The sequence below is a fragment of the Elephas maximus genome, chromosome 3 (assembly GCF_024166365.1).
Source record: "Elephas maximus indicus isolate mEleMax1 chromosome 3, mEleMax1 primary haplotype, whole genome shotgun sequence".
Classification (NCBI taxonomy): Eukaryota; Metazoa; Chordata; class Mammalia; order Proboscidea; family Elephantidae; genus Elephas; species Elephas maximus.
Window position 1 is genome coordinate 52,714,144 of NC_064821.1, and position 144,179 is coordinate 52,858,322.

Consider the following 144,179-nt stretch of genomic DNA (forward strand, 5'->3'; position numbering starts at 1 on the left):
TGAGCCATGCCCATGATGGGTTGCAGGTGGGACAGCTGTGATCCATGGGATTTTCACTGGCTGATTTTCAGAAGCAGATCGCCAGGCCTTTCTTCCTAGTCCGTCTTAATCTGGAAGCTCCACTGAAACCTGCCTAGCATCATAACAACATGCAAGCCTCCACTGACAGACGGGTGGTGGCTGCCCATAAGGTGCTTGGCTGGGAAAGGAACCTGGGTCTCCCACATCGAAGGTGAGAATTCTACCACTGAACCAAGCAATGCCTCGTATGGTATCTGTGTAAGCACCCACTTTTTTAGAAGAAAAGCTCCTACTCCTAGTTTCACCTCTGGAACCAGGAAATGAATCTTCAAACAGCCTAAGTGGGAGTCTTGGGTGGTGGTGGTGGTGGTTTGGAGCATGGCTTTAGGATCAGATAGACCTAGGTCAAATCCTGGCTCCTTCACTCATTGGCTGTGTCACATTGGGCAAGTGACTTCTCTAAGCCTCAGTTTTCTAATCCATGAAATGGGACAATGAGTGTCAACTTCACTGGATTGTTAAGCGATATCTATCACGTGCCCAGTAGTGAGACTGACACATGGTGGAAACACAATACGTAGAAGCCACACAGTTACTTATTTTTCTAGCCTTTCACTTATTAAAAAAAAAAAAAAAATTTTTTTTTTCACTTATGGCAGGTAAAGAGTCCATGGAGGTGAATATTCTTCAGGTAAGAATTTAAGAGGGCAGTAGTGGTTCAGTGGTAGAATTCTCACCTTCCAACCGGGAGACCCAGGTTTGATTCCCAACTAATGCACTTCAAGTGCGGCCACCACCTACTTGTCAGAGGAGGTTTGCGTGGTGCTATTTTTATGATGCCAGACAGGTTTTAGTGGAGGTTCCAGACTAAAACAGATGAGGAGGAAAGGACTGGCAATCTACTTCCAAAAACCAGCTAGTAAAAACCCTATGAATCACAACGATCTGAACTACAACCGATTATGGGGATGATATAGGACTTATAGGACCAGGCAGCGTTTTGGTCCCTTGTGCATGGGGTCACCATGAGTCAGGGGCTAATTCCACAGCAGCTAACAGCAATGACAAAAGGATTTAAGTGTTTCTTTCTCTGACATTTATTAGTTACTGATGCCCTAACATTCTAGGGTCAGTTTTAGGAAAGTTCCCTGCCTTGAACCATTCTCCACTCCTTCCATAGCCAACCAGAGACAGACAGACTGACACACACACACACACACACCTTCCACCAGCTCTCCCTGACTTCGTGAGCTCAATTACAAGTGAACGGCTTCCCTTCTTGGCCTGCTGGCTTGGCTGGTCTGAGTCTGGACAGCCTAATGAGACTGAGGACATGGGGTCAGTCCCTCAGCCTGGCACAGGAGACATCTGTTCTCTGCTCACAGCCAGTGCTCTTCACGCTGGCCAGCCATCCAGCATGTGTGTGACCTTGAGTAGGTGCGGAGGAGGGTGCTGCGGAGGATAGTGTCACCGCGTCTGACCCCAGGAGGGAAGAACATGGAGCACACATTCCGAGAGTCAGAGGAATTGTCGGCACACTCTCCAGCCACCCTCGATTCCCCTTCCACGTGCCTCTCCTCCCACTGTTACCCCTTAGTCCAAAACAGCATCACCATTTGTAGTAGCCCCCGACTGGACTTCCTGCTTCCATTCTTGCCCACTCCCACCCATACTCCCAACACTTAAGGAAGGAAAGCACTTCTGAGGAATATATGTCAGGTCATGCCACCTGCCTGCTTAGACACCTCCAGTGGCCCCCTGTGTGTGGCAGGCAGACTTCTAAGATGACCCCCAGTGACCCCTACCTGCTGGTATTCATAGCCTTGAGTGTGGGTGGGTCTTGTGACTTGCATGTTGTTGTTAGCTGCCATCAAGTCGGCTCCCAGACTCATGGAGATCCCGTGCATGACAGAACGAGATGCTGCCTGGTCCTGCGCGATCCCCATGATCAGTTTCAGCTCAGGCCATTTGATCCATAGGGTTTTCATTGGCTGATTTTCAAAGGAGATCACCAGGCCTTTCTTCCTAGTCCATCTTAATTTGGAAGCTCCACTGAAGCCTGTTCAGCATCATAGCAACATGCAGCCTCCACTGACAGATGGTTGGTGGCCTGTGCCTGAGGTACATTGACTGGGAATCAAACTCAGGTCTCCCACGTGGATGGTGAGAATACCACCACGGAACCACCAATGTCCCCTTTAATGAATAGAACATGGCAAAGCTAACAGATGTCATTTCCATGATTAGGTTGCAAGGATGTGGCTTCCATCTTGCTAGCAGACTCTCTCTATTGCCCCCTTGGCTTGCATGATTTGATGAAGCAAGCTGCCATGTTGGAGTGGCCTGCATGTTGGGGAACTCTGGAGGGTCTCAAACCAACAGCCTGCGAGGCACTGAACCTGCCGATCAACCTTTAGATGCCTACGGCACAGCCAACACCTTGATGGCAGCCTTGTAGCAGACCCTGAAATATAGGACCCAGCTAAGCTATGTCCAGATCCCTGACCCACAGAAACTGTGAGATGAATAATGTGTTTTGTTTTTAGCCACTAAATTTTAGGGGTTATTGTTACACAGCATTAACTAACTGACCCAGGTTCAATTCCCGGCCAATGCATGTCATGTGCAGACACAACCCATCTGTCAGTGAAGGCTTGCATGTTGCTGGGATGCTGAGCAGGTTTCAGTGGAACCTCCAGACTCAAGGCCTGGAAATCTACTTCGGAAAATCAGCCAGTGAAAACCCTACGGATCACAATAGTCCGCCCCACAACTGATCACCTGGATCAAGCAGGACTGGGCAGCGTTTCATTCTATTGTGCACGGGGTCATTATGGTTCAGGGGCCAACTCCATGGCAGCCAGCAACAAGAAGGACACACTGTGGCAGTTGGAATAAAAGTCTACCTGACCCTGCATGTCCTGGCCCCACATGCCTCTCTCACCCCATTTTGGACCCCTCTCCCCTTGGCTCACCACCCTCCACCCATGCTGGTCTTCTTGTACATTGAATTTATCACAATGTTCTCACGGTGGGACCTTGGTCCTTGCTGTTCCCTATGCTTGGGATGCTTCCCCCCAGCTCTTGGCATGGTTAGCTCCCTCTGGTCATTTGGATTTTCTCAGCTCAAATGTTACCTCCTGGGAGTGGCCTTCACCAGCCCCCTCTTCCATCCACTCTGTATGCCACCACCATGTTTTATTTTCTCCAGAGCATTTATTACCGCCTGACTTTACCCTGCTTCCTTGTTTATATACTTATTCACTCTCCCTTCCACCACTAAAATGGAACCTCTCTGAGAGTCAATGCTGTGTCCCAGCACCTAGGATCAGCCCCAGAACATAATGGGCACTTGAGAAATGTTTAATGAGTTAACTAATAGCCTCCTACCAATGGTCCTTCTCAACTAGGCTACCATTTTCTCAATAGCTTCCAGTGGTGTTCACTTGGAGATGTCTGTCCACCCCTCCAAAGGTGGTCATGGCCATGGTTCCACTCCAGCTGGACCCCCACCATAGCCTAGGAGTTTGGGGATCCTCTCCCATATTTCTAGTTCCCAATCCATCAAAAGCACACAGCACTTCTATAAATGACCTTATCACGTCCCGCTTCCAGGCTTCACACACACCTTCTTCCTGGCTTCCCTCACATCACATTCCAAGTTTGGCTCTAGGAAACATGGCCTCCTCCAAGGAGTCCTTTTGGATTAACCCCAAACAATTCCCCAGTGTCTTAGTTACCTACTGCTGACATAACAAAAATTGCCACAGGAACAGAAATTTATTGCCTCACAGTTCTGGAGGCCAGAAGTCCGAATCAGGGCCTTGGCCATGTCAATTCCATTTGTGGGCCTCTCTCCTCGTTTCTGGTGTCTGCCAGCAATCCTTGGCATTCCTTTGTTGTAGACAGGTCCTCACATGGCATCTATCTTCCCCTTGTGTGTGTGTCTGTGTCTATCTGCTCTCTTTATAAGACACCACTTAAAAGTGATTAGGTTTAGGACCCATCCTACTCTGATATGACCTTATTAACATAATATGCACAAAAAATCCCATTTCCAAACAAGCTCGTATTTATAGGTATGGTGGTTAGGACTTCAACCCATATTCTTGGGGGATACAATTCAATCCATAGCACCCAGCCTCCTTTATTCTCCATTCTGGGAGAATAGGTGCTATGCTAGGCATAGGAGTACAAAGATGGGTGAGGCACAGCCCTATCCTCAAGGAGTCCATGATTTAGGAAGTACCGTATGAAGAAATAACTACTGTTTGGTAAGAGTGCAGAACTTACCTGTTCAGTGTGTCAAAGTCAAATTCACACTGTTTTATCAAGTGCACTGGAACAGCAGCAACCGTGTAGAGTCAGAGTGAAACGCATTGGCCCTTGGACCTCTTGGTCTCTATTCAAAGCCTGGTTCCATCACTTTTGGTTGTGTCTCTCTGCAGTGAGGTAATCTTTCTAAGCCTCAGTTGCTTCATCTGTATAATGGGGGACTTGTATTGCTGTGAGGATTAAACCAGGTAATGTGAAAATTAGCATTTGATACTACATCTGGGAGAGTGCTAAGTAAATAGCTTGCGAGCTGCGAGCTGCCGTCAGGTTGGCCAGTGACTCATGGTGACCACATACCCGGTGGAAAAAAACACTGCCTGGACCTGTGCCATTCCCGTGACGGGCTGCAAATTGGACCATTGTGATCCACAGAGTTTTCATGGGCTGATTTTTGAAAGCAGATCGCCAGGCCTTTCTCTCTAATCTTAGTCTGGAAGTTTTGCTGAAACCTGTTCAGCTTCACAACAGGCCAGCCTCCACTGACAGACGGGTGGGGGCTGTACATGACGTGCATTGGCCGGGAATCAAACCCAGGTCTCCTGCATGGAAGGAGAGAATTCCACCTTTTTTTTGAAAAAACTATGATTGTTAATATCACCCTGAAGTCACCAGGATGGGCAGCATCCTGAGGGTGGGGACACTGTCATCCATTTGGACACCTCCGACAACATGTGTGCAAAAGAAAGACATTGAATACGGTCCTGGGGAGACAAGGACAGAGGAGACAGCCTCAGTTCTCATAGTCGGGACACTCACAGCAGCAGATGGCAAACGATTCAAGGACTTGCTACATAGGATGACTGCCTAAATAGAACCATGAGTCATCAATGACACAGGAGCTTGGAGGCGTTAGGGATGCCTGGGCCGGGGTAACTGGGGAAAGATGCATGGTGACACCACTGAGCACAGTTTCCAAATCAGATCTTGGGGCACCTATGTGCCTTCATGCTTCCATGTCCTGGCATCAATGTCCCCTCTGCTGTCCACCTGGCAGGCTCCCATGCCCTTCAAGATTTCCTGTATTTCTCTGTCTGACCTTGCCTCCCAGGTGCAGCCAAATCTTTCCTCTTTTTGATCTCTCATGGCCCAGGCTTCTATTATTGCCCCTTTCATCTGGTGTTGCATTTATTTGATTACACATTTGTTTCTCCTACTGGATGGTTTCCCCCACAGGTGTGAAAAGATGGAAAGCCTGTGAACAAGCATGGCAGGGAAAGGTCCTGGTGAGCAAAGCCCGGGTCTTCTCTACCTTTGTATGCTGAAACCCAGTGTAGGGCCTGCCCAAGGCAGATACTCAGTGTATCTTGGCTGAATGGATGATTGGTTGGTTGGTTGGTTGTGCCATATGGAATGATAATTGGACAACGTCTTTGAAGTCTGGATTGCTTTGGAAAGTTCAATTCTGACTCATGGTGACCCCCTGTATTACAGGATAGAACAGAGCTCCATAGGGTTTCCTTGGCTTTAATCTTTATGGAAGTGGATCACCAGGCTTTTGTTCTGCAGCACTGTGGGTGGGTTGAAACCACCAACCTTTCAGTTAATAGCTTAGCACAAGTGTTTGCACTGCCTAGGGACCAGTGTCGAGAGGTATGGGTCTATGTAATTATGTTACTTAACCATTTGTTCAACCTCACACAGTCTACTCACTGCTCAGTGGTCTCCTGACTTCCTCTTCTCGCTCATGATCTCCCCACACAATAATAACAGTGGTGCTTACGAGCACCTTCAGTAACCATTTGCAGGACTGCAAAGTCACTTTACACCTAGAGCCTCAATCAATCCTCCAAGCATTTGCCAGGTGGACAGGACATGTGTCGTTGTATTCATTTTACAGAAACCAGCCTCAGGGATGACTCCACTTTACACAGCTGGTAAGTACCGAGAATAAGTGACCTTTCAAACCCAGGACTGAATTTCCTGTGCTCCTTTTGCAGCTCGTATGACCCTAACTGCAGTGTCGGTCACTCAGTGGAAGGTGATTAGACGGCTACTGATTAGATGGAGTCCATGAGTGGTGCAAACAGTTAACACGCTCGGCTGCTCATCGAAAGGTTGGTGATTGTTCAACCAGAAGCACCTCAGAAGAAAGGCCTGGAGATCTATTTCCAAAAGATCACAGCCATTGAAAGCCCTATGGAGCACAGTTCGACTCTAACACACATGTCATCGCCATGAGTTGGAGTCAGGTTGATGGCAACTGGTTTACTGTTTGTTTTTTGATTGATCGGATGTAGGGCCTTAGAGCCTGGAAGTTAAACATTTATTTTGGATCAGCCACAAATTTGATTACTGAGCTGTTTAAGCTGTCATCACTACCCTCCTCTGCCACCCTGTCATACCGCGTCTACCTGAGTACCCACCCACGTGCACACACACACTGCCCCTGCCTCCAGGTGTGAGTCTTTCTGAGACCCCTGATGAGAAACCTGACATAACCCGCAGGTGGAATAGTACAAAGCCACCAGAATTCTTTCTAGTAAATGCGGAGGCACAGTGATGCTATTTTTATGTGAATTTGTATGCAATTTGCACACATTTGCATACATTCCCCAAAGCCATCACACCGGGTCACAAAATAAACGTTTAACTGTCACTGGCAGAAGCAGAGGCATTTACCTGGGCAGGCCATTGCTTTTTTTCCCTCCGCCATTCTTCTGATTTAAAATGGTATTGTTTTCAGTCTTACCCAAGACCTCTAAGACTGCAGACAGCATGACATTCAGGCAATCATCTTCACCATCCTCATCATCATCATCCAACTTTAGCAGGCACTTACTGTGCGTCAGGCACTGCCCCATGAGTTTTACATACATTACGGTAAAACTGCGAAAGCTGGAACGTGTGTAAGGTGGAAATCTGCCAGAGAAGGAAAACTCAGATATTTTCCACTAAAATGAGCGATAGGAAAATGGTAAGACTGCACCCTGTCAAAGGCAGAAAACTTGTGAGGCCTGGAAAAAACAAGGCAGTCCCGTAGAGTTCCAGCTGTCTCAGGTTTCACTATATCTTACCTAATCTTCACAAAAATCCAAAAGGTAGGTCCTTTTGCTGTTGTTAATTGCTGTCAAGTGGGCTGCGACTCATGGAGACTCCATCTGTAACAGAAGGAAACATTGCCTGAGCCTGCGCCATCTTCATGATTGTTGGTATATTAGAGTCCATTGTGTCAATCCATCTCTTGAAGATTTCCTTCATTTTCACTGGCTTTCCACTCTACCAAATGTCATGTCCTTCTCCAGCAATTGATCTTCCCTGACGATGTTGTCTAACACTATATCTGACAATATTCTGTTGTGATCTGTAGGGTTTTCATTGGCTAATTTTTGGAAATAGATTGCCAAGACTTTCTTCCTAGTCTGTCTTAGTCTGGGAGCTCCACTGAAACCTCTCTACTCTGGGTGACACTGCTGGTATTTGAAATACTGGTGGCATGGCTTCCAGCATCATAGCAACATACAAGCCACCACAAAACAACAAAATGACGGGTCAGTATTCCCATTTTACGGGGGAGGAAACTGAGGCCCACAGGGTTATGGTCATATGGCTTGTTCGTGATTCAGATACAGTTTTGTTCCATTCATTTATGCAGCAAATATGGGTTTGAACACCTACTATGTGCCAGGTATTCTAGGCACCAGAAACACTGCAGTGAACAAAAAGATAAAGCCCCTCCCTGCTGTAACCAAGCAGCAGTGTGCATTAGTTAGGATGAGGCTGGGCTGCTGTAACAAACAGTCCCAACATTTGTTAAGTTAAAGAACCAAGATGTATGTTTCTCTCTCAAGTAGTAATTCCCAGGCTGGTGGGTTGCCTTGCTCCGTGTGGTCATTGTAGAACCCAGGTTCCTTCCAGGCCATTGCTCTGCTAAGCACCCACAGCCTGCTTCTGAGGTGGCCCTCAATGGCCCATGGTGTCATTCAATCATTGGACAAATATTTGTCTACTATCTGCTGTGCTAACACATGGTGTTAAGCACTGCCCTGGGAGGACAAACAAGAATCCATGAGGTGGTTTGAGGCCACCAAGGGTTGATGCTCCATTATGGGGATAAAATGACCCCAGTCCTGTTCTTCCCCACATCTTCCTCTCATGTTAGCAGGACATCCATCCATCAATCCATCCATCTACCCAGCCACCCACCCATTCACCTACCCACCTGTCCGTCCGTCCGTCCGTCCATCCATCCATCCAGCCAGCCAGCCAATGTTTCATTCTAGGAGGGCTGGACAGGGACTGCAAGGACAATGGTGAGGCTTGCAGACTGTGCCATCCACTTGCCAGAGTTTGAATCCCATCTTTGTCAGTTTCTAACTATATGATCTTGCTCTGCTAACCGAAAGGTCGGTGGTTCCAACTCACCCAGCAGCTCCATGGGAGAAAAGCCTGGTGATCTACTTCTGTAAAGTTTGCAACCAAGAAAACCCTATGGGGCAGTTCTACTCTGTCATATGGAGTTGCTATGAGTGAAAAACAACTAGACAGCACCCCACAACTTATTTAAACATTCTGTGCCTCATTTTCCTCATCTGTAAAATGGAAATTATAGTACCTCTGTCAGACAGTTTTATGAGGACTAAATGAAATAATATAAGCTCAGAACAGCAGTTGATAAATGTTACTTCTGTTATCAAAGTCTTCTACCATTATCACATTATACCCTTGGCTGCTTCCTTTCCCTGATTCCCATCTCCACTGACACCAGGTCCTGGAGATTGTCCTTCAGATTCGTCCTGAATCCATATGCCCTTCTCCAGCTGACTACAGTCCTGGTCTGGGAGAGTTGGCATCATATCTCTGGTGGTTGTAAAACATTTCTCCTCCTAACTGGTTTCCTGTCTCCAGGCTTTGCCACCATCTAAACCACACTGCCACCACCCATGTGTTAATTTGTGGTGGCTTGTGTATTGCTATGATGCTGGAAGCCATGTCACCAGTATTTCAAATGCCAGTAGGGTCACCCATGGTGGACAAGTTTCGGTGGAACTTCCAAACTAAGACAAACTAGGAAGAAAGAAAGATCTACTTCCAAAAATTAGCCAATGAAAACTCTATGGATCACAACAGAATATTGTCTGATAGTGCTGGAACGTGAGGCCTCTAGGTTGGAAGTCACTCAAAATACACAGTGGCCACAACAATAGACTCGAGCACACCAGTGATCGTGAAGATGGTGCAGGACTGGGCAAAGTTTTTGTTCTCTTCTACACAGGTCACTGCATGGCAACTAACAACAAACTGCACGCACACTCCTGCCATTGAGACCTTTCAAAAAGAGATCAGAATTACGTTAAAGGCTTCTGTAGACCAGCAAGGTGCACAAAGATGTCTGTCATATCGTTATCTATAACAGCAAAAAAAATGGGAAACCACCTGAAATAGGCAACAATGGGAGATTGGTTAAATAAATTATGGAATGTCCGCCTAATGAAACACTATACAGCTCTTAGGAATCTTGTTTGAAAAGACTATTTAGTGATGTGGAAGGTAGTAAGTGGAAATAAGAGGTTTACAGAACATTATCTGGTTAAGTGCTTAGCTGCTAACCAAAAGGTTGGCAGTTCAAACTCACCAGCCACTCCTTGGGAGAAAGATGCGGCTGTCTGCTTCTGTAAAGATTACAGCCTTGGAAACCCTATGGGGCAGTTCTACTCTGTCCTACAGAGTCACTGTGTATCAGAATCAACTCAACGGCAATACGATAGTCCCAGTTCTGTTTTACAGACAAACACAGAGAGAGAGAAAAAAGAATACTAATAGAGTTCATCTCTAAGTTCAGAGAGTGAATCTGAATTCACTGAGCCTACTCACCTTGTCTGTCCTTTCCTGTCCCGTTTTCTGCTTCTCTCTACTCTGTCCCAATTGGGCATCTCACAAGCCCAGAAACCAGGGTAGAAGAGACAGAGCTGTCTGAAGAAGGTGAGGGAGAAGGAGAAAGAAAAGCTGAGTGGGCAAAGACATGACTTCTCTTCAGCCCCTGTGGATGTCGAGGTGGGAAGGGACTTAAAAACCCTGTTCCTCAGAATTTCAAATTCACATAGAATCCAGACTTTCTGAAATCATTGAGGCTGGATGAACCCCTAAAATTATCATCCTGAGGTGATTTTTAAACTTAAATCTTAAACCGAAAATATCCCCTGAAGTCTTCTTTAAACCAAACAATAGTTAATGTAACTAGTAAAGAATGTCCACCTTGATTATTGTGTTCTTCTAAGAACTATCTACATATATGGGATCAAACTGACAACAGCAACACAAAAGGTTAGATAGGAAGCTTAGGGGGCAGTGAATTTATGTTAACAGCGGAGAACAATTTGGAAAAGGAAGGTGAGAATGGTTGGACAACTTGAAGAATATAATCAATATCACTGAATTGCACATGTCGAAATTGTTGAATTGGTGAATGTCCTGCTGTGCATATTTTCAATTACAAAAACAACAGCAAAAAAACCTGTTTCTATTCACTAGAATTTATATCGTAATGTGGTAAGTTAGACAGAAATAAAATCCGGTTTAGAAAGCTTCCGGGCAAGATGCTCACCAGTCAAGGCTACGGCCACAGCCTTGAAGAGCTTCAACATTCCCATTGGTGGGGGAAGTGATCCCTGCTATGTAGAAGGAATGAACCACTTTCTACCTCTCACTCATCCCTCCCAGGGGAAGAAGAACAACTTGAGAAACCCAGTGTGCCTAAGCCAGCTGCCTCCTCTTCCTTTTTGGAAGTTGTGCTCCTCCTTGCTGGAGGTTTTACAAGGACATCTGGGCCTTAGGAAGGGGAGGTCTGAGCTAGCCCAGCTCTGCCTACCGCTGAAGTAAGGGTTTCCTGGGGCAGCTGTAACAATGAGCCACAAATTCTGTGTCTTAATGTATTGTCTCACAGTTCTGGAGGCCAGAAGTCTGAAATCAAGGTGCAAACAGAGTTGATTCCTTCTGGGAGCTCCAAGGAGAATCTGTTCTATGCCTCTTTCTCCTAGTTTCTGGTGATTGCTGGCAATCCTTGGCCTTCCTTAGTTTTTACATGCATCACTCCAGTCTCCACTTCCATCATCACATGGTGTTCTCCCTGTATCCAAATTTCCCTCTTCTTATGAGGAATACCAGAATCCCTGGGTGATGCAGCTGGTTAACATGCTCGATTCCTAACAGAAAGGCTGGATGTTCAAGTCCACCCAGAGGGGCATTGGAAGAAAGGCCTGGCGATCTACTTCTGAAAAAACAAGTCATTGAAGACTCTATGCGTCAGGGGACATCTATGTCAATTGGTACAACCTAGTTTATAAAGCCAAAGTTCTGCATCCTACTTTGGTGAGTAGCATCTGGGGTCTTAAAAGCTTGCGAGCAGTCATCTAAGATACAACTATTGGTCTCTTACCAACCAGGGCAAAGGAGAGTGAAGAAAACCAAAGACTCAAGGGAGCAATTAGTCCAAAAGACTAATGGATCACATGATTCACAGCCTACACCACCCCGAGATCTGGAGAATTAGATGGTGCCCGGGTACTACTACCGACAGTTCTGACTAGGATCACAGGGTCCCAGACAGAGCAGGAGAAAAACTGTAGAGCAAAAAATCAAATTCACAAAAAAGACCAGACTTACTAGTCTGACAGACTGGAGAAACCCCTGAGACTATGGCCCTGAGACACCCTTCTGAGCTGGAACTGAAGCCATTCGCGGAGACCACCTTTCAGGCAAATTATAGACAGTCTCATAAGATAAACTATAACACCCAGGAGTAACACGTGCCTTAGAACAATCAATTATATGAGATTGAAAGGACAACATCTGCCCAAAAGCAAAGATGAGAAGGCAGGAAGAGGTAGAAAATCAGGATGAAAGGAAACACCTGGGTAGGTACATCTGTCCCTTTCTGTTTCAGGATGTGTTCACTTGTGCTGGGATTTAAGCCACCTCCTCCAACATCAGCTTTCTTAGTAATAAAGAAATTGACTATAATAAAGAACTGTCCATTGACTGTTCTCTTATTTTTCAGTGGATTCAGATCCCAGGAAGGGATGAGGGAAGGTATTTATCAGGACTTTCAAACCCTGGCACCTCCCTGCTCAGGCTCCCTGTTACCAGCGGGTTTGATCAGTGCAATCCACACTGTCTTCCTTTCCTTTCTAAGTGACACAGACGTTAGTTATAACCACGCCTCCCCAAAGCATCCCTTTCCATCTTCAGGTGTCAGAGATCGTTAGAAAATTCTTAGTGCTATTTCCTTCTCACTTTTCTCATTTAAGGAGTCCTAGTGGCACAGTGGTTAAAGCGATCAACTACTAACTGAGAAAGATGTGGCAATCTGCTTCCACTGAGATATACAGCCTCGGAAATCCTATGGGGTTCTATGAATTGGAATCGACTTGAAGGCAGTGGGTTTTCTCATTTGGCCCTTTCTTGTCTTCTGGCTGGAGTTCCAATCTGATTTTTCTGCCTGTGAGTTAGATGATTTAGTCACCCCTCTGATCTCTAGTTTCCTCATGTACAACATTTCAATCGCATGCTCTTCTCATGGTTGCTGCAAGGATTCAACGGGATAGCAGGTGTGAAAGCAGGTGTGGAGCTTCTGGTAAATTCTAAAATGCTTCAGAAAGGTAAGATTCTGTTTCTCCCATGCCTCTGAAGACCATAATATATCTGTCCTTCACTCAAGTATGGAGGAGCAAAAAAGTTAGACACATCTGGTTTCCACTAAAATGTTCTCTTCCTAGGGTGGCACCATAAATCAGATGAGTTCTAAGTTCTTCGAGAGCTGGGGAAAACAAAAAATCAACAGTTGCTGTCAAGTTAACTGTGACTCACGTCACTTCCATGTGTGTCAGAGTAGAACTGTGCTCCATAGGGTTTTCAATGGCTGATTTTTCAGAAGGAGATCACCAGGCCTTTCTTTCGAGGCACCTCAGGGTGGACTCGAACCTCCAACCTTTGAATTAGCAGTTGAATGTGTTGATCATTGTTACCACCCAGGGACTCTGGGAGCTGGAGAGAAGGCACTTTATACCAGTGCTTTTGTGGGAATCCTACTGAATTACAGTCTCAGGAGATTATGTGATTCTCTTGACAAGCACACAAGGAATCCGTAGATTATTCAGGTGCCTGCCCAGGGTGTTTTGTTCTGAATTTGCAGCAATCTACTCTAAATAAGGTACTAAGTGTTAGTTTATTCATTTGAACAACAAGCAGCTTGGTCCCCCAACTGAATTCTGGGAGGGGAGGAGATTGGAAGAATATACTGAAGACTGGTCCTCTGAGTGGGGAAAATGAATTCATTTCAGCTGGCAGATGGAAATAAATTGAACCTATTCTGAACAAGAAATCTCTTGCTCAATTTTCCCTACTTTTTCCATAAAGTACCAGTTCCCCTTACTCTTAATGCTACCAGCATTCTGTTTCTGGGTCTTGGGATTACCCCATTTGGGGAATTGTTGGTGCATTTTACCTGGTTAGGATGGGGCCTGGCATGCCTAAAAGGCAGTGGTAGAATTCTTGCCTTCCGTGCGGGAGACCCAGATTCAATTCCTGGCCAACACACCTCAGGCGTAACCCTCAGCGTCTGTCAGTGGAGGCTCGTGTGTTGCTATGATGCTGAACAGGTATCAGTGGAGCTTCCAGATGAAAATGGAGTAAGAAGAAAGCCTGGCAATCTACTTACAAAAATCAGTGAGTGAAAATCTTCTAGAAAGAGAACCAGGAATAGGAGGAAATAGAACATGTGGCTAATTGCCCCCATGAACAATTGCTTCCTTTGTGATGAGACCAGAAAAACTGAAGGGTGCACAGCTACCACTACTGAATATTTTGATAAAAGATTTTATAGAAGATTCCTGATCGAAAGGGGGAAAATGAGAATTGGAAAATCTCATGGAATCTATACTTTCTGGAGCCGCTGAGGCTGGATGAACACCCAAAACTATTGCCCTGAAATAATCTTTAAATCTTAAACCAAAAATATTCCCTTAAATCTTTAAAACAAACAATAATAATAATAATAATAAAACCTGTTGCTGTGGAGTTGGCCCCTAGAGGACAGAGTAGAACTGCCCCACAGAGTCAAGGAGGGCCTGCTGGATTTGAGCTGCCAACCTTTTGGTTAGCAACTGCAGCTCTTAACCACTACGCCACCTGGGTTGCCTAAAACCAAACAATAATTCAGCTTAATTAGTAAAGAATGTCTGTCTACCTTGGGTGTTGTGCTCTTTAAAGAACTACATGTGTGGGATCCCTGATGGCATAGTAGTTAAGTGCCGTGGCTGCTAACCAAGAGGTCAGCAGTTCAAATTCACCAGCTGCTCCTTGGAAACCCTATGGGGCAGTTCTACTCTGACCTATAGGTCACTATGAGTCAGAATCGAGTCAACGGCAATAGTTTGGTTTTTCTTTTGGTGGGGGGAAGGTATATACATGTGATCAAATTGACAATAGAAACTGGAAAAATTAAACAGGAAACTTAGGGGGCAATGAGTTTATGTTAATATTGTTGTTGTCGTTAGGTGCCCTCGAGTCTATTCCAACTCTTAACAACCCTGTGTACAATGGAACGAAACACTGTCCGGTCCTATGCCAGTCTCACAATCATTGCTATGTTTGAACTCATTATTGCAGCCACTATGTCAATCCACCTCTTTGAGAGTCTTCCTCTTTTTCATAGACCCTAAACTTTACCAAACATGATATCCTGCTCCAGGGACTGGTCCCTCCTGACATGTCCAGAGTAAGCAAGACAAAGTCTTGCTTGGTATCCTGTCTTCTAAGGAATATTGTGGCTGTATATCTTCCAAGACAGATTTGTTTGTTCTTCTGGCAGTCCATGGTATATTCAATATTCTTTGCCAACACCATAACTGAAAGGCATCAATTCTTCAAGTTTCCTTACTCATTGTCCAGCTTTCTCATGCATCTGAGGTGATTGAAAATACCATGCCTTGGGTCAGTGCACCTTAGTCCTTAAAGTGACATCTCTCTTTTTTTTTTTTTAACACTTTAAAGAGATCTTTTACAGCAGATTTGCCCAATGCAATATATCCTTTGATTTCCTGACTGCTGCTTCTATGGGCATTGATTGTGAATCCAAGTAAAATGAAATCTTTGACAATTTCAATCTTTTCTTGGTTTATCATAATGTTGCTTATCAGCTCAGTTGTGAGAATTTTTGTTTCCTTTATGTTGAGATGTAATCCATACCAAAGGCTGTGGTCTTTGACCTTCTTCAGTGTTTCAAGTCTTCTTCACTTCCAGCAAGCAAGGTTGTGTCATCTGCATATCACAGGTTGTTAACGTGTCTTCCTCAAATCCTGATGTCCCATTCTTCTTCATATAGTCCAGCTTCTTGGATTATTTATTCAGCATAGAGATTGAATAAGTACGGAGAAAGGATATAACCTTGACTCACACCTTTCCTGATTTCAAGTGACAAAGTATCCCCTCGTGCTGTTCAAACGACTGCCTTTTGGTCTATGTACATGTTCTGAATGAGCACAAATAAGTGTTCTGGAATTCTCATTGTTTGCAGTGTTATCCCTAATTTGTTATGAACCATACAGATGAATGCCTTTGCATAGTCAATAAAACACAGGCAAACATCTTTCTGGTATTCTCTGCTTTGAGCCAGATTGCATCTGACATCAGCAATGATATCCCTTGTTTCACATCCTCTTCTGAATCCAGCTTGAATTTCTGCCAGTTCCCTGTCAATGTACTGCTGCAACCATTTTTTAATTTTCCTCAGCAAAATTTTACTTATGTGTGATATTAATGACATTGTTTGATAAATTCTGCAGTCCGTTGGATCATCTTTCTTTGAAATGGGCACAAATATGGATCTTTTCCAGTTGGTTGGCCAGGTTAGCTATCTTCCAAATTTCTTGGCACAGACGAGCAAGCACTTCCAGCATTGCATCTGTTTGTGGAAACATCTCGATTGGTATTCCACCAGCTTCTGGAGCTTTGTTTTTGGCCAGTGACTTTAGTGCAGCTTGGACTTTTTCCTTCAGCACCGTCAGTTCTTGCTCATATACTACCCTCTGAAATGGTTAAACACTGACCAATTCTTTTTGGTACAACGACTCTGTGTATTCTTTCCATCTTCTGATGCTTCCTGCATCATTCAATTTTTGCCTGTAATATTGCAAGTGGAGGCTTGAATTTTTTCTTCTGTTCTTTCAGCTTGATAAATGTTGAGCGTGTGCTTCCCTTTCGGTTTTCTATCTCCAGGCCTCTGCAGATTTCATCAGAATACTTTACTTTGTCTTTTCGAGCCACCCTTTGAAATCTTCTGTTCAGCTCTTTTACCTTATTATTTCTTCTACTGGCTTTTTAGCTGCTCAATGTTCAAAAGGAAGTTTCCGAGTCTCTTCTGACATCCATTTTGGTCTTTTCTTTCTTTCCTGTCTTTTTAATGACCTTTTGTTTTCTTCATGTATGATGTCCTCGATGTCATCTCACAATTCATCTGGTTCACTCAGTAGTGTTCAACCATCAAATCTATTCTTGAGATGGTCTCTAAATTCAGGTGGAATGTACTCAAGGTCATACTTGGCTCTTGTAGACTTATTTTAATTTTCTTCAGTTTCAACTTGTACTTGCATATGAGCAATTGATGGTCTGTTCCTCAGTCGGCCCCTTGCCTTGTTCTGACTGATGATATTGAGATTTTCCATCATTCCCTTTCCATAGATGTAGTTGATTTGATTCCTGTGTATCCTATCCAGCGAGGGCCACATGTATAGTTGACATTTATGTTGTTGAAAAAAGGTATTTCCAATGAATAAGTCATCGATCTTGCAAAATTCTATCATGAGATCTTCGGCGTTGTTTCTGGCACCAAGGTCATATTTTCCAGCTACCGATTCTTCTTGTTTCCAACCTTTGCGTTCCAGTCACCAGTAATTATCAATGCATCCCGATTGCATGTTTGATCAATTTCAGGCTGCAGAAGTTGGTAAAAATCTTAATTTCTTTATCTTTGGCATTAGTGGTTGGTGCATAAATTTGAATAATAGTCATATTATCCTATCACTGACAGCATTGTACTTCAGGATAGATCTTGAAATGTTCTATTTTACAATGAACGTGATGCTATTTCTCTTCAATTTTTCATTCCTGGCAGAGTAGACCATATGATTGTCCAAATCAAAATGATGTATACCATTTCAGCTCACTACTGCCTAGGATACCGATCTTCAATATCTTCAATAATGGAGAAAGAGAAATTACAAAAAAGAAGACGAGAATGGTTGCATGATTCGAAGAATGTAATCAATGTCACTGAATTGTACATGGACAAGTTGTTGAATTAGTTTAAGTTCTGCTGTAAATATTCTCAACAACAACAACTAAACCCTATGGATTTACAACAATATGATCTGCAATGCATCATGGGGATGGTGCAAGGTTGGGCAGTGTTTTCTTCCATTGTGATGGGGTCGCCATGAATCAAGGGCCAACTGGATGGCCACTGTTAAACGTGCAGAAGATCAAGCCCTGAACCATGAGTTAGCAGATCCGCGTTCTGGGGCCAATGCAGGCTTCAATTCATTTTGTCATTTTGAGCAAATCACTAACCTCTCTCATCCTCGGTTTCATGTCTAAAAGGGGGCTCTTGGGCTCAACGATGTTGAAGGTCCCTTCCTGGGGTATCTTGTCTCCAATAAGTGACCATGTTGAGGAAAGGATGTTAAAGGACAAACAGAAGAAACAAACCCACGTTAACCTACCAAGGGGTTTAGTGCCATTCTTTTCCAGTTAAGGGTCACTGTTTCCATCCCCATAGTGGACATATTTTGGTTATTTTCCCATCATTCCTTCCTCTTTTCTCCCAAAGTTTTCTCACTGGGGAATTCAGTCCCTCCCCATTCTCAGCCCATGTTTTGGTTACAGACCCACCTCATCAGGTAATTCGTTCAGATCTGAACACATGGCCCAATTGGCTCCAAGAAGATATAAGCAGATGTTTTGCTGGTGCTTCTGGGAAAAGAAATCCTCTCCCTCCCCTGAGACGCTGTGGTGGGAGGATATGGCCTGTGCAGCTGCAGAGGCCATTCTGTGACCACAGTAAGCATTTATTAAGAACGTGAAGTATACATGCAGAACCCTGCACCAGTGTGGAGTCTGAGGACACAATGGACATGGAAAAGGAGGTGGAGGGCGAGTGAGGAGCTGGACTGTATCTCTGGACTTCTTGGCCAGGTGAGTCAATGAAGTCTTGTGTTTTTATTAAGCCAGTTTGGAATCTGAGTTGGAGTTTCGGTCTCTTGCAACTAGAACAACCACCACCACTACCAGAACAAAGAACAGATACCACCTCCATGAGAACCGGCAGCTTCACTAATGTTTCTATCTCAGACCTGTTACAGTCAGCGCTCCCAAAGTGCAGTGCCTCTGATTAGAAGGGGGCCTGGGGAAAAGTGGGAACACTTAGAAAAACCACCCAAAGTGTAAGTTACATTGATGGAGGGCCGGAAGGATGTAAGCTGCACTTTGGGTACAAAAGCGGGTTTGTTGTGTTCTCCCCACTCCACACACTGATTCCTAATTCTTAGTAAAATTAACCAAGTTTAAAAAAAAAAAAAACCTGAAAATTAATAACTAGGAGTTGACAATCTGCTCATGAAATTGGAAACTGAGACCAAGGATATCATAGGAAGCACACCCACCTCTGTTTTCACTTGCCCAGAGATCATCAACATGAACATACCAGAATTCCAGAAGTAGCTGGTTGCTCAGGCTTTGGAGTCAGGATGACCTGGCTCTGATTCCTGCTCTGTTCCTTGCTGTGACTTGGGGAACTCAAACTATGTCTCCACTCCCTCCTCTGTACTATGGGGATAACGTACCTGGCAGGGTTGTTCAGAGACCTTGTTTATGTGTCAATGGCATTTTCTTCTCTCCCCAAACCCTCCCCGTCATCTGCCTCATTCTACACTCATGCACTTTTCTGGCTCTTCTTTAATAGTAGATAAATTTGTCAGAGTTTGGAAGGAGACGGTGACACATGGCTTCTCCTTTGGTCATGAGACTAGCTCTGTCCCTAGTAGTTTACAGACAAAGAACATTTGAGCCACACTGATGAAGAAAGTGGAGCTGGCATCAGGAGTGACCAAGTGGCAGAAGGAAAAGGTGAGTGAGACACAGGCAAGCCTAAAATCATTCAAGGTCAGCAGAGGAAGAAGGAGAGTGAGGAATAGGAGGAGCAAATGGAATGTGTGGTTAATTGCCTCCATGAACAACTACCTCCTTTGCAATGAGACCAGAAGGACTGGATGGTGCCCAGCTACCATTACTGAACTTTTCTTTGTGTGTGTGCTTTAAGTGAAAGCTTACAAATCAAGTCAGTCTCTCATACAAAAATTTATATAGACCTTGCAATGTACTCCTAGTTGCTCTCCCCTTAATGAGACAGCACACTCCTCCTCTCTACCCTGTATTCCCTGTGTGCATTTGGCCAGCTTCTGTCCCCCTCTGCCTTCTCATCTCGCCTCCACACAGGAGCTGCCCACAGAGTCTCACGTGTCTACTTGAGCCAAGAAGCTCACTCCTCACCACTACCATTTTCTGTCTTATAGTCCAGTCCAATCCCTGTCTGAAGAGTTGGCTTTGGGAATGGTTCCAGTCTTGGACTAACAGAAGGTCAAGGGACCATGACCTCCAAGGTCCTTCTAGCCTCGGTCAGACCATTAAGTCTGGTGTTTTTATGAGAATTTGAGGTCTGCATCCCACTGTTCTCCTGCTTCATTAGAGATTCTCTGCATTACTGAACATTTTGATCAAAGATTCTATAGAAGAATCCTGGGGGACAATGCAGAACAGAATTTCAAATTCTTGTGAAATCCAGGCTTTCTGGAGCCCTGGAGGCTGGATGAACACCTGAAACTATTGCCCTGAGATAACCTTTAAACCTTAAATTAAGTGTTCTCAAAACCAAACAATAGTTTAGCTTAATTAGTAAAGAATATTTGCTTTGAGCATTGTGCTGTTTTAAGAACTACCTATACAGAACCAAACTGACAACAGCAACTTAAAAGATTAGATAGAAAACTTGGGGACCAGTGAGTTTATGTTAATGGTGAAGGAACAATTTGGAAAAGGAGAGTGAAAGTAGTTGCAGGAATAGAAGAATGTAATCAATGTCACTGAATTGTACATATAAAAATTGCTGAATTTGTATATGTTCTGTTGTGTATATTCTCAACAACACTACCAACAACAAAGACTTTTTAAAAATCATTCAAGGAAAGAAACAATGAAATTAAACGAGCTAATTATGTGTGTAAAGAACCATGTCAATGAATCGGCAGTTCCAGTCCTAGGTATATAACCAAAAGACTTGAAAGCAGGGATACAAACAGATACTTGCCCACCAATGTTCACTGCAGCACTACTCACAGTAGCCAGAAGGTGGAACCAACCCAAGTGTCCATCAACAGATGAGTGGATAAACAAAATGTGGTCTATCCATACAATGGACTATTAGTCATAAAGGGAAATGAAGTCCTGATACATCCTACGACACAGATGAACCGTGAAAACATGCTGAGCAAAAAAAGTCAGACACAAAACGACAAATACTGTCTGATCCCACTTATATGAAATATCAAGAATCAACCATTGCACAGAGATAAAAGTTTATTAGTGCTTACCAGGGACGGGTGAGGGGGGGAGCGGGGGAGTTACTACTGAAGGGTTACTGAGTTTCCATTAATGGTGATGGAAAGATTTGGAAACGGATAGTGTCAATGGTGACACAACACGGTGAATGTAGTACTGAACCGTACACGTAAAAATGGTGGAAATGGCAAATGTTTGGTTATATATATTTTATCACAATAAAATAAAATAAAAAACCATGTCAGTCAGAGAGCACTTATTAAGCACCTTTTTTTGTGTCGCATAGTGGTTAAGTTCTATGGCTGCTACCTTAAAGGTCGGCAGTTCAAATCTGACAGGTGCTCCTTGGAAACTATGGGGCAGTTCTACCCTGTCCTATAGGGTCGCTATGAGTCGGAATCGACTGGACAGCAATGGGTTTGGTTTTTTTGGTTGCTGTGCATACAAAGCCCGAGCCAGCTCTGGACCAGGTCCTTAGAAGAGTCGAAGGCACAATTCTATCCACGGGCAGAATCTATGGTTCTTAACAGCCCTTAAACGCTAATCTTAACCTGGCCACTCATCACAGCAATGCTTTTCATCACCTCTGAGTTGTAGGGGGAAGCATTTAGCAAAGCCACTCAAATCAGATTGGAGAAGTGGAATTTGGAAACCCTCCAGGGTCTAACAGGAGCCTGGCTGTCTGCTTCTCTAGGGAGAAAATGACCTCAGTGAAGGGTGGATTTTATCACCTGAAAGGCTGGGACAATGCAAGGGGGATGCCTCATAGGAAGGGACACTTAATGACCAACTTCCTGGTCTGTTTCCAGGCCTGCAGGCACAGAATCCCTTTGGGCATCTGGTCAATCTACCCTCCACCCCAAATGCAAGACACGCACACTGATACACTCAGACACACATAGAGATACAGGCACACACATAGAGACACAGGCACACACATGCACACCCACACAGACACACACAAAGACAGGCATCTACAGACACACATTACAGTGAGACACAGACACCCTCAAATGCACACACAGACACACACAGACAGACACACACAGACAGGGTGAATGAAGGTGCCCTTCTCAGCTGAATCAGGAGCCCAGGAGAGCAGAGGTTGGTTCTGCATTGCAATATTCTGTCTCCACTCCTGATTCATTATTCTGGAGCTGTGGATGGATGATACCGGCCTTGGAGCTGCAACGACCTTCAATATCTTGAAGTGTCAAAAGCAAGGAGGAGTCCTCTGCATAGAATGACAATGCATGTTTGGAGGGAAAAAAAATCAAAATTGTTGCTTTAAAAATAGGAATGTATCTTTGAAGAGAGAGTACCTTGCAGATAAGACTCTCGGGGGAAAAAAAGTTTCAAGGTGACCGTTTCTGAGAAATTGTACCTGTAGACAGGCAGGGATTTTGCCAAAAGAAACTGACCAATGCCTGATTACGAAGAAATGAATGAATGGAAAGAGGGTGGGGGACTTCTCATCCCGTCTGGGACACACGTGCCCCTCACATCAGGAAGAGATGTGTTCCTGAAATGTTAACTGCAAATTGGAACTGTTATAGCCTAAGTCATTTTCTCCATTACTTTCCTTGCAAAGATGGACCCTCAAAATTTGCTTAGGCACTAGGGTGTAACGAAACCACGGTTACGTCTGCAGCAAACCTTTTAACGTGATCGCTTTTATAGCTAGAACTGACCATTTTCTTTTATTAAAAAGAAATTACATTCCAAAAAAGCTGAAAAACATGAAATCTAATAGCTAGCATAATTTCTCTACAGGGCACAAGAGTTTTGATGTCAACATCATTTACTGGTCAGCTTTTGAGTACCGGCCGCCGGCTTAGGGAGTTTCATGAGGTATGCAATGTAATCCCCACAACGATCCTGTTCAGTAGATATTATTATCTCCATTTTTTGGATGTAATAATACAGTTGAGGGAGATTGAGTAGCTTGCCCATGCTCATGAATTGGAAGAGGCAAAGCTGTAATTCAAACCCAGGTGGGTGACTCTGGGCTCAGTATACTTTCCATTCCACCACTGCAACCTGGTTTAAAGGTCTAAAGGAAAAAAACAAAAACAAAAACAGGCAATAACCCCAAAGACAAGAGCCTCAGCTGCTAAATTAAACAGAAAGCAGCTCCAGTTTCTAACAAGTTCCTTTCTCAGCGTCCTCTGTTGTTGTTAGTTGCCCTTCAGTTGGCTCTGATTCCTGACGACTCTATAAACAGTATGGCTGTACTGTTGCCCAGCCCTGCACCACCTTCATGATCCCTGGTATGCCCGAGTCCGCTGTTGCAGCCACTGTGTATTTTGAATGACTTCCAGTCTAGGAGGCTCATCTTCCAGCACTATATGGGACAATATTTTCTTGTGATCCATAGGGTTTTCGTTGACTAATTTTTGGAAATAGATCTCTAGGCCTTCCTTCCTTAGTCTGGAAGCTCTGCTGAAGCCTATCCACCATGGGTGACCCTGCTGGTATTTGAAATACTGGTGGCATAGATTCTAGCATCATAGAAACATGCAAGCCACCACAGTACTAGACTAGGTGGCACATTAAGACAATGACTCTCAATTTAGGGTTGCACTAAAAAAAAAAAAAAAGTTGCCACCTAGTCTATTCCAGCTCATGGCGACCCCATGTGCATGAGAGTAGAAGTGTGCTCCGCAGGGTTTTCAAAGGCTGATTTTTCAGAAGTAGATTGCCAGAACTTTCTTCTGAGGTGCCTCTAGGTAGGCTTGAACCCCCAGCCTTTTGGTTAGCAGCCAAACACTCAACCGTTTGCCCCACCCAAGGATTCCATTACAGTTCCATACAAAGATGCAATTAGTCATTGCATGACTCCAGGGGACAGCAATTTATGTGAATGGTGCCCCCTGGTGGTGTGCAGTATACAGCCTGCACAGCTCTATATGGCAGCTGGATGCCAGCTTTTTCTGCTGGAAGGAGCAACTGAGTCAATCCCTTCAACAACTGCAGAAAAGAAAGGTGGTGGCAAGGTGGTTAGTCTTCACTGGGGCTGGGGGGCCATCTTGAAGTTGCCAGAAAAGCCCAAGAGTTTAGTTCACATACCTTATCTTCCTGTCTCGGGAAAAGACCTCTGGGGCATGGCAGGTAGTGGCCATGACCTTGGCCAAAAGAATGGGACAGACAGGGCTCCGGTTCCAGCTGTCCATGTATTAGCTGGTGGACTTGGCAAAGGCTTAATCTCCCTTTAGGACTCAGATTCCTCAGCTATAAAATGGGAATAATAAAAATACCCAGCGTTATGGGTTGAATTGTGCCCCCAAAAAGATACATTGAAGTCCTAACCCTTGGTACCTGTGAATGTGACCTTGTTTGGAAATAGGGTCTTTGAAGATGTTATCCATTAAGTTAACATAAGGTCATACTGGAGTAGGGTGGGACCTCATGCAATATGATTGGTGTCTTTAGAAAGAGGAAAAGAGACTCTGAGAAAGATGGAAATGGAGAGCGCCACCTGGTGTGAAGGGATTATGCTACAGCTGCAAGCCAAGGATGCCTGGGGCCACCAGAAGCTGGAGGAGACAAGAAAGGATCCTCCCCTAGAAGCTTCCGAGAGAGCATGGCCCTGCTCACACCCTAAATTCAAACTTCTAGCCTCCAGAACTGAGAGACAATATGTTTCTGTCATTTTAAGCCACCTACTTTCTGGTACTTTGTTACAGCAGCCCCAGGGAACAAAGACACCCACCTATGGAGTTTGTATATTCATTGCACTCTAGGTCAGCAGTTTTTTGTTTCTTATAGCAATTCTTATTATTCCCTTTCTATCTCTCCCAGGTGAGCCTCATGCCCTGCTTATTACATACAGGTGCTCAGTAAGGATTTCTAGAAAGAATTGAAGGCTCCATTTCTCCAAGAGGAGGCCAACCTTACGCTACAGTCCTGAGTAAACCAACAACCAACAATAATCCAAAGGAAAAAAAAAAAGTCAAATTTTAAACTGAACTAAACAAAGCTTTCAGTACACATCCAAGGTATAACAATTGGTCTCTATTTGCCTGGAACAGCAGAGGAAGAAGGAGATCCAGGGACAGAAGAAGGAAAAGGACTGCAGGTCTAATTGCCTACATAAACTACCACCTCTGTTACCATGAGATCAGGAGAAATGGATGGTGCCCAGCCACTATTACTGAACATTTTGAACAAGGACCCAATAGATGAATCCCGATCAAAAGGAGGAAAAGCATGGAACAGAACTTTAAACTCACATGAAAACCAGACTTACTGGATCCATTGACCCTGAGGGAAACCCCCGAAGCTAACGCCTGGAAATAATCTTTAAACTTTGATCCAAAACTATCCCTTGAAGTCACCGTTAAGCTAAACAATGTTTTAGCCCAATTAATAATGTAAGTTTACCACAAAGCATACAGAACAATCGAACCCATTGTCTCACAAGCCTCGAGCCTGTCATTTTTCCACTTTGGAGAAATTTCAGAAGAAATCTCATCCGTTAGCAAAATATAGACTCTGCAGCAGCCGCCGTGCCAGTGCAGACACCCTTCGAGGGCCTCGCTGCAGGCTAATTCTAACTTGGAGTCACACATGAAAACATTCCATCGATAACGTAAGCCTGACTTAACTCACATAAAGCCACTGTGCGCCCAGAAGCTATAAAAAGCCCTGCCTGGCAGGGTGGCCCTCCCTCTGTCTCCGGATCACGGCTGCAAATGCTCCAAGAGGGAGAGAAACTGCGAGACGTTCCATTCTCCAGCGTCGAGACACAAGTCGACCAGCCAGTGACGTCACAGAGGAATCGCTCCCCCTGTTTCTGGTCTACAGTTTCATAACTCATCCGTGCCAAGAAGGGCTGTGCCATGTAATGGGACAGGCGGACAGAGCCACACTGACCGTTCTTGGGCCTGAACGCCAATGTTTAGGAAAGATTGAAAAAGAAAAGAATACTACCCAACTATATTGTCTAACAACGACAACAACAACAAACGGTTGCCACTGAGTTGACTCACAGAGACCCCATGTGTGTCAGAGTAGAACTGTGCTCCATAGGATTTTCAAGGCTGTGAGTTTTTGGAAGTAGTTCGCCAGGCCCTTCTTCCAAGGCACCCCTGGGTGGGTCTGAGCCACCAAACCTTCAATTAGTAGTCAACTCCTTAACTGTCTGCTCCACCCAGGGACTCCCTATGTAGCCCACTAATATCTGCCGCTGTAGAGTCGATTTCAGCTCACTGTTAAGCTCTTGGCTGCTAACCAAATGGTTTATGGTTTAAAAACTCTATGGGGCAGTTCTACTCTGCACACGTGGGGTCCCCATGAGTTGCCTGTTAATAGAGGAAAAAGAAGAGCAGATAACCAAAGACAAATAAAACCCAACAATCAAACTGCTCACTTAAAAGCTACTCTGACTGTGGCAGGATTTCCGCAGCAATAGACTTGACCTTTCTTGCCCCCCATCTTACTGAGGCTCACGCTAATCCGTCTCAAGGTGGGTCCTGGGTGTTTGTCTACTGACAGATAAAAAACGCTTTGAGTGACTCATGCACAGATAACACAAGGAACTTGGCCGAGAGTGAACGTGGCCCTACCAAGGACAAATTAAGTAGCTATTGCTTCCACTTAGAAGTCCCTGGGTGGTGCAAATGGTTAATGAGATCTGTTGCTAACTGAAAGGTTGGAGGTTCAAGTCCACCCAGGCCTGGTGATCTGCTTCTGAGAAATCAGCCATTGAAAACCTTATGGAGCACAGTTCTACTCTGACACAGATGAGGTCGTCAAGAGTTGGAGATGACTCAGTGGGAACTGGTTTTGGCTTTTTTTGTTTGCTTGTTTGGTTTTTTTGTTTGTTTTTCTTCCACTCAGAGAGTGAAATCCTTTTGCAGAGGGTGAGCAGGAACACATAGGCCACTTGTATAACTCCGTAGCTCAGCACACAAGACCCTCACACAGGGCCCCCAACTCCCACGTCCACCCCCTCCCCTGCTCCGTCAGGCTTATGCCCAGCCACCCCACCCCCAACCATTGCCATAGCACTGTGTTCCCCTTTGATCAAGTACCCACAGGCTGGTGGGCTCTCTGAGCACAGCAGGGCCACAGCTGTGAGCAGACAGGAGACCAGCAAGGCAAGATACAAATGGCAAGGTCATTTCCGACAAGGCTGGGTCTGTGAGGAAAATAAAACAGCTACGTGACCCAGGGGGACTGTGTGTTTTCCCTATCTAATGCTGCTACAACAGAAATACCATAAGTGGGTGGCTGTAACAAACAGAAGGAAACCCTGGTGGCGCAGTGGTTAAGCTATGGTTTGAATCCCCCAGGTGTTCCTTGGAAACTACAGGGCAGTTCTATTCTGTCCTATAGGGTCGCTGAGTCAGAATCTACTCCATGGCAGTGGGTTTGGTTTTTTGGTTTTGGTAACAAACAGAAATTTATTCCCTCAGTTTATTCATTGTCTTCAAGTTGATTCCGACTCATAGTGACTTTATATGACAGACTAGAACTGCCCTCGTAGGGCTTCCAAGGCTATAAATCTTCCTTTTGTTTTTATTTTTTATTGTGCTTTAAGTGAAAGTTTACAGATCAAGTCAGTCTCTCACACAAAAACTTATATACGCTTTGGTACATATTCGCAATTGCTCTCCCACTAATGAGACAACCCGCTCCCTCCCTCCACTCTCTTTTCGTGTCCATTTTGTCAGCTTCTAACCCCCTCCACCCTCTCACCTCCCCTCCAGGCAGGAGATACCAACATAGTCTCAAGTGTCCACCTGATCCAAGAAGCTCACTCCTCACCAGCATCCCTCTCCAACCCATTGTCCAGTCCAATCCCTGTCTGAAGAGTTAGCTTCAGGAATGGTTCCTGTCCAGGGCCAACAGAAGGTCTGGGGGCCATGACCACCGGGGCCCTTCTAGTCTCAGTCAGACCATTAAGATTGGTCTTTTCATGAGAATTTGGGGTCTGCATCCCACTGCTCTCCTGCTCCCTCAGGATTCTCCGTTGCATTCCCTGTCAGGGCAGTCATCAGTTGTAGCCAGGCACCATCTAGCTCTTCTGGTCCAAGGCTATCAATCTTTACGGAAGCAGACTGCCACATCTTTCCTTCACCGAACGACTAGTGGGTTTGAACCACCTTCCTTTGGATTAGCAGCCAAGTGCATAATCACTGCGCCACCAGAGCTCCTTCCATGGTTTAGGAGGCTAGAAGGCCAAATTCAGGGCAATGGCTTTGTCGGAAGGCTTTCTCACTGTATTGACTCTGGGGAAATGTCCTTGTTCCTTGGCTCCTTGGTGGTCTTGATGTGGTATGTCTTCTATCTTCTTTCATCTCTGCTCGCTCACTTGCTTGTTTAATCTTGTTTAATATAAATATCTCAAAAGAGATTGACTTAAGACACACCCTACTTTAATACTTCCTTATTAACATAACAAAGAAAACCCATTCCCAAATGGAATTATAACCATAGGTATAAGGGTTAGGATTTACAACACTTTTGCCTGGGTACAATTCAATCCATAACACCAGGTGAGGCTCCTGTAGACAGGTGGCCAGGGAAGGCTTCTTTCAGGACGTCATGTCTGAGCTGAGAACACTTGAATGATTGAAGGAGCCTGGAGTGCAGACTGGTACATTTAGTGATAGGACTTGCTACATAATCAGCAGGCCCAGAACAAAACAAAAATGTAGGGTTCATTGTTCAAAAAGTCTTAAGAATTTAAAGATGGTGACAGAGTGTAAAACCAAGTGTGGGCCCCTCTGAACATGGGGTGATTACACAGTTATATACTTGTGTACCCAAGAAGCAGGCCCTGGATAGAAGGAATGGCAAGTTTGAGAATGATAAGGGTTGGATTAATGAGTCCTGGTAGTACAGTGGATAAGCACTTGGCTGCTATCCAAAAGGTCAGCAGTTTGAAGCCACCAGCTGCCCCTGGGGAGAAAGATGTGGCAGTCTGTTTTCGTAAAGATTTAAAACCAAATCCATTGCTGTCAAGTTCATTCCAACTTGGAGCAACCCTACAGGACAGAGTACAACTCCCCCACAGGGTTCCCCAGGCTGTAATCTTTACAGAAGCAGGTTGCCACATCTTTTTCCCACAGAGCGACTGGCAAGTGCTTAACCTCTGCACCATTAGGCTTCTTTCTACAAAGATTGTTGTTGTTGTTAGGTGTGGTTGAGACAGTTCCAAATCATAGCGACCCTATGTACAACAGAATGAAACACTGCCCAGTCCTGTGCCATCCTCACAATCGTCACTATGTTTGAGGCCATTGTCGCAGCCACTGTGTCAATCCATCTCATTGAGGGTCTTCCTACTTTTCGCTGACGCTCTACTTTACCAAGCATGATGTCCTCCTCCAGGGACTGGTCCCTCTGATAACATACCCAAAGTACGTGAGATGAAGTTTTGCCATCCTCCTTTCTAAGGAGCATTCTTGCTGTACCTCTTCCCAGACAGATTTGTTCTTTCTTCTGGCAGTCCATGGTATATTCAATATTCTTCACCAACCCCATAATACAAAGGCATCAATTCTTGTTCAGCCTTCCTTATCCATTGTCCAGCTTTTACATGCGTATGAGGTGATTGAAAATACCATGGCTTGGGTCAGGCGCACCTTAGTCCTCAAAGTGACATCTTTGCTTTTGAACACTTTAAACAGGTCTTTTGCAGCAATTTTACCCAATGCAATATGTTCTTTGATTTCTTGACTGCTGCCTTAGAAGCCCTATGGGGCAGTTCTACTCTATTCTAGAAGGTCTCTATGAACCGGAATTGACTCGATGGCAACGGTTTAGGACTTGGACTGGTGTTTCAGTGGTAGAACTCTGACCTTCCATGTGGGAGACCAGCCAATGCAACCTCAGGAGCAGCCACTGCCTGTCTGTCAGCGAGGCTTACAGGCTGCTGTGACGCTATACAGATTTCAAACGGATTAGGACGGAAGGCTTGATGACTTACTTCCACCAAAAATCAGCCAGTGAAAACCCTATGTATCAAAAACAGGACTTAATAAAAAAGAAAAAAATAAACTTTAAGAAACCTATGTTACAAATTACAGATGAATTACAGAAGGAGTTAAAAGTAAATAAACTTAACCTCTCATGTTGATTTTTCCATAGAGATGCATCATCAGAGCTCTGTGCCTCAGTCAAAAATTTCCTGTCTCACTACATGGTCTATCGAACTCCTACTCATCCCTCAAGACATCGTCTCCAACTCCTCCTTGAAGCCTTGCTTGGTTTTCCCTATCAGAGCTGCTTGCCTCTCCTCTGGCCAGGGCACTCCTGCCCCTCCCTCTAAACCAAAAAACCCATTGCCATTAATTCTGACTCATGGTGACCTTATAGGACAGAGGAGAACTGCTCCACAGGGTTTCCAGAAGCCGCTGGTAAATTCCAACTGCTGACCTTTTGGTTAGCAGCTGAGCTTTTAACCCCTGTGCCCCCAGGGCTCAAGGCCCCTCCCTTTACTGGAGACTACTCTACCAAGCTGCAGTTATTTGTTTGTCTGTCCTGTGGGCTTGAGGACAGCCACCATATGTTATCATTGCAGTAATCACAATGCCCATAAGTTTTAGATATTCAAAAAATGTTGAGTATATAAAAACGGTTTGAAAAATGAAAAACCATGGTGAGGAAAAAAAAAAAAACCATGCAGTTCAAGCATCTTAAAAGTCAGGTGGAGAGAGAAAGAGAGTCTCAGTATAGGAAAGAGAACAGCGTTATCAACGCTTGGAAGAGTTTCCTCGGATTTAAAAAACAAAGCCCTAAATATAAAATTACTTTAAAAAAATTAGTAAAATCTACTATAATTTTATTCAAAATGGCATATATCATGAAACAAATGGTTTTCCTTAGACCAGTAAATGGTCTACTTCTCAATAATAATAATAATAATAAATATTCTACACCAGCTTAAAAACAAAAAAAACCTTTATGAGTTCCAGTGGTCCCATCTGTAACTCATCATGAGGATGGTGTAGGATCAGGCAGTGTTTTGTTCCATTGTGCATGGGATCCCTATGAGTCAGGGCTGACCGGACAGCAGCTAACAACAATAACAAGGCTTGGAAAGTTCCAGAAAGAGAAAAAAGGCCAGTGTGCCTGGAAGGCAGAGGTGATCAGAAAAGTGTGTGTGAAGGGAGACAGATCAGGCAGTTTAGAAACCTGTGACAGAAGTGTGATGGGAAACCATTTGTGGGAGGCTTTGCAAAAGAGAAGGACTGGATACAATTACTTTTTTTTTCCCCTTTTTTTGTACTTTAGGTGAAGGTTTACAGAACAAACTAGTTTCTCATCAAACAGTTAGTACACACATTGTTCTATGACATTGGTTAACAACCCCACGATGTGTCAACACTCTCCCTTCTAAACCCCGGGTTCCCTGTTACCAGCTTTCCTGTTCCCTCCTGCCTTCCAGTCCCTGCCCCAGGGCTGGTGAGCCCCTTTAGTCTTGTTTTGTTCTACGAGCCTCTTCAATTTTTGGTTGAAGGGTCAACCTCAGGAGTGACCTCATTACTGAGCTGAAAGAGTATCTGGGGGCCATACTCTCAGGGTTGCTCCAGTCTCTGTCAGGCCAGCAAGTCTGATCTTTCTTTTTGAGTTAGAATTTTGTTCTACATTTTTCGCCAGCTCTGTCCAGGACCCTCTATTGTGATCCCTGTCAGAGCAGGGTGGTAGCCCCAATTAATACGTTTAAAGATCCAACCAGCCACTGGGTAGAGGTTGGCAGGTAGTGGGGATCCAGGAGAGGCAGGAGCGGATTAGAAGGCAGCACTGGAATCCAGGCAGGGATGATGGTGCCTTGGGTCCCAGGGATGGCTGTGGAGATGGAGGGGCTCTAATCACCCACAGCTCCTGACAAGCACATCCCAGCGTCTTCAGGCTCCCTTTCCCCACCTGGAATTATCATATGCAGGGCATCCAGCCGGCCTTTGCCTTTGGCTCTTCATTCAACCCCACCTCAAAAGCCATGCCTTCAGTGAAGCCGGGGCTGGCAGTTTGGCTCCCACCTCTGCTTCCACCTTCCCATAAATACCTGAGACCCTTAAATTGCACCTGCAGGCCGAATCATAATTGCTGTGTCCGCCTCCCCAGCTCTGCTGGGAAATCCTCTGTGCTGTTGGTGTCCAGCAAAGTGCCTGGCACATGGCGGCACGTGCTCGGTAATTATTTGTTGAGTGAGTGAATGAATTTATTCATTGATCTTAGAAGAAATAGGGTCTTGTTCCAGCCGGGCACATGTGAGCCTAGACCTTGAGCTGAAAAAGGAGGCTTCCGTTTCCAAACCCAGTATATCGCCCTCTCATTAAATGTTTAAAAAAAAAAAAAAAAGTCAAAGAATGTGAAGAAGCTGGCATCCAAGGCTGTGGCACCCAAATTGCAGCCTCCGGACTACTGTTTACGCTATATTTGTCCTGACTCATGGGGGCGTGGGTGGGGGACAGGAAGGAAAAACGCCAAACTGGTGCCCTCGCCACCCCTAAAGGGACGTTACCTTGCTGCTCCCTCTAGTGGCCAGGGTTGACATTGCGTCTGCCCCAGATCAATGATTTCCAAAGGGTGAAGGAAGAACATGGCGGTTTTGGTGGTGGAAGTTTAGGCAGAAGGATGCGGAGCTGCCAGAAGCTGGGGCATGAGGGCCTCTTGGACTGGTGGCCTCTATTAATCTGGGCTGTTATGTATCCTAGGTCGTTCCATAATCCTAGGATCGCTACTCTGCACAGGAGTTAGATGACAGCTCCCCTAGGCGAGCCACTTGGAGCCCATGCCCAGGAAGGACAGAAACACTAAGCCCTTGCATGGCTTTTTATGGTCCCATCACAGAGCTGTTTTATTTACCTGCTGCACGCATGAGGCCTAAGAAAAACTCAGAGCCAACATATAATTTGGAGCTAAGTACATGATGGATGTCCAGAGATTTAAAATTAGCCAAGTAAACTTAACACCGGGCCATTATGCTTGCTTTCAAGCGCCTGGGTGTCTGTTGCGGAGGCATCACTTGGAAGGGGCGCTTGATAAAATAATCAAGCTCTATCCTGCCTTGGGAAAAAAAAAAAAAAAGGACCTTTTCTGAAGAAGACCAGTTGTCCCAAATGTCTTCCAACCAAGTCACTGGGTAGAGCCGGTTGTTCTTGTGTGTTCTTGCCCTGCGCTTGGATTATTTTGTGGTTTGCACAAATTAAAGTGAACTTTGGGGTGCATTCCAAAAGGCAAATGTCTGTTTGCTATTCTATAAACACATTCCACTTAGTTCTCAAAACCGAGGCCCTCCTCTCCACCTAAGCCCAGTTCCAATGAGTAGGCAGGTATGTGCAATGAAGAGGCTAGTCCCTTGGCACCTCTTGTGAGTTCATGATAAAAGATGGCATATAGATTCACGTTAAAAGCTAGCATGTGGGGAAGTACTTCTTACACTCTTGTTGTTGTTAACCATCGTGGTGTTGGTCCCAACTCACGGCGACCCCATGCACAACAGAATGAAACGTTGCCTTGTCTTGCACGGTCTTCATAATCATTGATATGCTCTAGTCCATTGTTGGGGCCACTGTATATTTTGAGCGCCTTCCTACCTAGGTGGCTCATCTTCCAGCACTATATCGGACAAGAACAATATTCTGTGGTGATTCATAGTGTTTTCGTTGGCTAATTTTTAGAAGTGGATCACCAGGCTTTTCTTCCTACTTTGTCTTAGCATGGAAGCTCTGCTGAAACTTGTCCACCGTGGGTAACCTTGCTGGTGTTTGAAACACTGGCGGCATATCTTCCAGCATCATAACAACACACAAGTCACCACAGTATGACAAACCTGACAGGTGGGTGGTGGCTTATGCTCTTAACAGGCAGTTTTAAAATTTAATCCTTAATTTAATATATTGTCTTCATTTACTAATAAAGAGGTGGAGGTTTAGAATAATTAAAGGACTAGTCCAAGATCCTGTAGGAAGGAGTCGCTGGCAGAGCCAAGATTCAAACTCAGGTCTGCTTGACTCTAGAGCCAGGGGCTCAACCACCCTGCCATCTTTCCTCCCAGGATAGAGTAGAATCTACCAGGGATTACAGCTCAGATCCTGTCATCTGTTGCAGTTGTAGGGCACCAATAAATAACACCGTTTACGTCCCTTTGGAGTTCAGACACACATTTGAGAAACGGACTATTATTAGTAATCTGTTGCTGCATAACAAATTATCCCAAAACATAGCTGCTTAAAAGAACACTAAACATTTATTGTCTCACTGTTTCTGATGATCGGGAATCTAGGAGTGGTTTTGCTGGGTGGTGATGAGTCAGGGTCTCTCAAGAGGTTGCAGCCAAGAGTTCACCCAGGGTTGCAGTCATTTCAAGGCTGAATTGGTGCTGAAGGATTCATTTCTAAGTTCACTCACGTGGCTGTTGTCAGGAGGCCTCATCCCTTACCATGTGGGCTCTGTCTAGGGCTGCTCATGATATGATCACTGGCTCTGCCAAGAGCAAGTAATCCAAGAGAGAGACCGAGATGGATGGTGCAGTGCCTTTTTAAGACCTAGCCTCACAAGTGACTCACTGCCACGTAGGCAACCCTGATACACTGTGGGAGGAGACTTCACAAGAGCATGAATACCAGGAGGTAGGAATTATTGGAGGCTGTCTTGGTTTCTTACTTTCTTAATGTCACTGTAACAGAAATATCACCACAAAACCCAAAACCAAACCCGCTGTCGTCAAGTCAAATCCAACTCATGGCGACTCCATGCATTACAGAGTAGAACTGCTCCATAGGGTATTCTTGGCCGTAAGCTTTACAGAAACAGATCGCCAGGACTTTCTTCCATCATGCCGCTTGGTGGTTTGAAACCGCCAACCTTTAGGTTAGTAGTTGAGTGTAAACTGTTTGCACCACCCAGGGACCTGAAAAGACCACAAGTGGGTGGCTTTAAAGAACAGAAATTTGTTTTCTCACAGTTTAAGAGGCTTGAAATCTGAATTCAGGGCACCAGCTGGCTCTAGGGGAAGGCTCTCTTTCTGTCTGCTCTGGGGAAAGATCCTTGTCTCAGTTTCTGTTGCCCCAGCATCCCTCGGTTCCCTAGCAATCTTCATGTGGTATCTATCTTCCCCTCCACCACCACCCTGCCAGTTGTGCTTGCTTATCTCTGTGTGTGTGCTGCTGCTTATATAAATAACTCAGAAATGTTATATAATGTTGCAAAATGGTTAAGTGCTCCACTGTTAACCAAAGGGTCAGAGGTTCAAACCCACCATCCGCTTCGTAGGAGAAAAGACCTGGAATCTGCTCCTGTAAAGATTCTGCTCTGCCCTATTAGGGTCACTACGAGTCAGAATAGACTTGAAGGCACACAACCACATATAACTCAGAAGTGTTTAAGTTTAGGTCACACCCTACACTGATATGGCCTCATTAACATAACAAAGAGAGCCCTATTCCCAAATGGGATTCATTCACAGGTATAGGGGCTAGAATTCCAACAACACACATTTTGGGAGCACACAATTCAGTCCATAACCGGGGCCATATTAGAGACTGGCTACCACATAGACAGAGAAATTAGAAAGATAGAGAACAAAATGCTGACTTTAAAACTGAAAAAGCCACATCAGAGGGTTGGCATAAAATGTGTGGCCACAATGCACTTCTTAATACTTCATCCCTGAAGTGAAAAACTTAGCCACCTGGTCACAGGTGGAGCTGGGGAACCACAGCCTCCTCTGCAAGAGCAGAGCCCAACCAGGTACGCTTAATGAATTGAGGATCAGAGAATGAAGACAGGATATTCTATAAAGAGAATGGCAGGTGCCGAGCTGGGGAGGCTCAGCAATGTCTCCCAGTGGCCCAGCAGATTACTCCTCTTCTAACAAGAGGCTAGGAATGTTCCTCTAGCAGACCTGCCCTCGTAGGAACATATGGACAGGGAATGGATTTTTCACTAACTTTCTCCCTAATCAGATCTACTCTCCATCCACCACTGCTACATCTGATGAATGTTTTACGGTGATTGGAATTGACTCCTCAGCAATGGGTTTGGTTTTGTGGGCAAGGGCTGTTTCTCATTCATGTTGGTGCCCCTAGAACCGAAGATGGTGCACAACACATGCCATTATCGTCATCATCATCCTCACACATCATTGAGAGTCTAGCATGTGCCAAGCAATATACAATTCCATTTGATCACCATAACCCTCTGCCACAGGTACTATTATTATTCCCATTTGATGCATAAGGCAAGTCAGCCTTAGAAGAGTTAGCATGTCCCTGGTCACACTGATAGCAGGTGGCAGAGGTGGGATCTAAAGCCAGTCGAATTCCACAACTTGCTCTTAAACATCACCCCAGAAAGAATGTTTGTTAAAAATTTCTTGGAATAGATGAACTGAAAAATAACTATTAGCTTAAAAAAATAAACAAAAAGAAAGACTAAATAAGTAAAGTTGTTGGACCATAACAAGTTCCAAAGAGAGCCTAATCCCCACAGTGTTTTTTTCCAGGCTTAAGAATAAATTTAAGGTTGAAAAAGGAGCGACATCTCGCAAAATAAAGGTTCCAAAAGGCAGTCGTGTGGCCCAGGCAGCCATTTTCTTTTCCAGCTTAGAACTTCTTCTTCTCACTGAAGTTCATTTCTGTAGATGTTGCCTTCATAATGAAAGTAACAGCTGTTCAGGAGACCTTAGCAAAGCAGGAATAGATGAGAGCCTGGTTCCCCCAAATGCCCTCAGGGGGCTCAATACAGTGGTCAGTGCTGATGGTTCATTTCTCTGAGCACCAGGAAATGGAGACAGTGTTCAGAACGCAAGAAACAGAATCTCAGAGTTTGTTCGTTTCTTATGAGGCAAACAAATGAAAAGTCAAGAGACAAGCTGCTCAGGATCTTAATGCCCCCTCTCAAACTGCTGGCCTGCCTGGGAGTGGCAGCCCATTTGTGTTCTTACTGGTGCCTTGCCTGCCTCTTATGTCCCCTTTCCTCCAGCTGTGACCCCCTGGTTATGTCAACCCATTCTAATGTCCATACCCAACCAGAGTTGACCAACTGCCACATGAACATAAATTATGCGTAAGGCCCAAGGCAAGAGTCTCCTGGGAAGACCCAGGGAGGAAAGGACTCATGAGGACAAGTGGGGAGATAAGGTATCACGGGGATACATGCGGATACCTGGGGAGACAAGTGGAGACAAGGTCTAACAGGGATACATAGGGATGCAAGTTCTCACGGGAAGACAAGGTCTCATGGGGAGACCAAGAAGTCCAAGGGAGCACTTCCCCTGTGGGCAGTTGGGTTTGGGTTTTGATTTGATTTGACTGTCCTCAGGGAGCTTGCTTCAGCTTGGGGTGAGATGGAGGCTGTCATGGATTGAATTGTTTCCCCTCCCCAAAATATGTGTCAACTTGTTTAGGCCATGATTCCCAGTATTGTGTGGTTGTCCTCTATTTCGTGGTTGTAATTTTATGTTAAAGAGAATCACCTCCCTGATCCACGGTAAAGGGAGTTTCCCTGGGGTGTGGCCTACACCACCTTTTATCTCTCATGAGATAAAAGGAAAGGGAAACAAGCAGACAGTTGGGGATCTCATACCACCAAGAAAGTAGTGCTGGAGCTGAGCATATCCTTTGGACCGAGTGTCCCGGCGCCTGAGAAGCTGTTTGACCAGGGGAAGATTGAGGACAAAGACCTTCCTCCAGAGCTGACAGAGAAAGTAACCCTTCCCCTGGAGCTGAAGCCCTGAATTTGGACTTGTAACCTACTTTACTATGAGGAAATGAATTTCTTTGTTAAAGCCATCCACTTGTGGTATTTCTGTTATAGCAGCACTAGATGACTAAGCACAGCACATAATAAGAAGATTAGCAGGAGAAAAGCTGAGAGGCACTGGCCATGCTTCAATTGCTAGAGGAGGGAGAGAGCCCTGTGGCTGGGCCAGGGAGGGCAGCTTCTCTGCGTAGGACATGGGGTCTGAGGAATTAGGATGATATCAACCAGTCTTTCCCAGCCCTTCTTCTCATACAATTTTTTTAGGCAGTATTTGAAGAAAATCAGTACTATTGTTTAATTCACATTTTCTTTGAGTTGGGCAATTTTTCATATTTCAATTAATTTCTCCTTAAAGGAAACTTTATTTCACTACTGTCAGTAGAGAACCAGTATTACTACTCTCCATAATAGAATGTAACTGTAAAATAAAGATAATGAAAACAAAACAATAGTATTAAATTCTAGGTAGATACTATTGCTGACTGTTAAGTCTCTGACTTAACAAGTGTTAAGAAGAATTTAAGGCATAAAAAAAAAAAGAACACTTAATTCAGACTTTCTCCTTAATATAATGGCAAGATTAAAAATACACAGAATTCTTCTTCCAAGAGTATGGAAAAGCCATTTCTCTGAAGTCCCCTCCCACTGTAAGACAGCTAGATCCTAGGGTAATTACAATGAACAAACTTTTTATGTGTTGCTAGGCTCGTATGAAAATAAGGACAGTCTTCAAGGCTGAAGTGGAGGGTGGGAGGAGAATACGAAGTTGAAAGTGGAATGAAAGCAGAGATTGTGTGATTACCAACTCTGGGATCAGGACAGTCAGCCTTAAACTCCCCACAAGATGGGAGAACCAAATCTGAGAGTCCTGCCTTAAGCCCTGATTCTTTGAAGGGAGCTTAAGTGCGCCCAGCTTGGTAACAGCCTCTGGCTCTCGAAAAAAGCAAACATAAATCTCCCCGGAAGAAAAGCATCACCAATTTAGGCTCTCAGGATCTCTACAAATTATGTTCAACCAAACACAGTCTCACAATAAAAAATTACCAAATGCTCAAGGAAGCACCCTTCACTGAATGGGACCAGCAAAATTAACAAAATACAAATTTAGAATTATATGAATTTCCAATATTGGAATTGTAAGATATGAAGTATTTTTTTAAAGTATGAAATATTGAGAGAAAAATAGATGCAATTAACCGAACAAAGAACATAGAAAAATATATGAAATTAAAGAACAAAGCACAAGAGATGATAAAATATAACCTTGTAAAGTTTATGTTCTATCTCCCAGTTTTGTAAGTAGTGTCTGGGGTCTTAAGAGCTTGCTAGAGGCCATCTAAGATATAACTGTTTGTATCTATTCATCTGGAACAAAAGAGAAAGAAGGAAACCCCAGATTCACAGAGGAAACCATTCTACAGGACTATTTACATGATCCATGGCCTCCTACTGAGACCAGAAGAACTAGGTGGTGCCTGGCTACCATCACTGAACATTTGGATCGGGGCTACAGTAGAAGGATCCCAATAGAAAGAGAGAAAAATGTGGAAGAGAACTTCATATTCTCAAAGAATTCAGACTTGCCGGACCCAATGAGACTGGAGGAATCCCTGAGATTATTGCTCTGATATACTCATTAAACCTTGAACCAAAACTATCCCCTGAAGTCACCTTTTAGCTAGATAACAAGTCAGCTCATAAAGTAATGAATAGCACCTTGAATACTGCACTCTTTTAAAAAATCATCTAAATGAGACCAAATGGTCAACAATTACCCTAAAGCATAGATGAGAAGGTTGGGGGCTAGTGAAACTAGGTTAATGTGTCTAGAACAACTAGAATGGAGATAATGAGACTGTCACAATGTAAAGAATACAATCAACCTCACTGAACAAAATATGTAAATTGTTGAAAGGCAACTTGTTTTGCTGTGTACACGTTCACCAAAAATACAACAAAATACTAAATAATAACCAGGCAGATTGAGAAAAGAACCAAATAGAACGTTTGTAAATAAAAAATATAATCATTGAAACCCAATGGATGCGTTAAACATCAGATTAGGAGAGAACGGGTGAACAAAGAGGTTGTTATTTTTCTTGTTAGCTGCCACCATTCAACTTCTTCTCGTGACAACCTCAATTGTGCAGAGTAGAACAGCTCCACAGGGTTTTCAAGGCTGTGACCTTTCAGAAGCAGATCACATGCAGGCCTTACTTCCAAGGTTCCTCAGGGTGGGTTTGAACTGCCAACATTTCAGTTGGTAGTCCAGTGCTTAACCATTTGCACCAAGAGGTAGACTGGAAGAAAGTATCCAGAACTTACAACATAGACAGAGGTGGAAAATATGAAAGAGAAGTTATAATAAGAAAGTGTTGTTAGGTTTCTGTCAAGTTGGATCTGACTCATAGTGACCTTATGTACTAAAGAACAAAACACTGCCTGATCCTGTGCCAATCTCACAATTGTTGTTATGCTTGAGCCCATTATTGCAGCCACTGTGTCAATCCATCTCATTAAGGGTCTTCCTCTTTTTTGCTGATCCTCTACTTTACCAAGCATGAAGTCCTCCTCCAGAGACTGGTCCCTCCTGATAACATGTCTGAAGTATGTGAGACATACTCTCGCCATCCTTGCTTCTAATGAGCATTACAATAGCAACCAAGATAGAAGGTACCTAAGAATAAATCTAAGGTCCCTAGGTGGCACAAATCGTTTGCCCTCAGCTACTAACCTTAAGGTTCAAGGTTAGAACCCACCCAGCAGCATTGCAGAAGCAAGGCCTGATGATCTGCTTCCGGAAATATTACAGGTAGTCCCTGACTGTGATGGTTAAGGTTGTGTGTCAACTTGGCTGGGCCATGGTTCTCAGTGGCTTGGCAGTCATGATGTGGGCTGGCAGTTATGTCATGATGTAATCACCTCAACAATGAGATCTGACATAATGTAATCACCTCCATGATGAGATCTGCCATGAGCAACCAATCGGTTGAAAGGGAATTTCTTGGGGGTGTGGCTTGCATCCATGTATATGGACTTTCTGGCAAAGATGGCTGGGTTTTGCTCTGCTCTGGATCCTGCATTTAGCTAGTCATCATCTGACCTCCGGTTCTTGGGTCTTGAGCCAGCAGCCTACCCTCTGACTTGCCAATCTTGGGTTCATCAGCCCCTCCAGCCACATGAGTCAGAAGAAGCCTCCAGCCTGAGAGCTGACCCACAGACTTGGGATTTTCCAGCCTCTACAACCATGTGAACCATTTCCTTGATATAAATCTCTCTCTCTACATATATGTGTGTGTGTGTATGTACGTACGTAATCCAAAACCAAACGATTCAGGCTCCCAGTGAACCTATAGGACAGAGTAGAATTGCTCCATACAGTTTCGATTGGTGGATTCAAACTGCCAACCTTTCGGTTAGCAGCCATAGCTCTTAACCACTGCACCACCATATATGTGTATGTGCATGTACGTATACATATGTATATCTGTACATGTTTCATTGGTTTTACTTCTCTAGAAAACTCAGCCTAAGACACTGACTTATTACCTATTTGAAGTTATGACAAACTGCACTGACAATTATTCATTTCTTTTTTTGTACATCTTATCGTTACTAACATGTACTACCTATAATGTGGCAGTGCGTGGTCTGCTGATATTGATCTCATGCCAACCCCCAAGACATATAAAGATCGGATTAATAAAATATTGATAATAAAAGGCAGTAATTATGAAAACTAAAAAAAAAAGACGTATTTCACTTACGACAGAACTGACTTAAGACAGAGTTGCTGAAACGGAACCCCATGGTAAGTTGGGGACTACCTATACAGCCAAGTTGGGAAGTAGTTCTACTCTTTAACACATGGGGTCACCATGAGTCTGAATTGACTCAAAGGCAATGGTTTGGGTTTTTGACTTAAAATTAAATCTAAGAAAAGATGAGCAAGAAATTGATACAGAAAAATCCAAAATTTCTTTGAAAGATTTTTTTTCTAAAAACTCCAGATAAATACTGTATTTTGAACAGAAACACACTATCATGAAGATATAAATTCTGTACAAATTGATATATAGAATCAATGTAATTTCGATCATACTCCCAACAGATATTTTTGGTTTTTTTGTTTTAGGAATTTGAAAAATGGATTAAAAAATTATATAAAAGAAAGGCAATTGCGCCTAAAAATTATGGAGAGGCTTTTCAACTGAGTTATCCCTCTGATCCATTGTTGTTAGGTGCTGTTGAGTCTATTTGAACTCATGATCACTCATAAGTTACAGAGTAGAACTGCCCCTTAGGGTTTTCTTGGCTGTCATCTTTAGAGGAGCAAATTGCCAGGTCTTTCTTCTATGGAGCTGCTGGGTGGAGTGCTTAACCATTGCGCCACCAGGCCTCCTTAAAATTAGGTATAGTATTATTAAAACATCTGCTAATAACAAGTAACGACAGAATGTGGAGTAATGGAAACTCATATCAGCAGCTGAGGGGGCAAGGGACAATTGGTCCAAAGAATTGCTTCGGAAAAGATTTGGCATTACCTCAAAAAGTTGGCCATGCACATTTGCTACGATCTAGCAATTCTCCTCTTAAAAGTATACTAGTAGTTCTCAGACTTGAACATGCATCAGAATCACCTGGAGGGCTTGTTAGAACACAGATCACTGAGCCCTACCCTGGAGTTTCTGACTCAACAGGCCTGGGATGGGGCTGATAATTTACATTACAACCAAGTTCCCAGATGAGGATAATGTTGATACAGGGACTGTACTTTCAGAACCAATGGTATAGAGAAACTCCCAAAAGTGGGCACCAAGAGAGTTGTACATGAACTGTTCATAAGAGCAAAAACCTAGAAACCGAACCCAAATATCCATCCACCAAACCAAAACCAAACCCAGTGCCGTCGAGTCGATTCCGACTCAATCCATCCACAGGAGATGAGAAATGAACTGTGGTATTTCCACACAATGGAATATTGCACAGCAGTTAAAAATGAGTGAACTTTGTATGCTACCTGCAACCACAGGGATGAATATTAGCAACCTAATTTTCTATTTTAAAAAACCAAATTAAATAATCACTGTTTAATTGTGTATATATGGTAAGCCAATTTTAAGAAAAGCAAGGGAAGGATAAATACAAAATTTGTGATCGTGTTACCTTTGGGAGTTGGCAGAGAGAGAGACTTGGGAAAAATTCTATAGCATTGTGACATTTTTGTTCTTAAGTTATATGGTGAATTCATAAGTGTTAATTTTATTATGGTCCTGTATAATTTACTTATACGTTATATATATTTTTGTAGGAATCAATTGTTAGATAATATTTTATACAAAAGAGAATTGGACAGAGAATAACTTTCTCTTCATGAGATTATTATTTATCTAATTAAATTTTATGCACCACTTTGGGAAACACTTCTAGCAGAGGTAAAAAAAAACAAAAAAACAAAAAAAAACTCAACCCCTACATTGGGGCCAGGGTAGAGAGTGAAGCTTTCTTCGTGTTACATGGATGTCTTCACTTTGATCCAGATTTGGGGGGTCTTAGTGGGATTAACGCTCCAGTTATTGCTAAGTGGGTCTATTCTGGTTTAGAACAGCTTCCTGACATCTTATCTCTTCTCTTTTTGGGAAATGCTAGTCTTTGAGTGTTTCTCTTCTCAAATGCTATCTGAGTGCAGGTGAAGGGTGCTTGCTTCATGGGGGCAATAGCGAGAGGACTTCGTCTTTAAATATGGTGTGGCTGGTTTGGCTTTGTCCTTAAGCATCCTGCTTGCCCCTGGGCATTGGCTTCTGTCCTTGCTGAATCGGCTGATGATGTCATTGGTTTTTCCTGACTTTAAGCCATGTAGTGGCATCTGCTGTTGCTGCTTTCAACTCTGCCTTTTGCTCTGGTCGCAAGGTCTCCACTCCCTGAGGCCTCCCCATCCTGAACCTGGGTTTCTGTGAGAATGGCTGGTCCTCTCAAAGTCTCTGCTGGCCTCAGGGGACACGAGGGACTTCTGGGAGTTGTGTTCACCATGTGCAGGCCATGGGGAGCCAGCTGTGGCATTTCAGGGTCACCTATATGTATACCTACGTCCATCACACCACATGGCTTCCTCCTTGCCACGTTGGTTGTTTCTGAAAGCAGAACACCAGCCCATGTTTGTGGAATGTACACTCAACCTGTCTCAGGTTCTGTCTTCTTATTCTCCCTGACCTTGAGCAGAGCCCCAAAGGGACCCAGGTAGCATTTATGGTTCCTTTCTTCTCTCCTCAGGAAACCCTGGTGGTATAGTGGTTAAGTGCTACAGCTACTAACCAAGAGATCGGCAGTTCAAATGCACCAAGTGCTCCTTGGAAACTCTACACGGCAGTTCTACCCTGTCCTTTAGGGTCGCTATGAGTTGAAATCAAATCAACGGCACTGGGTCTTCTCCCCTCTGAGTATCTCCTCACATCAGAAACATTCATCACTTCCTCCCTAGCAAAGCACTATGTCCCTTACGTCACAGTCACATCCTGAGCTCTCTCCACCCAAGGCAGGGAGTAAAGCCCTATGTTCTGAGTCAGCCAGGCTTGGTTCTTGTTGTGAAGGGGCTGCGTGAGGCATTTAGAAATTCTCAGTAAAGCCTGATTTTCAATGTATTTGCTAAAGACTTTAGGAGCCTGTTGCGGAGGACAAAAGCTAAATATTAACTGCTTCTTTCTTTTTGCAATCCCATATAATCCAACTCAATCCTCCCTGAAGCAAATGGATGCCTCTGACTCATGGTTCTCAAGCTGGGAGGAGGGGGAATTTCCGCACCGCCCCATGGGGGGCATTTGAAAAATTTTGGAGACATTTTTGGTGTGACAACTCGTGTGCTGGTGGAGCGTGCTATTGGCATCAGCAGTGGAGTCCAGGGATACTCCTATACGTCCTACAATGCTCAGGACAGCCTCAGGAAAAAAGAATTATTCAGCCCCAAATGTCAATAGTGCTAAAATTGAGAAACGGTGTTCTGGTTCATAGGAGGAAAGGTCACATATAAGTAGGGTCAGATATTGTCCCAGTTTGAGCAGAAGGTCCTGGTTTACACCTGTTGTCCCAGCCTCCTGTATCTGTAGCTGTTTCCTTCTCCAGCCCCACCCCCTATACCACTCTCATTCTCTCTGGTATACCATCTATTTCTCCAGCTCTCTTTCTCACTGCAGGGCCTTTGCATGTGCTGTTTCCTCTGCCTAGGATGCTTTTCTCCTTCATCTTTGCATGACTGGCTCCTTTTTAATTTTTTTTTTATTGTGCTTTAAGTGAAAGTTTACAGTCCAAGTTAGTTTCTCATACAAAAATTTATACACACATTGTTATGTGACCCTAGTTGCTCTCCCTATAAAGTGACAGCACACTCCTGCTTTCCACCTCATATTTCCTATGTCCATTCAACCAGTTCCTGTCCCTTTTTGCTTTCTCATCTCGCCTCGGGACAGAAGCTGCCCATTTAATCTTCAGTATCTACTTGAGCTAAGAAGCACACTCTTCACGAGTATCATTTTATGTCTTATAGTCCAGTCTTTGTCTGAAGAGTTGACTTCAGCAGTGGGTTTTAGTTCCAGGTTAACAGAGAGTATGGGGGCCATGTCTTCTGGGCTTCCTCCAGTCAGTCAGACCATAAAGTCTGGTGTTTTTTTTACTAGAATTTGAGTTCTGCACCCCACTTTTCTCCTGTTCCATCAGGGACTCTGTTGTGTTCCCTGTCAGGGTGGTCATTGGTGGTAGCTGGACACCATCTAGTTCTTGTCTCGGGCTGACGGAGTCTCTGGTTTATGTGGCCCTTTCTGTCTCTTGGGCTAATATTTTTGACTGCCTCCTTTTCATTGTACAGATGTCAGCTGAAAATCACCACTCATCTCCTCAGAGAAGCCACCCTATTTAAAAGAGCCCCAGGCACCCCAGTTACTCTCCATTACAGTGGTCTTCAAAAAATTTTTTTCTTGCTTTTATACAAGTTAAATGTATTTTAAAAACTTATATACCCCCATCACACAGTTTTGAATTTATATTTAAAAATTTTCATCCCAAGTTTAAATAGTTGCAAAAGATATAATTTCCAGTACATTGTAGATGTTGGCATTTTAAAACAAATGGCCATTTATGCACTTCCCAACTCCTCATAAGATTTGGTTTCTTGGTTTGGAGGTTTAGAGTCATCGTTTCATGAAATATTCCAGTCAATTGACCTAATATCATGTTCAGTACTTCTGTTCTACCTTCTACCTCATTGCATGATGCCTGGGGTCATAAAACCTTGCAAGTTGTCATCCAAGGGACAGCAATTGGTCTCTATTCACCTGGATCAACACAGGAAGGAGAGTCAGAAATAAGAGGAGGAAATGGAATGTATGGTGAATTGCCTTCGTGAACAACTGCCTCCTTTGGCCTGAGATCAGGTGAACCGGATGATGCCTGGCTACCATTACTGAGCATTTTGATCAAAGATTCTATAGAAAAATCCTGATCAAAAGGGAGAAAATGCAGAACAGAATTTCAACTTATCATGGAATTTAGGCTTTCTGCAGACTTTGAGGCTAGATGAACCCCTGAAACTATCGCCCAAAGATCATCTTTAACCACAAACAAAAACAACCCCTTAAGTTTTCTTAAAACCGAACAATAGTTTACCTTAGTAAAGAATGTTCGCCTTGAGCATTGTGGTCTTTTAAAAACTATGTGGGGTCAAATTGACAACAGCAATTTGAAAGATTCAACAGGAAATTTAGGGGGCAGTGAGTTTATGTTGATGGGGGAGGAACAACTCAGAAAAGGAAGATAAAAATGGTTGTACAACTTGAAGAATGTTATCAATGTCACTGAATTGTACACGTAGAAATTGTTGAATTGCTGAATGTTCTGTTGTGTACATTCTCAACAACAAAAAAGAAAATAAAATACATTTAAAACAATAAAGCAAATGGTCACATCACTCTTAAATATAGCCAATAGCGTCTGAAAATCATAGCAATTTGACACTGTCCCTCATCTGTTTAAAGAGGTATATATTTTTATAATTATAAATCTTAGGTTGATTACACTATCGAATGTCCCTGTAACAAAATATATGAATAAAAATAGAAATTAACACTTTTTAATTATCTAAGAAATTTTTTTCTGGATTAGATCATTATTACAATTATTATTATACAATTTATACACTGATACAAATATTACCAGTTTTAACAAATGGTTATTAAAAATAAAAGTAAATTTTTATTGGAAATGTAGTACTTAATGAGATTAAGTGTGTGAGGAAAGGTATTCACGTAAATAAGAATATTGGGATGGAAGGAATTTTGTTATTTCACTTTGGACTTCTGAATTATTTGTCAAAGATTACATGATGATAGATCATTACAAAGCTGATGACTAGAATAGATCATCCTTCAATTTTACTGGGGAAAAAGAATTGGAAACCACTTGATTTGTAAAAGGATAAGTCACTGAGTTATTTGAGCCGTTTATCATTTCTGGAGAGTATACCAAAAAGGCATTACCAAGACTTACTACCTATTACTCTTTCACTTAGAGGCACTTTGTTTAATTGGATATACTAAAAAACAGTTGCAAATATAAAAACATTGCTCATTTCAATACGCCTTTGCCAAGGCATTGGTAAGTTGATTTTACCGTATCAAAAAACCGAAAAACACCAAATTCATCTGGTCCATTTTGACTCATAGAGACCCTGTAGGACAGAATAGAACTGTCCTATAGTATTTCCAAGGAGCAGCTGGTGGGTTCGAACTGCTGATCTTTTGGTTAGCAGCCAAGCTCTTAACCACTGCACCACCAGGGCTCCTTTATCTGATCACATGCTTTAAATTTCTTCTTTTTTTAAAAACTTTTTATTGTACAATAGGTGAAAGTTTCCTGAGCAAATTAGTTTCCCATTTGATAGTTTGTATATAAAATGTTCCATTTTAAATTTATTTTTACAAAAACTCATAGGGCTACAGATTTAGCTCATTGAATTAATATATTAGGGTTCACCAGAGAAATAGGAAACGTGTGCATCAGCGTTGATTCCTTTCACCATCTTATTCAATCTGTCTGCTGAGCAAATAATCCAAGAAACTTAACTATACGAAGAAGAATGGGGCATCGGGATTGGAGGAAGACTCATTAACAATCTGTGATATGCAAATGACACAACCTTGATTGCTGAAAGCCAAGAGGACTTGAAGCACTTATTGATGAAGATCAAAGACTAGGGCTTTAGTATGGATTGCACCTCAACATGAAGAAAACAAAAATCCTCACAGCTGGACTAATAAGCAACATTATGATAAATGAAGAAAATATTGATTTTGTCAAAGATTTCATTTTACTTGGATCCACAATCAATGTCCATGGAAGCAGCAGTCAGGAAATCAGATGATGTATTGCATTGGGCAAATCTGCTGCAAAAGACCTCTTTAAAGTATTAAAAAGCAAAGATGTCACTTTGAGGACTAAGATGTGCCTGACCCAAGCCTTGATATTTTCAATCACCTCATATGCATGCCAAAGCTAGACAATGAATCAGGAAGACCGAAGAGGAATTGATGCCTTTGAATTGTGGTGTTGGTGAAGAATATTGAATATACCATGGACTGCAAGAAGGATGAACAAATCTGTCTTGGAAGAAGTACAACCTGAACGCTCCTTAGAAGCAAGGCTGGCGAGATTACATCTCACATACTTTGGACATGTTATCAGGAGGTATCAGTCCCTGGAGAAGAATATCATGCTTTGTCAGCAAAAAAGAGGAAGACCCTCAACGAGGTGAATTGACACAATGACTGCAACGATGGGCTCAAATATAACAACAATTGTGAGGATGGTGCAGGACTGGGCAGTGTTTCATTCTGTTATACACAGGGTTGTTACAAGTCTGAATTGACTCGATAGCACCTAACAACAACAACAAAAGAAACAGAAGCAGTAAGGCATGTATATCTTTATATTTTACATATAGACAACACACACACATATGTGTGTATGTGTGTGTGTATATATACACACATACTCATAGTGACCCCACAAGACAGAGAAGAACTGCCCCAAATGGTTTCCAAAGCTGTGATCTTTAAGGAAAGAAGCTTTAGTGACTCAGTGGTTAAGTGTTCGGCTGCTAACTGAAAGGTTGGCAGTTGGAACCCACCAGCTGTTCCACGGGAGAAAGGCATGGCAGTCTGCTTCCGTAAAGTTTACAGCCTTGGAAACCCTATGGGGCAGTTCCACTCTATCCTATAGGGTCACTATAAGTTGGAATTGACTCATTGGCAATGGGTTCTGGTTTTTGGTAATCTTTACGGAAGCCAACTGCCACATATTTCTCCTGTGGAGAGGCTGGTGAATTCGAACTGCCAACCATTGGGTTAACAGTTGAGTGCTTTAATCACTGGGCTACCAAGCCTCATATATATATATACATGCTGTACCTAATGTGTATATATATATAGAGAGAGCAAGAGAATTATTTTAAGGAATTGGCTTACACAATTATGGTGGGCTGGCAAATCCAAAATCCGTAGGTCAGGCAATAGGCTGAATATTACTGTAGTCTTGCATCCCAAAATCCATAGATCAGGTGAGGGGAAGAGTGGAGAAGTTCAGGTGAAATGTCCATTTCAAGTCTGGAGGCAAATTACACCACAGGGAAAACTCCCTTTTTGCTATTAAGGCCTTCAGCAGATTGGATGAGGCCCACCCACATTATGAAGGGTGATCTGCCTTCCTTAAGGAAACTGATTTAATCACACATTAATACTTCATAACATCATCTAGACTAGTGTTTGATCAAAAAACTGGGCACCAAAGCCTAACCAAGTTAACACATAAAATTAACCATCACAATTAATGGGAAATCGCAGCTATAAAATCTGATTGCCAAAGCCAGTCCTCTCTATCAAACAAACTGTTATGGATTGAATTGTGCCCCACCCCACCAAAAAAAGGATGTGTTGAAGTCCTAACCTCTGTACCTGTGAATGTGACCCTCTTTGGAAACAGCGTTTTTGAAAATGTTATCAATTAGGTTAACGGGAGGTCATATTGGAGTAGACAAACCTATTGCCGTCGAGTCAATTCTGACTCATAGTGACCCTATAGGACAGAGAACTGCCCCATAGCATTTTCAAGGAGCACCTGATGGATTTGAATTGCTGACCTTTTGGTTAGCAGCCATAGCTCTTAACCACTAAGCCACCAGGGTTTCCCCTTGGAGTAGTGTGGGTCCTAATCCTATATGACTAGTGTCCTTAGAAAAGGAGAAGATACATAGAGGTGGACAGACAGAGAGAGGGCAGCCATGTGATGATAGAGGCAGGTGCTGCAAGCCAAGGAACACCAGGGATAGCCGGGATCCACTAGAAGCTAGGAAAGAGGCATGGAACAGTTTCTCTCTCAGTGCCCTCAGAAGGAATCAACACAGCCAATGCCCTGATTTGGACTTCTAACGTCTGGAACCGTGAGGTAATAAGTTTTTTGTTCTTACGTTGTTGTTGTTGTTAAGTGCCATTGAGTCAGTTCAGACTCATAGCAACCCCATGTACAAAAGAAACGCTGCCATCCTCACAATTATTGCTATGTTTGAGACCATTGTTGCAGTCACTGTGTCAATCCATCTCCTTGAGGATCTTCCTCTTTTTCACTGGCCCTCAAGCATGATGTCCTTCAGGGACTGATCCCTACTGATAACATGTCCAAAGTATGTAAGATGTAGTCTCGCCATCCTTGCTTCTAAGGAGCATTCTGGCTGTACCTCTTCCAAGACAGATCTGTTCATTTTTCTGGCAGCCCATAGTATATTCAATATTCTTCACCAACACCACAATTCAAAGGCATCAATTCTTTGGTCTTCTTATTCACTGTCCAGCTTTCACATGCATATGAGGTGATTGAAAACATCATGGTTTGGGTCAGGTACACCTTAGTCCTCAAGGTGACATCTGTTGTAAGTCACTCAATTTGTGGTATTTTGTTATAGCAGCCTTAGGGAACTAAGACACTAAGCAACCAAATCAGACTTTGTTTCTGTCAAGAGTCTAACTTTATTTTCAATTCAAAGTAATGTGTTAATTAATATACACCTTCTTGACAAGCACCATGCTTCTAAATTCTAACATGGATAGAACGATAAGGCAGGGAGTCTTGGCCACGAGTTTATCTCCTGTTTGAAACAAAGTGCTGTTTCCTCCATTGTTCGTTTCCATCTCTCTTAGATTTGGTTTCCCAGGGTTCTCCCTTGACAGCAAGGCATCCCGGGTCAAGAGCCAGGGTGTAAAAGAGGCCAAGTCATAAAATTAAAATTGTTCTCACTCCTGCCACATGAATTCAAAATAACTCAACATGGATCAAAATACCTCAACTCTAAAGCTAGATTACACACTTAACAGAAATATCAATACACCAGGAGAAGACACAAAACTCCACAGCTAATTTATGGTGCTCTGCTATAAAAAAAAAAAAATTTTTTTTTCTTTCTTTGCTATAGGGTCGCTATGAGTCGGAATTGACTTGACAGCAGTGAGTTTGGTTTGAGTTTTGGCTTAAAGGCATCTACCCATTGCCATCCAGCTGATTCCAACTCATAGTGACCCTAAAGGACAGAGTAGAACTCCCCCATAGAACAGCCCAAAGAGTGGCTGGTGGATTCAAACTGCCAACCATTTGTTTAGCAGGTGAGCTCTTAACCACTGTGCCACCAGAGCTCCAAAAGGAGGCTACACATACACCAATATTTTGAATTGTCCCTAAGTTGCCCTCAGAGGGCTTTAACAAACAGAAATTTATTTTTTCACGGTCTAGTAGGATAAAAGTCCAAACTCAGGGTGCCAGCTCCAGGGGAAGGCTTTCTCTCTCTGTTGGTTCTGGAGGAAGGTCCTTGTCATCATCAGTCTTCACCCAGACTAGGAGCTTCTCCATGCAGGAACCCCAGGTCCAAAGGATGCGCTCTGCTCCTGGTGCTTCTTTCTTGGTTGTATGAGGTCCTCCTGTCTCTCTGCTAGCTTCTCTCTTTTCTATCTCAAAAGAGATTGGCTTAAGACATTATCTAATCTTGTAGATCTCATCAATATAACTGCAGCTAATTCATCTCATTAACATCATAGTGATAGGATCTAGAACACAGGGAAATCACATCAGATAACAAAATGGTAGACAGTCGTGACCTAGCCAAGTTGACAGATATTTTGGGGGGACACAATTCAAACCACGACAGAGGGTTTTATACCCCTTGGGCAATGCACCATTGTAGGATTTAGAATGATTGAGAGGTTTGTTTTTCTCTAGCAAAGTAAAGGAAGAACAATTGTAAAATGGGAGGTAGATCCACCTTAGCAAAGAGAAGACATGTTAGTTGAGAATCTTTACTTTTCCTGCCCATTTCTGTCGTTCTTGTTAGCTGCTGTCAAGTCGATTCCCAACTCACGGCAAATCCATGTACAAGGGATGGAAATGTGGTCCGGTCCTACGCCATCCCCGTGGGATTAGACAATGTTCCGCTCTGATCCATAGGGTTTTGATTGGCTAATTTTCAGAAATAGATCTTCAATCCTTTATTTCTAGTCTTAGTCTAGAAAATCTGCTGAAACGCATTCAGCATCATAGCAACGCACAAACCACCACTGAAAGACAGACAGATGGTGACTACACGTGATGTGCGTTGGCTGGGAATTGAACCCAGGTCTCTTGCATGGAAGGTGAGAATTCTACTTCTGATTGCCGCCTGCCCATTTGTATCCTTTTGGAAAGCTGATGCTGTCTCCACTGGTGTGCTACCCCATTTGGAAGACTGCTGTTCTACTTCATTAACTCATTTTATTTTTTTGTAACAGTGTAACCATTACTTACTTTATTAATATCTGTACCGATCTATCTCCCCCACAAAATATAAGTGACTCAGAAACAGGGACTTGGATGTCTTATTCCCTGCCATGTCTTTAGAGCCTAGGACACTGCCAAGCATGCATTCAATATTCACCAGATAGTTGTTGAATGAAAGAATAAGTAATCTGTGTCGTGGTTCCCTGCTGTTAGTGCCAATAACAAAAAGGTGATTAGGCTTCCTGGCTCTGCTAAAGAAAACAACTAAAGTCTATTTTCCAGAAACTTTCCTTTGCCTCTCCCCCATCTTCAGAAACCTTAAACCTACATCTCCAAGGCAAGGAAAGTTCTTGCCTCTCCAAATCCAGAAGGACATGGGCGGGGGAGGGGTATGGACTGTGGATATTAGTCTGCTAACATAAAGGCTGTTTTCTTCCAGTTTTATTAAATTTTAATCCTTTTCCTGTTTTCTTGTCTTGGCCAAAGCCATCTCTTGGCAGATACTAAAGTCTGAATATTTGAATTAGATTCCTGAATGGTGATTAAAACAGATTTGGAACTTCAACAAAAGAGATTCTAAAATATCAACAAAATTCAGACTATTCCAAAGAGATTGTGCCCACTGGAGGCAAGAGGGACGGAGGCTCGTCCTGTGGGTGTCTTGGCCTGATTTTCCGGGAGGTACAGTCTGCTCTGGGGAGGAAATTTCAGGCTGGTGTCACACAAGTATTGTGGTGGCTGTTTGTTGTCATTCCCCTCAGGAAGTGGGCAGAGGCTGGCAGAATAAAGGGTCAGCCTTAGGGCACACAGACATGCCTGTGGATAGGCATCTTCACTGACACAGAGGCCTTATCACAATCATTTTCACAAATCCAGTTTCCACCTAGGAAAACTGAGGCAGGGAAAGGCTGGGATTGATGTCTTTCAAGGCCACTGCCCTTGAAAACAGCAGTAAAATAAACACCACCTCCCTCCTAGCCCTGTCCCTGCTTGACTTACCAAGCTTCTCACACTGAAATGCCTTCATTCAGATTGTTTTCCAAGCCCGGTGCTGAGTGTTCATCATGAAGGGCCCTCTGAACACACCAATAAAAGGAGCTCTATGTGTGGATTGGAGCCCTGGTGGTGTAGTGGTTAAAGAGCTCGGCTGCTAACCAAAAGGTCGGCAGTTCAAATCCACCAGTGCCCCTTGGAAACACTATGGGGCAGTTCTACTCTGTCCTATAGGGTCACCATGAGTCGGAACAGACTCAATGGTACCCAACAACAACATGTGTGGTGCAGTGGTTAAGCGCTCGGCTGCTAACTGAAAGGTCAGTTGTTTGAACCCATCAACCGCTCTGAAGGAGAAAGATGTGGCAGTCTGCTTCCGTAAAGATTTACAACCTTGGAAAGCCTGTGGAGCAGTTCTACTCTGTCCTACAGGGTCACTGCGAGTGGGAATCATATCTATGGCAGTGGGTTTGTTTTTTTATGTGTGGATTGGTCTCAATTATAAAATCGTCTACCTATACCAATTCTTGTCTGTCCATTCAAAACTCAGTGTTGATTGAAAAAAAAAAAAAAAAAAAAACCTGACTCCATGCTTCTAACCCATGGAAGTGATTGGTACCCTTTACAGCTCAAACCATCAGTGATACCTGAATTCAAATCAACTGCTGAATTCAGCCAACTTTTTAAACTTTTGGTGGGGACAGGGTAGTTTGAAAATCAGCAATTTGTTGCTGTGGGGGAAAAAAAAATCAGCAGTGGCCTGAGTTCTTTTTGTGTTTATTTGGTGTAGTGTGGAGCCAACATCAGATTTAGAGTATATAAAATGGGGTGTTTCAGCGTCCCCGTGAGGGTGACGTTCACACCCTTGTCCGGGGGTTGGAACTCTCGGTTCTCCTAGAGTCTGTGGATCTCACTCTGCACACTTGCCCAGGTCCAGGGCAGAGGCCCACCGGTTCCCCAAAGAGCACAGGGGCCTGTTGATTCACAGCATTGAGTGTTTTCCTTATTGCTTCAAGCAACAGCCTGATGCTTTGAATAGACTAGTGAAAAGCTGAACGTCACACCTTATTTTTTTGTGCTAAGACAGCCACTGGGTCTCGCCTCAAACACTGAAAATACAGTCCATAAAGATTCAGCCTTCCTCTACTAAAGTGCCACCACTCATCTATCAATTGGTTGAACTGCGGTGGCTTATGTGTTGCTATGATGCCTGAAGCTATGCCACTGGTATTTCAAATACCAGCAGGGTCACCCATGGCAGACAGATGTCAGTGGAGCTTCCAAACTAAGACAGACTAGGAAGAAAGGCCTGGCGATCTACTTCCAAAAATTAGCCAATGAGAACTCTATGGATCACAACAAATATTGTCTGACAAGCCCATAAAACAAAATGAGACTAAATAAGCACACCAGCCCAGGGGCAAAGATGAAAAGGCAGGAAGGGGTAGGAAAGCTGGTAATGGGGAACCCAATATTGAGAACGGGAGAGGGTGGACGTGTGGGGTTGGCAGCCAATGTTACAAAACAATATGTGTATTAATTGTTTAATGAGAAACTAGTTTGCTCTGTAAACCTTCATCTAAAGTACAATTTTTTAAAAAAAGAATATTGCCTGATACAGTGCTGGAGCCCTGGTGGCACAATGGTTAAAGTGCTCAGCTGCTAACTGAAAGGTTGGTGGTTTGAATGTACCAGCTGCTCCACAGGACAAAGATGTGGCAGTCACACTCGAAGATGAGCCCCCTAGATTGGAAGGCACTCAAAATACACGGAGGCTGGCAACAATGGACTTGACCATACCAACGATTATGAAGATGGCATAAAAAAAGAAAAAAACAAAAACAAAACACATTGCTATCAAGTAGATTCTGAGTCATAGCAAACCTGCAGGACAGAGTAGAACTACCCGACAGGGTTCCCAAGGAGCAGCTGGTGGATTCAAACCGTTGACGTTTTGGTTAGTCACTGTAGCTCTAAACCACCAAGCCACCAGGTTTCCAAAGATGGCATAGGACTGGGCAATGTTTTGTTTTGTTGTACATAGGGTCTCCATGAGTTTGACAACCAACAACTACCAAAGGAAGTAGGTAAAAGTAGAGCTACGTCATGTCCATCAGATAAAGGACGGCAGAGGATGCCCAGCTGAAGTCATACCCTAGTGCCTGGAGCAGTGCTTGGCATGTAAGCCTCAAGAGGTGTTCCCTGAAAAAGCAAGCATTCCAATAGCAAATGAATGACAGCATGCATCCTGAGCTACTTATTGACCAAATGAAATTGTGAAACAGGTAAAATGAATCTTCAGCATCCCAGGGCTTTCCATTTTGTGCATTTTTTTCCTTCTTGGTGCTTTGCAAGCACCTGCTCTTGGGAAAAGGAGAAAAACCCATCCACAGAAAGGTATGACAGTCTGATCTTGATAAACATTCAATCCTTCCCAGGTACACTTGCATTCTAAAAGGGATCAAGTCTTTATGCTAAGGAGTGAATCTCTAGAATTTGAGCCCTCCCTGGTATTTCAGGAGGTGGGGATGGAGCCTGCAGAGTTTTCCAGCATCTCAGAAATCAAAGGAGTGGCTGTTTTGTCTTTGTATGATTAGGCTGGCTGGCTGAGTGTCAGGTGCCCTGACTCAATCTCTGAGTCCCGGACTGGGCTGGAGGGACCTCAATGACAAGGAGCTTCCAGAGGACCAGGCAAAACTGCAAGCATTCCTTTCCCAAATATTTATGGAGCGCGAGCCAGAGGCTGGGGCTACAAAGATGAACATATCCCTAAGCGCCTGGCTTTTGGGAGCTCCTGACATCCTCAAAGGGAGCAGGCAGACAAAATCACTTGGGATACCTTGGGCTCAACCCTTGGAACTACAGCGGGCTGGGCTGGGGTGAGGCAGCCCTAATGCGGGGAGGAGATCCACCCTGCAGGTGAGCAGGGAGGTCATTTTTCAACTGGGAGTGTATACCACCTTCCCAAGGAGCTTGTCAGCAAAGCTGGCTGAGAGGAAATCAATTTCCAAATTCTCAACTTTATTAAGGTTTCTTCTAAAACTGCCAGAGAATGCAACACCTTTGCAATTGCCTGTTATTTACCACAGAAAGGCCAAGATCATTATTCCTCTGGAATCTTATTGTGGTGCATTCTCAGGGGAAGAAAAAACATCTTTAGCCCCAGGGTGCCAAAGTAGGACACTTTGGTGAGGGAAGCTATGAGGCTTCCAGCCTTTCCCTGTTTTACTTAAGCTACCTCAGTTATATGCAGTGGGCAAATCGGCTGCAAAAGACCTCTCTAGTTTTAAAAAGCAAAGATGTCACTTCAACGACCAAGTGCATCTGACCCAAGCCATGGTCTTTGCAATTGCCTCATATGCATGCAGAAGTTGAATAATGAAAAAGGCAGGCAGAAGAAGAATTTTAATTGTGCTTTAGATGAATGTTTACTGAGCAAATTAGTTTCTCATTAAATAATTAATATATTGTTTTGTGACCATTGGTCGCCAACCCCACAATGTGTCAACACTCTTCCCTTCTCGAACTTGGGTTCCCCATTACCAGCTTTCCTGTCCCCTCCTGCCTTTTCATCCTTACCCCTGGGCTGGTGTGCCCATTTAGTCTCATTTTGTTTTATGGGCCTGTCTAATCTTCGGCTGAAGGGTGAACCTCAGAAGTGACTTCAGTACTGAGTTAAAAGGGTGTCTAGCAGCCATACTCTTGGGGTTTCTCCAGCCTCTGTCAGACTAATAAGACTGGTCTTTTGTTGCTGTTGTTGTTAGAATTTTGTTCTACATTTTTCTCCAGCTCCCTGGGACCCTTTAATGTGATCCCTGTCAAAGCAGTCAGTGAGCTGGACTCAGTCTGGTGGAGGCTGTGGTAGTTGTGGTCCATTAGTCCTTTGGACTGATCTTTCCCTTCTGTCCTTGGTTTTCTTCATTCTCCCTAGTTCCAGATGGAGTGGGGCCATTGGAGTATCTTAGATGGCCTCTCACAAGCTTTTAAGACTGCAGGTGCTACTCACCAAGAATTGATGCATTTGAATTGTAGTGTTGGCCGAGAATATTGAATATACCGGGGACTGCAAGAAGAACAAACAAATCAGTTCTAGAAGAAATACAATCAGAATGTTTTTTAGAAATGAGGATGGTGACACTTCATCGGGAAAGGCCAATTGCTAGAAAAGGACATCAGGTTCTGTAAAGTACAGGGACAGTGACAATGAGGGAAACCCTCCATGAGGTGGATTGACACAATAGCCACAACAATGAACTCAGTTGTACCAAGGATCACGAAGATGGCACGGGACCAGGGAATGTTTTGGTCCGCTCTACATAAGTCACCGCAAGTTGGAGCCCACTGGATAGCAATTAACAACAACAGCCAAGGGCAGAGCTTGGCCCATGCTGGGTGTTCTGAATTCAGGATTCGAATGCCTTAATCAAGGGATCAAAGCTAACACTCACCAATCCTGGGCACTGAGATCATCACAAGCCTGCTCACATGGTGTGCCTAGCTGGACATAGCAGCGCTTCTGTGACCTTCCTGCCATAAATGCATACTTGAATCTAATCATGAGGAGACATCAGACCAGCCCAAACTGCCAGACATTCTACAAAATAACCAGCCTGTACTCTTCACAAAGCCATCAAGGTCAAAGAAGACAAAGAAAGGCAGAAGAAGTGTGCCAGCTGCTTCTGGACACACAGCAGCTACACAAGATGAGTGTCTTTAATTGGATCCCGAAGAGAAAAGAATATCTATAAAGGACACTATTGGGATTTCCGGGGAGCCCTCTTTACAACAAAGACTATAAACTGTGGATTAGACGATTCTGTTAGGTGCCATTGAGTCGGCCCTGACTCATGGCAACCTTTTATGTGACAGAAATAAGTTGCCCAGTCCTGTACCACCCTCATGATGATTGATACTTTTGAGTCCATTGTTCTGACTATTGTGTCAATGTATCTCATGGAAGGTTTCCCTCATTTTCACTGACCCTTTACATTACTAATAGTAATGTTTCAATGTTAAATATTCTAATTTTGGTCCCTCTACTGTGGTTATGATAGAGAACGCCTTTGTTCTTAGGAAATTCACATTCAAGTATTTAGGGGCAAAGAGCATGTTACCTCCATTACTCTCAAATGATTCAGCACAAAACCAACATGCACACATATCTAAATACGGAGATAACGATGAAGCAAATGGGGCAAAATGTAAACAAATTGGTGAATCTGGTTAAAAAGTGTATGCGAGTTCCTTACATGATTCTTGTAACTTTTTCATAAACTCGAATTTCTGTCAAAATAAAAAGTTACCAAAAACACAGAAGGAAATCTGAGCATATGACCATTTTTCTACATTTTTGTTCTCTACCTTTTCTTTAATGATTGTATTTTTGTCATGAAAAATTAATAAATGTGCATCACTTTAAAAAAAGTATCTGTTAGCAACACCGAGTCTTTTAAATGTACCTGGAAAGTTTTCCGAGTCTTCCATCAAAAGATTTGTTAAGGAGGCAGAGCAAAGATGGCGGAATAGACACTTCCGGGGAGCCCTCTTTACAGCAAAGACCCGAAAAAACAAGTGAAACGAGTATATTTGCGACAAGCTGGGAGCTGTGAGCTTCAAAGGCAAGCTTAGAAAATGAACTGAGGGGCAGGGGAAGGAAGAGACCATTCAGAAGTGGAGAGGAGTTACCTGACCTGAATTGCGGGAAGCCCGAAGGCACCATTCCTGGAGTGGCGGCGGCAGCGGGCTGGTACTAGTGTTTGGCCACGGTATCCTCCGGGAGAAACAGCCAGCCACACAGCCCACTCACACCTCTGGAACCTGAGCAGAACAGCGCTCTCGGCAAAAGCTAAGTACTTGCATATATCTTAATGCGCCCCTCAACTGCAAATCAGCTTTAGTGGCTGAATTCCCTGGGCCTGAGATAGGCCCTGTTGAGAACCTAGAGCCATCCCCCCGGCCTTGGGGAAGGAAAAAGCTTGCATTTAGGGGAAAAGATCATTTGCTAGCTCCACTAACCTGGGGAGCTCCGGACAGAAGCAGCTCCTGTCCAGGCATAAACGGTCCGTTGACTTTGAGCACCTTTCCCTTCTGCATGGACCTGTGTGGGCCTATTTCAGGAGAATAGGCCCTTGTTGGCAAACTTCAACCGCTTCAGCTGTGCGGTGGAGAGGTGGGTATTTGACGTTTGACATTGCTTTGTCTATTAAACAAGGTCCTCACCTATCCACATCAGGGACTTAAGGACTGGTAGCTCCACTCAGGTCACCCAGCCACCCGCAACAGGGGTCCAAAGATAACTGGTACCTCCCAGTATTTACAACCAAAAACTTTGGGTGCCCATGGTCCCTCTGCAGAACATACCCACCAGCACCCTCCAGGCAACAGAAATGCATTTTCCTCAGAGACACTTCGGGGTCAGTTCTCAGCCCTCTGCCTTGTTCAGAGCATGACCGCCCTGCTAAAGTCAGATACCGGTATATACGCCCATCACCCCTGACCCTCTAAGACTATAGGACAGAACCTGTACCACACACTTGATAGCAGCTACCTGGAAATTCAGCTGAATTTATACAAGAAAACTGAATGGACTCCTAGACTGATATACCTGATAACAGCTCTAGCCATCTGGGGACAGGGCGTCAGATCTCCAAAGGCGAAAATAATCAAGCTAGCTCACTCAAGAAACCCATACGGGTATACTAAAACAAAACAAAGCAAGCAGCTACGACACAGTAAATAAACATAAAATAAAATAATGTAATAATTTATAGATGGCTCGGAGACAAGAGTCAATATCAAGTCACATGGAGAAACAGACCATGATCACCTCAACAGGCTCTCAAAACAAAGAATCCAGGGATCTTCTAGGTGAAAATGCATTCCTAGAATTACCAGAGCCAGAATACAAAAGTTTAATATACAGAACCCTTCAAGACATCAGGAAGTAAATGAGGCAATATGCAGAAAAAGCCAAGGAACACACAGATAAAGCAATTGAGGAAATTAGAAGGATTATTCAGGAACATAATGAAAAGTTTAATAAGCTGGAAAAATCCATAGACAGACAGCAATCAGAAATTCAGAAGATTAACAATAAAATTACAGAAGTAGACAACTCAATAGAAAGTCAGAGGAGCAGAATTGAGCAAGTAGAAGTTAGAATTTCTGAACTCGAAGATGAATCACTTGGCACTAATATATTTGAAGAAAAACCAGATAAAAGCATTTAAAAAAATGAAGAAACCTTAAGAATCATGTGGGACTCTATCAAGAGAAATAACCTATGAGTGATTGGAGTACCAGAACAGGGAGGGATAACAGAAAATACAGAGAAAATTGTTGAAGATTTGTTGGCAGAAAACTTCCCTGATATTGTCAAAGATGAGAAGATACCTATCCAAGATGGTCATCGAACTCCACATAAGGTAGATCTTAAAAGAAAGTCACCAAGACATATTATAATCAAACTTGCTAAAACCAAACATAAAGAGAGAATTATAAGAGCAGCAAGGGATAAACAAAAAGTCACCTACAAAGGAGAGCCAATAAGAATAAGCTCAGGCTACTCTGCAGAAACCATGCAGGTGAGAAGGCAATGGGATGACATATTTAAAAAACTGAAGGAAAAAAATTGCCTGCCAAGAATCATATATCCATCAAAACTGTCTCTTAAATATGAAGGTGAAATTCAGACATTTCCAGATAAACACAAGTTTAGGGAATTCGTAAAAACCAAACCAAAACTACAAGAAATACAAAAGGGAGTTCTTTGGTTAGAAAATCAACAATATCAGGTATCAACCCAAGACTAGAACACTGGGCAGAGCAACCAGAAGTCAACCCAGACAGGGAAGTAAAAAAAAAAAGCAAGATTATTTAAAAAAAAAAAAAAAAAAGACCAAAACAGGATAACAGCGATGTATTATATAAAAGAAGACAACATTAAAATAATAAAGAGGAGCTAAAAAATGTAATCATACACCTTCCCTATGGAGAGGAAAACCCAGTCAGAGAGGAAGATACTGCAATACAAAGAAATAAAAGTTAGGTTTAAATTTAGAAAAATAGGGGTAAATAATAAGGTAACCACACAGGAGACAAACTATCCTACTCATCAAAATAAAATACAAGAAAAAAATAGAGACTCAGCAGAAACAAAATCAACAACAACAAATTTGAGGAAAGGACAATATATAAAGATAATCTACTCAGCACACAAAATTAAGTGGGGAAAAAGAAACTGTCAACAACACACACAAAAAGAAATCAAAATGATAGCACTAAATTCACACCTATCCATAGTTACCCTGAATGTAAATGGACTAAATGCACCAATAAAGAGACAGAGAGTGGTAGAATGGATTAAAAAACAAGATCTGTCTATATGCTGCCTACAAGAGACACACCTTAGACTTAGAGACACAAACAAACTAAAACTCAAAGGATGGAAAAAAATATATCAAGCAAACAACAATCAAAAAAGAGCAGGAGTGGCAATATTAATTTCTGACAAAATAGACTTTAAAGTTAAATCCATCAGAAAGGATAAGGAAGGAGACTATATAATGATTAAAGGGACAATACACCAAGAAGATATAACCATATTAAATATTTATGCACCCAGTGACCAGGCTGCAAGATACACAAAACAAACTCTATCAGCATTGAAAAGTGAGATAGACAGCTCCACAATAATAGTAGGAGACATCAACACACCACTTTTGGTGAAGGACAGGACATCCAGAAAGAAGCTCAGTAAAGACACGGAAGATCTAAATGCCACAATCAACCAACTTGACCTCACAGGCATATATAGAACACTCCACCCAACAACAACCTAGTATACTTTCTTTTCTAGTGCACATGGAACATTCTCTAGAATAGACCACATATTAGGTCAGAAAGCAAGCCTTAGCAGAATCCAAAACATTGAGATATTACAAAGCATCTTCTTTGACCATAAGGCTATAAAAGTAGAAATCAATAACAGGAAAAGCAGGGAAAAGAAATCAAACACTTGGAAACTGAACAATACCCTGCTCAGAAAAGACTGGATTTTAGAAGACATTAAGGATTTTTTTTTTTTAAGGATGGAATAAAGAAATTCATAGAATCCAATGAGAATGAAAACACTTCCTATCAGAACCTTTGGGACACAGCAAAAGCGGTGCTCAGAGGCCAATTTATTTCAATAAATGCACACATCCAAAAAGAAGAAAGGGCCAAAATCAAAGAATTATCCCTACAACTTGAACAAATAGAAAGGGAGCAACAAAAGAAACCCTCAGGCACCAGGAGAAAACAAATAATAAAAATTAGAGCTGAACTAAATGAAATAGAAAACAGAAAAACAATTGAAAGAATTAACAAGACCAAAAGCTGGTTATTTGAAAAAATCAACAAAATTGATAAACCATTGGCCAAGCTGACAAAAGAAAAACAGGACAGAAGCAAATAGCTCGAAGAGAAATGAGATGGGTGATATTACAACAGACCCAACTGAAATTAAAAGAATCATATCAGATTACTATGAAAAAATTGTACTCAAACAAATAAATGTGAAAACCTAGAAGAAATGGATGAATTCATAGAAACACACTACCTACCTAAATAAGACAAACAGAGGTAGAACAACTAAACAGACCCATAACAAAAGAAGAGATTGAAAAGGTAGTCAAAAAACTGCTCCCCCCAGAAAAACAAGAAAAAACCGTGATCCAGACGGCTTCACTGCAGAGTTCTACCAAACTGTCAGAGAAGAGTTAACACCACCACTACTAAAGGTATTTCAGAGCATAGAAAAAGACAGAATACTACCAAACTCATTCTATGAAGTCACCATATCCCTGATACCAAAACCAGGTAAAGACACCACAAGAAAAGAAAATTATAGACCTGTATCTCTTATGAATGTAGATGCAAAAATCCTCAACAAAATTCTAGCCAATAGAATTCAACAACATATCAAAAAAATAATTCACCATGACCAAGTGGAATTTATACCAGGTATGCAGGGATGGTTTGACATTAGAAAAACAATTAATGTAATCCACCACATAAATAAAACAAAAGACAAGAATCACATGATATTATCAATTGATACAGAAAAGGCATTTGACAAAGCTCAACACCCATTCATGATAAAAAACTCTCAGCAAAATAGGAATAGAAGGAAAATTCCTCAACATAATAAAGGGCATTTACACAAAGCCAACAGCCAACACCACCCTAAATGGAGAGAGCCTGAAAACTTTCCCAGGGAACCAGACAAGGATGCCCTTTATCACCACTCTTATTCAACATTGTGTTGGAGGTCCTAGCCAGAGCAACCAGGCTAGGTAAAGAAATAAAGGGCATCCAGATTGGCAAGGAAGAAGTCAAAGTATCTCTATTTGCAGATGACATGATCTTATACACAGAAAACCCTAAGGAATCCTCAAGAAAACTACTGAAACTAATAGAAGAGTTCAGCAGAGTATCGGGATACAAGATAAACATACAAAACTCAGCTGGATTCTTCTACACCAACAAAAAGAACATCGAAGAGGAAATCAAATCAATGCCATTTCCAGTAGCCCCCAAGAAGATAAAATACTTAGGAATAAATCTTACCAGAGATGTAAAGGACTTATACAAAGAAAACTATAGTACACTTCTGCAAGAAACCAAGAGAGACTTCCATAAGTGGAAAAACATACCTTGCTCATGGATAGGAAGACTTAACATTATGAAAATGTCTATATTCTACCAAAAACGATCTATACATTTAATGCAATTCCGATCCAAATCCCAACGACATTCTTTAATGAGATCGAGAAAGAAATCACCAACTTCATATGGAAGGGAAAGAGGCCCCGGATAAATAAGGCATTACTGAAAAAGAACAAAGTAGGAGGGCTTACTTTACCTGATTTTAGAACCTATTATACTGCCACAGTTGCCAAAACAGCCTGGTACTGGTACTGGTACAACAACAGATACATAGACCAATGGAACAGAACTGAGAATCCACACATAAATCCATCCACATATGAGCAGTTGATATTTGACAAAGGCCCCAAAACAGTTAAATGAGGGAAAAGACAGTCTTTTTAACAAATGGTGCTGGCATAACTGGATATCCATCTGCAAAAAATGAAACAAGACCCATACCTCACTCCATGTACAAAAACGAGCTCAAAATGGATCAAAGACCTAAATATAAAATCTAAAATGATAAAGATCATGGAAGAAAAAATAGGGACAAAGTTAGGAGCCCTGATACATGGCATAAACAGTATAGAAACATTATTAAGAATGCAGAAGAAAAACTAGGTAACTGGGAGCTTCTAAAAATCAAACACCTATGTTCATCCAAAGACTTCACCAAAAGAATAAAAAGACTACCTACAGACTGGGAAAAAGTTTTTAGCTATGACATTTCCGATCAGTGCCTGATCTCTAAAATCTACGTGATAGTGCAAAAAGTCAACTGCAAAAAGACAAATACCCCAATTAAAAAATGGGCAAAAGATATGAATAGATACTTCATTAAAGGAAACATTCAGGTAGCTAACAGATGCATGAGGAAATGTTCACGATCATTAGCCATTAGAGAAATGCAGATGAAAACTACAATGAGACTTCATCTCACTCCAACAAGGCTGGCATTAATCCAAAAAACACAAAATAATAAATGTTGGAGAGGCTGCGGAGAGATTGGAACACTAATACACTGCTGATGGGAATGTCGAATGGTACAACCACTTTGGAAATTGATTTGGTGCTTCCTTAAAAAGCTAGAAATAGAACTACCATACGATCCAGCAATCCCACTCCTCAGAATATATCCTAGAGAAATAAGAACCTTTACGCGAACAGATATATGCACACCCATGTTTATTGCAGCACTGTTTACAATTTTTTTTTTTTGTTTACAATAGCAAAAAGCTGGAAGCAACTAAGATGTCCACCAGTGGATGAATGGATAAATAAATTATGGTATATTCACACAATGGAATACTACACATCGATAAAGAACAGTGAGGAATCTGTGAAACATTTCATAACATGGAGGAACCTGGAAGGCATTATGCTGAGTGAAATTAGTTGCAAAAGGACAAATATTGTATAAGACCACTATTATAAGAACTTGAGAAATAGTTTAAACTGAGAAGAACACATTCTTTTGTGGTTACGAGAGGGAGGAAGGAGGGAAGGTAGGAGAGGGGTATTAACTAATTAGATAGTAGATAAGAACTACTTTAGGTTAATGGAAAGACAATACACAATACAGGGGAGGTCAGCAGAAACAGGAGTAATCCAAAAGCAAAGAAGTTTCCAGGGGTTTGGGGACCATGGTTTCAGGAGATATCTAAGTCAATTGGCATGAGAAAATTTATTAAGAAAACATTCTGCAAAGAGTGGCATCTGGGGTCTTAAACGCTAGCAAGCAGCCATCTAAGATGCATCAATTGGTCTCAACCTACCTGGATCAAAGGAGAATGAAGAACACCAAGGACACAAGGTAATTACGAGCCCAAGAGACAGAAAGGGCCACATGAACCAGAGACTACATCATCCCGAGTCCAGAAGAACTAGATGGTGCCCAGCTACAACCAATGACTCCCCTGAGAGGGAATACAACAGAGAATTCCTGAGGGAGCAGGATAGCAGTGGGATGCAGACTCCAAATTCTCATGAAAAGACCAGACTTAATGGTCTGACTGAGACTAGAAGGACCCCAGTGGTCACGGCCCCCAGACCTTCTGTTGGCTCAGGACAGGAACCACTGCCGAAGCCAACTCTTCAGACATGGATTGGACTGGACAATGGGTTGGAGAGGGACGCTGGTGAGCAGTGAGCTTCTTGGATCAGGTGGACACTTGAGACTATGTTGGTATCTCCTGCCTGGAGGAGAGATGAGAGGGTTGAGGGGGTTAGAAGCTGGCGAAATGGGCACGAAAAGAGTGGAAGGAGAGAGTGGGCTGTCTTATTAGGGGGAGAGTAATTCAAAGTATGTAGCAAGGTGTATATAAGTTTTTGTGTGAGAGACTGACTTGATTTGTAAACTTTCACTTAAAAAAAATCACTTAAAGCACAATAAAAATTATTTAAAAAAAAGGATTTGTTAAGGTGGATGGATAAAATGCACAGACCAAAATTTTATATAATTGTTTACATAGTGCCCTTATTTAGTAAGTTTTATCAAATCAAATAATGAAATTTTTTTTCCAGTTACAGTCAATCTTCATCGTATTTCTTTCAGCCAAGTGTTTAATATATTCTACCTTCAAAATATACTTGTTTAACTGTATGATGAAAAATAATTGGTTCCTAGTTTTTCAAAGCTCATTTTGGGGGTACATGAGCAAACCTGTGTGCAGCCCACTAGAATAATGAGTGAGATCGTTTAACTCAGAGCAGGAGGGGCTGGTTGTTCACTAAAGCACTCCTGTGTGGGGTGGGGTAGCCTGGGGGGGTCACCATCAGAAATCCAAGCCAGCTCCCAGTACACACTACAGCAGGTGGCAGGAGGCAGCCTCCAGATTGGGGTCACAGGAGAGAACCCTAGTTCCTGGGTGGAACTGGGGGGAGGGAGTGGTAGTTTGGTTTCACAGAGGAAGACTTGGGCTCAGGTTGTGGGACAGGGATCCAGAGTGGGCTGGCAGCAGTAAGTCCCAAGGTAAGGAGTGTGTCAGAGGAGACCTGGCATTCCATAGGGTTTTCCGTGGCTGATTTTTGGGAAGTAGATAAAAACCCATTGCCATAGAGTTGATTCTGACTCATAGTGACCCTATAGGACAGAGTAGAGCTGTTCCTTAGGGTTTTCAAGGGGCACCTGGTGGATTCGAACTACTGACTTTTGGTTAGCAGCCATAGCTGAGTCGCCTCTGGGTGGACTTGAATTTCCAACCTTTAGATTAGCAGCCAAGGACTTTAACCATTTGTACTACTCAGAGACTCCCCAAGGGAGGAATAATACCCCCATTTATTTTTTTTTTCACCCCAATTTCAAAGAAGCCGATACTGAGATTCTTGTTGCCTGAGGCTACCCATGGAGCTGGATGTTAACTTCAAATACTGGTTCTTTCCAGCAAACCAAGCTGCTGGGGGTTCCTTCAGGTCCAGTGCCACCTCCCACCCATGGCCCCCATCACATTCCTGCCAAACACATTTTGGGCCCAGCTTGTGCCCCAATGTATGATTTTCTCCTAGGTCACAAGGATGCCCTTGAGATCAGAGATGGAGCCAGAGGTATCTCATAGAAACCCCACGTACAGCAGAAGGAAACACTGCCCAGTCCTGCGCCATCCTCACAACCATATTGCAATGTTTCAGACCATTCCATCTTCAGCCCTCTGGATGGAGAGTCCCCGAGTGGAGGCTCTCACGGTGGATGCCCTGGATTCTTCTGGTCTTTGCTCGGCTCCTTCTCTTTCTGCACCCTGCTCCCCTTCCCTTTATGTGGTCTCCTGCTTTCTATAGGAGGAGCCCTGGTGGCTCAGTGGTTAAGCACTCCACTGCTAACCGAAAGGTCTCGGTTCAAACCCACCAGCCACTCCTAGGATGAAAGACATGGCAGTCTGCTTCTATAAAGATTTACAGCCTTAAAACCCTATGGGGCAGTTCTACTCAGTCCTATAGGGACTTTAAGTTGGAATTGACCCCTTGGCAGCTGGTTCAATTTGGTTTGTTTCCTAGAAGTAACTTATAGATCTCTCCTTCCAAATTCTTAAGAAGTACCAGCACCATTAACAGGCTCAAGCAGGGCCAGATTACACAATAAGCAAGGTAAGCACCGGCCCAGTTGTGCCTTCCCACCAACCTGCAGTAAACAATCTCACCTGTCTCTCTCTGTGTCAAAGATGTGGTGAAACCCATGTGAAATGGCTCACTGCAGATTAGCAAGTAAACACAATTAAGCCCGTGGGTACCTTGCTCAATGCAAGCCAATGTTTACCATGTTTACTGTTTAATCTGACCCTAGGCTCAAGTCCTGCTCCACAACAGAGGGACGCGTGATGCCACCACTCTTAAGCTGTATCATCCTGGACAATTTGCACAGACTCTAAGCCAATGGTTCTCAAAGTGTGGCCCCAGCAGCATCAGCATCACCTGGGAACCTGGTAGTAATGTAGATCCTCAGGCCTCCACCCCATCCTAATGAATGAGAAACTCTGGGGTGAGGCCTGGAAGCCCTAGTGGTTAAGAGATACGGCTGCTAACCTAAAGGTTGGGAGTTCGAATCCACTAGGTGCTCCTTGGAAGCCCTATGCGGCAGTTCTACTCTGTCCTTTAAGGTCACTATGAGGTGGAATTGACTCAACTGCAATGGGTTTGGTTTTTTTGGGGGCGGGGTGCGGGGCCTATCGAGCTGTGGTTTAGCCAACCCTCCAGGCGATTCCAACACACCCTGAGGAAGCTGCTGCTCTAAGCCTGCTTTGTTTTGTGCAAAATGGATGTTATCCATGTCCCTAAAACCCAGGGGTGTATTGAAGATTAAATGAGATAGTGCACATCCTGGCCACAGCAAAGGTCTGAACATGGCTGTCCTTGTTCCTGTGTCTGACATGATTCTCAGTCGCCACTTTAGGAGCACCAGCTGTTTCACGAGCATGGAAGGAAACTTCTGGCGCTTGTTTCGTTACTCCTCTCAGGTGGGCTCCTTCTCAGGTGTCTAAGCCCCAGTGCTTCCCAGCAGCTGCTTTAGCCCAAACCTGAGACACTCAGGTGCACCCTGGCTCAAACTTCTCACCCAGACGCCCAGCATTCTCCCTCATCCCACCCTGCCCCCCATTGCTTCCACCCTTCGCATCTGGTCCCTGGGTTCCCCCTCACAGGGCCAATAACTCTCCCTAGTGAGTCCCACCAGTGAGAAGCCCTAGTGGTGCCATGGTTAAGAGCTTGACTGAAAGGTCAGCGGTTTGAACCCACCAGCCATCTGCTCTGTAAAGATCGCAACCTAGGAAACCCTGTGTTGCTATTAGGTGCTGTTGAGTCAGTTCCGACTCATAGCAGCCGTACAGGACAGGGTAGAACTGCCTCATAGGGTTTCTAAGGAGTGGCTGGTAGATTTGAACTGCCAGCTTTTTGGTTAGCAGCTGAGCTCTTAACCACGACACCGCCAGGGCTCCAATATGGCAGTTCTACTCTGTCCTATTGGGTTACTGTGAGTCGTAATTGACTTAATGGCACACAGCAACATTACCTGTCCCTTTTGTCCCCTACAAGAAGGTCAGGTGATGATGCCCTTCTAGAAACTAGGCCTTTCCCTCTGGGCACCAAAACAACAAAAAAAAAGGACAAAAACCAAACCCACTGCCGCACAGTTGATTGACTCATAGCTACCTATGGGACAGAGTAGAACGGCCTCAGAGGGCTTCCAAGGCTGTAATCTTAATGGAAGCAGACTATCACATCTTTCTCCTGAGGATCTTTTGGTTAGCAGCCAAGCGCTTTAACCGCTGTGCCACCAGGGCTCTCTGGGGACCGTCTCTTTGAATAATAACCTAGCCCCAATCATCCTGCTAAGTTAACTGCGATTGACCGATCCTCCCCCACGTGATAAAGTCTTCGTTAGCTGACCTCCAGTCAATTCAGACTCATGGCGTCCCCCATGTGTGCAGAGTAGAACTGCTCCATAGAGTTTTCAAAGTTATGTGCTTGGCCACTAACCAAAACGCTGGTGGTTCGAACCCACCAGCCACTCCACAGGAGAAAGATGTGGTAGTCTGCTTCTGTGAAGACTTACAGCCTTAGAAATCCTGTAGGGCAGTTCTGTGTCCTACAGGGTCACTATGAGTTGGAACTGACTCAACGGCAACGTTTTTTTTTCCCCCTTTGGTTTTAACCTTTCAGAAGCAGATCACCAGGCCTGTCTTCCGAGGCGCCTCTGGGTGGGTTTGAACTACCAACCTTTCAGCTAGTAGTCGGGCACTTATCCATTTGTGCTGGGCAGGGACTTTAGTGGTAGAGGCCCAAAGTAAATTAGGGAAACCTTCAAGGAGATGGATTGACAACAATAGCCTCAACAATGGGCTCAAACATACCAAGGATCATGAAGACGCGCAGGCCCAGGCAACATTTTCTTCTGTTATACATTAGGTCGTCATGAACTGGAGTCAACTCAATGGCAACTAACAACTTTCATTTAAGCTCCAGTTTTTTTTTTTAATCTTGTGTCTCCAATTTCCAAGGGAAGGTAGTTTTGCTTTTGCAAAGCTATACTGGGGTGAGTGTTTGTGACACTGGAGTGAGTGAGGTGGGATTTGCAGCTCTTGTCCAGCTAGCAGGCTCTACAGACAATACATTTACCAGCCTGTCACAAACATGATTGATATTGGAATAATACAGTAATAATAAATGTACTGGAAACCCTGGTGGAGTAGTGGTTAAGTGCTCTCGCTGCTAACCAAAGGGTCAGCAGTTTGAATCCTCCAGGTGCTCCTTGGAAGCTCTTTGGGGCAGTTCTACTCTCGTCCCATAGAGTCACTACGAGTCAGAATAGACTCGACAGCACTGGGGTTTTTTTAGGAAACGTACTAGTAAAATCGGGGAGTCAGTTCAGGAAAGGTTCTCTTTTTCTAGCCCTAGTTTTCTCTTTGTTTCCAACCCCGTGGCTCTGGAGGGAAGGGGGTTGGGGTGACTTTCCCTCTGCCCTTCACTCCAGGCTTTTATTTTGTAGCCTGGGGGTGGTCAACAGCGGCCTCCCTCACCTGGGAGAGCTTTACAAATGCAGAATCTCAGCCCCACCCCAGCCTTGCATTTTAACTAACCCCCAGGTGATTCACCTGCCTGCTGAAGTTTGAGAAGCCCTGCCAGAGGGCAAAGTTTACCAGAAATCCCCTGGACAAATTCTCCTGGGGGACTAGTTGAAAATGCTAGTTTCCAAAGGATCTGATTCAATAAGTTTGGGGTAGAGCCCAAGAATCTGAGATTTTTAACAACCATCCCATGTGATTCTCCTAATGAAGTTAATTGGGAAACCAGATCTAGGATAAGGATCTGAAAACAACCATTTTTTTTTTATGGAGTGTTGAATGGAATTTACGACATTTGGGAGCGCACACCACGTCCCCAGTAACTCTTTAAAAAAAATTATTTTTTAAAAAATTTAAACAGTTCAGAAGGAAACACATTTACGTATATGCATATATCAAACCAAAAAAAAAAAAAAAAAAAAACCAAGCCCAGCACCCTCGAGTGGATTCCGACTCATAGCAACCCTATAGGACAGAGTAGAACTGCCCCATAGAGTTTCCAAGGAGCGCCTGGCGGATTGAAACTGCTGACCCTTTGGTTAGCAGCTGTAGCACTTAACCACTATGCCACCAGGCAAAATACAGTAAATAAATATATGGTGAGACTGTAAGAGCTGGGACTCCCCAGGACTGCCTTGTTTTTCCGGGTCTCGAACGTTTTCCACCTTTGACAGTCTTACCACTTTTCTGTCACTATTAGTGGAAAATATTTTTTTCCTTCTCTGACAGGTTTCTGCCTTACCCAAGTTCCAGCTTTCGCAGGTTTTACTGTATAAATAAATATGTATTTATATTATTTGTACCCGAAACCCACTGCTGTTGGTCGTTTCAGACTCAGATCGACCCTATAGGTCTGAGTAGAATTGCCTCTTAGGATTCCCCAGGCTGTAAATCTTAAAGGAAGCCGAGGCCACATCTTACTCCCACAAGCACCTGGTGGGTTCCAACCGCCTATCTTTGGGTTTGCAGTCCAGCGCTTTAGCCACTGCGACACCAGACCTCCTATACTTTTATATTCAGTAAATGCATATATATTACTTATATATTTACTTTATTGCCTTCCGAACTCTTATATATATATGTATATATATATGCTCTCTTCCTGTTCCTAACATCTCATACCTGAGCTCATGACAAGATTGTTTAAAGAAGCAAAGTAGAGATTATGTGGCCAAACTCCAGACTTGAGGAGGAGGAGCCCGAGCGAGAAGTGGACAAGCAGGCTTGGTGCCCAGGTGGGTCCCGTTTGACGTCTCCGGCTGCGGCTGTGCCTCCTCAGACGCTGCACCTCCCGTGTGGCACTGCATCTGCCAAACTCGGCATCCAGGGCCAGGAGAGGCGGGTCCCTGCTCAGTGTTTTTCAAAACGGCCCAAGCCACCAAGTGCGTGCGCACAGTTCCCCACCAGCGCCTGTCCGCTCCGGGCGCCCGGGACAAGGGGGCAATTTAGCAGCCCGAGCCGCCTCTGGCCCACCCAGATGAGAACGCCTGCCTTGGTTTTCTTTAGTCATCAAATTCAATATTTACAGGAACCATCCCATGCCGGGATCTAAAATGACTGGCCACACAAGGAACCGTTGACTTCTCGCTTCAGCACATAGCAAGAAAAACACAGCTTGATGCCTTACTCTTAAAAAATGCAACAACAAATAGAGTCAGAAAGAACCGCTCATAGCACTCCCCCGCCCCACCTAGGCGCTCCCCTTGCCTCCCGCTGTTGGTCAAAATAAAAGCCAATTTGGGGAGGGTTCGGGCTTCGCACGCGTCCTGGTAGCCCCCGCAGCTGCCGGCCTGTAACTTTAAACCTGGTCTGAGATCATCGAGTTAGCGGCGGCCAAGCAGAGCCGGGGGGCGGTCCTAGTGCGCCTCGGTCTGGGACCACCTTACTGGACCCGCTCCCCGCCCTCGTTCGGAGAGATAAATGCTGACTCCGCTCGGAAAGTTCTGAACTGCAAAGTTTGCTCTCCTTAAGGCGGGCTCCTCCGTTAGTTGCAGTGGAGGAAGCTTGGGGACTCCTGCTCTGGGCCTTTTGCTCCCCGCATTCCTATCCCGCTCTCCTGGTCCTTCAGGCGAGGGCTTGGGGCCACCAGCTTTTTATCTTTGCGCAGCACAAACACTAGCTTCTCGGCCCCAAAGAGAATCAGCCAACTAAAAGCATGTTGAAGGTGCCGGTTCTGCTCCTCATCTTGGGAAGCGCGTCACTCTGGGTCCTGGCAGAAGGAGGTAAGAGCCAACACGAGTGATACCTTCCATTGCTGGTGGGAATGATCTGAGACTCGCTGGAAGGCTTTGCCTGGTTTGTGAGGTTGCCCAGGAGAGCGGAAGGAGCTGCGGGTGTATGTGCGAAGCTGGTGCAGAGCCTCAAAGAAGCAGATGAGCGGGCCCCCAAGCCACGGGCGTAAGGTGGGGGCAGAGGGGCCTCGCTCTGGTTCAGCTGACCTCCTGCCACCCCCTGCTCAGCTCACAATGCCAGTTTGGGTTGGAGATAACAGGAGCAAGCCGTTCTCCGTGGCAGGGGAGACCGGGCATTCCCGCAGGGCTGTGTACTGGAGGGTTACCGCGGCCAAGGAAATTTGGCACCGGGAGTCCAGAGGGACCTGAGGTGGCGGGGCGGGGTGAGAAGGGAGGAGGATTCTTCCTGCTTTTCCTCTTTTTCGGCTGCCAGGTCTTAACACCCTGTGGGCCAGCATGCAGACACACTCCATGCTGCCCATCGCTGGGCAGGTACTGGAAGAGGCCTCAGCTAATGAGGATAGCTGTGTGGAGGGGACAGAAAGAGCCAAAGTGTTTCCTGACTGAGTAGCCTGAACGAGTGAAGGATTGTGAAACCTGAGGTTTAAATTCGTTTGGGGCCACATATTGAGTCTGGCCGATGTCAATAACTGAATTAATGTCGTGATTTCTTTAAATAACTTTAAATGTTTAAGATTTTGATGAGGAGGGATGCTACCTGCCCCATCACCAGCCTCTTTCCTCTTCCCTTTCCCATTTCCTCCTCTTCCTCTTACATCTCCTTCACCTCCCTTTCCTCTTTGTGCCCAGCCTGCTGGTGATATCCATGATCAGTGGTCAATATTTTATTTTTACCTTGGTTTTTATTTTTATTGGTTTGCCAGGTAGAGTAGAAGCTCCTGAGGACACAGCTCCATCTAGTCTTGATCCCTAGGGTCAAAATGGTGTCTGGCACGTAGTAGGGGTTCACTAAGTAGGTTGAAGGCATGGTTAGCCCACTAGTGATGCTTGGAGTTGGAGGGTGGTGAGCTGGGCTCTGAAAAGTTAAACACCTTCATTGTGCAAATTGAAGAGTGAGCTAGACCTAGACTCAGAAGGATCCTTCCTGGAGGGAAGAGTTTGATGGAGGGGGCAGACCTAACCTAGGTTTCTATAATTCCATGCAGAGACAAAAATATCCCACCTTACAGAAATTATACAGGTTGCCTACTCTGTGCTAGACAGCGTGGGGAAGAATGGACTCTCTTTATGGCCCGTGGGCTATTCCTGCAGTCCTATCTTTGGAACTCTTGTTTCCTCTGGAATATATACAGTTGTGTATATCAACTGCATTTCCTTTTTGGTGAGACAATGTGCAGATGACACCATTTTGTGCTCACCAGTGAGAGGTGTGGGAGGCCCCCCAAACGGAGCCCCATCCCAGGTCCACTAAGGACAGCAGCTGAGCATCACCCTCGCTTCTCTCCCAGGGAAGGGTTAGTTGTAATTAAAGCCGTTCCTGAATGTCCAAGGTACTCCTAAAAGGCGGTGTTAAGTCTTGTCTGCAAAAACAGCTGCGTTTGGTTCTAGAAACGGGGTTGCTGAAGAAAGAAGGTCTGCTGACTGTGGGGAGGGCTGCCGGGAGCCTGGAAGGAGTGAGGCCCCAGCGGGGTTTTTGTCTGCAGATAATGAGCAAGGCGACTTGAATATGGATGAATAACTTCATTGAGCTGAGCTATTGTTGGTGCTTGTTGGGGACCTGGGCTGGGGGTAATTATTGTGATGAATTTTATTATCCTTCTCATATGATCCTGCACCCTACTGGGCTTCTCTTATGCTGTGTTAGACTCTGGCTCCATTTTATCATCTTGTTCAGGGTGCCGTCTCTTTGAATATTAGTGTACTCAAAGGAGATCCGTTGTCCGCTCATCTGGCATTTTCTGCCATTGCCAAGCCCCACTCTCTGAACTTCAGTCCAAAACCCCGACCTCAGGGCCTCTCCATGAAACAGTTTGTTTTGTGAGATTCTGCAAGCTGCTGCTTGTTGCAAACACACATGTGCTTTTCCGGAACCCAGCCACCCGAGATTAATCATGCAGCACACAAATTTCCCTGTGATTTCCCGGGAATATTTGCCAATTTCGGAGTCCCTGAGATCTGGTGGCGTAGTGGTTGTGTGCTCGGCTCCTAACCGAAAGGTTGGAGGTTTGATCGAACCCACTAGCTGCTGCACAGGAGAAAGATGTGGCACTTGGCTCCCAAAAAGATTATAGCCTTGGAAACCACAAGAGGCAGTTCTGCTCTGTCCTATAGGGTCTCAGTGAGTTGGAATTGGTGGCAATGGGTTGGGTTTTCTGTTTTTTTTTTTCTTTTTTTGGAGATCATCATGAGCTGGTGAGAGTTTCGGTTACACTTAGCCGTGGAGCAAGCCTTTAAAAAAGAACAGGTCTGTTAGAGGCTTCGTGAGGGAGACCTAGCTGTTACACTGGTAAATGAGATCCAAATTATCATATAATATAGAACTCGTTGCTGTCAAGTCGATTTGGACTCATAGCAACCCTATAGGACAGAGTAGAACTGCCCCATAGGGTTTCCAAGGAGCGGCCTGTGGATTCGAACTGCCGACCTTTTGGTTAGCAGCCAGACACTTGACCACTGTGCACCAGAGCCCCTATAATACAGAAAAGCACATTAAAAAAAACAAGTATCCAAATATGAGAAGGCTAAGTGTAGATGTGGCCAAGTGGGTTGAACCTGAGGGATACGGCCTCTTCTCATTTTTTCTGGCCTCTGAAGTGAACGGCATCTCAGCGATTCCGATTCATGATGACCCCTTGTGTCAGAGTGGAGGTGTGCTCCACAGAGTTTTCAAGGGCTGATTTTTCAAAGTAGATCACCAGGCCTTTCTTCCAAGGGAACGCCGGGTGGACTTGAACCTTCAACTTTTTGATTAGCAGCTGAGCGCATCAACCGTTTGCACCACCCAGGGACTCCGAGTGACTCTTTACCAGGGAATTAGAAGACCCCAAACCTTTGCATGACAACAGATGGTCTGGCCTGGTAGGAAGGCCACCCCGCCCCTCCCATTCCCGTCTCCCACCACGTGCAGGAATGTCACAGGCCACCTCATTTACTCATTGCAAGTCCCGTAAATTATACGTTATCTTCAAACTATGCCAGAACTGGGAATCAGAAATGGGTCTGCCTCCAAACACCAAGCTCTTTTCACTCCGTTACGCTGTCTTAAAGAAAACCAAAGGTTGAACTTGAAATTAAAAGTTAACCTCACTTTAAGCTCCTTACACATGAAAACAAAAAAATTTTTAACTTATAAAAACATTTTTTAAAGGTATAAAAATTACATTAAATACCATAATCCTTTACGGGTAAAAATATCCCCCTACGTTAAAATGGAATTCATTACTTCATCCCACAAATTGTTATTAACTATCTCCTGAGTGCTTGGTATGTTACTAGCTGCAGGGTTTATTTCTCTGTACACTTTAGAGGCAGGCACGCCTAATGTTATAAAGCGCCAAAGCCGTGAACCTGCACTTTAAATTCCACTGGCTTATCTGAATAGTTGTCATATTTCTGGCCCAAAGAACAGGCATGTCAGGTTACAACTTGTTGGAAGTATTATGGGGGAGGACAAGGAGGGAGAGAAGACTCGATACCCAGAACGACCCTTGAGAAACTCACATGATACGTCTGAATAAGATCCTGCAAGATTCTTTAAGGAAGCCATGCCTTCCCTGTCGCCACTGAAACCTGTCCAGGAAATACCAGCGTGAGCATTTTGTTCAAGGAGAATGAAATGCTTGAGGCATGAGGGTGGTTTGTGTACTTATAAAGACAAGTGAATAGTTAACTGAGATTTGTTTTAGGATTCCCAGAGGGGTGGGCAGGAGATAATGCTCCTCTTGATTGGAGTTAAGGTACCCTGGTGGCCCCATGGTTAAGCAGAAGGTTGGTGGTATGAACCCACCAGCTGCTCCCTGGGAGAAAAATAAGGCGGTCTGCTTCTGTAAGGATCACAGCCTTGGAAACATCATGGGGTAGTTGTACTCTGTTCTGTTGGGTTGCTGTGAGTTGGAATCGACTCGATGGCAGTGGGTTTGGTTTGGGTTTGATTGGAATTTTGAAGCCTTTCCCTACTGATTTCCTAAAATTTGCTGGGAAAGGCAAATGGTTAGATAATTTATCCAACTGTTAGGACATGGAGCGAGGGCAGTGGTGGTTCAATGGTAGAATTCTCGCCTTTCATGTGGGAGGCCTAGGTTCGATTCCTCCTGGCCAACGCACCTCATGCATAGCCACCACCTCTCTGTAAGTGGGGGCTTCCCTGCAGCGAGGGCCTGTGTGTTGCTATGACGCTGAACAGGTTTCAGTAGAGCTTCCAGACTAAGATGGACTAGGAAGAAAGCCCTGGCAATCTACTTCTCAAAATCAACCATTGGAAACCTTAGGATCACAGTGGTCCAGTCTGCAACTGATCATGGGGATGGTGCAGGAGCAGGCAGACGTTTTGTTCTGTTGTGTTGTGCATGGGGTCGCTGTGAGTAGGGGGCCCGACTCAAGGGCGGTTCACAACAATAGGAGATGGAGCCAGGTTAGGGAACAACTAGGATTCTGCCAAGTTCACCCAAGACAGGAAAACCAGGTGACTGTTTCCTTTGCATGTGTCCAGCCTCAGTGCTCACCAGCCAGTCTGCTCAGCATTCCTTTACCCTTCAACAGAAAGGGACGGATGGATGGGCTGTTTCTCCTTCTCGGCTGGCTGAGTGCCTTTGACAACTGTTAAGAGGAGATGGGCTTGTCCTTGGATCAAGCGAAGTCCAGGAGGAAGCCTACAAACGTGGCCAGCTCATTCATATAGTTGCTTGGGGAGCTGAATATGGATAAGTTATTACAACATTGAATTTAATGCAGCGAAACTACCTAAAGGATGATCGCCTTTCTGGCAGGAAGAGGTACTCTTGAACCTTGGTCAGAGGGGCAGAGCAGCAAACGGTTCCAGGGCCGCAGAGAGAGGACATCACACATGGGCAATAATTGTCATATATGTAGTATGTAGGAGAATGGCAGGAGTCCCTGAGTCGTGCAACTGGTTAAGCACTTGGCTCTAGCCCAAAGGCTGGTGGTCTACCCAGACACATCGAAAGAAAAGCCTGGCCATCTACTTTCAAAAAATCAGCCACTGGGAACCCTGTGGAACTATTTCTTTTCTGATACACATGGGCTTGCCATGAGTTGGAACCAACTCAGTAGCAATTGGAAGAAAAAAAAGAGGGGAATGCCAGTTACACAGACCATAGGAAGGAGCAGGAGAGGGCTTGTTTAGAAGATTTGTAAATGTACTACTGATAAGAAGAGGGTATTTCCCAAAATTTGTCAAGATGACTCCATTGAGGAAAAAAAAATGCAACTAATGTAAGAAAGAGGTCTCTGGGTAGAGTAAGCACTTTATGATCGGCTATTAACCTAAAGGTTGGGGGTTTGAACCCACCCAGTGGTTCCACAGAATAAAGGCCTGGTGATCTGCTTCCAAAAAAGATGACAGCCAAGAAAACCTACGGAGCAGCTCTGTGTTGTAACACCTGGAATCCCCATGAGTCAGAATAGACTTCGCAGCAACTGGGGTTTGGTTTGATGTAAGAAAAGCTGTGGTTCAATGAATAACATCCTGCCCGAAGGAGAAGAGGCGGTTTGCCTAGAATATAAAAAGGGACAGCAAAGGAACAAGAATCTGTTGATGTTAAACTTGCCCAAGAAATTCATTTATTGTACAAATATTTATCAGCTGCTGTGAGTCAGGCAGTGGGGGGCAATGGGGAGCAAGGCAAACATTGTCTCTGCTTAAAGCTGGCATGGAAGGTGTTCTGTCTGATGGCCGTGGGTGTTCTGATCTCAGCAAAGGCGGGTCTGAATCAGGAGTCCCAGCTCTATCGGTCTGAAAATGTATTCCATCAAACAGCCTCATCCTTGGCTTTTGTTCTGTGTACTGAACAGCATCTCATATTTTGCTACTGAGAATTCATGATTTGGATAGCCAGTGTGTGTATTAAAAAACTGGAAAACTGATTTCTCATTCTAATTAAACTGTGTGGTATTCTGCCCTTTTGTGAGTTTGACTAATGTTATTTTCATCTGAACTGGATCAACCCACAGTAAGATTAAATTTCTGAATCTGTAAAGCTAAGGGAACTGGATCATTAATGGTGGTGTTATTAACAGTAACTATATAATAACGGAGTCACTGGGTGGTGCAAAGAGTTAATGTGCTTGGCTGCTAACCAAAAGTTAGATGTTTGAGTCCACTCAGAGGGGACTCGGAAAAAACGCCTGAGCTATTGCAAAGCCTACATAGATGTCCCCTGAGTGTATGGTCCTTTGACTTCGAGCCTAGTAACTTCATCCCGAGAGGTGTTTGGTCATGTCTAAGCATTTTCCCTGACTGTATCCCTTGTGTGCTCTGTTGTCTGTATTAACATATGAGGAGCACCTACAGTCATGTATGTAGAAATACCCACCACCAAACCTGAATCTGCTGGTGGATGTGCTCCCTTATACCCTCCCACACCTCTTGGCATATCTATCTACCTATGTATCCATTCGTAAATTCTCCTTTGTTAATACTACTGTTGCAGGATTGTCTATGCTACAGATAGTAGTTTCGGTAGTTGCCCTTTATTCTTGCATCTCTCTCAGCGTCCTCTCTTGCCTTGGTCATGTTGTGCTGACTTCTCCCATGTTGTGTTCTGCCTTTCCCTTCACCAATATTAACTTGTGTCCTCTATCTATTTGGTAATTTTCCCTCTCTCTCCCTCCCACCCCTGGTAACCATCAAAGAATGTTTTTTTTTGTTTGTTTTTTCTGTGTGTAAACCTTTTTGTTGTTACTTTATAATACGGGTCTCATACAATATTTTTTCTTTTGTGATTGAATTATTTTATTCAGCATAATGCCCTCCAAATACATCCATGTTGTGAGATGTTTCACAAATTCATCATTATTCTTTATTGTTGCATAGTATTCCATTGTGTGTATTTACCAGCATTTGTTAATCCATTCATCTGTTGACGGACACCGTCATGCATTGAATTTTGTTCCCCCAAAATATGTGTCAACTTGGTTAGGCCATGATTCCCAGTATTGGGTGGTTGTCCTCCATTTTGTGATTGTGATTTTGCGTTAAAGAGATTAGGCTGGGATTGTAACACCTTTACTAAGGTCACATTCCTGATCCAAGGTAAAGGGAGTTTCCCCGGAGTGTGGCCTGCACCATCTTTTATATTACAAGAAATAAAAGGAAAGAGAAGCAGAGAGGAGGGACTTCATACCACCAAGAAAGCAGCACAGGGAGCAGAGTGTGTGTCCTTTGTTCTTGGGGTCCCTGAGCCTGAGAAGCTCCTAGTCCAGGGGAAGATTGATGACAAGGACCTTCCTGCAGAGCTGACAGAGAAAGCCTTCCCCTGGAGCTGATACCCTGAATTTGAACTTCAAGCCTACTAAACTGTGAGAAAATAAGTTTCTCTTTGATGAAGCCATCCACTTGTGGGGTTTCTCTTATAGCAGCACTAGATGCCTAAGACAGACACTTAGGTTGTTTCCATCATTTTGCTATTGAGAATAATGCTGAAATGAACATGGGTATGCATATGTCTCGGCTCTTATATCTTTAGGGTATATACCTAAGAGTGGGATTTTATTTCTAGGTTTTTGAAGAAGTACCATACTGTTTTCTATAGTGGTTGTATCATTTTACATCTCTACCAGCAGTGTGTTTTTTTTTGATTAGTGCCAGTAATGTTGGGATGAGGTGGTATCTCATTGTAGTTTTGGTTTAAATTTCTGTAATTGCTGTGGATAGCAAGCATTTCTTCATGTGTTTGTTAGCTTACTGAATGTCTTCTTTGAAGTGCCTGTTCATATCCTTTGCCCATTTTATAATTGGATTGTCCTGTCTTTTTATCGTTGAGCTGTTGAAATTTTCTATAAATTTTTAAGATTAGACCCTTGTCGGATACGCCATAGCCAAAAATTTTTTCTCAACCTGTAGGTTCTCTTTTTACTCTTGGAGAAGTATTTTGTTGAACATAAGTGTTTAATTTTTGTTGTTGTTGGTGCCTTTGAGTTGGTTCTGACTTATAGTGACCCTAAGTACAACAGAATTAGACACTGCCCCGTCCTGCGCCATCCTCAAAATCTCTGCTGTGCTTGAACTCATTTTTGCAGCCACTGTGTCAGTCCATTTCGTTGAGGGTCTTCCTCTCCCTCTCTGACCCTCTACTTTACCAGGCATGTTGTCCTTCTCCAGGGACTGGTCTTTCCTAATCACGTGTCCCAAGTACATGAGACAAAGTCTTGCCATTCTTGCTTCTAAAGAGCATTTAATTTTTAGGAGGTCCCATTTATCTAGTTAATCTTCCGCAGTGTGTGCATTTTTAGTTATGTTTGGTATTCTACTTATGCTATATATTAGGGCCCCTGGTATTGTCCCTATTTTGCTTCTATGACTTCTGTAGTTTTAGGTCTCATATTTCGGTCTTCAATCCATTTTGACTTAGTTTTTGTGTATGGTGTGAGGTATGGATCCTGCTTCGTTTTCTACAGATGGACATCCAGTTTTGCTAGCACCCTTTGTTAAAAAGGCTGTCTCTTCCACTTTTGTTTTTAATTCTGCTTTAAGTGAAAGTTTACAAACCAAGTCAGTTGCTCACACAAAAGCTTATACATACCTTGCTAAAGAGACAGTACACTCTCCCTTTCTACCGCATGTTTCCCCTGTGTCCATTCTACCAGCTCCTATCCCTTTTTGCCTTCTCATCCCACCTCCGGACAGGAGCTGCCCATTTAGTCTTGTGTATCTACTTGAACTAAGAAGAACCACACTCTTCACAAGTATTATTTTGAGTCTTATAGTCCAGTCTAATCTTTGTCTGAAGAGCTGGCTTCGGCAATGGCTTTAGTTCTGGGTTAACAGAGAGTCTGGAGGCCGTGTCTTAAGCTCCTCTAGTCTCAGTCAGACCATTAAGTTTGGTCTTCTTGAGTTCTGCACCACACTTTTCTCCTGCTCTATCAGGGACTCTCTGTTGTGTTCCCTGTAAGGGCAGTCATTGGTGGTAGCTGGGCACCATCTAGTTCTTCTGGTGTCAAGCTGATGGAGTCTCTGGTTTATGTGGCCATTTTTGTCTCTTGGGCTATTTTCCTTGTGTCTTCAGTGTTCTTTATTCTCCTTTGCTCCAGGTGGGTTGGGACAACTTGATGCATCTTAGATGGCCGCTCACAAGCTTTTAAGACCCCAGACACCACTCACAAGTGGGATGCAGAACATTTTCTTAATAAACTTTGTTATGCCAGTTGGCCTAGATGTCCTCTGAAACCATGGTTCCTAGACCCCCACCTCTGCTACTCTGTCCATCAAAGCGTTTGTGTTCAGGAAACTTCTTAGCTTTTGTTTTAATCCAATTGTGCTGACTTCCCCTGTATTGTGTGCTGTCCCTCCCTTCACCTAAGATGATTCTTGTCTTCTTGGCCCTTCTTTTTTGATGTGTGTATTTATTGCTATAAATTGTCCTTGAGCGTTGCATTTGCTGTGTCCCAAAAGTTTTGGTAAGACAAGTTTTCATTTCATCTTTGATTTCATCTATTACTCAGTGGTTTTTAAGTAAGGTGTTCTTCACTTTCCATGTATTTGATTTTTTTCCTTGCTCTCTGCATGTCATTGATTTCAACTTTGGTAGTGTTGTGATCAAAGAAAACGCTTTGTATTATTTTGGTGTTTCTTATCTTATTGAGGCTTGCTTTGTGGCCTAAAATGTGGCCTATTCAGGAGAATGTTCTATGTATGCTGGAAAAGAATGTATACTTTGCTGCTGTTTGGTGGAGTGTTTTGTGTACATTTACGAGTTGAAGATTGTTGCAATTAGACCTGTATCTTTGTCAAGTTTCTTTCTAGTTTGTCTATCTTTTTGATTATAGCCATCCTATTGGTTTTGATTTGCATTTCCCTAAACCCTGGTGGTGTAGTAGTTAAGTGCTACGGCTGCTAACCAAAGGGTCGGCAGTTTAAATCCACCAGGCGCTCCTTGGAAACTATGTGGGGCAGTTCTACTCTGTCCTGTAGGGTCGCTATGAGTCGGAATCAGCTTGATGGCACCGGGTTTTTGGAATGACATTGACTAAGGCATTGGTGTTTCAGTGGTAGAATTCCCACCTTCCATGCAGGAGACTCAGGTTCAATTCCCAGCCAGTATATCTCATATGCAGCCACCACCCATCTGTCACTGGAGACTTGTGTGTGGCTATGATGCTAAATAGGTTTCAGAGAAGCTTCCAGACTAAGAAGGACTAGGAAGAAAGGCCTGCAGATCTACTTCTGGAAATCAGCCAATGAAAACTCTGTGTCACAGTGATCTGATCTCCAGCCAATCATGGGGATGTCATAGGACCTGACAACATTCCGTTCCATTGTGCATGGGGTTGCCGTGAGTCGGGGACTTGCAGCCTACAACAACAACAACGACATTGAGCATCTTTTCATGTAGTTTTTTGTCATTTGTGTATCTTCTTTGGCGAAATGTCTATTCAAATCCTTTGTCTACTTTTTAATTGGGTCATCTTTTTATTGTTGAGTTGAAAGAACTCTCTATTCTAGATACTAGTTCTTGGTCACATACACGATTTTCAATGTTTTTTTCTACTTTGTCGGTTATGCTTGTACATTCCCCCCACTTTTTAATTTTGTTATTGAGAATACACACAGTAAAACATACACCAATTGAACAGTTTCTACGTGTTCAATTTAATGACATTGATTACATTCTTTGAGTTATACAACCATTCTCACCCTCCTTTCTTCTTCTTTTTTTTTTTTTAACCGTGCTTTAGGTGAAAGTTTACAGCACAAGTTAATTCCTCATACAAAAATTTATACACATGTTATGTAACACTAGGTGCAATCACCTTCCTTTTCTGAGTTGTCCCTCCCCCATTAACATAACTCACGGCCCCCTATGGTTCCTACTTGTTCAATTCCACGGAGATAATTCTTAAAAGAGTATAATGCTCAAGGCAGACTTTTTTTACTAGCTAAGCTAAACTATTGTTTGGTTTTAAGGATAGCTCAGGGGATATTTTGGTTTAAAGTTTAAAGATTATCTCAGGGCAGTAGTTTCAGGAGCTCATCAACCCTCCACGGCTTCAGGAAGTTCTGGAGTCTATGAGAGTTTAAAATTCTGTTCTCCATTTTCCCCCTTTTGATCAGAATTCTTCTATGGAATCTTTGATAAAAATGTTCAATAAAGGTAGCCAGGCATCATCCAGTTCTTTTGGCCTAATGGAAAAAAGGGCAGTTGTTTGTGGAGGCAATTAGCTACACATTCCCTATCTTCCTCCTATTCCTGACTCTCTTTCTTCCTCTGTTGCTCCAGGTGAATACAGATCAATTGTTGTGCCTTGGATGGCCACTTGCAAACTTTTAAGACCTCAGGCACTTCATAATGAGCTAGGAGGTAGAACAGAAGCACTAACCATGTTATTAGGCCAGTTAACTGGGATGTCCCATGAAACTTTGACCCTAAACCTCCAAACCAAGGAACTAAATCCTGTGAGATGTTTAGTTACACATAGGCAACCTCAGCTACTACTCTTTTTTTTTTTGGTTGTTGTTGTAAATATGTCTATCATATAACTTTGCCGGTTCAACTTTTTACAGTTGTACAACTTATTGACAGCAATTATAGTAATCGGCTATGTAACCCTACCCTTAATAATGTGATGTTTCTATTACTGTTAACTTCCCTTTTGGCCCGCCCTCCCTCTCCAGATAACCACTAGTAAACTTTGGTCTCTACATTTGCATTTTCTTGTCTTTTTTTGTATAAATGAGGCCATACAATATTTGCCCTTTTGTGATTAGTTTATTTAGCTCAGCATAATGTATTCAAGCTCCATCCACACTGTAGCATGTACGAAGACTTTATTTCTTCTTTTGGTAGAATGGTATTCCATTGTACGTATGCCCACATTTTGTTTATCCATCCATCTGTTGATGTTGTACTTTCTTGATAGGGTCCTTTGAAACACACAAGTTTTAAATTTTGATAACCTCCCATGTATCTTTTTTTTTCGTGGCCTTTACGTTTTATATGATATATATATAGTAAGAAACCATTTTCTACTGTAAGGTCATGAAGATTGACAGCTATGTTTTTTTTCTTCAAGAGTTGTGTAGTTTTAGCACTTCCACTTATGTCATTGTTCATTTTGCATTCACTTTTTGTAACCAGTTGTCCCAGCATCATTTGCTGAAAAGATTATTCTTTTCCCCCATTGAATCGTCCTGGCCTTTTTGTCCAAAATTAGTTACCCACAAATGTATGGGTTGACTTCTGAACTCTCAATTCTAATCTACTTGTATGACGATCATTATGCCAGTACCACACTGTCTTGATTACTGTAGCTTTGTAGTAAGTTTGGAAATTGAGAAGGGTGAGTTCTCCAGCTTGGTTCTTTTTCAAAATTGTTTCAGTTAGTCTCATTACTATATTTTAATTATGTGTGTACATCTCTCACACCTTAAAGAGCAAGACCCAGGTCTTATTCAGCACTTAAGAGAGCACACAAACCCATTGCTGTAAAGCCGACTCTGACTTCTAACAACCCTACAGGACAGGATAGAACTGTCCCATAGTGCTTCCAAGGCTGTAATCTTTATAGAAACAAACTGCCACGCCTTTCTCCTGTGGAACGGCTGGTGGATTCAAACTGCTGATCTTTTTGGTGAGCAGCCAAGTGCTTAACCAGTGCACCACCAGGGCTCCAAAAGAGCACATGATAGGTATATAATATGCATTTGGAAGGAAGAAGTGGGAGGGAAAACAGTGACCCAAGACTCTTAGCAGGAATCACTAGAAGGCAGGTGATAGAATATACAGATCAGGTAGGAGGGGTGAGAGGTTAGAAACCAGTTTGGTGAGAAGGAGTAAGAGCTTGTGTGCTCTGTTTTAGACATGGTGAAATTGAGGTAGTAGGAAGACATCCAGATTTATGTCTGGGAATAGACCAGTAAACCAGTTGCCTTTGAGTTGTCTCCAACACATGGCAACCCCATGAGTGTCAGAGTAGAACTGTGATCCCTAGGATTTCTGATGGCTGACTATTTTTGGAAGTAGATCTCCAGGATTTTCTTTTGAGGTGCCTCAGGGTGGACTCAGTCTACCAACCTTTTGGGTAGTGTTAACCATTTGGACCACCCAGGCACTCCACCTGGGAAGATAGTCAGGTAAAATGGCATCAGAAAGGTAAATTCTGGGGACAAATTTGCTGTCTGAATTCTACATGCATCAGAGCAAAGGGAGGTAGATAGCCAGGGAGGGTAAGAAGGATATAAAGAGATAACTCCCAGCTGAGAACAATTATTAAAAAACAAAGCAAAACAAAAAATCTGTGCAAATAATAACACACTTCAAGCTCTCAAACCAGGTTCAGGATCAAGGCCAAGGGCAGCCAGTGGAAACACAGCCACATTCCGCACATTCCTGCAGGCCTCGTCCTCCTGGGCTCACAGCTGGCCTGTCTGTGAGCCGCATGGGTGGGTGGTGAGATCAGTTCCAAACTTCTCTTTTCGTTCTTGCAAAATCAGGGCCTGCTCAGCCCGGGGCCCTGAGTGAATCAGAAGCTCAGGCTTCCATTCATTTCCGAGCAGATGGAAAGTATTTTCCAAACACTCCACCGCCCGTTGAGATGCTCTGCTCTAAGGAAGTGCTTCTAAAGTAGGTCTTGGTTGTCTGGATTCTCGAGAACTATTCAGCCTACTCAAGTATTAAATGGGCCTCCCTATACAGGCCTCTTTCCTGCTGGGTGTTGGCCCTAGTGAGGATTCAGGGAAGTTGCTCGAGGTGTTGATTCCAGTCCATAAAACTATGAACTCATTTCCTCTTTCACTGAGGAAATTTTGCTCTTGGTCAAGAGAGAAACCTCTCCTCAACTTGAATAATCTTGGTGGAGATTATAGCCAACAGTCTCTACTTTTAATATTTGAGGCGTTCGAATCCACCAGGCGCTCTTTGGAAACTCTGTGGGGCAGTTCTACTCTGCCCTGTAGGGTTGCTATGAGTTGGAATCGACTCGACGGCAATGGGTTTGGTTTTGGTCTGAGCTCTGTTTTATCAGGGGTAAAGTGGATAAGTTGTATTCATCCCAGTGAACCCTGAAAAACTGAGTATCATTTATGTTTTCCTTCAACCAGCAAAGTGACTGGGCCATAAACTTAGAACAGAATGAGATGTTGTCCTCAAGGAACTTAACAGACATTACTCATTGTAAAACCTGTTGCCATCAAGTTGATTCTGACTCGTAGTGACCCTACAGGACAGAGTAGAGCTGCCCCTAGGGTTTCCAAGGAGTGGCTGGTGGATTTGAACTGCCAGCCTTTTGGTTAGCAGCTATAGTTCTTCACCACTGTGCCACCAGGGCTCCAACACAAGTAGGGAGAAAGTATCAAGTCCTACAGTAGTTCTCCCCCCACCCCCACCAGCTGCTATCATGTCAATTTGAATTCATGGGGTGACCCCATGTGTCAAAGTAGAACTGTGCTCCGTAGGGTTTTCAGTGACTGATCTTTCAGAAGTAGGTTGCCAGTCCTCTCTTCTGAGGCACCTGTGGGTAGGCTCAAACTACCAACCTTTTGGTTAGCAGCTGAGTGCGTTAACCATGTGTACCACTCAGAGACTTCCATTTTCTCCTGAGCACGTTGGGAGGGCTCTGAAGTAAAGGGGTGTTTTACGTGGGCCATGAAGTGTAGGTTAGGGTTTGGGTGGGCAGTGTTGGAGTGAAAGATGAGGATTCAGGGGCCCAGAGCATCCCAACCTCAAGCCCCTGCAGAAGCCCATAATTGGAGCAGATTCAGTTTGATTCCGGACCTTTTGAGTGAGGGCCGGGGGAAAAGTGATTAATAAAGGTGAAGGCTGCATGACTGGAGGTTAGGTGTGTGTGTTTGAGTCTGATAGAGCCTGACGTCTGATCCTTGCTTTACCACTTGCTCACTGCGTGGACAGCTTACTTAGCCTCTCAGCCTGACCTCCGTATCTATATAATGAGATAATACTAGCTCACAAGGCTTTTTTAAGGATTAAGAGAGAGTATTTTAGTGCCATGTTTTGTACGTTCTCCTATAAACTGAGCTGTTTTTAGGTGCCGTTGAGTCAGCTCTGGCTCTTGGCGATCTTATGTATAGCAGAATGAAACATTGCCTGGTCCTATGCCATCCTCATTACTGTTGGTATGTTTGAGCCCATTATTTTGGCTATTGTGTTAGTCCATCTCATTGAGGGTTTCCCTTGTTTTCGCTGACCCTTAACCAAGATTATTGTCCTTTTCCAGTGATTGTTCTTTACTGGTGACATGTCCAAAGTAAGCAAGCCAAAGTTTATGCCATCCTCGCTTCTAAGGAATATTCTGGTTGAATTTTTTCTTCTAGGACTGATTTGTTCATTTTTCTGGCAGTCCATGGTATATTCAATATTCTTTACCAACACCACAGTTCAAATGCATCAATTTTCCTCTGTCTCCCTTTTGTCCAGCATTTGTGTTCACATGTAGGGATTGAAAAGACCATGGCTTGGGTCAACAAATTGAGTAAATTAGTAGCTATTATTAAAGTGCCTACCTTGTGGAGGGCTCTAGGGATTAAATGTGACTTGTGAAGGGCACACAGTGGGTCTCAGTTCCTCTCACCACCCCCTACCAAGAGAAGAGAGACTGGATCAGGTTGGGAGGCCTTATGTCTTACCCCTTCTACCTGTCCAGTGACTTAGTGTGACCTCTTGCTAATGAATGGAAAAGTGAATCTCCCTCAGCTTCTCACGTCATTGGCCCCATTTCTTTCTCTCTTGAGCATGACTAGCTGAAGAGACCTTCGGAACGGTGCTTTCAACGTTGGTAGGTGGCAGAGGGGGCCACCGACACAGAGCCGAAAGAAAACTACGCCCAGGAAGACATCTTTGGGGCATTCGGCACAACTGCTTCCCTCTCCTCTCCCAAGTCAGGAGGCCAAGCTCCAAGTCTTCACGTGTGGGGTTTCTTCCTGATTTTTTTCCCGAGGAACTAGTGACGCCCATCTGATTTCCTCAGCCTTGACATGTATCTCTTCAATTTCTTGGAAGAAGCACACGTCCAAAAGCCAACCAGAGCAGTGTGCAGGCCTGATGCAGGGAGTGGGTGCTGCTGCTTATTAAAAACCAAACATCTGGGCAGCAAAGCTAATCCTCGTAGGTGAATTTTTCTATTTCCAACCATGTTATCTAGGTATTTTATTAAATATAAACAACAATAACAACAACAAAAAATGAAACCCACTGCTGTCGTTGAGTCGATTCTGACTCATGGCAACCCTATAGGACAGGGTAGAATTGCCCCATATGGTTTCCAAGGAGCAGCTGATGGATTTGAACTACCAGCCTTTTGGTTAGCAGTAGATGCTAGCCACTGCACCACCAGGGCTTCTTATTAAATATAAAACAACAAAAAAAAAACCAAACCTGCTGCTATCGAGTCCATTCGGACTCATAGTGACCCTATAGAACAGAGTAGAACTGCCCCATAGAGCTTCCAAGGAGTGCCTGGTGGATTCGAACTGCTGACCTCTTGGTTAGCAGCCGTAGCACTTAACCACTGCGCCACCAGGGTTTCCTTATTAAATATGGGAGCAGGTATTCAACAATTCTCAGGTTAACCACAGTGCACAGTAACACAGTGGAAATAATCTCTCGCTTTTTTTTTAAAGGTGTGTTTGTGTTTGGTAAATACATATGTAACAAAACATTTGCCATTTCAACATTCTTCACACGTACAGTTCAGTGACATTGATTGTGCTTATGATGTGTGCAATCCTCACTATTAATCTGTTGCCAATTTTTCCATCACTCTTCAGAGAAGCTCAGTGTCCTCTAAGCAACGAGTCCCCCATTTCCTCCTCCCTTCCACTGCTGGTACCCACGAATAAACTTTGGTCTCTCAACATTTGCCTATTCTAGATCTTTCCTGTGAGTTGAATCATATAATGTTTGTCCTTTGTGACTGACTTCATTCAGCACAACGTTTTCAAGGCTCATCTATGTTGTAATGTGTATCAGGACTTTATTTTCTCTTATGGCTGAATAATATTCCATTGTATGCATGGACCACATTTTGTTTATCTTTTGTTTCCATCTTTTGGCTATTGTGAATAGTGCTGCCAAGAACATTGGTGTGTATACAGGTATCTGTTTGTGTTCCTGGTTTCAGTTCTTTTAGATATATATACCTAGAAATGGAACTGCTGCATTCTGTGGTAATTCTGGAGCCTTGGTGGCACAGTTGTTATTTTGTTTAACTTTCTGAGGAACTGCCAGACCATTTTCCACAGCAGCTGTACCATTTTACAATTCAGGAATATACTAATACAAGGAATAAGTGAAAAGAAATTTTCTACCTGGCCGTAAGTATTCTCATCAAGCATCTACAAAATAGCTACCATGGTGCCAGACATGGGACTATCAGACAGTGTGTTACTTAGGCAACAATATGTATACCTGGAGGAAAATTCAGTGAGTTTGCAATTCTGTGAGATATAGGATAGCAGAACAAAGTCTTCTAAGAGTTGCCTTGGTTTTCCGTGGCCAGACCTTTACCAGGATCCATGGAAAGGGATGAGGCAATATAACCCATTAGCCACATCAGTGATGGTGTTGACCACAACCCAGCATCTGCCTGGAGTTGAGGGTCCAGTATACAGCTCTGGATCAGGGAATGGCTTTCTTTGTACAAAGGAGCTTTGAAACTTGAAAGTTTAGTGGCTGTGTCAACTCCGAAGAAGCTTCTATATAAGCTTGGGAGATTGGCCAGCCAATGGGGTGCCATGGGTAACTGAGAAGATGCGAGAAATAGAAGCAAAGTCTTAACACCTTCCTTCTCGTTGCAGGAACTCACTTAATAGTAACTCAGGTACCTTTCTACAGTTTTGAGTGTGTTTATTTTCAAGCTTCTGGGTTCAGTTCTGAGACATAGGGTACAGTTCTGAGACACAGGGAAGACCCATGTCTGGGCAAAGGAACAGAAGTGGGCATTTTTGTTTTCCACATACATGTTGTGACGTCTCTCCAAAAGCATTACTGCACCTCAAATGTTATTGGGCGGGGGGGGGGGGGGTAGAACCATTTATTAATTATCCTACAGTTTATCCCACAGGGGAAAACAGGAAAACTTCCTAGGATGTTTTCAGAAAAACATTCTACTTTTCAGTGGCCACAGAAATCATTCCAAATCCATTGAGTCCTCTTCAAAGACATAGCTGTGCGTTTAGACCTCTGGAACAGGCCAAGACATAGAAATCACCAGGCAACTGAAAAGAGTATCTTAATCTGGTGGCTAACACCATAGATTTTCTTTGAAAACCCTGAGGGTAACTCAGCTTGTGATCTCTTTATTTTTAAAGTCAACTTTACAGTTTCTAGATAAAACACAGTCAAAGCTGCTTCTCCATCTATGAGATAACGAACGATATGGCAGGCCAGCAGTAATAGAACTGGAAGGAACTTTTCCATCATGTGGAGGTGGAAGTGGGGCAGAGGCCCTTTAACCTAAGAGGACTTTTATGGATGTTGTTGTTGTTAGGTGCTGTTGAGTCGGTCCTGACTCACAGTGACCCTATGTACTATGTACAGCAGAACGAAACATTGCCCGGTCCTGCACCATCCTCACAATCGTTGCTGTGTTTGAGCCCATTGTTGCAGCCACTGTGTCAGTCTATCTCATTGAGGGTCTTCCTCTTTTTCGCCAACCTCTACTTTACCAAACATGAAGTCATTCTCCAGGGACTGATCCCTCCTGATAACATGTCCAAAGTATGTGAGACGAAGTCTTGCCATCCTTGCTTCTAATAATCATTCTGGCTATACTTCTTCCAAGACAGATTTGTTCGTTCTTCTGGCAGTCCGTGGTGTATATTCACTAGGGATTCATTATGGATAGCCTAATAAAACAAGATGAAATCATTCATAGGTAAAGGACTCAGCTTCATATTGGGGGATTCTACCTTATTCAGTAGGTCCATTCATACCCTGGAGTCCCTGGGTGGTACAAACAGCTGAACACTCAGCTGCTAAGCAAAAGTTTGGAGGTTGGAGTCTACCCAGAGACACCTTGGAAGAAAGTCCTGTTGATCTACTTCTGAAAAAAAAATCACTGAAAACCCAATGGAGCACAGTTCTACTCTGGCATATGTGGGGTCACCATGAGTCAAAGTCAACCTGATGGCGACTGGTTATTCATATTCATACCCAGGAGCCTTGGTGTGTTGCAGTGGGTAAGCACTTGGCTATTAACTGGAAGATTGGCACTTCAAACCCACCCAACAGCTCTTTAAGAGAAAGACCTGGTGATTTGCCTCTGTAAAGATTACAGCCAAGAAAATTCTATGGGGACAGTTCTACTCTGTCACGTATGGGGTTGCTATGAATCAGAATCAATTTGATAGCACCCAACAACAACAAAACGTATATCGACAGGGCTGTAATGATAAAATGAATCCTCATCTCAGAGGCTTTGTATTTATTTTGGATTTTCAGCAGGTAATGGATCTCAATCGTGCAATCCACAACCATCATAGGAATGGTGTGAGACCAAGGCACCATTTTGTTCGTTTGTGCATGGGGTTGCCTTGCCGTGAGTTTGCAGCTAATGATTACAACAACGATGACTTCAAACATTTTCCAGGCATTACCTGTACAATTCTTTCCCTCCCCTGGTGCAAACCACTACCACCTCTCCCCTGGACAATAGAAATAGTCTAACTGGTCATCCTATTTAATACTGATACTGACCCCCTTTCCCAATACACATACTCCATTTGTGCGGCACTGCATCTACTGGCTTTCTTTCACACTCTCAGTGAAATCTAAACCCCTTGCTTACAGTATTCCACAGATCCCCCCCACTCTTCCCCAATCTCACCTCCTCCTGTTCTTCTCACCCACTACACTCCAGCCACACTCACCTCCTTCCTGCTTCTGGAGTGTGCAGTGCCCCAAGCTCATTGTGACATTCCAGGGTCAGTTAACACTAGCTCTTCCCCCTGCTTGGAATTCATCCATTCATTCAACAGATACTTAGTGAGTGCCTTCCGTGTGCTGGGTATGCCACGTGATTGGGGCGTTGAGATGAAACAGCCTTTTTTGAGCCTTATGTTCTACTGGGGACAAGGTGGGAGACGGATAATAAATGAATATATATCACTGTGGTGGTAGGTACTCAGATATGTGTGTGTGGGGCGGAGGGTATTTTAAATAGGATGACCAGGGAAGTCCTCCTTGAGAAAGTAACCTTTAAGCAGAGCTCTGAATGGAGCAAAGGAGCCAGCTGTTTTATGTTTGGGGGGTGAGTAATCCAGGCAGTAAGTAACTGCCGTCAAGTGGGCCCCTGACTCATGGCAACTTCGTGCACGAGGGAATGAAACACAGCCCAGTCCTGCACCATCCCCACGATTGGTTGCAGGTTGGGCCGTTATCATCATACTGTTTTCATTGGCTAATATTGGAGATTAGACCCTTGTCAGATAGATGTGTGGTTGCCAAAAAATTTTTTCCCAGTCTGTAAGTTCTTTTACTCTTCTGGTGAAGTCTTTTGGTGAGCATGAGTGTTTAATTTTTAGGAGGTCTCAGTTTTCTAGTTTATCTTCTGCTGTTTGTGCATATTTAATTATGTTTGAGAGTCTATTTATGCCATAAATTAGGACCCCTAGCTTTATCCCTATGTGCCATGAACTTTATAGTTTTAGGTTTAACATTTAAGTCTTTGAGCCACTTTGAGTTAGTTTTTGTATGTGGTGTGAGGTATGGATCCTGTTTCATTTTTCTGCAGATGGATATCCAGTTTTGCCAGCACCATCTGTTAAAGAGACACTCTCTTCCCCATATAATGGACTTTGACCCTTTGTCGAGGATCAGCTCGTCCATAGCTGGATGTACTTATTTCCGGATTCTTAATTCTGTTCCATTGGTCTATGTGTCTGTCATTGTACCAGTACCAGGCTGTTTTGAATATCGTGGCTGTACAATAATTTCTGAAATCAGGAAGTATGAGGCCTCCTACTTTGTTTTCTTCTTCAATAGTTCTTTAGCTGTCTGGGGCCACTTTCCTTTCCATTTCATTAAAAAATGTTAAAATTTGGATCAGGATTACATTACAGCTATAGATTTGGGTAGTACTGACGTTTTCTCAATATTAAGTCTTCCCATACAGGAGCGGAAGCCTTGGTGGCGTAGTGGTTAAGTGCTACGGCTGCTAACCCAAAGGTCGGCAGTTCAAATCCACCAGAAGCTCCTTGGAAACTCTATGGGGCAGTTCTGCTCTGTCCTATAGGGTCGCTATGAGTCATATTCAACTTGACGGCAATGGGTTTTTTTGTCGTTGTTGTTGTTATCCAGGAGCATGGTATGTTTTTCCTTTTATGTATGTTCTTTTGGTTTCTTCTTGTAGTAGTGTTTTGTATTTTCTTTGGCTAAAATTCTGAGGTAGATTGCCAGGCCTTTCTTCTTAGTCTGGAAGCTTGGCTGAAACCTGTTCAGCATCATAGCAGCACACAAGCCTCTACTGACAGAGGAGTGGTGGCTGTGTATGAACCACTGTGGGAGAATTGAATCAGTTCCCCCGCACGGAGGGCAAGAATTCTACCACTGAACCTCCCGATGCCCTCAACCCAGGCAGCGGGAACAGTAAAATAATAAGCTCTGCTCCTTCATGTCACCCAGGTCTCGGCTCAAGGTTCCTTAGAGGAACCTTCCAGTCAATTCAGCCCCATCATGCTTTTAAAATTATGTTAATGGCAGTTTTTACTGTCTTTTATATATTTCTTTTTTGGCCTAGTTTGAGTCCCTTCTCCCCAAAAGTATACAATTCCTTGAGAGCAGAGACTTGCCTTGTTTTGTCTTATCTCCAGTGCCCAGGATGGTGCCAAACACGTAGCAGGTGCTCAGTAAATATTTCTTGAAAGAATACAAGCGCCAGGAGCTCGGGATGTGAAGGGGAAACCTGGAAGCTTTTGGTCTTGAGTTTCTGCTACCTAGAGAACTGCTGCTTGAAGAGGCACACCCTTTTTCTAAAGCAAAGCATACCTGCCTTTCAATCTGCCCCTTCTGAAAGCTTAGATTCTAACAAGTTTTTTCCTAGAAAGGGACACATCTGAGGATATTGGGATTCTGGTCACTATATAGGAAGACTGAAGGAGACTAACAAGATAGGATCTCAAAAGAAGAGGTGTGAGATACGAGAGAAAGTAGCTTCTTCTGACAACCAGGAACATAATTTCAGAAGGATGAGGGAAGGGGGACCAGGGGGAGGGTATGGAAGAGGAAGGGTGTCAGAAACCAGAGAGGGAGGTGGCAGGCTTTCCAGCTGTGGAAGAAAGGATTTAGCTTTACACAAAGAATTTGGTCTTTGTCCCTAGCTCCTGAGAGAGAACCTCTAAAACCTTGTAATTTTCCCAGTGATCGAAGTGTCTTTGATGAGGCCTCCAGACCACACCTGAGGGTTTATGCTAATGTAGTGACTCAGATTGGGACTGGCCAAACCAGAAAGACCCACCAAGTGATATTAGCTCACCTCAGGGAAGGGGGTGGGGATGATTCGATCAATCACGCCTGTGTCATGAAGCTTTGATAAAGGTTCTGAACACAGAATCTCCATGGGATTCCTGGTCAATGAAAGACATTGATGCATGTGAAAAGGCAGCTTATCTCCTTTTGGGACATGGACGCTTTACACTGGGAATTCTTTCAGACGTTGCTCAATGTGTCTCTTCGTTTGTGTTCTTTTTGCTATAATAAAGCTGTAGTAATAAGCGTAGCGCTTTCCTCAGTTCTGTGACTCATTCTAGTGAATTATCGAACCCGAGGGAGTAGTGGGAGCTGGCAGGTCAGAAGTGAGCTGGGGCTGGGGATTCCCAAGCTTGCAGCTGGCGTCTGAAGTCTGGGGCACACTTAGCAGTCGGGACGACGGCGCCCTATAACTTGTGAGGTCTACCTAGCTCTGGTGGTTAAAGTCAGGAGGAAGTGCTGCATGGGCTGTGGGACTGGAACTGGATTGAGTTGAATAGATTGCATTGATTTGATTTCTACACAGCTCGGTGTCGGAGGACTAGGATTTGACTTTCCACACTCCCTGTCCAAGACTGCTACAGAGCACACCATTGAGAAGGAGAGATGGCTTTTTCATACTGCATTGATGAGCCCACGGATGTGCACATTTTTAAACAGCTTTATTGAGACATAATTCACACATCCTACAGTTCACCCGTTTAAAGTATATCATTCAATGGTTTTTAGCCATCACCGCAGTCAGTTTTAGAATATTTTCGTCACCTCAGAAAGAAACCCCCACCCCAACCTCCCCACATCTACCCTCTCCCCCATACCTAGGCAATCACTAATCTACTTTCTGTCTGTATAGATTTTCCTGTTCTGGACATTTTATGGAGCCCTGGTGGCACAGTGGTTAAGAGCTTGGCTGCTAACCAAGAGGTCAGCAGTTCGAATCCACGAGCCACTCCTTGGCAACCCTATGGGGCAGTTCTGCTCTGTCTTCTAGGGTTGCTATGAATCAGAATCGACTCCATGGTAACAGGTTTGACATTTTATATGAATGGAATTGTCTAACATGTGACCTTGTGTGTCTGGCTTCTTTCACTTAGCATAATGTTTTCAAGGTCCATCTATGTTGTAGCATGTATTAAAACTTCATTCCTTTTTTATGGCTGCATAGTATTCCATTGTGTATGCTATAGATATATAAAGTTTGGAAATTATATAAATTCTCTCTCTATATTATATAAATTCTCTCTATATAATATTTTATTTACCCATTTATCAGTTGTGGACATTTGGATTGTGCCCACGTTTTGGCTATTATAAGGCTGTTGGCTTAAAAAAATATTATAAGGCTGCTGTAAACATTTGTGTACAAATTTTTGTGTGGGCATGTATTTTCATTTCTCTGGGGCCTACACACTTTTTTATTCTACCTACATCCCTGGCACTGAATTACCTCAGCAGCGATCAGTTTATGTGAAGAAGAAGCTTATGGTGAGGAGACCATAAATTTAGGAATAGCTCTAGAGGGAGTCCCCAGACCGAGGGCTATCTGGAAGGGGGAGGCAGTCTGCAGCGTTGAGGCCATTTAAGCTGGTCCTTGTGCTTAGAGGTTTCTCCTGTGCCGTGATACAGTATTTGAAAGGAGAAATTTACCTCAGTGAGAGCTAGATTTAAAGCCATAGGGAAAGGAGGGTTTATTGGGACAACTTATTAATCATTTGGGGGAAGTACAGAAGTCTGTTCCTATTTCACATAATACTTAAAAATAAACACAGAATGGAAATATTAAGTGTAAAAAAGCAGAACCACAAGGAAAATATAGGTGAATATTTATGAAATGTTAAAGTATAGGGAAGGATTAGTAAGTATGATATCAAAGGGAGAGAGAACGAGCTTAATAAATTTGATTACTGACAAACTTTGCCATGTATAAACCCAAAAAATCAAACCCATTGCCATTGAGTCGATTCTGACTCATAGCCACCATATAGGGCAGAGTAGACCTGTCCCATAGAGTTTCCAAGAAGCACCTGGTGGATTCAAACTGTTGACCTTTTGGTTAGCAGCCATAGCTCTTAACCACTACGCCACCAGGGTTTCCGCCACGTACAAAAGAGAGAAGCAAAATGTCAACTGGTTAAAAAAAAAAAGTTTACAGCATCTATGCAAAGAATATATTCTAAATGTATAGAGGGTATTTACAAAAAGCTAAAAAAATGGACACCACAAGAGAAAAAAGGGACAAAGAACTTAAAAAGAAGACATTTCTAATGGCCAGTAAACAAAACAGATGGAATAATTTACCATCACAAATCACAAGAAATGGAAAGAAAACCAAAAGATGGATAACACTTATTCAAAACAATCTTTGTTAAGGATTTGAACAACAGGCTTTCTATTACAATAACCTTCTGAATCAATGTTCCATCTAAATTCTAAAATAATTTAAATGAAATATCATCCCATGAAATGAGTGCAAACTAGAATAATGGTATCTTTAGAGATACTTGACGTTAGTGAAAAGATAAAAATCATTCATAATTAGCACTTTCATACAAATAAGCATTGCTTAAGTTCTTAATTATCAAATGTTTCTTGATAACCTTAAAGCATAATTGCTGTGATCAAATTATCTTTTCATAGTTCTTTTAGGGTAATTAAAAAAAAATATTCCAAAGGGAATGGATAGAATGTCATTGTATTTGGAAACTTCCATTGGTTCTGGCCCACATGCCAAGTGAGGCTGGGTGTGGCAGGAAAAAATATTCATGTGAGCGTACTGGTAACACTCCAGAAGTGACCCTAAGTGCCAAGTTGTGAGTATTGGTCTGTTACTGTAGGTTCGCTGGGGACATTGGAGGGTTAGTGGTGGAATTCTCACCTTCCAGAAGGCACAGGTTTGATTTCTGGCCAACGCACATCATGCACAGATACCACCTGTCTGTTGGTGAGGCTTGAGTGTTGCTATGATGCTGAACAAGTTTCAGCAGAGCTTCCAGACGGAGATGAACTAGGAAGAAAGGCCTGGCAACCTACTTTGGAAAATCAGTGAAAACCCTGTGGATCACAACAGTCCCCTCTGGAACCGATCATGGGGATGACACAGGACGGGGCAGCGAGTGTTTTGTTCAGTTGTGCCATGGGGTCACTGTGAGTCAGGGGTTGACTCAGTGGCAGCTAACAACAACCTTGTAGGTTTATCACTCTGTACTTACAAACAGTTGCGTGTGCATCCTTGCCTGCTTGTGTGTGTGTGCTCACGCCTGTGCACATGTGTGTCTCAGAAGGAAAAAAGGTTTGGAGTGACGGCACCGATACATGATTTAAATTTCACGATTAAAGGGAAAAGGACGTCAAATGCTGCTGGAAACGTGGCAGCTGGCCTGATAGGAACTCTTCACCCAGAGAAGCCTTCAACCAAAATAATCAGAGGGACAATTCAGGATCTGATGTTAAAGATCAACTTTCCCAGGGAGCGAAAAGAATGCCAGGGCCGTGAGACAAAAGGCAAGCCTCTTAATCCTGACTGTCATTCACAGAACTGCCTTTGTCTATTCAGAGCGATTTGAGTACTTGGCTCTGTGGGCCAAGGGTAGAAAAGAACAAGAAGGAATTTTCACCAAGTTACACTTTCAATGAACGAAACTTTCTATGAAACAATTCAAACGATTTCATTTGAATTTTTTTAAAGGCAAGGTATTGCTTTTTTTTTTTTTTTGGTTTTGTTTTTAAGTTAGAGGATGCCACGCAGTAACCGTTTTTTTGCTGAACAGCTCCAGAAAACATTCTTTTAATTGATAATTTGTTAATTCAATTCAAACGCGAGGGGATTTTAAAAGGAATATGAGATGCTTAGCTTTTTAATAAGGACTGCTTGCCAGCAGAGGGGCATTTTCCCTTGAGTTCTCTATATAAATTAAACATCGCCTACAGCACAGCCATTAATCCTTGCGGAAATCAATCGCTGCCCTAGCAGATGGCATGAGAAGGCAAAACATTTGCATGTACTTCAGTATTCAGCTACCGCTAACAGCGAAAGCCTTTTCCCCTTAGAAGAAAACTAGGCGCCTACAGCCCATCCAGAGCCATCAATCTGTGCCACTAGATTCGGATTTCAGATGCAAAGGGAAGGCTCATAGAGTAAGCTAGTATTTCTCTAGAGGCTTTCACCTTCTATGTATCAGCAAGGAAGTTATGATCAAATATTTAATAGCTGTGCCTTTGGCTGGGCTGTCTTTAAGCATAAGGAAAGAGCAATGTCTTAAGGCAAGACTGGATTGCTCACTTGAACACTGCCTAGAAACAAACATCTGCTCTTTAATTACTAAAAGTTCCCAAACACCCCTTCCATCTTGTTCTTGGGATGCTTAAGCTTTGTTATTTTGCAACTGTCTTTAGTCATGGAATTTCTAGCACTGCTGTGTGTCAGAGGAGAGAGCTCGTGGCCAATGAGTCAGATTTGTAACTTGGGAAAAGGGTGATTTGATGAGATAAGGGATGATACTTGAGCAGTCATGACTGGGTTGGATTACAGCTGAAAGAGAGTGAGCAAGAGGCCACTGTCGAGATACCTATTCTCTTCCCCATCATGGAATTTAACCTGCCATTTCACCTCACCGATCCCCTGCTCCATTGGAAACATTTCTCATGTTCCATTCATCCAAACGGTAATGAAGAAAAGCCAGGGCCAGGGGCAGTGAGGTCTTGCCTAGTATAGCTCTTGGTGCATTAAGACTTCTATGAGTATCACAGTACCGTTAAGTATATTACTGACCGTCCCCTGTAAACAATAACTCCAACAGTAAAATAAAGACATCAAATTCTGTGATCTATGAGGTGTGGTCAGAACCAATGGTTTTAATCATCCAAGTGAACAGCTGCCTCAAAATTAAATGGAAAGAGACTTTGATTTTTAAAAGATGGAGAGCCCTGCCTTGGGACATTCCTACTCAGTAGGTTCGAGACAGAGCCTGGATATTGTTATTTTTAGAAAGCTTTCCAAGTGATTCTGTTTTAGAAATGTTTTCAGGCCTAAATGATATTCTGTTGACATGAATGCATTACTTCTGTTCATCATATGGAATGACACCAGGAAGAATTCAGCTAATTATTAAAAAGGAAAGATGTGTATCCTCCTGTCCAGCCTACCTCAGTGGGATACTGGGGAGAGCTGGCTGTTTTACCTTGTTGTATTTCTACTCTCCTTTGCTTTGCAAGGAAACCCTGGTGGCGTAGTGGTTAAGTGCTATGGCTGCTAACCAAAAGGTCCGCAGTTCAAATCCACCAGGCGCTCCTTGGAAACTATGGGGCAGTTCTGTTCTGTCCTATAGGGTTGCTATGAGTTGGAATTGACTTGATGGCCACAACGGGTTTGGGTTTTTTTTTTTTTTTTTTTTTTTCAATTTGGTTGCTTTGCAACAGGAGCTCTGGTGACACAGTAGTTCAAATGCTCAGCTGCTAACCAAAAGGCCAGCAGTTTGAACCCACTAGCTGCTCTGTGGGAGAAAGATGTGGCAGTCTGCTTCCGTAAACATTTATAGCCTTGGAAATCTTATAGGGCAGTTCTACTCTGTCCTATGGGAGAAAGATGTGGCAGTCTGCTTCCGTAAACATTTATAGCCTTGGAAATCTTATAGGGCAGTTCTACTCTGTCCTATAGGGTCGCTATGAGGTGACATTAACTCTATGCAACATGTTTAGTTTTTTTGACTGCTTTGCAATGAAGACAACCAGCCCATTGTGTGTGCCAGAGGTGTGGCAAGGAGAATGGTTTTGTTACTGGCACTGGTAAATAAGAAAAATGACCGGGGGTGGGGGGGGGCAGTGATAACGAAAATGAACCTGATTGAAGCTGGCCACAAGATTTCCACCTTAAGTCCTGACTCCATCTTTCTTCTTCAGCCAGCACCGCCCGACCAGAAGATGACATAATAACCCAAGGTACGGAAGGTGGCATGGTGATACCAGGTGTGGAAGATAACATGGTGACCGTTGGTGCCAGTGAAAAGCCCCCTGAATCCACTGACTTGGCAACTCTGGTGAGTGTCCAAGGAAGAGAGGAATTTCCCCCGTATGCAAGGATATGGTACATCTACAATCAGCATGAGCCAACTGCATACAGAGCAACTGTTAAATAGCTCAAAACTAGCCACTTGCCAATTTCTTCACACCTCATAGATCACAGAATAGCTGTTAGCTGGTATGCTGGTCACAGATGATTTGAGAGTATAGACCTGGTGAAGGACTAGGTTTTTACATTTTCAATCTGTTATAACCCAATTTTCAATACAACAAGCATTTTGGATGCTACAGCAGTGACATTGTTATGTTGTTAGATGCCATCAAGTCAATTCCAATTCATAGCGACCCTACATGACAGTAGAACTTAAGGTATAATCTTTATGGGAGCAGATCATCAGGTCTTTTCTCTGTGGAACTGCTGGGTGGGTTTGACTTGCTGACCTTTCAGTTAGTAGCTGAGCACTTAGCCGTTTTGTGAATCCCTGGGTGGCGCAAAATGTTAAGTGCTTGGCTACCAACCAAAGAATGGCTGTTGAAATCTACCCAGAGGCATCTCAGAAAACAGGCCTAGCTATCTACTTCCAAAAGGAACTCATGGGTCACCAAGAGTTGGAATCGACTTGATGGCAATTGATTTGGCATTGCTATAAATAGTATGTATTCCCAGTTTCTTACCTGGCTGTGGGATGGTAATAAACATGGACGGGAATCGGCTCAAGAGTTTGGCTGCTAACCAAAAGGTCGGCAGTTTGACTCCACCAGCAGCCCCTTGGAAACCTTATTGGGGCAGTTTTACTCTGTCCTGTGGGGTTGCTATGAGTCGGTGTCGACTCATGGCAATACGTTTTTTTTTTTTTTTTGGTGGGACTGGCTTCCAGACCACACTGGTATAGACGATGAGCAATCCCAACTCTTAACCTGTCTCAAGTACTTGCCTTAGGCAAACCGTGTCTCAGGTACTTGCAGGGATATGAGGAGCTCTATGTCACACAGCTGACCTTTGAGGAGCCGACAGTTTATTTGGGATAGAACAGTGGTTCCTCTGGCCTGTCTGACCACTCTCCTTGCACTTAATCCTATTTCAGCCATGTTGGCCCTCTTTCTGAACTTCAAATATACAGCTTGTTTAGTTTAGGGCTTTTGTTTTCTCTGCCTAGAATACTCCCCACATCTTTCCATGGCTGGCTTTTTCTCACGATTCTGAAGTTTAAATATTATCTTAAAGAGACCTAAAGTAACCCACCTACCTCCAACTCCTCAGTTATTCACTAGCTCAGCAGTCAGCAAATTACCTGCCAGATTTGGCCCACTACCTATTTTTGTAAATGAGGCTTTACTGGAACACAGCCACGCCTATTGGGTTGAGAACTGTCTGACCCCTTTTACACTTGAAGAGCCAAGTTGAGTAGTTGTGACAAAGAGGCCATAAAGTTGAAAATATTTACCATTGGCCCTTTACAAAAAAAGTTTGCCAACCCCTAATGTAGTCGGTTATGCCAGCTTGTATTTTCTTCGAAGCGTGTAAATTCATCTAACATTACCTTTTTATTTGCTTACATGTTAAGTGTTCACATCCACCATCCCACCCCAGAATATAAGCTGCAAAAGGTCAGGGAATTTATCTTACCATTTTATCCCTAGGACATGGGACCATACTGGGCATGTAGTAGGTCCCCACTTGCGTATTTGTTGAATACTAGCTTGGCATGAACTTTACTGTCAACGTAATCACTTCCAAGTCCTAACTTTATCACTTATTGATTATGTGAGTTTGGGCATATTGTCTAATCTCTCTAGGCAAGGGTCTGTCAGTTTGTCTTACTGTGGGGTCTTGTGTTTTACTGTGATGCTGGAAGCTATGCCACTGGTATTCAAATACCAGCAGGGTCACCCATGGTGGACAGGTTTCAGCTGAGCTTCCAGACTAAGACAGACTAGGGAGAAGCACCTGGCAGTCTACTTCTGAAAAGATTTAGTCAGTGAAAACCTTATGAATAGCAGCAGAACATTATTTGATATAGTGCTGGAAGATGAGCCCCTTAGATTGCAATGTACTCAAAAGACGACCGGGAAAGAACTGCCTCCTCAAGATAGAGTTGAACTTAATGACGTGGATAGTCAAGCTTTCAGGACTTTCATTTGCTGATATGGCGTGACTCAAAATGAGAAGAAACAGCTGAAAACATCCATTAATAATTGGAACATAGAATGTACATAGAACATATGAATCTAGGAATATTGGAAGTCATCAACAATGAAATGGAACACATAAGTACTGTTATCCTAGGTAGACATTAGTGAGCTGAAATGGACTGGTATTGGCCATTTTGAATCAATCATGGTTTGCTACGCCAGGAACGACAACTTGAAGAGGAATGGTGTTGTATTTATTGACAAAAAGAACATTTCAGGATCTATCCTGAAGTAAAACGCTGTCAGTGATAGGATACTATCCATATGCCTTCAAGGATGACCAGTTAATACCACTATTACACAACTTTACACACCAATCATTAAGGCCAAAGGTGAAGAAATTGGAGATTTTTACCAACTTCTTCAGTCTGAAATTGATCGAACATGCAATCAGGATGCATTGATAATTACTGGAGATTGAAATGCAAAAGTTGGAAACAAAAGAAGGATCAGTAGTTGGAAAATATGGCCTTGGGTGATAGAAACCATGCCAGAGATCGCATGATAGAATTTAAAAAGACCAATGACTTCTTCATTACAAATACCTTTTTTCACCAACATAAACGGTGACTATACACGTGGACCTCACCAGATGGAGTACATAGGAATCAAATCAACTACATCTGTGGGAAGAGATGATGGAAAAGCTAAATATCAGTCAGAACAAGGCCAACTGCAGAACAGACTATCAATTGCTCACATGCAAGGTCAAGTTGAAGCTGAAGAAAATTAAAATAAGTCCACAAGACCTTGGGTATATTCCACCTGAATTTAGAGACCACCTCAGGAATAGATTTGATGCATTGAACACTAATGACCAAAGACCAGACGAGTTGTGGAATGACATCAAGGATATCATTTATGAAGAAAGCAAGAGTTCATTAAAAAGACAGGAGAGAAAGAAAAGACCAAAATGGATGTCAAAGAGACTCTGAAACTTGCTCTTGAATGTCATGTAGCTAAAGCAAAAGGAAGAAATGGTGAAGTAAAAGAGGTTAACAGAAGATTTCAAAGGGGGGCTCGAGAAGACAAAGTAAATTATTATAATGACATATGCAGAGAACTGGAGTTGGAAGACCAAAAGGGAAGAACACACTCTGCATTTCCTAAGCTGAAAGAACTGAAGAAAAAATTCTAGCCTCGAGTTGCAGTACTGAAGGATTCTATGAGGAAAATATTAAACGACGCACGAAGCATCAAAAGAAGATGGAAGGAATACACAGTCACTATACCAAAAAGAATTGGTTGACATTTAACCATTTCAGGAGGTACTATATGAGCAGGAACAAATAGTCCTGAAGGAAGTCCAAGCTGCACTGAAGGCATTGGTGAAAAAGAAGGCTCCAGGAATCGGTGGAATACCAACTGAGATGTTTCAACAAATGGATGCAGTGCTGGAAGTGTTCACTCGTCGATGCCAAGAAATTTGGAAGAGAGCTACCTGGCCAACTGACTGTAAGAGATCTATGTTTATGCCTATTCCCAAGAAAGGTGATCCCACACAATGTGGAAATTATTGAACAATAATCATTAATATCACACGCAAATCAAGTTTTGCTGAAGATCATTCAAAAACAGCTGCAGCAGCAGCTGTACCAGTATATCCACAGGGAACTGCCAGAAACTCAAGCCGTATTCAGAAGAGGACGTGGAACCAGGGATATTATTCCTGATGTGAAATGGATCCTGGCTGAAAGCAGAGAATACCAGAAAGATGTTTACCTGTGTTTTATTGACTATGCAAAGGCATTTGACTATGTGGATCTAACAAATTATGGATAACATTGGTAAGAATGGGAATTCCAGGACACTTAATTGTGCTCATGAGGAACTCATATGTAGATCAAGAGACAGTTGTTCGAACAGAACAAGGGGATACTGCGTGGTTTAAAGTCAGGAAAGGTGTGTGTCAGGGTTGTATCCTTTCACCATACCTATTCAATCTGTATGCTGAGCAAATAATCCAAGAAGCTGAACTAAATGAAGAAGAACGGGGCATCAGGATTGGAGGAAGACTCTTTAACAACCTGAGTTATGCAGATGGCACAGCCTTGGTTGCTGAAAAGTGAAGACGATTGAAGCACTTACTGATGAAGATCAAAGACCACAGCCTTCAGTATGGATTACACCTCAACATAAAACAAAACACAACTGGACCAATAAACAACATAATAATAAATGGTGAAAAGATTGAAGTTGTCAAGGATTTCATTTTACTTGGATCCACAATTCAACACTCATGGAAGCAGCAGTAAAGAAAAGACACATTGCATTGGGAAAATCTGCTGCAAAAGACCTCTTTAAAGTTTTGAAAAGCAAAGATACCACCTTGTAGACTAAGGTGCGCCTGACCCAAGCCATGGTGTTTTCAGTTGCCTCCTATGCACGTGAAAGCTGGACGAGTAATAAAGACCAAAGAAGAATTAATTGATACCTTTGAATTGTGGTGTTGGCAAAGAATATTGAATATACCATGGACTGCCAAAAGAACAAACAAAGCCGTCTTGGAAGAAGCACAACCAGGATGCTCCTTGTGGAAACAAGGATGGTAAGACTATGTCTTACATACTTTGGACATGTTATCAGGAGGGATCAGTCCCTGGAGAAAGGATATCATGCTTGGTAAAGTAGAGGGTCAGAGAAAAATAGGAAGACCCTCAAAGAGATGGATTGACGCTGTGGCTACAACAATGGGCTTAAGCATGACAACGATTGTGAGGATGGTGTAGGACTGGGCAGTGTTTTGTTCTGTTATACATGGGGTCACTATGAGTCGGAACCGACTCAATAGTGCCTAACAACAACTACTCTAGGCATTGTTCATACAATAGGATTGAGAATGTATTTAAAGGGCCTGGGTACAGTACATAGTCAGCTCTTAATAAATGTAAGCTATTACTCTGATTTCTTTTTTAATTACTCTAATTATGGAGCCCTGGTGGCACAGTGGTTAAAATGCTCAGCTGCTAACCATAAGGCCCTAGTTCCAGACCTGCCAGCTGCTCTGTGGGGGAAAGATGTGGCAGCCTGGTTCTGTAAAGATTTACAGCCTTGAAAACCCTTTTGGGCATCTCTGTTTTGTCCTGTAGGGTTGCTATGAGCTGGACTCTCAATGGCAGTGAGATTACTGTAATTGGGGGTGGAGGGAGTTAAAGAATGAGAAGACGTTGTTGCTGTCATCGCTGTTGGGTGCTATGATATGATACGTGCCAGATGTTATAGGGAAAAATTGCCATTCAAGCTCAAGAGACAGAAAGAATTAAAGCCTAAGGATCCAGTGTTTTCAGAAGAATTAAGACCCCGGGAAGTCAGCTGACTAAACATTTAGCATACATTTCTGGAATAGATGTAATTCCTGTCCGCAATCTTGTTTCATTTTTTTTTTTCTTTGTTCTACTTTAAATTTATGCTAGCATATATTCTGTGTATTTATGACATCATGAATTCTGTTCTAAGATAGAATGTATACATTTTTTAAACTGTAGGTTTTATTTCCTGTTCTGTCTCATATACCTCTCCAATAGGTGCCAAAAAGTACAGATAGTACAACGCATAGGCACCCCGAGGACCTGCCCACCCATGAAAGCACAGGCCATCATGACCATGAAAAAAGCCAGAGCACCGCAGCCCCAGATGTGGCGACTGGTCACTCCATGGGTAAGAAAACCAGTCACCTCAATAGGGCTTGACCTTCTTTTGTGTAATTAATGCATTCTAAAAATTCATAAACAAATGTAATAGTAGGGGACATATTGGAATGCAAGAGTGAATTCCAAACCAAGCTTTTAATTTGGTAGATTCACAATTTGATTTATTGGGTTGCTAAGAGCTGAACAGTTCTCTCTACTTTGATGACGAATAAGAATAATGCTCCCACGGGGCCAAGTTAAGTAGCTACTGATGTCATGCTGCCGAATTAGCTGATCCTAAGCTAATAAAGGAAACCCTGGTGGCATATTGGTTAAGAACCACAGCTGCTAACCAAAAGATTGGTGGTTTGAATCTACCACATGCTCCTTGGAAACCCTATGGGGCAGTTCTACTCTGTCCTATAAGATCACTATGAGTCAGAATCAACTCGACAGCAATGGGTTTGGTTTTTTTGGAAGCTAATAAAGTGCTATGGGGAGAATTTTCTGCTGATACCCAAGAGCATAAAACTCAGCCAACCTACATAGCTTTTAAGAGATTCAACACTAATATTTGGAAACCCTGGTGGCGTAGTGGTTAAGTGCTGTGGCTGCCAACCAAAGGGTTGGCAGTTCAAATCCACCAGGCGCTCCTTGGGAACTCTATGGGGCAGTTCTACTCTGTCTTATAGGATCGCTATGCGTCAAAATCAACTTGACAGCACTGGGTTTGGGTTTTTGGTATACTAATATTTACCATCTTACATTGAGGTCAAGTCTGTATACATGGAATAAGAATCTATTCTAAACCAGGATTTTGGACAGTTTCATGTTTCACAGTGTGGATGGACCACCTTGTTAGAGAAAGTTAGTTAGAGGACTTTGGGTCTTTGCCATTATTACAAGATTCAGACTGTCACTGATGAGAAAGAGCAAAGACCATTGTCATGACAACTTAGCAATGGAAAGAGATAGCTTCCTATATTGAGGAGCTTTCTTCATTAAGAAAAATTTGAGTGTTTGGGATGAAAAAAATTATGCCTTATTTTGCGGTAGATGGTGTGACAGGAAAGGAACTAACCCTCCAATGACTACAATGAGTGCTTGCCAACTTGAGCAATTGTATATAAATCATTTTATCTAGGTCTCATGTTTCCATCTCTAAAATGGAAGTAAACATAAAGGCTTTGTTTGAAGCAATGGTTCCCAATTTTGGTTGTACATATGGCCCACCTAGAAAGTTATGCTTTATTGTTCAATATACATTTCCAGGCCCAAACCCCAATCTCTTCTTAAAAACTCTGTAGCACTTCTGAGGATTCAGAAAGTACTTCATCAAGTCCTTTGAAATAAAAGCCCAAGATGCTAAAGAAAGGATGAACATTTAAAAACCAGAGAGAACCAAAAAAGTTCTAAATAAGAAAAGAATAATATGTGATCATTAGAAAGTACTTCAAGGATTTGGAGAAGGATTGCTCATTGTTAACTTGGGTTAACAGCTCATTGGCAGCAGAAAATGGAACGCTCTAAGGTGAAGGCTCTTTTTACCATACCAGACTGCCTCTCTTCCTTTTCCTTACAAAGATTTGCAGTTGCCTGGGAAATACTCATGGTTAGTCTCCTGCCCCATTGTATCACAAAATGTGATCTTGACATTGGCACATTTCCACTTCACATAACAGTATTCCAAGAAGGTTTTTCTTTAAAAAAAAAAAAAAAAAAAAAAATTGTGGTTAAAAAAATATATATAAAAAACATCTTTCACCTTAACCTGTTGTACGTGTATAATTCAGTGATATTAGTTACATTCCACCATGTTGCGTAACCGTCACAGCTGTTTCCAAATTTTTTCATTACCCTTCACATCTCAGGAAGTTTTTGCTTGTGAGTTAACAGGGTAATTATAAGTACTCAGTTTTTTAAGAGGTAATCTTATTAGGGTAGCAGATGTCAAGCTTTCCCATGAAATAGCCAAGTACGATGACGTCCACATGTGTGACATGTTTCTGTGATCACAGTCAGTGTAACTGGGAGGAGCTAGGGAGGAAGGGACTAATTAGCTCTAATTCAGTAACAAATGTTCCACAAATGTACTTTATTTTTGGTCATACATTTTCTAACCCATGGTGTCATTGATGGCGATAAATAGTGTGTTAACCAAACCCAAACTCCTTGCCATCGAGTCAGTTAAGACTCATAGCAACCCTGTCCATAGGGTTTCCAAGGCTGTAATCTTTGTAGAAGCAGACCGCCACATCTTTTTCCCATGGAGCAATGGTGGGTTTGAACAGTCACCCTTTCAGTTAGCAGCTGAGTGTTTTAGTCATGTTAAACCAAACCAAAAAAACTTGTTGCTGTCGAGTTGATTCCGACTCATAGCAACCCTATAGGACAGAGTAGAACTGCCCCATAGTTAGTTTCCAAGGAGCGCCTGGTGGATTCCAACTGCCGGCCTTTTGGTTAGCAGCTGGAGCACTTAAGCATTGCACCACATGGGTTTGGTGAATCATGTGAAGACCCCAGAATTGGCAGCCATCATGTTATCAAATGGTTAACCTATCTCTGTGGATAGTCAGCACGAGGAGATAGCATTTTGGGAGTGGATTCAGTGACATCTTTGTTATAGGCAGACCTCAAATCCAGCAGTCTCGCAACCACTTTGTGATAGGATAGGACAGGCAGCTAGAACTCCATGTAAATGTTCTAGAGCTGTGAGTTCCACTCATGCAGGGATAGGTGGGTTCTGGAACCCCTACCTTGGGCCATCTTAAGGCATGTTATTTTAAGGAGAGCCTAGGTGCAAAGGGGATGGCTTATTTCATACCCAGTCATTAGAGAAAAAGTGAGCATTTTTTAGTTGATTGTTGGCTGGTATTACCTTTGAATAGGAAAGCTACTGGTTAGCTGTGGTATTTTGCAGGTAGTAAACCAATTGATGAGGAGCCCTGGTGGTGTAGTAGTTAAGCCCTTGGCAGCCAACCGAAAGGTTATCAGTTCAAACCCACCACTTGCTCCACAGGAGAAAGATGTGGCAGTCTGCTTCTGTAAAGATTTACAGCCTAGGAAACACTATGGGGCTGTACTCTGTCCTATAGGGTCACTATGAATCAGAATCTATTATTTTTTAAAAACAAGTTTTAGGGAAGGGCCTGATTGACTTACTTCTTTCCATGCTCTCATTAAATTAAGGCATCTTGACTTTTTTCTCCATCTGTAAGCCAGGTAAACAACCACCATCCAGAGGAACTAAGAATTAACACACAGAGGTTACTGGGAGAAACAAAACAATAAAAACATTTACTTTATTTATGTGAAGTTATCCAAAAGAAATCACAATGGAGAATATTCACGTAGTAACTGTTGAACTAAGTTTGACCATAGATAATAGAAATTATAAAATAACAGTGGCATAAACACAAGGGTGTATTTTCTCATTCAACTCAAACAAAAAAGAAAACCTCGACTCATGCCCATTCCATGTATGTCAGTAAAACTGCTCTGTAGCGTTTTTTAAAAATTGTTCTTTAGGTGCAAGTTTACAGCTCAAGTTAATTTCTCATACAAATTTGTGCACATATTGTTATGACACTAGTTGCAATCCCTATAATGTGACAGCACACTCCTCCTCTCCACCCTGGTTTTCCCATGTCCATCCAACCAGCTCCTGTCCCTACCTGCCTTCTCATTCTGCCTCTGGACAGGAGCCGCCCATTGGGTGTAAGAAGCACGCTCCTCAGGAGTATTATGTTTTATTGTTCAGTCTATTCTTTGTCTAAAGAGTGGGCTTCAGGAATGGTTTTAGTTCTGGGTTAACAGAGCATCGGGGGGCCATGTCTTTGAGGGTTCCTCCAGTCTCAGTGAGACCATTAAGCCTGGTCTTTTTATGTGAATTTGAGTTTTGGTCCACACTTTTCTCCCACTGTGTCAGAGACTCTCTGTTGTGTTCCCTGTCAGCGTGGTCATTGGTGGTAGCCAGGTATCATCTAGTTCTTCTGGTCTCTGGTTGATGGAGTCTCTAGTTTATATGGCTCTTTTGTCTCTTGGGTTAATCTTTTCCCTGTGTCTTTGGTATTCCTCATTCTCTTCTGCTTCAAGTGGATTGGGACCAATTGATGCTTCTCAGATGGCCGCTTGCAAGCATCTGTAGCATTTTCAATGGCTGATTTTTTTGGGGAAGTAGATCATCAAGCCTGAGGCACCTATGAGTGGACTCAAACCTTCAACCTTTTGGTTAACAGCCAAACTTGTTAACTGTGTGTACCACCCAGGGACTTGTTATTAACCAAATCAGGAAGTAAGTTTATTTGAACTTTGAGATGAATTCCTAAGTAACCGAATCAGGAAGATGCATGGAATGGCTATTGCACACACAAGTCAACAGTCTTGATCATATCTTCCAAGACTAGAATATTATTTTCAAAATAAACTTTCTTTATACAAGGGCATTCAAGCAGACAGTGTGTGAGTTTTCCATGATTTTGACCTTGGGCTAAGAACCAACAGCGCTGGATCATTTTTGTTACCATAGCCCCTGAACCTTTTGACCATTTGTTTGAGACCTCTGTAGCTCAGTTTTCTCCACCCTGCCTTCTAACGTGGATGAGAAAAGAGTAATGTAAACAAAAGCATGATGAACCCACAGAGTGAAGAAAAGTTCGCAATTCAATAATAATTATTATGAAGACCAGTATCATGTCAGAACTGGCTTAAAAATCCCCTGATCCAATTTATTTAAGAAATTACCCTGTTTGCTTCTGTTTTACTACCTTCCTCTTAGGGTAACTTTATCTTTTGCCAATTGTTAAATTATAGTTATTAAATCCTAACAGTTTTATATCATTACATCTCTCTTTACAGAGAAAATGGGTGGAGAAACACAGACAACAGTAGAGAAAGGTAGGCTACATTTTGGTATCAAAATATTCCTGTTGGAGTTTAAAAAAAAAAAAAAAGTTTATTTGAACCTAACTTTTTTAAATGGAGTACATTCACTCTTGGATTGTAGGAATAGGAGCAGAACAGAGAACCTGAAGAGATCAGATTTCAAAACCTTTTTTTAAAGAGAGAAAAGGGAATTTCCTGTATTTGAAAATAAGCAAACCACAGATGAGTTGATTCACTTAATGACAGCTATGGTGAATGGCTGCATATCACAATTTATTGTTACCAAGGATGAAAAAAACAAAACAAACCAAAGGTATTGCCGTCGAGTTGATTCTGACTCCTAGCAACCCTACAGGACAGAGTAGAACTGCCTCATAGGGTTTCCAAGGAGCCGAGTGACTGGTAGATTGAAACTGCTGACCTTCTGGTTAGCAGCTGAGCCCTTAACCACTGTGCCACCAGGGCTCCAAGAATGAAAATAGGGGCTAATTTAACAGCTGTACAGAAACACTACCCAGCGCTTGATATACCCTGAAACCCAGAAATCTGTCCATGCATAAGATGGGATTGGAAGTTTCTCCTGTTTGTAAGTCAATTTCACTGGATATAAGAGAAACAGCGTAGAACATTATTGGTTGTCTATAAGTAGGACAGTGATGTTGTTTACATACGGCATGTCTTACCATAGATGTATTGTTTATCTGGGGTTCATGCCCTTTCTCTCTCTCTCTCTCTCATTCAGATGGTTTGGCAACAGCGACCCTGATTGGAATCATAATCGGAGTCTTAGTAGCCATTGGTCTCATTGGTGGGATCATCTTTGTGGTTGTGCGAAAAATGTCAGGAAGGTACTCGTAAGTAAATAACTTACACTGCTGTAACCTTTGTTACAAACCTTTGAACTAGTAGAAACCTCCACATAAAGGTCATGTTAACAAATCCCCTAACTCTGAAGTTTTCGCAGTAGAACAGAGGTCTCCTTGGGCATGTAAGTTTCCAAGGAAGAAACTCAAAGCCAGAGATGGCTGTTAAGTTGACTTCTATTGAGCAAGACCACATTTGATCTCTTGGCTTAACTTGAAGCCCAAACCAAGTTTCACCTTGCCACCTCATCACTCTGCCACCAGCCATCAGAAGTAGGTGGTTTCCAGAAAATCACCTGTTTGCAGAGCCAGGGTCCCGTTGTGATGAGGAATTCCATTGATAATGGAGTCCTTCATTTAGATCTTTCTTCTGCTTCTTTCTGCACATACACACCCTAGCATTGACTATTGGTGAGGGGAAGGCATCCTTCTCTTTATTAAGATTCCTTAGTAATTCAGAACAAACTCATAGCCACAGAAAAGCTTTTTTAAAAAATTTCTTTTGGGAAGATGATATAAGATGGGAAGTGGGGAAGAGGACAAATGATCTACAACTGGAGGCTGGGAAACACTGCTGAAGGATGTTAGAGCTGCAGTTGTATGATGTTTGGAAATGGCTGGGACTCTGGTCCTGGCTGTGTGAAGACTAATCTTGGAGGAGGAATGGGACAGAGAAAGGGGAGAACAACACTAGGTTCCAGAATTGGAAGAAGACGGACAATAGGAACAATGACTCATGGGATTACTATTCACAATGCCGGTAAAATAACTGACAGTGACCTCTGTCTTTGTTTTCAGGCCCTAAAGAGCTGAAGAATCATGCCCTTCTGTCAACAGCTTAAAAAAGAGAGAGTTTTCCTATTTCCACCCCCATCCCTGAGCCTGAAAGGGAAGATGACCCATGGAAATGCCGCCCGCCTCGCTCTAAATCCATGATGATCCCTCCACCAGCCAAAAGTAACCGAAGGAAAAATAAATGCACAAGACTCACTCCTCTAAGCATTACGCCTTCTGGAACTCTTTTAAGATAAATGTTGTAACGGGATTTAAAAGACAAAATGCATGGAAAGCGGAACAAAACTTTGTAAGTGAATTTGTAACTAAAATAGACCATATAATTTAATCCATGTTAGAAACTATAACTCTTGTTATTGTTAAAATGAAGAGGAATCTGGAAGTATTTATTCCAATGAAGTACTTGGGTCTAGCGCTTTGTCAGTAAGTGGCACCAGCATTTTGCAATTTCTCATCTGTTGAAATGCATACATTTCATTCTAGTTTATATCTTCTGGTTTCTAAAGTTTTGATTTGATGTGAATAATCAATTAGAAAATCCCAACTTGGATAATATGGAATGAGCAACTGCCTTTAGCTGATTCAGATAAATCATTTCAAAGGCATCCATTGTTGATCATAAACAGGAAGTCTACTTTGGGGAAGACATTTTGTTTGTTACCACAAGGCCACCAGGCAGCCTCTAGGTTGCCTTCTCCAGTGATGACTTGATGATTCAAGGTTTGCTCCTACTTGGCTCCTCTGCTTCTCTCCAATGACGGCCTCTCTCTTTGCCATGACTCAAGGCATTCAGATTGGCTGTGTTGTTCTAGAATGTGGTGCCAAGGAGGCTGCCCTGTGGTGCCAATGGCTCAAGTATTCAGAAACCAAGAACTATGTCAGTGCTCAAAATAAAAAAGCCCTCTGTATGCCACTGATGCTAGAAATCGAACCTGCCAGCTTTCTAATTTTTTCTGCCTCAGAGGAAAGATATGGGAAGAGAAAACAACCGTGTGTAATAATTGATTTTTAAACTGCTGGATTTAAAGATGCAATTAAAAAAGAAAAAAATGCCTAGTCTTCATGATATACCACATATTTCTATGGAGCCACATTAAAAAGATCAAAATAAAGGAGTCCAAGGAACTATTTGTCTCTGCATCATCTAACTTGGCACAGCTCTTCCCATAGAGCCATTGAATTTGTTTGCCTAAACCATGAGTTTTCATACTGAGCAGATGCTCTGTCAGGATTGTGGTTATGCAATTCTGATATCCTGTAAACTTGTAAAAGAGTTTATAAAACAGGAAGAAGTAAACTGTCAGTCGGAAGCACAGCCCGTTCCTCCTGTTTTGTGGCATGATGTGTGGATGTTATTTTAAACAGTGTGCCCCTGTATTACCCAAATCCATCTGGCCCATCAGCCCAGGTTCCATGTTTGAGCATCAGCTAATTAAGAGAAGGAATTTTTAAGAGCTGTCTGAGCTTCACTTCGTCGTTCATTTTCCTGAACGGAAGTTAGGAAGAGTGACTATTCTTTCCTGTCCTTTTTTCCCCTCACTGTGAAAAATAATTGTCTGCCCCAAGTCATACACTGGACCCAGTGCCTGCTGGGACAGGACTGTGGGTTTCTTGATCATGACTGTGTTGATGCTCAATGCAGTGTAGACATGTTTTCAAATAAAAAAAAATGATTGTGTATAACAACGAGTTGGACCTTTGATTGGAAAACTATCAAGTCTGGATCGTGGCTTGAGAGCATCTCCAGAAAAGATTACAAATTGTGTAAAGGTCTTCCCCTTGACTTGATTGGGAGTGAATTATACACGGTAATTGGAAATCAATCCATGGGAGGTAAATGTAACTATACCTTTCGCCTAGGCATCTGCCAAAGTAGAGGTTAAAGTCAAGCTGAGGAATGGGGTAGGAAGACAAGCGGCGTCTTGGGACTTCTTTTGCTGCCTTCAGTCCTAAAGGCTCAACAGGGTTTTGCCTGCCTCCTAATTTCTCTCCATTGGAGGGAGCAGCTTCCCTTTGCTTCTGCTGGTTCTTCCTGGGACTGTGGCCTGACCTTGGTGTCTAGGGTTTAGCTGTCCACAAGCAAACCTCCACGGAGGTGTAATCTCTGGGAGGGGAGCTCCAGGTGACTGGGGCCTGGGAAGCATCTCTCCAGAGTTCCTGTTGCTGGGACATCCCTCTGCTCCTTGGCCCTCAACTACAAATGCTCTGCCCGACCCTCTTTGGAGGCCCTCTTTGGAGACTACTGGGTCCAGGCAGCTCAGCCCTTGATGTTATCAGGATCTGCTATTCCTCCCCATCCTCATTCCTCAATGTGGAGTCCAGTACAAAACCCTGGGCCCTCCCCTTGCCAACCCTATCACCCATTCATAAAGGTCGGGTCCTAGGAGCAGGAGAGCCAGAAGGAGCATGACTTGCTCATAATAATAAAGACCCAGTTTTTGTTAAATCAGGATTTTTAAATTTGCCAGAAGTTGGGAATCCCGGGTACCTGGTTGCCAAGTGGTGATGCATAGTAGAAAAGACAAGGATTTGAGTTTTGTACTACCGTTAACAGCTTGTTATGGGTTGAATTGTGTCATGCCAAAAATAGATTGAAATCTTAGTCCCCAGTACCTGTGAAATATAACCTTATTTGGAAATAGCATCTTTGTAGATGTAATTAAGCTAATGTGAGATTATACAGGAGTAGGGTGGCCCTAATCGAATATGAGTGGTGTCCTTATAAAAAGAAAAGACATGGAGGGGGAAGATGCCACATGAAGATAGAGGCAGATTGGAGTGATGCTACCATAAGCCAGGGAACACTTGGGGCTACCAGAAGCAGAAAGAGACAAGGTCAGTTTTCCCCTAGAGCGTTCAGTGGCTGACACCCTGAATTCAAACTTCAAGCCCCCAGACCTGTGTGAGAATAAATTCTTGTTTTAAGCCACCCAATTTGTGGTCCTTTGTTTTAGTAACCACAGGAAACAAATACTTAGCTGTAACCCCTTGGGCAAATTACTTCTTTGGGCTACAGCTTCTTCATAAGACCTTCTGTGAGATCTTCCACAATGCATTCATTTTCTAGCAGAAAACTAACCACGTCTACCTAGCCCCCAAAGACTCTGGAAGAGAATGGGACCGTCAGACATGTCAAAGATAGATTTATATTCCATTATATGCTGCCCCCAGGAGATGATTGGAAGTGAACGAATCTGCCAAGAGTACTGGAAGCTTAAGGAAATAGCTCTATCCACGCTTCTGTCAGAGATGGCTGGGGACCAGACAGTGCTGAGTGAACTGTCGGGGCTGTATTAAAGCTTTGTTTGCAACCCCTGTTCCTTTTTCTTTCAACGTGGAGAAGCAATTGAAAATCAGGACTTAGTTCTGCCTTGTGTGCCACCTTCAAGAATTTTTTTTAATATTTAAAACTTTTTGTGAAAGTATACACAGCAAAATAGGGTCCCAGTCAACAACTTCTACACACATTGTTCTGTGACGTTGATTACATTCTTCATTTTTGTGTCACCATCAGCATTCTCATTTCCATTCTAGTTGTTCCACTCGCATTAATTTTGTCTCACTACCACCCCCGCCCAAGGTTCTCATCTATTCTTTAGAGTAACTGTTGTCCACTTGGAAACCCTGGTGGCATGGTGGTTAAGTGCTACGGCTGGTAACCAAAGGGTCGGCAGTTTGAATCCGCCAGGCACTCCTTGGGAACTCCATGGGGCAGTTCTGCTCTGTCCTATAGGGTCGCTATGAGTCGGAAGTGACTCGACAGCACTGGGTTTGGTTTTGGTTTTTTGGCTGTCCATTTGGCCTCATGAATAATTTTTAAGAGTGGAGTTCTCAAGGGTGAAATTCTTACTTGTTGAGCTAATCTGCTATTTGGCTAAAAGGTGATTTCAGGGGATAGTTTCTGTTCAAGGTTTAAAGACTATTTCAGGACAATAGTCTTCAGTCTCAGTGGGTCCGGTAAGTCTGGATTCCTTGAGAATTTGAAGCTCTATTCCATATTTTTTTCCCCTTTCTATCAGGATTCACCTATTGAGACCCTGATCAGAAGGGTACTGATAGCCGGTCACCATCCTTGTTCTGGTCTCAAGGTAGAGGAGCCCTTGTTCCTGGAGGCAGTTAGTCACATATAAGGATCTGCTTTTATGAGCAGAAAGAGCAAGTCACTAACTGAATCCCTTGCTGTCTCCACTTTTAATTTATATTGGTGTTAAGAGCATGGAGCCACTGTGACAGGTGCTTTGATGGGGGATGATGCATATTCTGAAGTTAAAACTTTGGTAATTAAAAGTCCAGCAAAAGGAGAATTTCCCTGGAACAGGTGGATATTAACACATATGCCTCGAATGCAGTCATCTACTTGGGGCAAGAACCAGAGGGTTCGTCTTTCCTTCAAAGACCATGCTATGAATTGAATTGAGTCCCCTCACAGGATAATGTTGAAATCCTAACCCCTAGTAGCTGTGGACGTGACCTTGTTTGGAAGTAAGGTCTTTGAAGATGTTATCAGTCAACATGAGGCCCTACTGGAGTAGGGTAGGTCCCAATCCAACATGTTGCTAGGTGCTGATTCCAACTCATAGCAACCCAGTGTGACAGTAGAACAGCCCCCATAGTTTTCTAGGCTGTAATCTTTACAGGAGCGGACCACCAGGTCTTTATCCTGCAGATCCGCTGGGTGGGTTCGAAACGCGAACTTTTTGGTTAGCAGCTGAGCACTTAAACCACTGCACCACCTGGGTTCCTGATCCAATATGAGTGGTGTCTTTATAAAAGGGGAGAAGAAAACCATGTGAAGAGGGAGGCAGAGATTGAAAAATTCCAGCTGAAGCTAAGGAACACCTGGAGCTACCTGAAGCTGTGCGAGATAAGAAAGGATCTTTCCTAGAGCCTTCAGAGAGCACGGCTGTGCTGACACCCTGAATTCTGACTTCTAGCCTCCAGACCCTACGAGGCAATACGTTTCTGTCATTGTAAACCACCCGCTTTGTGGTAATACGGCAACCCTAGGAAGCTAACCTAGACTGCATTTCTCTACCTGAAGCTTAAAATCAGGTTAGAATGGATGGTAGACCCCAGGTTTTGAAATGCAGTAAATATAAATTACCTAACTATGGTTACTGGTCAACAATGCAGAAGAAATTTTTTTTTAAATCTTGGTGTTGGAGAGTGAAGATTATACCACTCAGCTGAATGAGATCTGTGGGCCCTGCTTATATGTATGTGCCTGAGACAGGCAAAGTGCCAGACTGAATTCACACAACATTGTCCCTCAGCACTGTGGTGCTCTCTGGGGACCATTTGAACTGACAACGATACAAAGCACCACATGCTGTTTCTATACCCAAGAGCTGGCTTCAGGCCACGGCACAGACGGCTCTGTACATGGTCCTGAGGCCTTGTTCTCCATGTGATCTTTCCTATCTTCCTCTCCTGTTGCCTCGAACTTCCCACTGATGCAAACCTTTGAGAAAATACCCCATGTTGGTCACACAGGGGGATTATTAGCAATTGGTTCTGAAGGCGATGATTACCCTCTGGATGTTGTTGTTTTTAGGTGCCATTGAGTAGATTTTCAACTCATAGCGACTCTATGTGACAGAGTGGAACTGCCCCATAGGGTCCTTTTGGCTGTAATCTTTATGAAGGCAGATTGCTAAGCCTTTCTCCCACATTCCAACTGCCAACCTTTTGGTTAATAGCCAAGAGATTAACCCTTGCGCCTCCTTCTCTGGATATTAGTGAAGTAATAAAAGGATGCCTGAAACCTGTGTTTATATAACCCAATGCCCTTTCAGTGCCCCATGCATAACCTCAGGAAGGTGCAAGAATGTTCTAACTGCAGGAGAAGGTTGAACTTTTCCTTTGTTGCCCCTCTGCCGAGTTACCTGTAAGTGAGGCTGCAGCTGTGAATGGCACAGGGTGAACTGGAAAGGCAGTGTGTCGGGTGGATGTTTTACCAGCAAGATCCAGGTACAAAAGACACCTACTTGGGTGGACAAAGATATACACTCTGTTGTGGGACAGGAAAAATCTTCTTTTGTTCGTTTTTTCATTCAACAGACATTTATTCTCAAGCCCAGTTCTAGGTGATCCCCAGTACAGCGAACAAAAGACAAAAATCTCTGCCGGCATGGAGCTGACATTCGAGTGTAGGAGACAGATTGTACCCAAAATAAACAGATAAATCATAGAGTATGTGGGAAATTAGAGGGCGGCAAAGGCTATGGAAGGAGCCCTGTGGCACAATCGTTAAGCGCTTGGCTGCTAACCAAAAGGTTACTGGTTCAAACCCACACAGCAGCTCCGCAGGAGAAAGACCTGGTGACCTGCTCCTGTAAAGGTCACATAGGGTCCCTATGAGTTGAAAATTGACTCAAAGGCACCTAACAACAGCAACAACAAAGGGTGTGGAGAAAAACACAGAGGGAAGGGAAAGAGGAAGTCCGGGGTTGGAGGAGTTGCAACGCTGAATCAGATGGCCAGGGAAGGCCTCACTGAGAAGGTGAGATTTGGGTAAAGCCCTTAAACGAGGGAGTGAGCCAAATGGGTATCTGTGGGAAAGGCATTCTGGGCAAAAGGAGCAGCCAAGGCCTGAGGCAGGAGCATGCTTGGTGTGTTTTAAGGATCGCAAGGAAGCTTGGAAGCCTGGAGAAGAGTGAGCACAGGCGAGAAAGGTAGGAGATGATCCCAGAGACGGAGGAGCCCTTGTAGATAGAGACCTATTAGAAGAGTTTAAGCAGATGAGTGACATGCTCTGACTTACATTTCAATAATCACTTGCTTCTGGTTGGGAGCTGACCAGTTAAAAGGCCAGCGTGATAATCTGGGCCAGAGACGATGGCAGCTCAGACCAGGCAGTAGTAGTAGAAGTGGTGTGAAGTGGTCTGGTTCTGGTTATGTATTCTGTTGAGTACAGCCAACAGAATTATCTGATGGATTGGATATGGGATTTGAGAAAAACAAGTCAAGGACAACTCCAAGGGTTTTGATCTAAGCAACTGGAAGAATAGAGTTGCCATCAAATGAAAAGGGGAGGGTTGTAATGTTGCGGATCCAGGAGAGAAGGCAAGAGTCCCACATTGAACATGTAGAACCTGAGATGTCTGTTAGATATCCAGAAACCCTGGTGGTGTAGTGGTTAAGAGCTACGGTTGCTAACCAAAAGGTCGGCAGTGGAGGTGTCCAGCAGGCAGCTGGGCATACACCTCTGGAGCTTAAATGAGAAACCTGGCTAGAGACATAAATTTGGGAGTTGTCAGTACTTAAAACTATGAGATCACCACGAGCGTGACTATAAATAGAAACAGATAAGTCTAAGATCTGAGCATCAATATATCTGAAGTTTAAGAGTTCAGGGATATGTGAACCAAAAAAACCCATTGCAATCAAATTGATTCTGACTCGTAGCAACCCTATTAAAAACACCAAACCCACTGCCGTTGAGTTGATTCTGACTCGTAGTGACCCTTTAGGACAGAGTAGAACTGCCCCACGGGGTTTCCAAGGAGGGGCTGGTGGATTTGGACTGCCGACATTTTGGTTAGCAGCCAAAATCTTAACCACTGCACCACCAGAGACCGATAAAGGAGACTTCCACCATAGCCTGGATGAAATACGTCTCGGAATAAGCCATTTCCCTTTGTTCTACACCTTCTAAACCATAACCTTTTAAATAGTAATGCAGCTCCTCCAGAAGCTTAATACTGTGAGGGTGTACCCTCAATTTGTTGTTGTGTTTAGGTGCTGTCCAGTTGGTTCTGATTCCCAGAGACCCTATGTACAGCAGAATGAAACACTGGGTGGTCCTGCACCATCCTCACAATTGTTGCTATGTTTGAGTCCATTGTTGCAGCCACTGTGTCAGCCTATCTCACTGAGGGTCTTCATCTCCTTCTACTTTACCAAGCATGATGTCCTTCTCCAAGGACTGATCCCTCCTGATAATATGTCCAAAGTATGTGAGATGAAGTCTCACCACCTTCCCTTCTAGGGAGCATTCTGGCTGTACCTCTTCCAAGACAACTCTCAATAATGGGCATAAATATTTCAATCACTGGAAATAAGTATCACTTGTTGAAAATTACTAAACTGGTATTTGGGGTCATAAATCAGTTCCTTATGAGTTTGATTGGCATGAGTCAGGCCCCAGAACTCTGGACACTCTGTGCAATTAACATTTTAGAACTATGACTCTGGAGGACCAGATCTTTACAGACAACCTGGATGCTGCTGTGTTGGGAATCCAGTTCTCTTCCTTAGACAGCACTTCTAAGTCCCAACTATAATGGTACCATGGGACCTTCCACGGTCTGTCTTTCACCCACCTCATTGAATTGCTCTGGCCAAGCTTCCAAATGGCCTCCCATTTGGTCTGTCCTTATTAAACATTGGCAGCAATTAGCCCTGTTGACCCCCTTTTTAAAGTTGTCTTCCCTCCCTTGGTTTGTATTACATGCTACCATATTGGTTGTCCTTCCTGGCTCTCTGCTTGCTGCTCCACTAGCTCTTTTCTTGGGTTCACTTCACCATCTCTCCTTGCAGGCATACCTAAGGCATACCTTCCATTTCTTTTTTTAGTCTCTGCCTTGGAGATTGCATCTACTCTCACAGCTTCAACAATCATAAGCTCCAGGAGGGCAGGAGTTGATTCTGTTCACTGCCGCATCCTCAGTCCCTGGAGCAGTGCCTGGCATGTAGCAAGCCATCAGGTCCTCTCTCACCTGTCCCTTTACATGGACACTACCACCCCTGTGGTTCACATCCTTGAGAAAACCTTATCATTGCAAAGTTAAACACTCACTTGCAGTCTCTTTCCCCTCTAATCTGATCTGCATTCTTCCAGTGGGATCTTCCTAAAACATCTTTTTTACACGTGTCACTACCACATTCTAAGAAGACGTCAAAGGCTTCCCACAAAATAGCTTGATGGTCAAGGCTTCTATACTTTATCGTAGGACCTGTATCACATTTGTACACACAGTGTATTAGCATGGAAAGAACATCACTCTAGACCCAGGTTGCTAGGGCTTTGGTTGCATGATCTGCTGATTCCAGTGTGACCTTGGGGAGCTTACTTAACATTTTTTGTGTTGTTAAGCTCCTTTGATTGCAAGGGACCAAGACTCACTCAGGACCTCATGCACTGCTGTGTGTGGTATAGATACACGTGAAATGAGGGAGACAAATCCCTCGGGAATCCCCAAGCATCTGCAGAGCTTGGCCTCAAGGAACTGAGAGTTTCCTAAACAGTGCTGAGGTTTAGGTTTTCTTTGGATCACTGTTCTGGAAGTTTTCATTTGCTCATCTGGATCTATTCTCCGTCTTTCCCACCTGATTTTGTGCTCCAGGAGGCTGACCTGAATGAACAACATCAACCATGCTATGCTGTCCTTCCCTCTGGATTCTGGTTCGGTTTGGCCAATCGGCAGCACCAACAGGTGATCAGAGGGCAAGAGAAGAGATGGGCTTGGGTATTTCTTCCTCCAGCTCTTTCCCTGTCAGGCCATGTGTTAGCAATGCTTGTTTTTCTCTACAAAAAGTTACAGCTCCTATTGAACAGCCCTTTCCTACAGCTACAGGTCTCAGCATGTTCTAGTAACCATTCTCTCCCCTTGCTTTAAACCTATGGGTATTAAGGGCTTCCCGTGGTTGCTAGTCCCTAGATGCTTCACCAGGTCTTATTGGTTTTCTTGACCCTTGTCTTAGTTTCCTGGTACCACTATAACAAGAATACCACAAGCGCCTAGGTTTAAAAAATAGAAATTTATTTTCCCACAGCTCTGGAGCTAAAAGTCCAAATCAGGGTCTTGGCCACATAGATTCCTTCCTTGTTGGTAGCCCCAGGTGTTCCTTTGTTCTTGACGATTCTTACGTGGAGTCCATCTTTGCAAGGACATGCTCAAACCTGTGTCTGACCTGCTTTTTTTATAACTCAAGAAGTGATTAGGCCACTGATGTAACCTCATTAACATAACAAAGCCCTATTTCCAAACAGGATTACATCTACAGGTGTAGGAGTTAGAATTCTGGCACATATTTTGGGGGGTCACAATTCAACTCATAACAACTGTACATATAAGTTACCAATTGCCACTGAGTCAATTCTGACTCATAGTGACCCCATGTGGGTCAGAGTTGAATCGTTCTCCACCGGGTTTTTAATGACTGATTTTTTGGAAGTGGGTCACTAGGCCTTTCTTCCAAGGCAGCTCTGGGTGGACTGGAACCTCCCACATTTCAGTTAGCAGTCGAGCACATTAACCATTTGTACCAGGCGGGGACTCCTAACCCTGCACATTGTTGCTAGCTGCTGTTGAGCCAGCCCCTGACTTATGGCAACCCCACGCACATAACCTCCAAAACCAAACCCATTGCAGTCGAGTCGTTTCCGACTCACAGTGACCCTGTAGGACAGAGAAGGACCTCCCCACAGAGGTTCCAAGGAATGCTTGGTGGATTCGAACTGCTGACCTTTTGGTTAGCTGCTGAACTCTTAACCACTATGCCACCAGGTTTCCCCCATGCATGCACACAGGTCTTATTAAATAGCCTGTTCATCCATGTCTGTTTCATCACTCTTTTGAGGGTGCCACATATTTCCTGCTGGGACTATGACTGCTACAGTCATATGGGAATTTGTTGATTTCCAACATTAGGGTGATTTAGCTCCTCATTTTTCCTCCCTCTGTGGTTCCTGCCACTACCAACCAACAAACTGATTCTCTATGCTGGGCATCTCTACTTCATGGCTTCTGCTTGTTTATAACCTCCACGAACTCGCTGCTTAAATCATTGACCAGTAAGTTTCCCTCTGCCTCAGTGGCCTCTCTGTGTATTCTCGAAGCTTTAGTTTGTGCTGCCAGTGGACTGATTCACTCTATATTCCCAAGACTTCTGAGGTCCAAGAGAATCTGGTTGGCCTGGCCATTCACCATTGTCTTTGCTGGTCAGAGCTCTCTGTGCAGGCCACGTGGGTGACTGACTGCTGTGGAGATCCCCATAAGTCAGTTTCCCATTCTTTGTTGGTAGGGGTTGGTGGTAGAAGGAAGAGCATGGGAAAATCATCTGTGTCTGAGCGTTATTTATCTCCCACCTGAAAAAATGTGGAAAACAATGCCTACATCATAGAGCTGTTATCAGCCTTAATGAATGGTTAGTGCCAGTCTGAAAACACCATAACTACTCAATAATTAGCAGCAATTATCCCAACGACCACTTTTTACTTCTCTTATTATTGTCTCATTTACTTTCATAACATCCTTATGAAGTAGGCAGGGCAGAGATTATCCCCATTTTACAGATGAAGAAATGGAAGTTCAAGAGGTGCCTAAAATTACACAGTTAGGTAGTGCTCAAAGCACAGCCAGAGAGCAATGTCTCAACTTATTCCGTGGTCTTCCTTTGTTTAGTTCACACGTCATCTTTAAAATCGATTTTCTGTCTATCTGCCCAAAAGTAGGGCATTTAGAAGACAGTTTCTTCAACCAATGGAAAACAGAGAACTTATTTTTTTTTTAATTTTTATTGTGCTTTAAGTGAAAGTTTATAAATCAAGTCAGTCCCTCACAAAAACTTACATACGCCTTGCTATATACTCCGAATTTCGTCAGCTCCCTCCCTCCACTCTCTCTTTTCATGTCCATTTTGCCAGCTTCTAACCCCCTCTACCCTCTCATCTCCCCTCCAGGTGGGAGATGCCAACATAGTCTCAAGTGTCCACCTGATCCAAGAAGCTCACTCCTCACCAGCATCCCTCTCCAGCCCACTGGGAACTTATTTTAAACACAGAAAAATATAGAGAATAATGGTAAAGCCCCATCACCCATCACCTAGCTACAGTGAATCCTAATGTTTTCTCATGCTGTGCGTGTGTGCATAAAGCCAACCAGTAGCTGAGTTGCCTCTGACTCATGGCAACCTCATGTGTGTCAGAGTAGAACTGTGCTCCATAGAGTTTTCAATGGCTGATTTTTTGGAGGTAGATTGCCAGGCTTTTCTTTCCAGGTGCCTCTGGGTGGACTCAAACCTCCAACATTTCAGTTAGCAGCCAGATGTGTTAACCATCTGTTCCACATAGGGAATATATATATACACACACACACACACACACACACATATATATATACACACACACATATATAAATATATAAAACCAAAAAAAAAAAAAACAAAAACAAACCCACTGCCGTTGAGTCGATTCTGACTCATAGCGACCCTATAGGACAGGGTAGAACTGCCCCATAGAGTTTCCAAGGAGTGCCTGGCGGATTTGAACTGCCGACCTCTTGGTTAGCAGCCGTAGCATTTAACCACTACGCCACCAGGGTTTCCATATATATATATATATATATGGCAGTTCTACCATGTCCTATAGGGTTGTTGTGAATCAGAAATCGACTCAATGGCAGTGGGTTTGTTTTTTTTTTTGGTGTATATGTGTATGTGTATGTATATGTGTATGCATATGTGTATATATATACATATATAACACAAATGGTTAAGTGCTCAACTACTAGCCAGAAGGTTGGTGCCTCAAACCCATCCAGAGGGCCTCTGAAGACAGGCCTGGTGATTTACTTCTGAAAAGTCACAGCCTTGAAAACCCTATGGAGCACAATTCTACTCTGCACACATGAGTCACCACAAGTCAGAATATACCCAACAGCAACTAAAAACAACATATATGTGTGTGTGTGTATATATACATACCTATTTTTTTTTTAGAAAAAAACTTGTACATCTTGGCCCTTAAGTACCCTCCTAACATCAGTTCCTTCCTTCTCCCCTCCACGGAGAGAGACTACTCTCCTGAATCTAATGGGTTTCATTTTGAAACACGCATATTTTTCTACTGTTACTATTTCATAAGTATGCATCCATAAACAAGATACAGCATTACTGTGCAAGGTCTCAAATTTTATACATAGGCATCATTCTCTGTGACTTACTTTCCCTATCCACATTATGCTTTTGAGATTTCTCCTTGAGGATGCACTTAGTTTTACTACAAAAAACTCACCAAAATGGCTGGTGTATAGTATTAGGTCAAGAACATTCCACCATTTGGCATCCCTGGGTGGCACAAAGAGTTAAGTGCTCAGCTACTAATCAAAAGGTTGATAGTTCAAACCCACCCAGGGGCACCTCAGAAGAAAGGCCTGGAGATCTGCTTCTGAAAAGTCATAGCCATTGAAAACCCTGTGCCCAATTCTACTCTGAAACATATGGAGTTGCCATGAGTTGAAACTGATTTTATGTCAATTGGTTTATACCTCTATTTACTTATCCTTTTTTTCCATTGATGGATACTTAACAAGTTTCTAAATTTTTGAATTCTAAACGATACTGTAAAAAATAGAATCATAATGAAACAGCTTCCATTTTTCTAGGGACCAAGAGTTTTTCTCTAGGGAAAATAAAATTTAAACTGAGTTAAATTTTTGGATATTTAAATATTCAGTCTAGCGTAAGGGTTACTTGGCATCTGATAAACATGACACTCATAGAAAAAAGGTCTAAATTAAGTGGCTTTACCTCAACAACAAAAAGTCAAATAATCTGATTAAAAAATGGGCAAAGGATATGGACAGACACTTCACCAAAGAAGACATTCAGGCAGCTAACAGACACGTGAGGAAGTACTCGAGATCATTAGCCATTACAGAAATGCAAATCCAAACCACAGTGAGATACCATCTCACCCAACATTTCTGTCATGAATCAAAAAAACAGTAAACAACAAATATTGGAGAGGCTGTGGGGAGATTGGAACTCTTATGCACTGCTGGTGGGAATTCAAAATGTTACAACCATTTTTGAAAACAATATGGCACTTCCTTAAAAAGCTAGAAGTAGAAATACTGTATGATCCAGCAATCCCACTCCTAGGAATATATCCTAGAGAAATAAGAGCCGTCACAATAGAGGGTCCTGGATAGTGCTGGAGAAAAATATAGAAAAAAATTCTTTCACACACACACACAAAAATCCAGACTGGAGAAACCTTGAGAGTATAGCCCCAGTACACCCTTTTAACTCAGTACTGAAGTCATTCCTGAGGTTCACCCTTCAGCCAAAAATTAGATAGGCCCATAAAACAAAACGAGACTAAATGGGCACTCACCCTAGGGGCAAGGACAAGAAGGTAGGAGGGGACAGGAAAGCTGGTAATAGGAAACCCAAGGTGGAGAAGGGAGAGTGTTGACAAGTCATGGGGTTGACAACAAATGTCACAAAACAGTACGTGTATTGTTTAATGAGAAACTACTTTGTTCTGTGAACCTTCATCTAGAGTACAATAAAAAATAAATACATTTAGTGGATTTAAGTGACCAATAACTTCACAATGATACTTTTTCTCTATCCATTTCTTTTCTTTCATACTGTCAACCTGATTTCACTTTTTTCTATATGATAATGTTTGAATAAAATATATTTATTGCTTTCAAAAAAATTATAGAAATGTGTTATCTACACTCAGTGAAAACTTTTTTTGGCTCAATTATTTCTAATAAAAATACAACTTAGTAAATTTCAAAGTCAGCATTTTTTAAAAGTAGATAATTTATCAGAAATTGGAGATTTTCTCAATATACAGAAGAAAACAAATTTAAGAATGTAAAATTGGTTCCTGAGAGAAATCTGCTGTGAGCAGAAGCCAAAGATTTAGAAAGAAAATGGCAGTAATTGAAAGATTTCATGATAGGCCCTGTCTTAGTTATATAGTATGCCATAACAAGTGGATGGTTTTAGCAAAGAGAAATTTATTCTCTTATAGTCTAGGAGGCTGTAAGTCTGAATTCCAGGTGCCAGCTCCAGGAAAGTCTCTCTCTCTGTGTCAGCTCTAAGGGAAGGTCCTTGTCATCTATCTTCCCCTGGTCTAGGAGCTTCTCAGCACAGGAACCCCGAGTTCAAAGGACACACTCTGCTCCTGGTGCTATTTTCTTGGTGGTATGAGATACCCTCCCTCTCTCTCTGCTCACTTCTCTTTTATATCTCAAAAGAGATTGACTGAAGATACAACCTAATCTTGTAGATTGAGTCTTGCATCATCATTCTCTAATCCTGATTCATTAACATCATAGAGGTAGGATTTATAACTGATAGGAAAATCACATCAGATAACAACATGGTGGACAATTACACAATACTGGGAATCATGGCCTAGCCAAGTTGACACACATTTTTGGGGAACGCGATTCAATCCATAACAGGCACCATCTCTGAAAGAAAAAGAATGGCTAGGCACACAAATTTAGATTCAACATGTTTCCTCTTAAAAAAAAAAAAATTGCTGTTGAGTCGATTCCAACTCATAGCAACTCCATGGGACAGAAATGAGGAATATGCCTGGTATAGATCATTTTCATGTATCATTTTATAAGATCATTTTTAGAAAGCAATTTGTGCCAACCCCATCTGTAGTGGATTGAATGTTGGCCCTTCAAAAATATGTCCAAGTCCCAACTCCTGTACCTGTGATGTGACCTTATTTGGCAAAAGGGTCTTTGAAGATGTAACCAAGTTAAGAATCTCCAAATAAGCTCATCTTGGATTAAACAAATGAGCCCTAAGTGCAATGAGAAGCGTCCTCATAAAAAGAGAAGACAGAGACAGTTGAAGAAAGACCAGACAAGAAGGCCATTGAAGACGGAGGCAGAGATTGGACTGATGTTGCGACAAGCCAAGAAATGCCTGGAGCCACCAGAAGCTGGGAGAATTCTTCCCTAGAGCCTTCAGAGGGAGCGTGGTCCCTGAAATGTGGAAGGATAAATTTCTGTTGTTTTAAGTCACTCAGTTTGTGGTAATTTGTTATGGCAAGCCACAGGAAATGAATCCACCACCTGAGTAACCCATCTGCCAGGGCAACTCCCCACTGCCCACCCAGCCTGGCCCATATGGACAACAATGACCTCTTCAGCTTTGACCTTGAGCCATGCCCTTAATTCTTTCAAACAATGGATTGGCAGCCACAGTGCTTCCTTTGTGACAGGCAGATGTTACAAGACCTTTCCCGACTGTCATTCCAATTTCTCACTCATGTTGGAGGAGTCCATGGTGAAAGAAATGTGGCCTAGAACAATAGGCAAAGCCAGCCCTTTGAATGACGAATGGACTACAAAGGTAGACCAGCTGCACTAAATTCTCCACCCTCCCCCGTGACTAACCCTGAAATGCCTTTGTTACTCAACACTCGCTGGAGTGGTCAGAAGCACCTGAGTGTGAGTAAAACCCCCAAGTCTATTTAGTGATCATTCGGTGTCTCCTGTGAGTCAGGCACTGTGTCATAGACATTTGCAATGAGATGTAATTATGCTAATGATTCCAAAGTATGCCAGTAAAAAAACTTCCTTCAGGTCTGTGATTAAAGGAGATACTGTGGTGTCTGAGGAGTATTTTTTATTCTTGCATTTCCAATGAGACTAACAGATAAATAGAACCAATGGGATATATATGTATATATTCACACACATACGCACCCACATTCATAATGGCTTATACTTTGCTACTGAACGAAAAGATGGCAGTTTAAACCCACCCAGTGGTACTATGGAAGAAAGACTTGACAATTTGCTCCTGTAAAGATCACAGCCAAAAAAAAAAAACCTTATGGAACTCAGTTCTACCCTGTAACACATGGTGTCATCACGAGTTGGAATCAACTCTATGGCAATGGGTTTTGTTGTTGTGTTTTTTATATGCATATCTATATAGATAAAGGTTAAAAAAAAGAATTAACTCATAAGATTGTAAATCCACCCACTGCCTTCGAGTCAATTCGATTCCGACCCATAGCGACCCTATAGGACAGAGTAGAACTGCCCCATAGAGTTTCCAAGTAGTGCCTGGTGGATTTGAACTGCCGACCCTTTGGTTAGCAGCCGTAGTACTTAACCACTATGCCACCAGGGATTCCGCGTGAGATTGTAGGGGTTGGGAAATACAAAATCCAGAGGGCAAGTGTGGCAGGCTGGAAACTCTGGCAGGATTACTATGTTACAGCCTTGAGGCAGAATTCCTTCTTCTCTGGGGAACTTTACTTTTTGCTCTTAAGGCCTTCAACTGGTTGGATGAGTTCCACCCATATTGTTGAAAGTAATCCCCTTTACTTAGGGTCAACTGATTGTAAATGTTAATCACATCGACAAAACGTGTTCACGGCAACTTTTAGACTACTTTTTGACCAAACGACTGGGCACCACAGCGCAGCTAGTGGATACAAAATTCACCACCACAGATGGTGTTTACATATTGCTCTCAGGTAGCTGAAAACACAGCAACACAATTTCAGAGATGGCAATGGCAAAACTTAGAACTGTTTTGGCACGCTCCCACCTCCCTTTTGTTCACTTGTCTCCCCCAGGTTCCTGGTCTGAGAGACATTGCCATGAGGCCTGTCCCCAGCAGGCTGCCCACTGACCCATCTGTGGGGAAAATCCTATGGAATAGGCAGAACACGAGGTCAAGCGTAGGAAGGCCTGGCTTGCAGGCCACACACAGCACATTACCTCTCTCTTCCCTCATCTGTAAAATAGAAATAATAGCATAGTCCAGCCCAGCTCCTCAGACTGTATCTACAGCAAAGAAGAAAGTGCTTGTGAAAATATTTTATGAATTAAAAGCAATACACAGCAGCAATAGGAGTTACTGTCTATTTGGCAACAATCATGTCCAGGTCTTCTGCTAGGTTTTCTACACCCATTACATTCAATCCTACGATAACTCTGAAATGGAGACATTACTATTGCTCTTTTACATGTGGGGAAGCCAACAGCCTGAGAGTTTGAATTACCTAGGCCACCCAATAGAAGGTGAAGGAACCAGGGTCCCAAAGTCCGTGGCTCTTTCACTGTGCCCCACCTGGATTGGATTCCTGGCCAGTGCGCCTCATGTGGGCCCACCACCCGTCTGTCAGTGGAGGCTTGCATATTGCTATGATGCTGAACAGATTGCAGTAAAGCTGCCAGACTAAGATAAACTAGGAAGAAAGGCCTGATAATATGCTCCTGAAAATTAGCCGATGAAAACCCTACAGATTACAATGGTCTGATCATGGGGATGGCACAGGACTGTTAGCACTTTGTTCCATTGTGCTTGGGGTCGCCATGAGTTGGAGGGCCGACCTGATGGCAGCTAAGAACAACATCTGCAGAGGTCACCCTTTCAGATGAATTATTATATCTAGTCTAGAGAAATACATTTAAAAAATTTGAGAATCAAAGGAATGGCACCAATGGTGGAATTTAAAGCATTTGGGCAGGTGATAAAAGATATTTTGAAAAGCAGCCCTGCTTGAGTCTCTGGAATTATACCATGGAAATGGCCACTCCCTTCCTGGAGACTCTTCAATGTCTATGTCACGGATGTGGGATATGGCTTAATGCTGTCCCACTCTTCGTTGTGGTTCAACCAGCAGCTATCACCTCTGCTGTATACTAACAACAAGTTGTTGCTATTGTGTGTACATCAAAGATGCTCTCATTTTCCTTATTTGGTGGGTATGGAATGACTTTTCCAGGAGGGATCTGACAACAAAAGGTGTGGGGGAGGTGAGCTCAGTTTGCCAGTTTGGGGGCTCAGGTTCCATTAACCCTTCACCAGCCCAGTGGCCAATATCATAATAATCTGCATTTCCCAAGGCTCCACAAGGCATGCAAGAAGCAGGCTTCTACATGGGCCAGGGTCAGGGTTAGGCGTGTAAGGGAGGCTAGAGACATAAAAAGCTTGATCCTCACATTCAGGGCTTATGATCTAGTTCAGGGAAGTAACAATAAGGTACCAAACAACAGCAAAAAAAAAAAAAAAAAAAAAACCAAACTCAGTGCTGTTGAATCAATTCCGACTCATAGCGACCCTATAGGACAGAGTAGAACTGCCCCATACAGTTTCCAAGGAGCGCCTGGTGGATTCGAACTGCCTACCCTTTGTTTAGCAGCTGTAGCACTTAACCACTACGCCACCAGGGTTTCCAACAATAAAGTAAGACAGTGCTAAATTGTATTACACTGACCAAAAATTTTCACAACATAATCCCTTGTAGTAAAAACTCTGTGAGCACTCACTCATAATACAGTATTAGGTTGGACCATATGAAGTTGTCATTTGTGTAGGTCAAAAAAGGTCAAATAATGATGATTTCACATTGTGCAATCCAATATATGTTTATAAATTGTATATATATGGATCTCTGCCATTTACATAATAAACATTTTTGTTGCCATTAGTTGCTGTCTGATTCATAGTGATCCTGTGTACAACAGAACAAAGTGTTGCCGTCTTCATGATGGTCAAGGTTTGAGACTATTGTTGCAAATATTGTAGTGCCTTCCAATCTAGGCGCTCATCTTCCAGCACTATGTAGGACAATATTCTATCGTGGTCTATAGAGGGCTTTTTCTGTTTGTTTGTTCTTATCTTTTTCCATAAGTGTTGTTGTTAGGTGCTGTTGAGTAGGTTCCAACTCATAGCAACCCTATGAACAATAGAACGAAACACTGCCCGATCCTGTGCCATCCTCACAATTGTTGCTATGCTTGAGCCCATTGTTGAAGCCACTGTGTCAATCTATCTGGTTGAGGGTCTTCCTCTTTTTCACTGACCCTCTACTTTACCAAGCAGGATGTCCTTCTCCAGGGACTGATCTCTCCTGATAACAAGTTCAAAGCATGTGGACGAAGTCTCGCCATCCTCACTTCTAAGGACCATTCTGGTTGTACTTCTTCCAAAGCAGATTTGTTCGTTCTTTTGGTAGTCCATGGTATATTCAATATTCTTCGCCAACACCACAATTCAAAGGCATCAATTCTTTTTCGGTTTCCTTATTAATCATCCAGCTTCTACATGCATATGAGGCGATTAAAAACACCATGGTTTGGGTCAGGTGCATCTTAGTCCTAAAGGTGACATCTTTGCTCTTCAACACTGTAAAGAGGTCTTTTGCAGCCAATTTGCCCAATGCAATGCATCTTTTGATTTCTTGACTGCTGCTTCTATGGGTGTTGATTATGGATCTAAGTAAAATGAAATCCTTGACAAAGTCAATCTTTTCTCCATTTATCATGACGTTGCTTATAGGTCCAGTTGTGAGGATTTTTGTTTTCTTTATGTTGAGGTGTAATCCATACTGAAGGCTGTGGTCTTTGATCATTAGTAAGTGCTTCAAGTCCTCTTCACTTTCAGCAAGCAAGGTTGTGTCATCTGCATAACGCAGGTTGTTAATGAGTCTTCCTCCAATCCTGATGTTGCGTTTTTCTTCATATAGTCCAGCTTCTCGGATTATTTGCTCAGAGTACAGATTGACTAGGTATGGTGAAAGAAAACAACCCTGACACACCCCTTTCCTGACTTTAAACCAATCAGTATCCCTTTGTTCTGTCCAAACAACTGCCTCTTGATCTATGTACAGGTTCTTCATGAGCACAATGAAATGTTCTGGAATTCCCATTCTTCGCAATGTTATCCATAATTTGTTATGACTAACACAGTCCAATGTCTTTGCGTAGTCAATAAAACACAAATAAACATCTTTCTAGTATTCTCTGCTTTCAGCCAGGATCCATCTGACAACAGCAATGATATCCCTTGTTCCACATCCTCTTCTAAATCTGGCTTGAATTTCTGGCAGCTTCCTGTCGATATATTGCTGCAGCTGTTTTTGAATGATCTATGGCAAAATTTTGCTTGCATGTGATATTAATGATATTTTTCAAAAATTTCTGCATTTGGTCAGATCACCTTTCTTGGGAACAGGTATAAATATGGATCTCTTCCAGTCAATTGGCCAGGTAGCTGTCTTCCATATTTCTTGGCATAGACGAGTGAGCCCTTCCAGAGCCGCATCCTTTTGTTGAAACATCTCAGTTGGTATTCTGTCAGTTTCCGGAGCCTTGTTTTTCACCAATGCCTTCAGTGCAGCTTGGACTTCTTCCTTCAGTACCATTGGTTCCTGCCCATATGTTACCTCTTGAAACAGTTGAACATCGACCAATTCTTTTTGGTACAATGACTCTGTGTATTCCTTCCATCTTCTTTTGATGCTTCCTGCGTCGTCTAATATTTTCCCCATAAAAGAATCCTTCACTATTGCAACTCGAGGCTTGAATTTTCTCCTCAGCTCTTTCAGCTTGAGAAATGCTGATCATGTGCTTCCTTTCTGGTTTTCTAACTCCAGGTCTTTGTACATGTCATCATAATACTTTATTTTGTCTTCTTGAGCTGCCCTTTGAAATGTTTTGTTCGGCTCTTTAATTCCTTTTTTTTTTTTCCCCCTTTTGCTTTAGCTACTCAACATTCAAGAGCAAGTTTCAGAGTCTCTTCTAACATCTGCTTAGGTCTTTTCTTTCTCTCCTATCTTTTTAATGACCTCTTGCTTTCTTCATGTATGATGTCCTTGATGTCATTCCACAACTCCTCTGGTCTTTGGTCATTAGTGTTCAATGTGTCAAACCTATTCTTGAGATGCTTTCTAGATATACAAGTGGAATATACTCAAGGTTGTACTTTGGCTCTCATGGACTTGTTATAACTTTCTTCAGTTTCAACTTGAACTGGCATATGAGTAAGCAAGGGTCTAATCCACAGTCGGCCCCTGGCCTTTTTCTGGCTAATGATATTGAGGTTTTCTATCTTCTCTTCCCACAAATGTAGTTGATTTGATTCTTGTGTATTCCACCTGGTGAGGTCCATATGTATAGTCACCGTTTATGTTGGTGAAAAAAGGTATTTGCAATGAAGAAGTCGTTGGGCTTGCAAAATTCAATCATGAGCTCTCTGGCATCGTTTCTATCACTAAGGCCATATTGTCCAACTACCAATCCTTCTTTGTTTCCAACTTTCACATTTCAATCACCAGTAATTATCAGTGCATCCTGATTGCATGTTTGATCAATTTCAGACTGCAGGAGTTGGTAAAAATCTTCCCTTTCTTCATCTTTGGCCTTAGAGCTTGGTGTGCAAATTTGAATAATAGTCGCATTAACTTGTCTTCCTTGTAGATGTATGGTTAGTATCCTATCACTGACAGTGTTGTACTTCAGGATAGGTCTTGAAATGTTCTTTTTGACGATGAATGCAATGCCATTCCTCTTCACGTTGTCATTCCCAGCATAGTAGGCCATATGATCGTCCAATTCAAAATGGCCAATACCAGTCCATTTCAGCTCACTAATGCCTAGAATATCTATGTTTATGCATTCCATTTCATTTTCGATGATTTCCAGTTTTCCTCAATTCATACTTTGTATATTCCATGTTCTGACTATTAATGGATGTTTGCAGCTGTTTCTTCTCATTTTGAGTTGTACCACATCAGCAAATGAAGGCCCCAAAAGCTTGACTCCATCCACGTCATTAAAGTAGACTCTACTTTGAGGAGCCAGCTCTTCCCTAGTTGTCTTTAGTGTCTTCTAATCTGAGGGGCTCTTCTTCCCACACTATATCAGACAATGTTCTGCTGCTATTCATAAGGTTTTCATTGGCTAATTCTTTTCAGAAGTAGACTACTGGGTCCTTCTTCCTAGTCTGTCTTAATCTGGAAGCTCAGCTGAAACCTGTCCGCCATGAGTGGCCCTGCTGGTATTTGAATACCGGTGGCATAACTTCCAGCATCGCAGCAACACACAAGCCCTCACGGTGTGACAAACCAACAGACACATAGGGTTGCTATGAGTCAGAATTGACTCGTTGGCAATGGGTTTTATATATGTGAGGTCATAAGTATTTGTTCTTTTGTGATTGACTCATTTCTATTAGCATACTCTTTTCAAGCTCCATCCATATCGTGACATGTATGAAGACTTCATTTCTCTTACCAGTTGAATAGTACTCCATTGCATGTGTATACCACATTTTGTTTATCCATTCATCTGCTAATAAACGTTTAGGTTGTTTCCATCTTTTGGCTATTGTGAATAGACTTGCAACGAATATTGTTGTACAAGTATCTGTGTGAGTCTCCGCTTTCAAGTCTTTTGGGTATATACTTAGGAGTGGAAGTGCTGGATCATATGGTAGTCGTATTTGTAGTTTTTTGAGGAACTGCCATACTGTTTTCCACAATACCTGTACCATTTGTCATTGCCACCAGCAGTGGTTAAGGGTTCTAATTTCCTGACATCCTTGCCAACATTTTTTTTTTTTAAATAATTTTAGCCATCCTAAACCAAAACTCAAACCAAACCCTTTGCCATCAAGTCAATTCTGACTCACAGTGACCCTATAGGACAGAGTAGAACTGCCCCACCGGGTTTCCAAGGAATGGCTGGTGAACTCAAGCTGGTGACCTTTTGGTTAGCATCCGAGCTCTAATAAGAGTGAAATGGTATCTGGTTGTGGTTTTGATATGCATCTCTCTGATGACTAATGACATCGAGCATCTTTGCATGTGTTTGGTGGCCATTCGAATGTCCTCTTTGGTGAAGTGTCTATTCAGGTCTTTTGTCCATTTTTTGATTGAATTATTTATCTTTTTGTTGTTAAGTTGTCGAAGTTTTATACACATTTTGGTTATTAGAGTCTTATCATATATATGAGTTCCGAAGATATTCTCCCAGTCAGCAGCTTGTCTTTTCACTTTTTTGATGAACAAAATTTTCAATTTTTATGAGGTATCATATATATTTTTTTTATCATTTATTTATTTTGTCTTTTGTTGTTTGTGCTTTTGTTACTAGATAATCCATTGTTAAAATCTAGGTCTGACAGACTTGCCCTTAAATTTTCTTCTAGGAAGAAATCCATTTTGATTTTGTTTTTGTGTATGGTGTTTCATTTTTCTGCATGTGGAAATCCAATTTTCCCAGCTCCATTTATTGAAAAGACTCTTCTTTCTCCATCAAATGGACTTAGCACCCTTGTGAAAACCGTGGCTTGAACCAGGCACATCTTAGTCCTTGAAGTGACGTCTTTGCTTTTTAACACTTTAAAGATTCTTTTCTCCATTTAACGCGATGTTGCTTATTGGTCCAGTTGTGAGGATTTTTGTTTTCTTTATGTTGATGTGTAATCCATACTGACGGCTATGGTCTTTGATCTTCATCAGTAAGTGCTTCAAGTATTCTTCACTTTCAGCAAGCAAGGTTGTGTCATCTGCATAACGCAGGTTGTTAATGAGTCTTCCTCCAATCCTCACGCCCTGTTCTTCTTCATATAATCCAGCTTCTTGGTTTATTCACTTAGAATACAAATTGAATAAGTATGGTGAAAGGATATCACCCTGATGCACAACTTTCCTGACTTTTAACCATGCAATATCCCCTTGTTTTGTTTGAATGACTGCCTCTTGGTCTATGTACAGTTTCCTCATGAGCACAATTAAGTGTTCTGGAATTCCCGTTCTTTAGAATGTTGTCCGTAATTTGTTATAATCCACACAGTTGAATGCCTTTGCATAGTCAATAAAACACAGGTAAACATCTTTCTGATATTCTCTGCTTTGAATCCATGGTGTATCAGCCAAATACATCAGCAATGATATCCTTTGTTCCATGTCCTCTTCTGAATCTGGCTTGAATTTCTGGCAGTTCCTTGTTGATGCGCTGCTGCAACCACCTTTGAATGATCTTCAGCAAAATTTCACTTTTGTGTGGTATTAATGGTATTGTTTGATAATTTCCCAATTCAGTTGGATCACTTTCTTTGGGATGGGTACAAATATGGCTCTCTTCCAGTCAGTTGGTCAGGTAGCTGTCTTCCAAATTTCTTGGCACAGAGGAGTGAGCACTTCCAGTGCTGCATCCACTTGTTGACACATCTCAATTGATATCCCATCAATTCCTGGGGCCTTGTTTTTCACCAATGCCTTCAGTGCAGCTTGGAACTCTTCCTTTAGTACCATCAGTTCTTGATCATATGCTACCTCTTGAAATCATTGAATGCCGACCAATTCTTTTTGGTACAGTGACTCTGTGTATTCCATCCACCTTGTTTTGATGCTTCCTGTGTCGTTTAATATTTCCCCCATAGAATCCTTCACTATTGCAACTGGGAACTTGAATTTTTTCTTCAGTTCTTTCAGCTTGAGAAATGCAGAGCATGTTCTTCTCCTTTGGTTTTCTATCTCCAGCTCTTTGCACATGTCGTTAAAATACTTTACTTTGTCTTCTTGAGCCACCCTTTGAAATCTTCTGTTCAACTCTTTTACTTCATTATTTCTTCCTTTCACTTTAGCTATTCGACATTCCAGAGCAAGTTTCAGAGTTTCTTCAGACATTCATTTTGGTCTTTTCTTTCTAATAAGTTGTACGTCTGTAAAAAGTTGAATTGTCAAAAATTGTGTGATAGATATATTTGCAACAACAACAACGAAAGAGTAACTGCTGAGGCTGCTTATAAAGACCCAAAAACTTCATGAGATTTGAGTCTTTGGCTTGGAGGTTTAGGGCCATAGTTTCATGGGAAATCCCAATTAATTGGCCTAATATTGTGTTCAGTGCTTCTGTTCTACCTTCTAGTTTATTGCATAGTGCCTGGGGTATTAAAATCATGCAAGCAGCCATCTAAGCTACAACAAATGGTCTCTATTCACCTGGAGCAACAGAGGAAGGAGAGTCAGGAATAGGAGAAGAAAATGAAATCTGTGGCTGATTGTCTCCATGAACAATTGCCTCCTTTGCAATGAGATCAATACTAAATGGTGCTGGACATTTTGATTAAAGATCACTAAACATTTTGATTAAAGATTCTATACAAGAATCCTGATCAAAAAGGGGAAAATGCAGAACAAAAATTCAAATTCTCATGGACTCCAGATTTTCTGGAGCCACGGAGGCTGGCTGAACTCCTGAAACTATTGCCCTGATATTAGCTTTAAAACTTAAACCAAAAATATTCCATGAAGTCTTCTTAAAACCAAACAATTGTTTAGCTTAACTAGTAAAGAATGTCTGCCTTGAGCATTGTGCTCTTCTAAGATCTATCTATATGGGGTCAAACTGAAAATAGCAAATCATAAGATTAGACAGAAAACTTAGGGGGCAGGGAGTTTATGTTAACAGGGGAGGACCAGCTCAGAAAAGGAGAGTGAGATGCTTGCACACCTCTAAGGATGTAATTAAAGTCACTGAATTGCATGGGTAGAAATCGTTGAATTGGTGTATGTTCTTCTGTGTATATTCTCAACAACAAAAAACAAAATAAAATAAATTTTTAGAAAAACCAAAAAAAATTAAATATAGAGAAGAGTTATAAAATCCTCTTCTTGTATCTCAGTGTCTCACTTTGCATGCCCTGCACTCTGGAGATCACTGTTACAGATGATTTACGGGCATGGAAGTTATGAAGTAAAAGAAGGGATACTTGTGAGCTAAGCCTGAAGAATGGATGGAATTGACTAGGCAGAGGGTCCATAGGAAGATATGCCTGAAGAGGGGAACAGCATAACCAATCATAGAGGTGTGAGAGGGCTTGTGGGTTGAGGAGCAGTAGTAACTGCCTGTCTTAGTTATCTCGTGCTGTTACAATAGATATACCACAAGTCATTGGGTTTAACAAACAGAAATTTATTCTTTCACAGCCTAGTAGGGTAGAAGTCTGAATTCAGGGTGCCAGCTCCAGGGGAAGGCTTTCTCTGTTGGCTCTGGAGGAAGGTGCTTGTTGCCAGTCTTCCCTTGGTCTAGGAACTTCTCTGTGCAGAACCCCGGGTCCGCAGGACACGCTTTGTTTCTGGTGCTGTTTCCTGGTTGTATGAGGTCCCCATGCCTCTCTGCTTGCTTCTCTCTTTTATATCTCAAAAGAGATAGCCTTAAAACACAATCTAATCTTGTACATTGAGTTCTGCCTCATTAACATAACTGCTGCTAATCCCACCTCATCAACATGATAGAGATAGAATTTACAACACACAGGAAAATCACATCAGATGACAAAATGGTGGATAATCACATAATATTGGGAATTATGGCCCAGCCAAGTTGACAGACATTTTTGGGGGACATAATTCAATCCGTGATACTGCCTGTGAAGGTACCCAGGCCAGCCAGGCACCACCAACATATACGCAGCCAGTACTAAGCCTTCTATTTTAGCGCAGTAAGATACGTAACTGTCTTTTGGAAAACTTTATCTTTTAGAAAAGATAGCAGTTAGATTTGTGTTCCCCATATCACACTCTCCACATTCTTTAAAGAACTAAGGGCACAGACATGAAGGGAACCTGTGTTTGGGTGCAGTGGGTTGAATGATGGCCCTGAAAAGTATGTTCACGTCCAAATCCCTGGAACCTGCGAATGTTGCCTTATTTGGAAAAAAGGGTCTTTGCAGATGTAATTAAGTTAAGAATCTTGAAATGAGGAGATCATCCTGGATTACCTGGGTAGGCCTAAATTCAATGGCAAATGTCCTTGTAAGAGACAGAAAAGGAGGAGACACAGAAGAAGAGGGGGCCTGTGACCATGGAAGCAGGGATTGGATTGATGCGGCCACCGGAACACGGGCAGCCACCAGAAGCTGGAAGACACAGAAAATTGATTCTCCTGTAGAGTCTTCGGAGGAAACACGGCCCTGCCAGTATGTTGATGTTGGATTTCTGGCTTCCAGAACTGTGAGACAACACATTTTTGGTGTTTTAAACCACCAGTTTTCGGTGCCTTGTTGCAGCAGTCCCACGAAGCTAATGTGGTAGACAAATGCACGTTACACCCTCTGTGCTGGGGTTGTCTGCCTTTAGCATGTTAATGTCAAACTAATGAATAGTCCCCCCAGATCTTCCCCCAAAGGACTTTCCAAATCCATCATCTCAGCATGCCTTCCAAGCCTCTAACCGTGCCAGCTGTCCCTTATTCACAGTGCCCTGCTAGCAGAGAATAACTGTACATAAGGGGAAAGCTTTGCCTACCAGGAGACCATCTTAGGGCCAGACCATCCTCAGGGACTGGAGCCTGAAGTCAGCTCCTGGCTAATCCCAGCCCACCACGGGTAGACAGCCTGTGGGTTATGAAGGGCTGCCACAGTGCTTAACAAGGCGGGAATCATGACGCAGCCTAGAGGACCAGCCGGGAGGAGATGCTGACAGCGACAAGGATCTGAATCACAGCCTTGTGCAGCTCCCCCAGCTTCTGCCCCAACCCCCGCTGTAAACAAACCCTGCGTTGCACTGCTATGTGTCTCTTGTCTGTGTCTGTGGATTTAGGCATCCGACCAAACCCACAGACCCCTCTTGGTAACAAACAGTTGGGGGAAAGTACAAAGGCCTCCATTCAACCTCCTTGCTTGTTAAATTCTCCATATGCCGAGGTGCCGAAAACCAAACCAAATCAGTTTCTGTGCAGTCAATTCCAACTCATGGCGACCCCATGTGTGTCAGTGTAGACCTGCAATCCATAGTTTTCAATGGCTGATTTTTCAGAAGTAGACTGCCAGGGCTTTCTTCCAAGGTATGTGTGAGAGAACTTGAACCTCCAACCTTTCAGTTAGCAACCAAGCCTGTTAACCATTTGCATTACCCAGGGACTTCACTAGGGTTATACCAGCTCATTATCTGAGAAGAAAAATAAAGGCTTAACCTAAAACCTTGAAAGTCAGGGTGTCTCGGTTATCTAGTGCCGCTATTAAAGAAATACCACCAGTGAATGGCTTCATCAAACAGAAGTTTTTTCTCTCACAGTCTAGGAGGCTCCAAGTCCGAAATCAGGGCTCCAGCTCCAGGGGAAATCTTTCTCCCTCTGTCAGCTCTGGAGGAAGGTTCTTATCATCAGTCTTCCACTGGTCTAGGAGTTTCTCAGTGTAGGGACCCCAGGTCCAAAAGACACACCCTGCTCCTGGCCTACTTTCTTGGTGGTATGAAGTCCCCCTGTCTCTCTGCTCACTTCTCTCTTTTATATCAAAAGAGATTGACTCAAGGTACAACCTAATCTTATAGACTGAGGCCTGCCTCATTAACATAACTGCCTCTAACCCTGCCTCATTAACATAATAGAGATAGGATTTGTAACACATAGGAAAATCACATCAGATAACAAAATGGTAGACAATCACACAATACTGGGAATCATGGCCTAGCCAAGTTGACACACATTTTTGGGGGACACAATTCAATCCATAACAACCATAGTTCAACAACACTCAGACTCATCTGTAGTAGAGACTTTCTACCTGGTTCCACAAGATGAGCACTGATCATATGCTAGGCTGTCACAGCAATGTCAGTTTGTTATAGAAGTTTCTAAATGCTTACTCCCATTTCTGCACTTTTCTGGTCATGAACCAGTAACAAACAGTTCTCAGATGAGCACCAGTTCACAAACTGATCTAGTCCAATCCCCTCTTTTTACAGATTCATCTATTCAATCATTCATTTATTCAGCATATAGCAGAGTTGAGCATCTAGCATGTGCCAGGCACTGTTCTATGCACCGGGGCTAGAGCAGGCGATACTACAGAGATAGTCCCCACACTCATGGCACTTACATTGTTGTAGGGGAGACAAATTGAAAAAATATACATATAATTTTATGTGTGTGACAACTGTTACGTAGAAACACCAAGCAGAGAAAAGGAATAGAGAGTGATGGACTGGAAAGGGTTGCTAGTCTGAAACACAGTGGCTGTGGAAAGCCTCTCTGAGGAGGTGCGTGAACTTCTGAGTCAAGACATAAAGTGGAGCATGGGAGGGAGCCATGTGAGGGCTTGGGAGAAGAGGGTCCCATGTTGAGGAAATAGCAAGTACGAAGGTCCTGGGGTCGGGAAAGAGTTTGGTGTGTTTGAGAAAGAGAAGAAG

The 144,179-nt window shown here is 43.0% G+C and overlaps 1 protein-coding gene and 1 long non-coding RNA gene across 4 annotated transcripts; one reads left to right on the forward strand and one right to left on the reverse strand.

The window, feature by feature from the left end:
- Positions 1-4,378: 4,378 nt before the first annotated feature.
- Positions 4,379-73,165, reverse strand: LOC126072592 (uncharacterized). Its single transcript, XR_007516536.1, has 3 exons — positions 72,369-73,165; positions 7,371-7,454; positions 4,379-4,526 (listed from the first exon to the last, which is right to left on the reverse strand). It is a non-coding gene; the product is annotated as an uncharacterized LOC126072592 (long non-coding RNA).
- A 13-nt stretch (positions 73,166-73,178) lies between these two features.
- PDPN (podoplanin) lies at positions 73,179-116,389 on the forward strand. 3 transcript variants are annotated; one of them, XM_049877972.1, is made up of 6 exons: positions 73,179-73,468; positions 101,986-102,122; positions 107,823-107,955; positions 112,785-112,823; positions 113,554-113,665; positions 114,473-116,389. In XM_049877972.1, the coding sequence occupies exons 1-6, from the start codon at positions 73,402-73,404 to the stop codon at positions 114,477-114,479; spliced, it is 495 nt and encodes a 164-aa protein (XP_049733929.1). In that variant the 5' UTR covers positions 73,179-73,401; the 3' UTR covers positions 114,480-116,389. The 3 variants fall into 3 exon arrangements, with proteins under 3 accessions (XP_049733929.1, XP_049733930.1, XP_049733931.1); XM_049877973.1 differs by having other exon boundaries at positions 113,554-113,659; XM_049877974.1 differs by lacking the exon at positions 112,785-112,823.
- Positions 116,390-144,179: the final 27,790 nt, after the last annotated feature.

Excerpts from the sequence above, each read along its gene's own strand:
- PDPN (XM_049877972.1), top strand. The coding sequence starts at position 73,402 with ATGTTGAAGGTGCCGGTTCTGCTCCTCATCTTGGGAAGCGCGTCACTC. Across the intron at positions 102,123-107,822 it reads CCACTGACTTGGCAACTCTG|GTGCCAAAAAGTACAGATAG; the intron begins GTGAGTGTCCAA and ends CCTCTCCAATAG. Across the intron at positions 107,956-112,784 it reads GGCGACTGGTCACTCCATGG|AGAAAATGGGTGGAGAAACA; the intron begins GTAAGAAAACCA and ends CTCTCTTTACAG.